The sequence below is a fragment of the Myodes glareolus genome, chromosome 3 (assembly GCF_982192425.1).
Source record: "Myodes glareolus chromosome 3, mMyoGla1.1, whole genome shotgun sequence".
In the NCBI taxonomy this organism is placed as follows: domain Eukaryota; kingdom Metazoa; phylum Chordata; class Mammalia; order Rodentia; family Cricetidae; genus Myodes; species Myodes glareolus.
The window spans coordinates 123,124,320-123,268,498 of NC_142028.1; positions in this window are offsets into that span (position 1 = coordinate 123,124,320).

Sequence of the window (144,179 nt, forward strand, 5' to 3'; positions counted from 1 at the left end):
ACTGACAAAGGTGTTGTTGATTTAGGTAATATTCTTTTTTAAAATTTTTATTATTATTTATTTATTCATTTATTAATAAAAAATTCCACTGCCTCCCCTCCTCCCAATACCCTACCACTACCCCCACTCCTTCCCCTCCTCCCTTTCTAGTCCCAAGAGCAGTCAGGGCCTCTTGCCCTTCTGGAAGTCCAAGTTCCTCCCCCCTCCCTCCAGGTCCAGGAAGGTGAGTATCCAAACAGACCAGGATCCCAGAAAGCCAGCACATGCAGACAAAACAAGACCCAGCGCCATTGTCAATGGCCTCCCAGTCAGTCCCCATGTCAGCCTCATTCAGAGAATCCGGCCCAATCACATGCTCCTTCAGTCCCAGTCCAGCTGGCCCTGGTGAGCTCCCACCAGATCAGTCTCCTTGTATCAGTGGGAGAACTCACCCCTCGCGTTCCTGACTTCCTTTTTTATGTTCTCCCTCCTTCTGCTCCTCATTTGGACCTTGGGGGCTCAGTCCAGTGCTCCAATGTGGGTCTCCGTCTGTATCGCCATCCATCGTAGGATGAAGGTTCCCTCCGATCCTGCCTTCCTTGCTCACATTCTCCCTCCATCTTCTTCTCATTTGGACCTAGGAAGTTAAGTCCAGTGTTCCAATGTGGGTCTCTGTCTCTATCTCCATCCATCGCCAGATGAAGGTTTTATGGTGATAAGCAAAATATTCATCAGTATGGTTATGGGCTAAGGCCAGTTCAGGCACCCTCTCCTCTGCTGCCCAGGGAACAATCTGGGGACCTCTCCTTGGGCCTGGGAACCCCTCCACAATTAAGTCTCTTACAAACCCCAAAATAGCTCCCTTAGTTGAGATACACACCTCCCCGCTCCCAAATCCATCCTTCCTCCCTCCCCCAATCCCATTCCCCCAAGCCATCCCCAATCCTCCCCCTCTCCCTTCTCTCCAATCATCTCCCCTTACTTCCACGCCCCAGACCCCATGCACCCAAGTTTGCCTGGCAATCTTGTCTAATTCCAATATCCAGGAGGATAGCTATATGATTTTCTTCAGGTTCACCTTCTTATTTAGCTTCTCTAGGATCACGAATAAGAGGCTCAAAGACCTTTAATTAGGGCTAGAATCCACGTATGAGTGAGTACATATCATATTCCTCTTTTTGGGTCTGGGTTACCTCACTCAATAAAGAGTTTTCTATGTCCATCCATTTGCATGCAAAATTCAAGATGTCATTGTTTTTTACCGCTGAGTAAAACTCTAGTGTATGTAATGTTCCACACCTTCTTTAACCATTCTTCTATTGAGGGGCACCTAGGTTGTTTCCAGGTTCTGGCTATTACAAATAGTGCTGCTATGAACATAGTTGAAAAATGCTTTTGTAGTATGAAAGGGAATCTCTTAGGTATATTCCCAAAAGTGGAATTGCTGGGTCCTGAGGGAGGTTGACTCCCAGTTTCCTGAGGAACCGCCACACTGATTTCCACAGTGGCTGCACAAGTTTGCATTCCCACCAACAATGGATGAGTGTTCCCCTCACTCCACATCCTCTCCAGCATAGGCTATCATTGGTGTTTTTGAGTTTGGCTATTCTGACAGGTGTAAGATGATATCTCCAAGTTGTTTTGATTTGCATTTCCCTGATCGCTAAGGAGGTTGAGCATGACCTTAAGTGTCTTTTGGCCATTCGAAGTTCATCTGTTGTGAATTCTCTGTTCAGTTCAGTACCTCATTTTTTAATTGCGTTAATTAGAGTTTTAGGGTCTAGTTTCTTGAGTTCTTTGTATATTTTGGAGATCAGACCTTTGTCTGATGAGGGGTTGGTGAAGATCTTCTCCCAGTCTGAAGGTAGCTCTTTTGTCTTACTGATGGTGTCCTTTGCTTTACAGAAGCTTCTCAGTTTCAGGAGGTCCCATTTATTCATTGATTCTTTTATTGTCTGTGCTACTGGGGTTCTACTTAGGAAGTGGTCTCCTGTGCCTATGTCTTGTAGACAACTTCCCACTTGCTCTTCTATCAGGTTCAAAGAGGACAGATTAATGTTGAGGTCTTTAATCCATTTGGACTTGATTTTTGTGCATGGTGACAGATATGGATCTACTTTCATTCTTCTACAGGTTGACATCCAGTTATGCCAGCACCATTTGTTAAAGATGCTTTCCTTCTTCCATTGCATACCTTTAGCCCCCTTGTTGAAAATCAGGTGTTCATAAGTTTGTGGGTTAGTATCCGGATCTTCTATTCGATTCCATAGGTCAACTTGTCTGTTCTTATGTCAATTCATGTCAGAGGATTTTCAGAGTTCTTTTCATCTGAACTAAGCAATTGTTTCAACAAAGAGAGAGTGTATTGCAAAGAACACTCTGAATAGAAGAGAGAGTTAATGCCAATGTCTTAGCTACCAGATGACATGGTATCTGAAAATATTCATGGAGATCACAGTATATGAAGTAGACTGAGCATGGGAGAATAATTGGTTGAAATGAAGAAGAAAAATATAGAAAGAGCATGTCATAAACTAGATTATAGAAACATGACCAGGTCAAACAGTAGTCAACATGAACTGAGTAGAGAGGTGCTGACTGGATGTCTCATCTAGCATTGTAAAAGTTCTCCTGATAAACTAGTAAAATCTTTCTAGCACATTTCAGAGGTTAATTAGTTTATATGGATTAGTCATTTTCTCATTTTAAATGAGGGTTTGTGTGTGTCTCTGTGTATGTGTGTGTGCACTCCCATGTATATATACTATCATGTCTTTGTGGAGACCAGAGTACAACTTTTAAAAGTTTGTTGTCTCCTACCATATGGATTCTGCAGTTTGAATTTGGTTCATCAGGGTTGTTATATCGCCTTTACATCTCTCTTGGTGGGATAAATAGCTTCAGCTAATGAATTAACTATTGCTTGGAATGCTACTATATTCCTGTCACTGATTAGATTCTAGAAGAATCCAGTGATCTAGACAAGAAATACTGATGTTTTCAGGCATTGGCATTTAAGTAGAAAATGAAAACATTATCATAAAAATACAGTCCAGAGTGAAAAAGTGCTATATGTGCAAAAATATTCAGAAATCACTGCATGATTCTGTTACCATTAATTCTCATAGCTAGACTTGTGGTGGCCATTTTAAAATGCAGTTCTGTGGTGCACATGGTGACAGAGTCTGTGAAGGAATATAGAATGCAGCTTTCTATTTTGCCAAGTCTGGGGAAAATAGCAATAAAGACAGGAAAACATTATTTTGTTGTTGTTTTAAACTAAACTCAGTAATTTGAATAATATCCCCCTAAATGAGGCTGGGGAACTTCCGCAGAGAAGTCTAAAGTCCTTTGCTGATGCTTTTCCATTAATTCTCCCTGTTTCTGGAACTTGGCACCTGAAGCACAATGCATTATGCATAACCAAAGCACACTTTGCACAGAGAAAGGATTGCTTTTCAATGTTTCCCTAGTGCTTAACTTCAAAATACCAGCGGGTATGACATCAGGACTGTGCCTTATTCATGCTCTTGATATTGAAACCATCCTAAGTGGCACATATAATCAAGGTATTTTATATTCAATGTAAATATAAATATTTGCATACATACAACAGAGAGAAAAAGAAAGAAATAGACAGATGGAAACAAGAATATACTTGGCAGCCATGGACAAAAGTTTGTATCTACAATCCTATACCAGATTAAAGTATAGAACTGTGGGCAGTATCTAACCTAGTAACACTGTTTGCAAAATCCTATAAAAACTCTGAGAGTTTAAAAACTAAGTTTACCTCTGCAGAGATGACTCTGTTGAAAAATTGTTTGCAAAGCAAGCATGAGGATCTGAGCTGAGATTCCATCCGCACAGAAACATAGTAGCAAGCCTATAATCCCATTGCTGAGGAAGTTGGAGTCAGCAAGATTCACTGAGAGTAAACACCAGACTCTCTGAATTAGGTGTTGAGCGCTACATTCAATGAGATCTTCTTTCAAAAGGTAAGACTTAGAATGATTGAGAAAGACACCCATATCAACATCCTGCCTAAATATTGTACATGCTTGTCAATGTATGCATGTCAACTATGTACACAGACATGTGTACAAGTACATGAGCATATACAAATAAATATACCACACATATACACAAAATCCAGGGGGAAGAACATTTAAAAATATCAATCCAAGTTCCTCCTCCCATCCCCTCCACACACTCTACTACCACACCCCCATTCAATCCTTTGAGAGGTTAAGGAACATTGCTTTGTAGAAGAACTCCAAGGCACTCCCTACTATATCTAGGCTTAGCAAGATATATATTCAAAGAGAATAGGATCCCAAAAAGTCATTATGGATAAATCCTGGTGCCACTGCCAGTGGCTCCTTGGTCTGACCCAGCTATATAACTGTCAACCACATTCAGAAAGACTAGTTTGATGCTATGCTTGTTTCTTTCTGGTCTGGCTGGGGGTGATGAACTCCCATTAACTGAGGTATACTGTTTCAGCGGATGAACCCATTATGGTTTTGACATCTTTGCTCATATTCTCATTCCTCCCACTCTTCATCTGGACTTTGGGAAGTCAGCCCGGTGCTCCGATGTGGGTTTCTGCCTCTGCCTTCATCAGTTGCTGGATGAAGGTTCTATGATGACATTTAAGATTTTCATCAGTCTAGCTACAGGAAAAGTCAAGATCAAGTCCCCTCTCTTCTATTGCATAGGGTCTTATCTGGGGTCACCCTTGTGAATTCCTGAGAATTTCTGTAGAGCTAGGTTTCTGTTAACACTTTAATGGCTCCTTCATTCAGGATATCTCCTTTCTTGTTTTTATCTCTGTCCTTCCTCCATTTCGACTATCCCATTTCCTCAAGTTTTCTTCAACCCTTCCTTTTCTCCCCTCCTATTTTTCTTCCACCCTCCCTTCTCTCCCAAACCCTATGCTTCCGATTTTGTCAGGTGATTCAATTTCATTGGTTAACCTCTCTGTTTTTATGCCAGTACCAATCTGTTTTCATTAACAAACTCTGTAATAGAGCTTGATGTCAGGGATGTGATGTCATCTCCTTAAATGTTGAAAATGGCTTTGAAAAAAATCTACCATTCCTTCAATATTAAAGTTTTAGAGAGATCAGAGAAACAAGGTACTACCTATGTACAATAAAAACAACATATAACAAGCAAATAGCCAACATCATGTTAAATGAGAGAATCTCAAAGCAGTTCCACTAAAATAAGGGCCAAGACAAGGCTGTTCACTTTCTCCATATCTATTAAATATAGAACTCAAATTTCTAGATAGAGCAGTAGATAACTAAAAGAGATATAGGTGACAGAAATCAGGAAAGAAGTCAAAGCATCATAATTTGCAGATGCCATGATATAATACTTAAGTGACCCCCCAAAAAACCTACTCAGAAACTGTTACAGTTGATAAACACCTTTAGTTTGGGTACAAGATTTAACTCAAATAATTCAACAACCCTCCTATATACAAAATAAAAACAGGCAGAGAAAAAATATCAGGGAAGCATTCCCGTTCACAACAGTCTCAAGTAATATAAAATATCTTAGTGCAACTCTAGCCAAGCAAGTAAAACCTGTATGATGAGAACTTCTAGTCTTTGAAGAAAGAAAGATGGAAAGAGCTCCCATGCTATGGATTGGTAGGATTAACAAAGTAATAGATTGCCTTCTTACCAAAAGCAGTCTACAGATTCAAGGAAATTCTTATTAAATTTCAAGACTTTGTAAGACCTTATAAGAAAAAGACTCACTTCATATAAACAAAACAAAACAAAATGTAATAGATCAAACAATCCTGTACAAAAGAAAAAAAAAGAATTCCATTTTAAACTCTAATGTAGGGCTATAGTAATAAAATTTCTTAGTATTGGAATAAAAACAGACAGATGAATAAAAAAAGACTCAGCAATAAATCCATATACATGTAGAAACCTGATTTTTAACAAAGAATCCAAGATTACATAATAAAAAAATGAAGAATGAAAAGAAAGAAGGGAGAAAGGAAGGAAGCAAGGAAGGAAGGAAGCAGGAAAGAAGAAAACACATGGTGCTTTAAAAACAAGTCAATGGTCTAACTGGATGTATGTATGATGAAGAATGCAAAAAGATCCATATTTATCACCATCTACAAAACTCAAGCCCAAGTGGGTCAAATACTTTAACATAAATCCATACACTCTGAACTTGACTGAAGAGAAAGATGGGAATAACCTTAAACATTTTAGCAGAGGAGACAACTTCCTGATTAGAAGACCATAACAAGACACTAAGATCAACAATTAATAAATGAGACCTCATAAACTGACAACCTTTTGTAAGGCACATGGAAAAAATGATAGCCTTCAGAACAGGAAAAGTTACTGACCATCCAATGTTTGACAGAGGGCTAATTTCCAATATATATATAGAATTCATAAAACTATACATTAAAAAATAAAATAATCCAGTTAAAATGGAGTACATATATAAACAGAGAATTCTCAACCGAACAATCTCAAATGTCTGAGAAACATTTAAAAGTGTTGAATATCCTTAGCCATTAAAATAAAGCAAATCAAAATTACTCTGGGATTCTACCTTTACCTGTCCAAATGACTAAAATGAAAAACACAAGTGACAGCTCATGTTGAAGAGAATGTGGAGCAAAATGAACAGTCCTCAAATGTTGGTGGGAGGACAGACTTGTACAGCCATTGTGGAAATCAATATAGTAGTTTCTTAGTAAATTGGAAATTGATCTACCTCAAGACCCATCTATACCACTCTTGGGCATATATCCAAAAGATGATCCATCATACCACAAGGACACTTGGTCAACTACATTCATAGCAGCTTTATTTGTAACATCCAGGACCTGGAAACAACCTAGATGTCCATTAACTGATAAAGAAAATATGACACATTTACATAATGGAGTACTACTCCATTGTTAAAAAAAGAAAAGCAAAATCATGACATTTGCACGTAAATGGAAGGAACTAAAAGAAATCATCCTGCGTGAGGTAATCCAGACTCAGAAAGAAAAACATGGTATGTACTCACTTTACTTTACAGCCAATATCCACTTATAAGTGAGGATATACTGTGCTTTTCTGTCTAAGTCTTGGTTAGCTTACTCAGGATGGCTAGGTCCACAAACCCAGAGTGGCTAAGTGTCAAGGTCAGTTCATGAGGAATGCTTGACTCTCACTGGGAAGGGGAAATAGAGGGAATTTCATGGGAGGAGCTGGGCAGGTTGGAATGGATCTGGTGAAGCTAGAGAGGGGAAAGAAAGTACTGAATAAGTCTTCAGGAAAAGGGCTCATTTCAGGGTTGGGTAGAAACCTGGTGCAAAGGTCACTCCCAGGAATCTACAAAGATGGCCTCAGCTAAGACTCCTAGCTATAGAGGAAATGTAGCCTTCCCTGTCCACCTCCTGTGATGAGCAAAAAGTGGAAATGGGAGGATTGGGTCGCTACCTCAGCTTCATGACCTCAACTTATAGCCTGTCTGACATATGGGATAAACAGGTGTAATGGCCTTGACTGGTGCAGCCTGAGACTCATTTCAGGAGTGTGAGCCTCCTCCTGTTACTGCCTAGAGCTCCAGGAGCTAGAGGCTGAATGACCCAGAGGTCTACCAAACACAACTAGGGGGAAAAAAGCCAATGTAATGATGAGTAATGATATTCTGCAATACTCATAGATTGGTGCCAAACCAATAGTCATCAAAGAGGCTTCATCCAGCAACTGGTAGAAATATATGAAGACCTCCCCCTCAGTAAAATATTAGGCTGATAGGAAAATCCTTCTAAAGAGAGGGAGGACTGATTTTACAAACCAGAGGGGCCAAGGATACGACAAGAAAATGCACAGAATAAAATAACTTGGGCTTATAAGAGCCCACAGAGACTGATTGACAACCAGGGAGCCTGCATGGGACTGACTTAGGTCCTTTGCATATATGTGACAGTATTGTAGCTTGGTCTGTTTGTGGAACTTTGAACAGCGGAAGCAGGGACTGTCTCTGACTTTAGTGCTGGCTTTTGGTTTCCTAGTCCTCATACTGGTTTGCCATGACCAGCCTTGATACAAGGCAAGCTGTGTAGCCTTACTACAACTCAATATGCAATATCCTATAGGTATATGTAGGAGGCCTGACATATTCTAAATAGAAATGCAGGAGGATGAATGGGGGGCAGTGCAGGGAGGGACTAGGATGAGAGAAAGTTCAGGAAACTGGGACTGGGATGTAAAACAAATACAATTTTTAAAAATACCCAATAAAAAGAAATTTCTTGCAATCTCAAACAAGTATTTTGTTAATCTAAATATATATATATAAATGAGCAAATAAAAATAGTTTAAGAAAGATCATAATTTAATACAATGAACAGCTCATTCCCTGTCTCCTCCAAAGGAGTGTCTTACTTCTTGCTCTCAGTTTACTGTAAGACAAAATACCCAGGGTTGCATCTCAGTACCTTCCCATTAGAGTTGCAAGATGTGAACAGTTTCATCTCACATAAGATAGAAAATACAACACTTATCATATGGAACTATCCTAGGAACTGAACAATTTCCTGTAAAGCACCCAATGCCTAGGTAGTTTCAAAAGTATCAGGTGACTATTAGTTGTGATAACATTATAATGGTTCTCTGAAAATGACTATGTATATGTATATATGTTTGTTTCTCAAGGGACCAAAGAGGAACAAATAATCTGTTATTTGAAGACTCACAGGAATTTGGCTCCCTAAATGATACCTCCTCCTGTTATGTGATGTTCTTCCCTTTCTCTGACAGTTTTTCCTGAAGTCCATTTAAGAATCTTCCAAAGAAAAAGATTTTATTCCTAAAATCAATCATTTTCTTTAAGTGTATTTTTTTTCCTTACTAGAGTTATGAATAATCATACTCATAGAAAAAAAGCATAGATCTGGAATCATCCTTAGGGATCTATAGAGACCAATTGCCTCATTTTTCATATGAAACTGATTCTTGAATAATAAATGCAAGTGTTTAAGATTACTTTCCACAAGAAATATGAGACAAAATTGAAGCTATGATGTCTTTCATATATATACACACATATATGCACACATATACACACACATATATATGTATAAATATATGAATGTGTGTGTGTGTGTGTGTGTGTGTGTTCGGGGTATGTATCCCTGTCAAGTGTTTTTCCTGAATGAAAACACATTTGCTCAATTTGAAACCAGAGCATGCTATATTCAAACTATGAGCCACTAAAACACTTTTTCTATAAAAATTTAAATACTATCAACTAAATTTACTTTAATCTTTTCCTTATCTTCGTTAAATTTAGAAAATTTTCCCCTGAATATAAGGTCTGAATTGACCTTCCTTAGAACATTTAATTTGGAAGAGCCATAAGTTTAAATTATTTTCCTGACCCTTTGAAATAAGAACAGATTCTAGCCTGTTACCATTTTACAAGTTTAAAAAAATGCTTTTCTAGAGGACCAGGGAGCTCGTGATCTTGAAAGTATGTCACATTCCCATCTCTCATTCTTCAAGGGAGTATAAGAGTCAAGGTTCGTTAAAGAAACATTAGCAAATGCAATGAAGATGGCCACACTTTGATATACCTCCTCACCAATTTTTTATAGCAATTTTCCATTCTCTTTTTACAATGTTAAAGACCCAGATTTCATTTTTTTTCTTCATTAGAGTTTAATTGAATTTCCTTAAGATCTCTTTCTTCTGCCACAGTAGCCTGAGCAAAAACAACAAAAACATGCATTGCCATTTTTAAGAAGTGTCCTTGCAATTTTATTTTGATACCACACAGTTCAGGAGAAAAGGTTGCTCTGGTATAGTTTCCCCTGTCTTTTGGGAAAGTGCATGCAAGTTAACTGGAAGCAGACCAAATATTGCCAATTCATTTGCATTTAAATTGTCCAAATGGCATTTGGTAGGAGCTATTTGATGTCCAAAGAGGCTTTGGAGGCTTTTAAACTTCAAAACAGAAGGTCAGAATTGATTAGCAGGAAAAGAGCCTCTGTACTAAGTGGCATAGTTGGTTCCAAGCTTCTGAGCTAGGGGCTAGGATCACACTAAAGCCCTAGAGAGAGGTGAATCACATCGGCTCACTCCAAGAAGCAAAGCGATACAGGCTAGGCAAGAGGCTGGACACTGTCCTGAACTATTACTTTTTCAGATGCATTGGTACACCACCCCTCCTCTTCCATGATTTCCTGAGGAAACAGCAGCAAAAATTAGCACACCAATAATCCTCCACTCTCTTCCTACACAATATTTACATGCAGCAGGATTCTCCCAACCCCATCCACAACCCCACCTTATTTGGATAGTGTTTATAGACTCCGATATCTGACCTAATTTGGAAGCTGTCCCTGAGTTTGGATGCCTAACATATCTGGTGTGACCTCTGACACAGTTTTGTGCAAATGCTTCCTTCTGTTCCCCATATGAAAGCTAGGTGTTGAGCTTCAGCTGTAATTTGCCAAATGAAAATTAGGCCAGTTGCTTTCCCCATCCTATATATATTTCCCTCACCCTAAAATTAAGTTGAGCTCTCTCACTGAAGCTGACTCCTGGAACACTGTTTCTGTCATTCTCTTAGGCTGCAGAAACCCCTGCATGCTGCCTTTGTTCGCTGTGTCTTCTTGGACTGGTAGCCAATGGACCGCAAGCGAAAGGGAGACTCCACACCTTCTCACAATTCCATTACTTCTGAGGCTAAAGGAAGGAGGACTGGAAGTGAAATGTCAGTCTAGGTTATGTAACAAGACAAGACAAGCCTGTGCTTTGAACAAGAATAGAGAAAAGCATGCCTGGTGCAATGTAAGTTGAAGTATACAATTAGAAAATGCTATATTAAGAAGAGTGAGAGGAATTCCTCTGAAAAAGTCAAAGGAATTAGAGAATGGATAAAATGTTTATGTTTCATGCTTTGTATGTGATATGTTACTGGAAAATACTGTGAAAATGCTTCAGGATAGGAGAGTAACAAACATAACTAAGATGTTGTGGGGCATCAACAATAGCAACCATGGCAGTAGATATAAAAGAATGCATAAAGTAGAATTTGTGAGAGACAAGCGTTATGGGATGCTATTTCTACCAGATTCAAAATGGGACAGACTCCTTCCCACCTTGCTTTCTCAAATACATTATCCAAAAGACCACAACAGACAGAAGAGGAGAGTCTAAACACACAGGCTAAACACCAAACTTAACCTTCACATCATCAAAGTCCTCTACATTTTTGCAAAACAGTGTGCATTTGCCTGCTTTATACCCAAGTCTGTGTGTTTCTACAATCTTGCTTTATAGATCAACAGTGATAAAAATGGGTTTTTGGAATAATCTTGTTCATTTTCTTTGTTTTACTACTAAACACAGTTTGGTGAAAAGATGGAAAGTGAAGAAATTTAACAATGTCACATAGCTATCTTTGGCAGATATGGAGTAGAATTAGAGTTATGACCTTTTACAAAACAGAATTAAGAAACATACTGAAATTGAGTACACTGTATTTTAGAAAAAGAGCTTTAACTTTCTTAATGAAATCATGAGACCAAATAGTAAATGCACATTATTAAAGGATTTTTTTTTACTAAGATGCATTCATGAGGTGCAAATAAATTGAATTTAGACATCATTATTTACATTAACTCATTTAAAAGTCATAATGGGAGAAGTCTAAGAAGCAAATACACTAAAATATAAAATAAATGATATTTCCTGAGTTTCTGCACTCTATTGACCAGGAGGAGCATCAGTATCTTAGAAATAACTACTACAGTGATAGTAGAAATGACATGAACAAAACAGAAAGAGAATCAGCAAAAGCTGGGGAAGAGGGAAGAACAGGAAAAGTAGAAACAAAGAGGACAAGGACTCTTGCAGATGTTGCAGCTCATTTCAAATGGTTCTCTTGTTCCATGCCCTTGTTAAACCACCTCAACTATCTGATATCAGACCCAACACAAACTCAACATTATGTGACACTAGCCCTGACTGGATGATGTCACAGGAAATGAATGAATTTCCTGAACTATCTCATGTTTACAAATAATTTAATAGTACCACAAAACACACAAAAAATAATTAAGCCAGAAAAATGAATATAACTCTTCATATGATGACACAAGTTCAGTCTTCTTCCTACTCCTATGTCTCTCTTTCTCTGTCATACACACACACACACACACACACACACACATGGGGGGACTCACATACACACACACACATTCATACACACATCACATCTTTTGCACTTAGAAATATCATTTAGAACATGTGGGAGAGAAAGCATTTTCTTGGGATTAGTAAGAGTACAGATATGATAATCAAGTTATATAAATACATGCAAACAAAGATGATGAAAGATGCTAAAAATTAACATTAAATTTCTTGAATTATCATTGAAAAATGAAAATGGTGATAGAGGAACACAAGCTTGAGCCTCTAATCAATCCATGTTTTTATTTGTTTTATATTCATTTATTCACTCAGGAAATGGAATTCTAGAATATTCACTTCATATCAAATGAATTCTGTTTATTTCATGTTTGAACAATTGTAAATCAGCAATGGGGAGGCATTATTTTTTTCCAGAATTTAGACAAAGGAGAAACTTAAGACAAACTTATAACTGGGCTAAAGAATTTTTCTTTGATTGAGGGCACCTGCTGCTCTTCCAGAAGAAGACTCAAATTTTAGCCCCACGCAGAGATGCTCCTGTCTCCAGCTCCCAAGAATTGAACTCTTCATGCATTCACGTGCTTATACCCACGTGGAGGTATACAAGCCTACCAATAGCTAAAATAATAAAAGTTAAAAAATGTATATTCTTCAGTAGATAAGCATTGTCTAAAAGAATATTGTGGGTTTTGCTCTAGGTAGGTTTTCTTGCTTCCATGTTTTAAAGTGATTCATATTAAATATATGTTTATATGACTCCATATCTGTATGTAGGCCTGTTCATGTATGTTATTGCTCACTGTGAGTGGCTGATGTGGGTGATAGGAACGAAAGTCAATTTCTCTACAAGAACAACACATTTGCAGCGTTTGAGACATCTCTTCTGTCCACTTGCTCCCATTATGCAGAAGAAAATGGAGACCGAGGATGGTAAGCAACTTGACCAGCATATGGTTAGTAAATAAAGGACCTGTAACTTAATTTGTCTTCAATCCCATGTTTATTTACTGATGGTTGCTTCCATCATTAAATACCTTAAGTTACTGAAATAGTTTCCTGGGTTTCACTGTGCTTAAAGTAATTTTCTTCACACCTACAACCTGTTATAAATTCACAACAATTTCCATTCATTTGAAACTTCTTCCTATGCCTGTTTTAGCTGTAAAAATCTACCTGAATCTACACAAAATGGAATATTGTTTATTCCCTTTCTTTTCTTCCTTCCTTCTTTCCTCTTGTTTCTTTCTTTCTTTATTTCTTTTTCTTTCATTACTTCTTTCTCTCTCTTTTACTTCTCTATTTTTCCTTTATTTCCTTTGTCCTTCCTTTCTTCTTTCTTTCTCTGTCTTTCTTTCCTTTATTCTTCTTTCTTTCTTTTTCCTCTTTCGTTCTTTCTTTTCTTCTTTTTTCTTTCCCTCCCTCCCTCCTTCCTTCTTTCCTTCCTTCCATTCTTCTTTCTTTCTTCCTTACTTCCTCCCTCCCTCCCTTCCTTCCTTCCTTTCATTTTTGTTTTTAAAGAATCTAATTATTTAACACCAATAGGCCTCGAATTCTCCATGTACATCAGGCTGACCTCTAATTCACAGATGTACAATTGTCTCTGACTCTGATTCTTAAATTCTAGAATTAAATGTGAGAACCCCTTTGACCAGACCAGAAATAGTGTTTCTTGCCTTTGGAACTTTATAACAGTTTATATCTACATTTCTGATCTAGCATACAACGCAATAACACAATTATTTACATAATTATCCTACAATTAATATTATTTCTGGCTCTCTTTGAGATTGAGAATACCTGTTTTTCTTCATTAGCTTCAATATAATCTAGAACATATATGAAATAGCACTTGTTTAACGTTTAAATAAAATCTATGGGCTAGGTGGCATAGGCACTGTAATTCTAGTTCTATTGCATAACTGTGTGAAAGTAACTTATGTGCCTCAGTTTCTTAATACTTAGAATCAGACATACAAGTTTTACTTTTCTGGTCTTGGTTAGGCAGTTAATTTTCATTAATAGAACACATTGGAAAGCTGGAGTGAAGAAAGAAAAGTGAGTGAAATGATTATATTTAATTAGAAAATTTTAATCTAAAAAATAAGATAGAGAAGGGTTTACGTCTCATGATCTTCATGAGAATTGATCAAGATGAATGGGGAAAACATTTTATGACACATAAAGTGAATAAGTAAAATAAATTTTTGTCTGGGTTAAGAAAGATGCTCCAAAATAAAAAGTTCCAATGAAATTAAGGTTTATTCTCTTACAAGAAACGTTATTGGCAAGTATTTCTTGTTGAGTGTTTTATCTCTATTCCATTAAGTAATATAGAAATATGGGTTCCTCTGGTTTATTCCATCTTTACCATTCTATTTTTTCCTTTTAAATTGGTTCATAGGCTCAACAATGTTTCTGCTAACAAGAAAAAAATGTATAGTCAAGATTCACTGTTTTCATCTAAGACAGATTTTGCTAAAGGCACACACAGCATTTCTTCAAATTTCAGGGAAAATGAATTAATTCATACTAATCTATGATGTCTCCCCCAAAAAAGAGAGTTTAGAGAGGGAAGACCAAGAGCCAACTTATACTGCACTACTGTAAAAAGTTAATGATTATTCATAAAAAATGCATAATTTCTAAACAATAGTAATCATTAAGTCATGAAAATTCAGAGTACATCAGATGGATAGGTTTTGTGTAGGTAGAATGGTCTAGAAGACTGTTATCAGACCAGTTCAATAAGTATAATGAGGCTTGGAAAAATTATTTGTATATGCTAATTTTGGGTATCAGTGAATTTATGTAAGATTTTGAGAGCAAGTTCAGTTGTAAAATACTATACTATCAAAACAGATGATGTCATGCTTCTTTCAATAGCGATTCTTTCAGTCATCTGCTGTCATCTGCTCATTGTTTGTTGATTTGTTTCTCTTCTCCTAACTACATGGCACCTAATAGCGTAGGCTATTAATAGAGTGGTTATTCACACGGCAAGTATCGTCAGGGGAGATAGATTAAGAATGTTTTATTTCAATACCATGGAGATATCCCTTATTAAAGAGTGTTAAGTGGTACTAGCACATAGCACATCACATGTGCAGACTCAAGAGTATTCAAGAGGAGCTCAGGAGGATCTCATATGCAGCTTACTTTGAAACAAGCAGGAATATGGGGCTGATAAGATGCAGATGTGCTTTCCAAATAAATGTCAGAAATTTGGTAGGATAAACACAGACAGCTAAGAGCATCTCTGCATTCCACTGCACTAACAGTTACTTGTTATTTCTTGTTTATTTCCAGTGAAGAAATATTTTTGGAAAGTGTTTGATAAATTTCAATTATTAATGAGTGTAATAAAATTATTTATAAGAAAACAGCTAGGAAGTAAATGAAAGAGAATTTAATTACCAGATGTTCCAAGAGGCATAAAAACACAGTGAGGATCCTAGACAAGTAGATGGAGACAGAGTCTCATGACCTGAGTGTCAGCTCCCCTAAGGACAGACATTAGCCACATGGGGCCGCCTCAGTATTGTTGTCACACGTAACTAGGAGGAAGGTACTGCTTGTGTTAATTTTTACGCAGATAATGTTCTGTTTTTACAATGTTCTGTAACTCAGCTTCAGGTAATCCCAAGCTTACTTCTGGCTCCACAGTTATCTGCACATACTTGCTACACACAGACTGACACAGACACACACATGGATAAATATTTATATTTGTATTCAAAACAATTAACATTATTTATATAATGGAGTCTATGAGAGCATTCCACAGGTCATAAAACACTGTTTTTTTTACAATAATGAAATACACATGTGTGTGTATATGTGTGTGTGTGTGTGTGTATGTGTGTATTCTCTCACAAGGTATGATTCTATTTTCGGTTCTCAGTCCCATAAATCCTCTGGAAAATGATCCTTTTGCCACCAATCCATGAAAATAAACAATTAATATTTAAATCTCTCTGGCTTACCACTCAGAATGACAACATGCATTAGTCTATAGGACAGCAGATCTCTATTGAAATAATTTCAGCATTTGTCACTGGCATATGGAATTCGGACTGGATTGGAGGTCACTTTGTGAAAGATCCCATATTTAGAAAGGTTTAGACCTAACTTTGGCAATGATTTCAACATTTTAGCCAATTTAATGCTAACATGTCTATATAGAGAAAAAATAAGATGAAAATCAGCGATGGAAGAGAAATAATCTTGAAGACTTGCAGGTGCTGCTTTCTAGTCTAATGATATCTAAATCTGTCCATTATAATCATCTCGGGATGCTTTAAAGCTTTTAGAACCTAAACCACTCCCAAGACCTACTAAATACCAATGACACAGTATGGGACTTTGGTACGCAAATTTTAAATCTCTCTTATTCTAATGTATAGAAAAATTTTGAAACATTGCTCCTGTTAGTCTGTAATGGCTTTCTCAATATTTACACAAGCCATCCATGTATTTTTATGATAAGCTAACTTTACATTTACAGGTTATTAAAATCAAGCTATATTGCCTTACACTGAGTTACTTCATATTGTGTAAAATAGTATTTTGTGACCTATGCCATGCTCTCAAAGACTCCATTATGTAAGTAACCTTTAATTATTTTGAATACAAATGGGGAAATAGGATGACTTTGTTTATTAGATGATGTATGGCATCATGTCTCTACTATAACTTATAAAATTCGAACTTATTCCTAGAAGGAGAAATGTGTTCATCCTATAAATTTATCAAAATAAATTGAGAAGGAAGAAGAAAAAAATATGCTAAAACCATGTAAGTAATAACCATGTCTGAAAAATACTAAACTGCCTGGTTGAGAAAAGGTAAAACCCTCATGTAGGACTTCACAAAGCAAATACTTGACATTGCAAAGTGATGGTCTCATTGACTTGTGATCTAATTGCTTGATGTGTCCATCAAGAACATCAGACAGAGAACCCATGGCTTTCTCAGAGGATTCATCCCATCTTAGCTTCCGCTCTTGACCTTACCTACTCAAAGTGCTGTTCCTTCAACTGTCTTTTGACACCTTCTGGACCTGGTCTTGCCACTCACATGAACTGCTTCCATGGTACCTCATCTCTGGCATTCATCTCTGACACTATAATGGGATTCTCTGGACATCTCAGCAATAACAAGAGCAATTATGTCTCCCTTAGATCTTCACCCTGGGTTCATCATTTTATTTCTACAGAGACTGTTTTTCCTCTTTATCATTTTGCTAGCTTTTGCAACTTTGGAGAGGAGAGCGATTTTAATTTAGGAGTATGCACACTGGTAGGTATCTTATGCCCCTTTGAGTGAGCTTACACTTAAATGTTTATGTGCAGAGCAAATTTGATTCAGTAATTTAAAAACAAATCAATTTTCTTAAAATATGAGTATATGAAGTTGGGAGGGAGAAATAAAGCATAATGCTGTGAAGACTAATTTATTGATATGATATATATCTATATGTAATGCAAAATTAATAATAAAATGGCAGTGACCCATAGTAGGTCATGCTTCTGTATATAGCCCCACACATATGCATATAGGGCAGCACAAATTAGTACCAATGCATAATTTACAAAAAAAGACACAAAATTAGCAGAGATTAGAAGGGTGAGACATGGATTGGGGAGAAGTTGGAGGAAGGAGCCAGGATAATACAATAAAAGTACATTGTGTACATATGTGAAATTTCAAAATATTAGTAAAATTATTATATTTAAAATTAAACTTCACAAGATAGAGTTTATTTATGTTTTCAAAAAATTGTTAGGCAATTCTCAAAAACTCTCTTTATTATTTTCCACTGTTTATTTTCATCTTCAGGCTCTATTTACTGAATACTTATTGGATATATACACTACTTTTCCTATAAGTAATTTCAAATTCACTTTTACACAAAATTTTTGGGGTATTATTTCCATAATTTCAAAGGTAAAATATAAAAATTTGGTCACTAAATTAAGTGTTTCCAGGTCACAGATGCACAGCTATTGTAAAGATAAAATGAGACATCCTTTCTCAAAATAATACATTCAAAGTATGACATTTTTGTCATACAGAAATTTGTTTACCAAAGAGTGTGAATAGCAGAGAATCATAGCAGAAAGTCAATGCAGTTCATGACTCAGTTTCTTCACTGTTAAATTAAGGAAAACACTGATTTTAAATGAAGTTAGACGATGTTAGGGGAAACATGGCTTTCAGGTGCAAAATAAGATTAGCATGACAAGAAGCATAACAAATTGATCAAGCTGCTGGTTAGACATCCAGAGTTCTCACAAAACATCATCTAGTAGCACTAAATGCCAATCAATGAGGATTAAAAGGATTGAATTTTCCTTGGAGAAATGTGAGATTTTAAAATGAAAACTGAAGAGTCTTGGATTACTGGCTGCTAAAGCATTTTCAGACACAATAGGGAAGAAACCAGGGAGCTGATAAACTGACTTTCAGAGGTACAAACACAGAGCTCAGAATCTGAAAAATATAAAGTATGAACAAGTCTAAAATGGGCTAACTATGTGAAGAAATGTTATTATTATGAAACTAAATTGTCAGTGTAGTCAGTATACAAGGAACATAAACATTATTCAAGTTGTTTTTTTGATTTCAGCTTTTATAAAGTGTATTCCCAAAGGGATATGCAGAAAAGATATACTACTGTAGAGAAAAATGCCTATAGATATGTCTAGAGAGAATCGTGTATGTGGGCCAGATGTTTTATCTCTGTATAGATATACGTAAAAATACTGTTTTAATAACCTGTGTATTCTTAGTGTGGTGGCATGAAGGAGAAATGTCCACCAAAGTACCAGGCATTTGGAAATTTGAACCCCAGTTAAAGTTGTTTTGTGGGAGGTTATGAAATCTTTGGGAGGTAGAGCCCTGTTGGAAGATGGATATCACTGAAGGTTTACTCTGTGGGTGCAGAGACTCTTCCCACTTCCGTTTTTCTTTCTCTGTTCCTTGTCTGTAGATGAAGATGTGATCTCCCAGCTTCCTGTTCCCGTCACTTGTTGCGATGTGCTCTCCCTCTGAAACCATAATCCAAAATAAATTCTTTTCTCAGGACATCGTTTTGTGGTGCTGTTTATCCTAGGAACTGACAGCTGAACTTGGTAGTGTAAGAGTCACCTAGTGATATGTTTGCAGTCACGAAGAGGTCAAGGAGAGAAGCTGAAACTTCACATGTAAAAGACCAGAGTTCCTTGGTGGAGGTCCTTGTCACAAGTGGATGAAACTGAGAATGGGTAGTAGAGGAAACTAGTTATAAATATCAGCTATGGCCATCTGATCAGTTCCAGAAAAAAATATAGTGCCATGTAGATTTCTGTAGTATATTTTTAAAAAATGCATTTGTAGTTGCATTTTTTTCTTTCTATTAATCATTACCATATTTAACTTTGAGATACTAAAAGAATTTCACTGAATGGTCTGTAATATTTATTATAAATGTACAATAAATTTGCAATTGAATGAGGGATAGTTATACCATGTTAGATATAATTGTGACCTAATTAACTATATAAAGCATTTGTAATTTTATTTGGGATTACTGCATCATGTTTAAGCATTATTATTATGTGGTTAATATTTATATTTGGAAGTACATCACAAATGATAGAAAATATGACTATGTCTCAAATTCACAAGGAGTTAATTTGTGAAGGCTGTTCTTAATTGTTCACTTGACTTTATCTGGAGCTAAAATACAAAATCTGGGGCACAATTGTACAGCGTTTTTACTTAAATTGAACCAGGAAGATCAAATTCTAATCTAGGTACTTGAGGTAGATAAACAGGTCTTTAATCCAGATGTTTGAGCTGGGTAAAGACACAACTTTAATCTGGATCTTGAGGTGGGAAGAAATATTGTTAATTGAGTTCTGTAATCCATATCTAATTTACCTTACCTTCTGCTTGAATCCCATATAAGGACATGGAAGAAAGTGTTTGTTCCTTGCCTTCTATCACCTAACTTGCTAGCAAGTCTATACTTTCACTGACTTTGTAGCTGGTGTAGGAGATCCTTCTGTCTTTGTGTTGCTTAAGCAGAAAAAAAATTGACAATTGTTGAGGGAAAATTACAGGAGGCACATGTAGATAGAGTGAATCCAAATCTTAACTGTACTATAGTCATATTGCCTTTTAGAATTTCTCCCACAGGTCATTTTTAAAGTGTAATGTATAATTAAGAAATATAGGTTAATAGAAAATCATCTATAAGAGTCAAGCTTGCAGTCATGTTAGTAAAATTTTCTGAATGTACATAGATATATCATAGATATATTTCAGATGGATAGGCATTCTTCATCTCTTCCAAAGACTACAGAATATGACATTTAAAATGCTTTAAGAATTTAGGATTTTACATGATTGTGAGACACATCTGCTCCTGGCAGGACCAATTACTTCAAGAGGAAGATGGGCATCAAAGAGGCTCCTTAGCCATTTGGGCATGAAAATGCTCTTACCTGGACTGTTTAACTAGATATACAGGACCCACAGAGAAATGACTAATGAACTTGCCTAAAGGTGAGGTGATCTTTCAGGTTTTCTGCTTCATGAAAAAGTATGCGAGGCAATCTGTAAGCTACAGAAGAAAGTGACAGAATTGTCTTTGAAATTTTCTACTTCATGGAGTAGTCTGCTGGATACTATGGCCCTGTAGGCTGAATATGGGTGCCCAAATGGTACAGAAAACTTTGGGTGACTGTCTAGGCAGCAAGATGTCTCAGTCAATGCTAGATTTTTGGAAGTTGTTTATAATGTAGCTTCTGTTTACTTAGGTAATACTATACCCTTCTGGAGTCTTTGATAGAGTTGAAGAACTTATAGTTATAGTTTTCCCAGTTATGATAAAAGATAAAGTAGATATAAATATTGTAACTGTGATTCTTATTTGACACCTGTTTTGTTATATGCAATTTTACTATGTTAAAATTAAAGCCTTCCTTTTTGTTTAAACAGAAAAGGAGAAATGGTTTAGAAGATCCCCCTGTTTGCATGTTGCTATCATTGGTTAATGAATAAAAAAGCTTCCTTGGCCTAGTTGATAGGTCAGAGTTTAGGTAGGCATGGAAGGCAGAACTGAATTTGGGGAGGAAGAGAGGCAGAGTAGGAGAGAGATGCCATGAAGCTGCCAGAAACAGGCATGCCAAATCTTTCCTGGTAAGCCACTGCCACAAGGCAATATACAGATTAATAGAAAGAAACTGTTTTGGACCCTTGATATGGCAAAACTTAGGTAGGTGGGAAAATTAAACAGAATTCTGGAAAGAAGAAGGCAAAGTCAGAGATACCATGGAACCTCCAGAGTCAGACATGCCTAATCTTTCCCGTTAAGCCACTGCCCTGTGGCAATATACAGATTAATGGAAATGGGTTAAATTAAGATGTAATATTTAGCCAATAAGAAGTTAGAGCTAAAGCGCCAAGCAGTGTTTTAATGAATACAATCTCTCTGTGTTTATTTGGGGGCTAAGGTAGCCGGGCAGCCGGGACAAACAAGGGAGCCCTCCCTGCAACATAGAGCCTTTTTCTTTGTGACTCCAGTGCATAGTTTAGGCCAGTAGAAACATATAGCTTTGTGGACTGAGCTAATGCTGGATTCTTGGATTTTATGTTCGCAGCTAGGCATTGTTGGATTATCTGAATCACAACTTGTAAGTCATTCTAATAAATTCTCCTTTCATATATATCTAGAGAATTATTCTATAAGTCCTAGAATTCTAGAGCAGTGGTTCTCAACCTTCCCAATGCTGTGACAATTTAATAGAGTTCCTCATGTTGCAGCGACCACAGACATAAAATTATTTTTTACTTCTTCATAACTGCAATATTGATACTGTTTTGAATTATAACACAAATCTGTGTTTTCCATGGTTTCAAGCAATTCCTCTTAAAGGGTCATTTGACTCTCCATAAGGTTGTCACCTACAGTTTGAGAATCACTGCTTAGAAAATCCTGACTAATATAGTAATCAATATATTTACATATATGTAATGGCTCTTATAAAGAAAAAGGACCCTCAATACTTATTATGATATAGAACCATTACTATTGCTGAGTGTTTAACCAAACTCAAAGCACTACACCTTATATTGACTACAAAAGAACAGGCTGATGTCAATTGGTAAATCCATTTATTATATTTCTTTCTCATTCCTTAACCAGAGACCTCTCTGTGTCTTATCACATATTTGAAGGGGTCTTTAAGATACTCTAGCAACCAGTGATCTTATGTTGATTAATAAATAAACAGTGTGAAAGACTTGTCTGTGTACTTTCTGAATCTATTTAGTGGCGGCGCTTGAACAATAGCTACAATGATAACCCACCTCTTTAACAGGGGACTCTCTTTACTGTTGTCATTTCTTCTCCGAATTGTTGAAGACTTTTCTTCCTTTCAAGCTGACAGCGTCACCAGGCTGTCAGCACCTGGCTTTTACATTAGTGATCTATAGCCACCTTTTAAAAGTTTTTCTTGCTCTTAACCTTGAACGTCCCTGCCTGAACTTTAGTCTTTACTCTCAATAGCAGATTAATTCATTCTCAAAAATGTGTGAATTTATTTACTCTTCTGGGATGTTAGAAGGGCCAATCTGGAGATACCACATCAGCAAGGTTAGCATATTTTCAGCCCCCTTGAAACTGAAAGTTTAAAAGGAAAGACAGATAATGAAACAATCCATTCCCATTAGTGTATTAAGCAATCTTATTTGAAGGATAACAGAAGGGCTCCTGACATGTTATATTGGAGTAACCGAAGAGATTCTGCTTCAGGTTGTAGTTAATATAAGATAGGAAAAAAGATGAAAGTAGAGACAGCAGAATTGGTGTTCAAATAGAGAAACCAGTTTGTATTGCCTAGAGGTTAAGAGGGTCATGTGTTTTAAAGGGAGAAAATAAGAGGATGTGCATCTGAGTAAACCATTCATTTAGAGCCGTTTTCAAGGACGAAGCTAGAGGGGTGGAGAACCAGCTCATCTGCAAGGGCCTTTAAATCTTGGCCCAAGAAATTCACAATCTGATTCTAGTACTAGGAAGGCTCATTAAAAGGACTTAAGGCTCATGTAAGGTGATGAGAAAAAAATTATTAGAAAAATTTATATTCATAGCATAAGAGAAAAAGACCTGTCCTCATTGCCTGCCCTGATATTGGCAGCACCGAAGTGAGTCTGACCAAATCTACGTTGATTGGGTTGTTCTTCTATAGAGGTTGGCACTACTGACTACCTTTCTGGGTACTATTAATAGACAATGACTATGTGTCAGGGAGAGCTTTTTCCATCACCATTCTGGTGATAAAACTTGGAAGACCAGGTATGTGGCATCTTTGAACAATAATATTGCCCAAGTTTGGTCTGCTGTCCCTTGTATAAGCAAGCAAACAAACAAGCAATGACTCAGACAGTAACTGAAAACCAGACATTTTATATATCATTCCAAAGACCACTGAGGGTAAGTAAAAGTCTAAAAACTGCCATCCATCATCCATCTAGGCAATTGTCTGCTTTGACAGTTTACTGTGGGACCAAGGACATAGTGTTATGAAACTTGTGACTGCAGGGGTGGATATTTTGCTTTGCATCCTTACAGGTAAGTTTTAGATAGGTACTATCATCAATCAATTTCTCATCTGCAAAAAATACATTTATCTAGCAATCATGGAGGTGTTTTCCTAACTGGTTAACATTTTTAATTTACACGGAAAAGATTGTGAAAGCCATCACGAATTAACTCTAAAGATTTCAAAATTAGTATTTTAAGATCTTATGATTCAATGAATGTGCTTTTGTGCTTGATACCCACCACCTGATTTAATGAGAACGGCTTCATTATTTCAGCTAATGTATTGATATATACCAATATATTTGATTAAGTAGGCATGTTCCTTATTAGGTGGGGAAACACTGAAATCTGGTCTTGTGAGAGAGGAAATGAAAATCTTAAATTTAATTACTTGTTTGTTGTTTACCAAGAGCCTTCCACTCTCTGAGCCACTATCTCCTGGCCTGAATACTGTAAGGTCAATGTGAAGAAAGGCTAGAGTGGCTTTCAAACTCACGATTCTAATGCATATCTTAAAAGCTAAATGAAAGTAATCCAAAGGCATGTCAACTTCTCTTATTAAGTATCCTTTTCTGAGAGAAAATTCATTCATAAGTTTTACTCATGCAACACCCTTTGAATTAAGTTATTTTAGTGCACTAAATCTACCGTTCCTTCATGGTATCATTCTTTTCATTTCAAGCTAATGATAATAAACACACTTATATTTTTAGTCAGTTGTTATTAAATAAGCTGAAATTGTGAACATATTTCCAAGGACTGTTAACATTTAGATTTCCATACAACTTTAGACTCCAATTTTTTCCTTTATGTTTCTATTCTAAAATTATTGTATTTCCTGCCAAGTAGTTACTCCATCATTTATTGTTTCACATTGTGTTGCAAGAAATTAATGCAACTAAATTAAATAATTAAACACAATTACTCATGTAGGATTGTCTTTTATTATGACAGAGGCCCACAGTCAACAGAAAGAAGCAGATATGCAAAGAAAACAACAGCCAAATGGTGTCAGTGACTGTGATGTCAGGTCAGAGAGGAGAGCTGGTAAATACAGCTACTCAGGTAATAAACTGTTGGATCATTGCCAGAAATGTTTTTCCTTTTAATGTAAGGTAAGAAAAGCAGATAGAATTTATTCCAGGTTTTTCTCTCTGAAGGACATCAGATGCTATAAGATGACATTTGAGAGTCCTTGGCTAGAATTATTAGGGCACTAAATTATACTGAAATTATCTAAAAGTCATCAAAAGAGTATGATTCACAGTGGTGGCAAGTGTGAACAGAACTTATCGTGAATGACAGTCACCAGAAGCAGGTTTGAAATTTGCAGAATGCCTATAGGGCTCATGCTCAGCCTGCAAGGTGCTTCTTTTTGGCTTATGTATTGTCCAATATAAGAATGAGGTTATATTACTTCTACTCTTTAAGATTACTAGATTATCTGTGCGGTCAGATGACTTGGTTTCACATTCAGGATTTTCAATGCATTATGTGACCTTGGGCAGTCTATATTACCTTTGAAAACTATTTTTCCAACTACATATTAAGATTCTCTGTTTCTGAAATTTTCATGCAACTGTATAATAACACATGAACATACCCTTCCTTTTTTGATACTTTAATTCTTTCCAACCCTCCCCGATACAACCTCTTCTTAATTTAATGTACTTTTAAAAAAATTCATTAAATTCAATTAGTACTGTTTATGAATGCTTGATGTAGAGGTTAACAAATTGAGCTTGGTGATGATATCAAAGTCTATACATTTAAAAAATAACAAGAGGGGATCCACCAAACTCAATCCTATGCACTGCCATCCAAACTACTAGTTATACCCCAACCCCAAACCCACCTATCCTCCTGCAACCTCCTTGGAACTCTGAAACACAGCTTGTTTCAATACTGAGGGTACTTAAGAGGTGAGTGTACAGCCACATGCCGGGACACCCCACTCTCTAGGACCTCCACAATGGGCTAAAACCCTAGGCCCCTCCTTCAACTCTCTTGACTTTTCTAGCCAGACATCAGGGAATTTCCTGTGGCTAGTATTCCTGCAAACCAAAACTACTAGCCACACCCCGCCCCCAAACCTGCCTTCCTCCTACAACCACAGTGAAACTCTGAAGCACAGTTGGCTCCAATGCTGATGGAACTTAAGAGGAACCAAGAGCTTGCTACAACACTGAGGGGGATTAAGAGATAGCATCAAGAGAGCAAACCAGGAGAGAAGAAAAGGAGAGCAGGCATATAGAGACTTCAGAGACTTTCTGAGATAGACATTGACAATACAGAGCTGATTAAGAAAAACTACCAAACACTCCGACAGCCACAGCAAGGATTAGACCAAGATGCAAAGACATTGCTGACCTCATCTGAAGGAAGACCTGGGAAAGTATCAAAGTAAGAATTCCTCCAACAACCTAAAATGGAACATAACACCAAATCCCAATGGTCATACAACAGGAAAACTTGCTTATCTTAACTTAGAAGAAGTGGAAGAAAATGACATTAAAAGGAACTTGATGAAAATTATGGAGACCTTTAAATAGGAAATGAAAAACTCCCTTAAAGAATGGAAGAGATGATAAAAATATCTTGAGGAAATATGAATAAATCCCTCAAAGAAACCCAAGAAAACCAAGAATAAACTATCAAACAGGTAAAAGAAACAGTTCGAGACTTGAAGACTGAAGTAGAGGTAATAAATAAAACGTGAACTGAGGGAATTCTGGTAATGGAAGATCTTGATAAACAACCAGGAATTACAGAGACAAATATAACCAACAGAATACAAGAGATAGAAGAAATAATCTCAGGCACCGAAGATACTATAGAGGAAATAGACTCATTGGTCAAAGAAAACATTAAATTCAACAAATTCTTAACACAAAATATCCAGGAAATCTGGGACACCATGAAAAGACCAAATCTAAGAATAATAGGTTTAGATGAGGGAGAACAAATCCAGCTCAAAAGCGCAGAAAATATATTCAACAAAATCATACAAGACAACTTTTCCAACCTAAAGAAGGATATCTCTATGAAAGTACAAGTAGCTTACAGAACACCAAATAGACTGGATGAAAAAAAAATCCCTTCACGATATAATAATCAAAACACAAAACATACAGAATAAGGAAAGAATATTATGGGATGCAAAATAAAATGGTCAAGTAATATACAACGGTAAACCTATCAGAATTACACCCAAAATCTCAATGGAAATCAAGAAAGTCAGAATGTCCTAGACCAATGTGCTGCAGACACGAAGAGACCGTGGATGCAAGCCCAGCCTACTATATCCAGAACAGCATTCATTCACCATCAATGAAGAAAACAAGATATTCTATTTTTTTTGTTGTTGTTGCCGGTTTTTTTTTTTGTAATTTTATTAAATTATAAAATGTTTCCATTTACGCCCCTCCTCCCAACGCCCTCCCACTCCCCCCCTCCCTCTCCTCCTCCCTCTTTGTCCCCTAGGGAAGTCAGGGTCTCCTGCCCTGTGGGAAGTCCAAGTTCCTCCCCCCTCACTCCAGGTCCAGGAAGGTGAGCATCCAAACAGACTGGATCCCAAAAATCCAGTATATGCAGAGGAAACCAGTCCCAGTGTCATTGTCAATGGCTTCTCGGAAAGACTGCAGGCCAGCCACATTCAGAAAATCCGGCCACATTCAGAGAATCTGGTTGGATCACATGATCGTTCAGTCACGGTCCATCTGGCCTTGGTAAACTCTCATTAGATCCGAACACGGTATGTATTCACTCATAAGTGGATTCTAACCATAATTAAAGGTCTTTGAGCCTATTATTCGTGATCCTAGAGAAGCTAAATAAGAAGACGAACCTGATGAAGATTATTTACCTATCCGCCAGGAGGTAGGAAATAGTCAAGAGTCCCAGGTAACCTTGGGTGCATGGGGGGGGGGGTGGGAGGGTTGATGGAAGGGGAGAGGGTTAGAGAGAAGGGAGTAGGGGACGAATGGAGAAAGCTCGGTTGACCGGGATGGGGGGAAGGGAGGAAGGATGAATGTGGGATCAGGGAAGAATATATTTCAACTAAGGGAGTCATATTAGAGTTTACAGGAAACTTGATTATATATGGGATCCCAGGTCCAAGGAGAGATCCCCAGATTGTTCTCTGGACAGAGGAGGGGGTGCCTGAACCGGCCTTGGCCCGTGACCATACTGATGAATATTTTGCTTATCACCATAGATCCCTCATCTGGCGTTGGATGACGATACAGATGGAGGCCCGCGTTGGAGCACCGAACTGAGCCCCCCAAGATCCAAACGAGGAGCAAAAGGAGGAAGAAAATGACGAAGGACTGCGAGGGATACTATCACCCACTGATACAAGATATTCTATTTTTAAAAAAGATATAAACAATACGTATCAACAAACCCAGCCTTACCAAAAGGAAAAGAAGGAAAACCGCAACCCAAGGTATCTAACTGCACCCACAAAAACACACCCATTTAATAATCTCTTACAAGCATAAAATATAGAAAGAAAACACACAAACACCACAACCAAAGATAGCCAGAATTAACAACCACTGGTCATTAATATTGCTTAATATCAATGGACTTAATTCACCTATAAAAAGACACAAGCTAAGAGAATGGATTCAAAAACAGGATTCAGCCTTCTGCTGTATACAAGAAACACCTCAACCTCAAAGACAGACACTACTTCAGAGTAAAGGGTTGGGAAAATGTTTTACAATCAAATGGTCCAAAGAAACAAGCGGGTGTGGCTATATTAATAACTAACACAATTGATTTCAAACTAAAATCAGTTGGAAAAGATGAAGAAGGACACTTTATACTCATAACAGAAATAATTCATTAAGATGCAGTCTCAATCCTGAACATCTATGCCCCTAATACAAGAGCACATACATATATAAAAGAAACATTATTAAGACTTAAATCACACATAGAACCCCACACACTAATAGTAGGAGACTTCAACACACCACTCTCACCAACCGATAGGCCATCTAGACAGAAACTTAACAAAGAAATAAGAGAACTAATAGATGTCATAAATCTGAAGGACTTAAGAGACAACAATAGAAAATTCCACTCAAACACAAAAGAATATACCTTCTTCTCAGCACCTCATTAAATCTTCTCTAAAACTGATCCCACACTCGGTAACAAAACAAACCTCCACAAAGAAAAAAAATGGAGCAACACCCTGTGTCTTATCAGATCACCATGGATTAAAGTTAGAATTTAACAACAATACTACTCTCAGAAAGCCTACGAACTCATGAAAATTGAACAGGAAACTACTGAACTATCCCCTGGGTCAAATAAGAAATAACTAAGGAAATTAAAGAGTTCCTTGAATTCAATTAAAATGAAGACATAATATATCTAAACCTATGGGAAACCATAGAATCCATGCCAAGAGAAATGTTCATAGCACAAAGTGCCCACATCAAGAAAATGGAAAACAGAGAAAGCTCACATTGGTGACTTAAGAACACACCTAAAGGCTCTAGAACAAAAAGAATCAGACTCAGCCAGGAGGATTAGAGGACAGGAAATAATCAAATTGAGGGCTGAAATCAGGAAAATAGAAATAATGAAAACAATACAAAGAATAAATGAAACAAAGAACTGATTCTTTGAGGAAATCAACAAGATAGGCAAACCCTTATTCAAACTAATCAAAAGGCAGAGAGAGAGCATCCAAATTAAGAAAATCATAAATGAAAAGGGATCCCCTTTTATAACAACAGACAATGAGGAAATTTAGAGAATCATTAGTTCATACTACAAAAACCTCAACTCCACAAAATTGGAGAATGTAAAAGAAATGGACAATTTCTTAGATAGATACCATATAGCAAAATTAAATCAAGACAAAGGGAGAACTTTAAATAGATCTATAAGCTGCAAGGAAATAAAAACTGTCATCAAAAAACCTCCCATCCAAAAAAAGCCCAGAGCTGGATGGTGTTAGTGCAGAATTCTATCAGTACTTCAAAGAAGACCTAATACCTATTCTCCTTAAAGTGTTTCACATAATATAAACAGAAGGTATGTTGCCAAACTTTTTATGAAGCTACAGTTACCCTGATACCAAAAGCACACAAAGACTTAACCAAGAAAGAGAATAACAGGTCAATCTCACTCATGAACATGGATGCAAAAATATTCAATAAAGTACTGGCAAACCGAATCCAAAAACACATCAAAAAAAAAATAAGCCACGATGAACAAATCAGCTTCATCCCAGAGACGCAGGCTGGTTGAACATATGAAAATCCATCAATATTATCATTATATAAGTAAACTAAAAGTAAAAAAGAACATATAATCATTTCATTTGATGCTGAAAAAGCTTGTGACAAAATCCAACAACACCCCTTCATGATAAATGTCTTGAAGAGATCAGGGATACAAAGAAAGTCCCTAATTATAATAAAAGCAATATACAGAAAGCTGACAGCCAACATTAAATTAAATGGAGAGAAATTCAAAGCAATTCCACTAAAATCAGGAACAAGACAAAGCTATCCACTCTCTCTATATCTCTTCAACATAATTCTTAAAATTTTAGCAATAGCAATAAAAGAACAAAAGGAGATCAAGGGGATTCAAATTGTAAAGGAAGAAGTCACACTTTTATTGTTTGCAGATGACATGATAGTGTATATAAGTGACGCCAAAAACTCTATAAGAAATCCTACAGCTGATAAATACCATCAGTGATGTGGCAAGATGCAAGATCAACTAAAAAAAAAGTCAGTAGCCCTCCAATACACAAATGATAAAGAAGCTGAGAGGGAAATCAGAGAAGCATCACCTTTCATAATAGCCACAAATAACATAAAATATCTTGGGGTAACAATAACCAAAGAAGTGAAAGACCTATTTGACAAGAACTTTAAGTCTTTGAAGAAAGAAACTGAAGAAGATAGCAGAAAATGGAAAAATCTCCCATTCTCTTGGATAAGTAGGATCAACATAGTAAAAATGGAAATTCTACCACAGGCCATCTATAGATTCAATGCAATCCCCATCAAAATCTCTACAAAATTCTTCACATACCTTGGAAGTACAATAATCACCTTCATATGGAAAAACAAAAAAATAATTACCCAGAATAGCCAAAATTTCCAGAGGCATCACCATTCCTAGCATTAAGCTCTATAACAGAGCTACAGTAATAAAAACAGCTTGATATTGGCATAAAAACAGAGAGGTTGACCAATATAATAAATCAAAGACCCAGAAAATAATCCACACACCTATGAGCACCTGATTTTTGACAAAGAAGTTCAAATTATACAATGGAAAAACAAAAATACCTTCAGAGAATGGTATGTGCATAATTGGATATCAACATGTAGAATAATGATCCATATTTATCATCATGCACCAAACTCAAGCCCAAGTGGATTAAATACATCAATATATATATGACTACACTGAATCTGATAGAAGAGAAAATGGGAAGTAGTCTTCAATGCATAGGCAAAGGAAACCACTTCCTAAATATAACCCAGTCGCATAGACACTACAGTAACAATAAATAAATGGGACCTCCTAAAATTGAAAAGCTTCAGAAAAGCAAAGGACACAGTGAAGAAAACGTAAAGACAGCCTACTGAATGGATAAAGATCTTCATCAACCCTATTTCAGACAAAGGACTGATCTCCAAAATATAAAATGAACTCAAGAAGTTAGACATTAAAATTCTAAATAGCCCAATTAAAAATTAGGGTACTGAACTAAATAGAGAATTCTCAACAGAAGGTTCTCAAATAGCCAAAAGATAGTTAAGGAAATGTTCAACATCCTTTGTTATAAGGGACATGCAAATCAAAACAACCCTGAGATACCATCTTACACCTGTCAGAATGGATAAGATCAAAACCATTAATGACAGCTTATGCTGGAGAGGATGAAGAATAAGGGTAACACTCATGCATTGCTGGTGGGAATGGAAACATGTACAACTATTTAGAAATCAGTATGGCAGTTGCTCAGAAAATTGGGAACCAACCTACCTCAGGATCCAGCACTACTACTCTTGGGCATATAACCAAAAGATCCTCAATCATACTACAAAGGCATTTGTTCAATTATGTTTATAGTAGCATTATTTGTAATAGCCAGAACATGGAAACAATCTAGATGTCCCTCAACCAAAGAATGAAAAAACAAAATGTGGCACATTCATAATACATTATAGTACTAATATTCAATGATTACAAAAAATGATAACTTGAGTTTTGCATGCAAATAGATGGAATTAGAAAACACTATCCTGAGTGAGATAACCCAGACCCCTCAAAAAATCAATATTGTATGTACTCACTCATAAGTGGATACTAGCTATAAACAAAGAACATTGACCCTATAGTTCGTGATCCTAGAGAAGCTCAGTAATAAGATGAACCCAAAGAAAAATATAGAGAGACTCACCTGGAAATTGGAAATGGACAGGATTGACTGGCTGAGTTGAAAGCCTTGGGGCTGGGGGAGAGGGGAGGGTAGAAAGAGAAGAGGAGAGGAGAGGTAAAGGAGAACTTGAGCGGATGTGATGATTCAGATAGAGGAAGGAGTGAGATGAGAGAAAGAAAAGGATATCTTGATTGAGGGAGCCATTATAGGGTTAGCAGAAACCTGGCTCTAGAAATTCCAAAGAATCACAAGGATGGTCCAAGCTAGATCCCTGAGCAGTAGAGGAGAGGGAGACTGATCATGACTTTCCATGTAATTAGACTGATGAATATCTTAAATATGACCATAGAGCCTTAATCGAGCAACTTATGGAAACAGGCAGAGACCCACATTGAATCACTGGACTGAGCTCCCAAAGTCTAGTTGAAGAGTGGAAGGAGTGAGAGTATTAGCAAGGAGTTCAAGACAATGATGGGTTCACCCACTGAAACAGTTTGCCTGGGCTAATGGAAGCTCACCAACTCCAGTCAGACAGGGAAGGAACAAGCATAGGACCAAACTAGTTCCTTTGAATGGAGTTGACAGTTGCATGGCTAGGGTTGACTGAGGGGCCACTAGCAGTGGCACCAGGATTTATCCCTACTTCATGTACTGGCATTTTGTCATTCTATTCTCTTTGTATGTATACCTTGCTCAGCCTAGATATAATAGGGCAGGCCTTAGACTTTCCACAAGGCAATGTGACTCACCCTTTCTGAGTATTAGATGGGGATGGGTTAGGAGGTGTGTGGAGGACGGGAGAGAGTAGAAACTTAGATTGGTATTTTTTTTAAAAAATCAATAATAAAGAACAAGAGTAAAAATTGTCCCTCTGCTCATCAGCTATAAACTTCCAGTAGCTCCTTAGTCAGAAAGGAGCCTAGAAAACTATCCCCACTATATATGCCAGAGTTTTGTCTAGATTCTTGTTCAGATCTCACACTAGAAATTACAGCTCATATAAATCCATAAACACAATAGTTATAATGTACAGAAGTTTGCATAGTACAACATTTTTCTTCATCTTCCAGCTCTTACATTCTTTCTTTTTTCTTTTCTGAGACATTCCTGAAGTTTGGTGGGGGACAGTTATATTACATTTATGACTAATTAATCAATCTGTTATTCTCATAATTTTGCATATGTATGTATCTTAGCATTGACTGCTACCCACTGAGAGGAATCTCTGACCGAATCTGAATGCACTCACATAGCTACAAATATAAATATTTATAAGGTAATTTGGTCATCTAGAAAAATAACAATAACAGGCTTTATTTTTTTTTGTAATTTTATTAAATTATAAAAGTTTCCATTTCAGCCCCTCCTCCCACCACCCTCCCACTCCCCCCACTCCCTCTCCATCCCTAAGAGCACTCAGGGTTTCCTGCTCAGTGGGAAGTACAAGTTCCTCCCCCCTCCCTCCAGGTCCAGGAAGGTGAGTGTCCAGACAGACTGGATCCGCAAAATCCAGTATATGCAGAGGAAACAAGTCCCAGTGCCATTGTCAATGGCTTTTCAGAAAGACTCTGGGCCAGCCACATTCAGAGAATCAGGCCACATTAAGAGAATCTGGTTGGATTGCGTCCTCGTTCAGTCCCAGTCCAACTGGCCTTGGTAAACTCTCATTAGATCCGTCCTCTTGTATCAGTGGATGATTGCATCCCTCGCAGTCCTTATTTCCTTTTTCATTTTCTTCCTCCTTCTGCTCCTCATTTGAACCTTGGGGGGCTCAGTCCGGTGCTCCAATGTGGGTCTCCGTCTGTATCGCCATCCATTTACGGATGAAGGTTCTCTCTGATCTTGAGATTGGAAATAGACAAGAGTCCCAGGTAACCTCGGGTGCATGGGGGGGGGGGTGGGAGGGTTGTTGGAAGGGGAGAGGGTTAGAAAGAAGGGAGTAGGGGAGGAATGGGGAAAGCTAGGTGGACTGGGATGGGGGAGGGAGGAAGGATGGATATGGGATCAGGGAAGAATACATTTCAACTAAGGGAGTCATTTTAGGGTTTACAGGAGACTTGATTATAAATGGGATCCCAGGTTCAAGGAGAGATCCCCAGATTGTTCTCTGGACAGAAGAGAGGGTGGCTGAAACGGCCTAGGCCCATAACCATACTGATGAATATTTTGCTTATCACCATAGAACCTTCATCTGGCGATGGATGGAGATAGAGACAGAGACCCACATCGGAACACTGGACTTAATTCCCTAGGTCCAAACGAGAAGCAGAAGGAAAGAGAACGTGAGCAAAGAAAACAGGCTTTATTTTATGAACTGTGTTTTCTCTACCCTAGAATTTTTGCTAGTATGGCTGTACTCTGTAACCCAGTAACCTAGTGTCAGAACTGTATCTGTAGTCTGTTTCCTCGTTCGTCATTTTTTCTATTTAGACATTCCAGGAAGCTTGGTATTCATTAATGTGATAGGGTTGCTCTAATAATGTACCACATATTGGGTGTGTGAAGCAAATAATGTGTGTTTTATCGCTGTTTTGGAGACTTTGGTATAAGATCAGCACAGTAGAATGTTTTATGCTATAAGGACTCTACTTAGAGCACAGGGGGTTTTTGCCTATCATGGTTACTTTCCGATTTGTGTGACAAAACACCATGACCAAGCAAATTACAGAAGAAAGAATTTATTTTAGGTTTATGATGAAGAGGGTCAGGCTCAGCAACAGCTCAGTTGAGCTCACAACTAATCCAAAAACTGAAAGCAGAAAGGGGAGCACAAAATATAATGAATATTTTGTGATATACTTCCTCAAGAAAGGCCAAAACTACTAAGCTCCCCTAAACTTCCATCAGCTTGAGGTCAATGTTCAAATGTACTCATATACATAATCAAAATGTCAAAATCTTAACATCCATTACCTCACAATGTAACGTTATTTGGAGGCACATACAGCCTTTATAAAGGTAATAAAATTTACAGTAATCAAAATGGCACATATCCTACAAGCCAGGCATCTTCAGAAGAATAATTGATTATGTATATGAGCACAATCAAAAGGTAAATCTGAGGAGAAGGTCATTGTGGTAGTTTTGCTGAGACATCCACCCTGAACTGAGTACATTTGAACATTGACTGTGATAAGAGCACAACTTTATATTGCATTCTGGTTATCACCCTTTCCATGCCAAGAAAAGTTTCTTTTAATGCAAAAGCCCTATCATTTAGAAAATGTGTCTGGTCTGGCCACAGAAAAAGGACAATAATAATGACAAACCTCATCAAAGCAAAAATAATCTTAATTTAATAATTATTAATAAATGAATTCATAGTATCAAATTACATGAACCTATAGTCTTTGTTCTAAATGATTTTATGCAAAATATGTTAAAGCCCTGATAGAAAGGCTATTAAATAATTGATACTTTAGTGTGTAGAAATGGATTAAATCTACATTCTGATCGTTTGTATTTATCTGTATGCATTTGGTGAAAATGATTCTTGAATTATTAAGTATTTCATAGGCACATGTGATAGGCACATCATGCATGATAGTACATGCAGCAGAAGTGGTTTTAAGGTTTTGATTACAAAATTTTGAATTTGAAGAGGGATTGAGGTCAAGACAGCCAAAGCAGAGTAGTGAAAAGAGCATAAATGTGCAATACATCATTACCTTCATAATCTTGTACAACTTGTCTAATAGCTATCCTTTCTGTCTGTTGTGTCTTTTGGCATTTGGGAGGAGAACGTAATAGAACTTATCTGTTATTCCATAACATTGTCCTATTTGACTGCTTTAATTGAAACTAGTCTTAACTATATAGCCTCCAACTTAACTGTGGTGAAGTATGACTGGTGACAGGTTCCTATCTTTCTCATCTGTATGCTATTGTTGAGACTGATTGCCATTTATGCTTGTAGATGGTGACAGAGTTGAGATAAGGTTGACTCAACAGGATTTGCCTGACAGAGACCACAAATTGAAGTCAGTATTATGACAGAAAAGTCATTTCAGTGAGCAGATGAGGCCATGTCCATATGGAGGAGGTCAAAGAGTCAGTAAGATAGAAAAAGGAACAAAATTAGAAATTGTGCTTTCTGGATAAAAACAGTTCACTTGATGCTTATTCAGAGTTAGTATCTTTCCAAAGAAACTTGATATCTTGTATCACGCTTAATAAAAAATATAAGTCAATGGGCACCATAATTTGGCCTAGACTTTAACATATTAAACATGTATTAAACTAGGGGAATATTATCATTCCCTTTTTGCTTTTTAAAAACCTCCCTAAGTAGCCTGTTTTCATAACGTACAACCTTGTTTCCTTTTATTGTGAAGGATGGTGTTATTTAATTTATACTCTTAATTTTCTTTTTCTCCTGATTTTTTATGTAGTGGCTATCTTTACCTATCCTGGAGTTTTGTTGTGGGAGACTGCTTGTTTGTTCTTGGCTGCTTAACCCCAAAATAATCACACAGAAACTGTCTTATTTGCAATACTGTTTGGCCAATAGCTTAAGCATATTTCTGGCTAACTTATATCTTTAAATTAACCCATCTCCATTAATCTGTGTATCGCATGACTATGTGGCTTACCAGGTAAAGTTTTGTGTCTGTCTCTGGCAAGGCTACATGATGATTTCTCCTGACTCCGCCTTCTTTCTCCAAGAGTTCAGTTTTGTCCCTCCCCCATTTACCTCTGTTCAACCATGCTAGATGTTCAGAGAAGTTTCTTTATTAATCAATAGTAATCACAGCATACAGACAGGAATCCCACATCAGAGTTTGGAAAGATTTTTTTTAGGTTAAAGAGCACAGAGTACTCTGAGATTTTCCTTGTTATTATTATTTTTTATTTGATAACAAATTTGTCTTTCAAATTTGTAAAGGTTGCTTACAGTTTTAATGTGTCTTCCCAAGACTTAAGCAGTTTTCTACATTCTTGATTTTTTTAATTCTTTATATAAAAAAAAAGAGTGTGGATCTCTGTCTCTATCTCCATCCATCGCCAGGTGAAGATTCTATGGTGATATACAAGATATTCATCAAGGTGGCTATAGGATAGGGCCAGTTCAGGTGCCCTCTCCTCTGCAGCCCAAAGAACAAACTGGGGACATCTCCTTGGAGACCTGGGAACCCCTCTAAAGTCAAGTGTCTTTCCAATCCTAGAATAGCTCCCTTAATTAAGATATATACTTCCCTGCTCCCACATCTACCCTTCCTCCATTCCAACCGTCCCACACTGGAGCACTGGACTGAGCTCCCAAGGTCCAAATGAGGAGCAGAAGGAGGGAGAACATGAGCAAGGATGTCGGGACGCGAGGGGTGCGCCCACCCACTGAGAAGGCAGGGCTGACCTAATGGGAGCTTACCAAGGCCAAATGGACTGGGACTGATGGAGCATGTGATCAAACCAGACTCTCTGAACATGGCTGACAATGAGGACTGACTAAGAAGCCAAAGACAATGGTGCTGGGTTTTGATTCTACTGCATGGACTGACTTTGTGGAAGCCTAGTCTGTTTGGAAGCTCACCTTCCTAGACCTGGATGGAGGGGGGAGGACCTTGGACTTCCCATAGGACAGGGAACCCTGACTGCTCTTAGGACTGGAGGGGGAGGGGAGTTTGGGGAGGGGAAGGACAATGGGAGGAGGTGGACATTTTTAATAAAAAATAAAAAAAATGTTGAAAAAAAAGAATATTGCAGAACCATAAAAAAAACCAGCATGCTCAATTAAGAATGGGATAAATTGTTGCTAGTCGAGGAGGTGAGCCTCTTCTGTGGGAAGGAAAAATTTATGACATGACATATGGTGAACATTCTAGTCAGTGCTGCTAATGGGAAACACTTTTTGGGTCTATATCACAATTAATTGTACTCAGAAGTTCAATAATAATTCTGATAGTAACAGAAATACAAAACTTAATAGAAATACATGTAAATAAAAATCTTATTATCTGTTATTATTTTCTAACAACAAATGGCCAGAAATTGGGTTTAATTTTAGGGAATTGTGCTTTTATTCACTTGTTTTAAATTTATTTCTTCCTCTCCATTTTAGCTCTACTCCTCCATCTTTCACCTGTAATACATACGTTTCACTCTTCCTGTTCCTCTCCCTTTTTAAATCAGTCTCTGATTCTTCCCCCACTACTCACTGTCTTTCTTCATCTCACAGGCCAGAGCTGTCTCTGACTGAAGTTTCCTCCCTGTAGACTGGCATCCAAAGACTGCAGTCAGAGCTTATGTCAGGGTGAGATAACACAGACTTGAAAGTATGCAACTTTTTTCTGCCATCATCAACAGAAAATACCTGTTTAATGATAACTCTCCTCATATTCCCTTTCTGAATGCGTCCTATGAGAATGTAGTGAATATTTGAAAGGGGGAGGGTTCTTGCTGATTTTCTTAAAGGGTGATAGACAACCACCAGTCATCCTTTACTTTGTTTATAATGTGCTGTGAGGGCAAGAGCAGACTCAGCAGTTTTTGCAAAATTACCAGCACAGCAAGAAAGGCAGGCAAACAGATTGCTCAGACGGATGGACTTTTAATAACTGGATCTATCAAATCCCAGATTCACTGCTTGCTGGGAGATATCAAATTAGAGATGTTTTTAAATATGGGATTTCATCAATTCAGAGAAAGTTCTCTGCAATGTGTGGAGTATGAGTCCCACTTTGGAAGACTTGGAAGTGCTGCCTTTGATGTCATATCCAGTGCTTCATTGCTCAATTTTTCTAAAGACTTGTGTAGATACCCTTTTCTATGTTTCATCGATGAAGTAACCAAATGTGTGTAAGTGACCTGTTCCATACCCTTCCCATACTTCTTCTGTGCCCAGAAGACTGACTGTTATTTATCATGTATATAATGTGGCTTATGGCATTTAGGCAGAAATAAGTGGCATTGTCAAGGCAATATGATCTAGCAATTCCTATCTCTCAGGTCTCCTCATTTTAGATTATTGTATTCAATCATATAACATTACGGAGGTCACTGAGACTGTTAAGTGGACTGTTAACATTGTTAATTAAGATTTAACAATCCAAATTTATAAAACTATTTATTAATTCTAATCACAAAATGTCTTAAGACTAAGGACATCAGTAGCATTATGTTTCTGCCAGGACTTCTCAGTTTCTCTGAGCCATATTATTAAAAGTCATTGCATTATGTTCTCAACCAATTTTGAGTTTAGTACTTTGTATTTGACCAGTGAAACATAAAACTACATACTATTTTCCATTTGCTATTGAAGGCATGTATATATATATGTAATGCATAAATTAATTTAAGTTTACATATTCATATAGAGTTTTTAGTGGTTGTGTGTTTCATGCAAGAACATGATAAATCTGTTAGTTGAAAGAAAATTGCATTTTCTGCATCTGTGTATCTGACATATAATCCCAAGTGTATTCCTTGGATCATAGCTCTCATTGCTTAATATGTTTCTAAAGATAGAAATATATATATTTAGTGCAAATATCTCAGGAGTCATCAAACACATTATCACTTTATAGGCTTTGAGAAATCCTATAGTAGAGAAACTGGTTAAATGCAATTTTATTTAAACTAGAATTTGCCACACATACACTGCAGAGACTTTTCTCTTTCTTTTTCTAACACCCAATTGCATCTCATAGATGTAATGGTCTGTGAAATCCAGATTGAATTTCTCTGCTCCCCTACGCATACTTGAAAAACAGCCTCACTCTAATACTTGAAAATTTGTGTTTCCTTCTTCAAGTCCCTGGAACATGGTGGGTAGAATGTCTCAGCCCACACCCCACATCCAGGAACAGGCTGTAGATTCTGATGAAGTTTTGCTGGTTTTGGCTTGAATATCGGTGAACACATATAGTTGAAACAGAATCGATAAAAAGGAGTCTGAGTTGGATATGTGAAGGAATGCCTAAGAGAAAAAATTATCTTTTAAAAGTAGAAAACCACTTTCTTCTCCCATTTTATGCACAGTTGACTTTTTGTATATGTGCATGCACATACACATACACACAATGCATACTTCTCTTTTATGATACTCTGTAGTTCCTGTTTATTTTTTTTTCAGTCAATGATGACAGTTTTATGTAATACAACTTCACTGTTAAGGCAAGTAGAAATGGAATGAAAATAAAATGTATTGGAAACTTACATATGCCAACTTATTCATATTTTAATATTCTATTTGTTCTTCAGAGACCTACATGACGGATTTGAGGTTTAACACATTTTTGATACTATCTCAAAGGTATGTATTTCTAAACGCTGGATAACTTAATTATGCTCACTTCTTCTATTCTGAAGATATTTAGCAATACCTGTTAGCATGTATTGCTACACATATGGAGGGTAAAATGTTGATGTAAAAATGTACCAGAAATGATCAATTTACATCAATGAAAATATATCAATAAAATAAGAGTCTGAACATTATACAGTGGCTAATGTGTAGATGGCATATAAAGAAAGGTATATTTCATAGTAAATAATACAGGAAATAATCTATGTGTGTGATGTGCTTTGTGGGTATCTATATCTCTATATATTCATATATATGTACATATATATGTACACACTTAGATATGTTTTCAAGGTCAAACAAAGATATAAATTTGGTAAACAAGACATCTTCAAACACTTCAGAGTTCTACAGAATATGACATTTAAGATGTTTTAATAACCTATGCTCTTCTTTTTTATGATAATGAGACATATCTTCTCCTAACAGCACCAATCTATTTCAGAGAAGATAATGGTCATAAAAGAATCTCCACATGGAATTTGCTTTCTTTATGGTAAAGGGAACCCACTGTGAAAGAAAATGTCATTGTTTTGACTGCTAACAGTATGCTGTCCTAATTGGACAAACAATACACAAAAGAATGTGACTACCAAACATTGTTAAGGTAAGAGGGACAGTCCTTCAGGATATCTTGCTTCACAGAAAAGTCTATTGGATATGTAAGGCCTATAGGTCAAATTTGCAGAGGAACTTTGGGTGATTGCTTTGACAATCAAATGTTTCTGTCATTTCTCACATTCTTTGGAATTTGCTTGCTCATACTTCTGTTTACTCAGTTAATATTATTTCTTTCTTGAGTCACTGAGGGAGTTGAAGATTAGATAGTTATGCTTGTAGTTTATCAGATGGAGAAAGAAAGCTATGATAGTAAGCAAATTATGTGCAAGGCTTTGAACTCAACAAAGATAAGATAAATATAGAATATTTTCTCTGAATTTGTGAAATGCAAATAAACTCAATGTTGAAGTATTTATTGACTGTGTATATTGTATTTAGTTTTCTTATATTAATTATAGCCCTATTTTTATTTTAGACAAAAAGGGGAAAGGTATTGATACTTCATTTGAATTTCAATAAATAAAGCTTGCCTGAAGAACAAAGAGTTAAACAGCCCCACGTGTCAGTCTTCCAGACCAGACAATGGTGACGTACACCTTTAATCCCAGTACCCATACTAGTTTGTCGTAGGAATCAGGTGGTACATGCCTTTAATCCCAGTGGAACATGCCTTTAATCCTAGCCCTAGAGTGGACTATAAAACTGGAAGAGATAGCTCACAGACCCAGTCTCATTCTGAGCTTCCTGGAGGCAAGATTGCTATTTTTGACTGAGGTAGAGGTAAGAGCCAGTGGCCGGCTGTTTTGCTTTTCTGATTTTAGGTTAAACCCCAATTTTTTGTCTCTGGATTTTTATTAATTGTACTACATGTATTAATCATGCTAAGTATAGATATGATCAAATAAAAGGGTAGATTATTGAATCTGCTCTGCAAAGAAAAGGGTAGAATATAGATAATAAAGATAAAAATGTGCATTATTGAATCTACTTTTTTAAGCAACTACTAGTTTTAAATGTTTTACATTAGATTGGATATTTTTATATTGTATACAAATTTTGTTAGAACATATTGTTCATATATTTCTACTCTTGTTCAAGGTATTGTACCTGTATAACTCATTTAACAATGCAATGCAAATTTCTAGTCCTTGGAAACTATTATTATCAACTTTTACCTCTTAAGAAAAATAAGGAAACACAGGGTTAGTAATTAGTTATCTATTATAATCAAACTTGTAGTCTCATGTGGTATATTTTCAAAATCAAATAAAGATATACTTTTAGATATACAGGTCATGCTCAAACACTGCAGAAATCTACAGAATATGGCATTCAAGATGTTTTAATGACCTAGGTTCTTTTTGTTTATGACAGTGAGACATGTCTTCTACTGGCAATAACAATCTTCTTCACAGAAGACACACACACACACACACACACACGTATATGTGAGTGCAGTTTTGTCTGTGATTAAAGATACATACTATAGCTTGGATGTAGACGTCAGAGGAAAACTTCATTTGTTTTCACCTTGCCCCTTGAAGCCAGGATCTATTTTTTTTTGCCACTGTGCATATCAGACCAGCTGACCTACAAGTTTCTGAGGAGTCTTTTGTCTCCACCTCCCATATCCTTTTATGAGTATTTAGATTGCAGTTGTGTGCTACACACATGCATCTACAGGGCATCTGGAGATTCAAACCCAGCTCACGCACTGCAAGTAGTTTCTACACTGAGTCATCTTCTCAGTTCCTATATCTTTTTTTCCTTGAAAAATAAAAAAGTATTGACTGGATATGTTAATAGTGTGAGTCCTAGGCAATGGGGAAGAGAAAAAGCAAACAAACCATGGAGGCTTGCCAGATGTGTTTAGGAAAATATGATTCTGTCAAGTTTGTTGAGAATAGAAAAAACAATCAAGAGAATCAAGGAAGAAAATTAAACTGTTTCTGTAAACATCAGTATAGTACCACAGAGGCACAGGTACCAGTCCAAAGATAGCAACTAATGTACAAAATGCACTCAGGCAATCCATCAAAGCAGACCCCTCCATGATAACTGTGATGATTTGTGATATGATACAGAGGACAGAGCATTCAAAATTTGGCCTGATGTTAAAAGTAGAACAATAGAGGTGGTAAATATGTATATCTCTTGTTTGCTTGGTCTCTTTAGTTTAAAGACTACACATAGGAGCCTGAATTACGTAAGAATTTGTCTTAAGACATTGAAAGCCCACTGACTTATGCTTTAGAACTCACTATAAACTTCAAACAAAAGGCCTGTCTCAATTATTATTGTCTTGTTTCTCTATATATCAACTTATAAAATTCATGGTACATGAAAATTGTCAACAATACCCATGTAATTGTCCAAACCACTCCCTTAAACTGTGCTGATTGAAAGCTGAGTATGCAGGGAAATAAACCTAGTTTGCTTTAAAACCAGTAATAGGAAGTTTATTTTCTCTACTCAAGTTTCCCACAGTAGTTGTAAACTTGCTAGTTTAGCACTGTTTCTGTCTATAGGTTGTACAAGTCTCCCAGGACTTCTTATGGGGAAAAGTATCCCAATTTCTCCTCTATATGCAAATTGATAATATACTTTTTAAAAAAGTAATGCTTCCTTTTTGTGGTACTTGAATTATATTCAGTGTATATTAAAACAAGTAACATAAACTACAAAATATTTGTCATTGATAAAATACTAAAATGATAATATTCTCCAAAGTTAGTGAGATAATTTAGCCTTTGACCTCAACATTCTATTAAAAACAACACAGAGTGTTTTATGAAATAAGCTAATTCATGAACTTTTAAAAATGAAATTTAAGGGAATACCTTGTTAAAAATACTGCATTTTTATCAGTAATTATTCAGTTCAGATGCATCCATCCATTAGATTTCTTGTTTGTAACACATTGAACTGGGCACGATTGAAAAACAATCTTGACGAGTTTTGTAATAATAGTGTCATTGATGTAAATTCTCTAAATGTAGAAACCATGATAAGTTAAGTGGCTACAACCTAAAACAAACCTGGAACACACTGAAGTCAGGAACAGAGGAGAATTCAGTGATCCATCTCTCATTTATCATTCAATAAAGAGTATAAACATTTATTTATGGTCCCACCTGATACAGTGATACAAAAAGAAAACATGTTGGTTGTGATTAATATTTGAGAAAGTTTTATATTATGCCCAAAGTAATACTCTGAAACAATTCTCTGGGAGAATCAAATTATAAGGTAGCTTCTATTTTGAGATCATTTTGCCTATTAAATGCAAGTATTAGAATTGAAATAAATGAATATAAAAGTAATGGACAAATCCTTATTTTCCAAGTCTTCATATGATATTTTGAAATGTCAGTTTCACAGAGACAATGAATACTGGAGAGATTAAAGATGTCCACAAATAGCATACCAAAATTTCTCTACATCATGAGAGCTGATTTAGCAGGTACTTACATTTACACATAACTCTTTTGAAATAACATCAGTGCTACCTAGAGTTAAATCATGACCAAATAAATCGCTTGGTATTTCTTTTAAACTAAATTCTTCTTTGAAGGGCCTTGACTATGAGGTTTAAAAGTTTGAACTTTATCCTACAGGCTAATGTGAGCTTGTACTATGAAAGCCAAAGAAAGGGGCATCATGGAACAGTTTTTTTCTTTTAGTACCTGAGCCTCTATAGAGGCCTCTTTATTAAAATGGTGACTACATACATCTATTCATGAGATTTAGTCACATAGAAACACACACACAAACACAGACACACATACAAGCCTGCATGAATGCGTACACACATTCACACAGAACTGACATAAGAAAGAACAGAATATTTACACGGGTCTGACATTAGTATGCCAATGTTTGTATTCTAGTAGTGCCATAAAAATAGAGTTTCACATCATATCACCATTGTCAGCAAGAAGTTAGAGCACTCCTTGTGATCTTTGTACTATAATCACTACCTGCTATTTATTTCACAAAAATATTTTTTAGAATGTTTAGGTGCAGATATATCAGAGATTGATTCCATAGAAGAGTGATGAGGGGAAGAAACAGATGAAGGATTATTTGCCCCTTCTTTTCTCGGAGTTTTGAGTTTTGGTAACAGGATTAGTTGATATGAAGAAAGGCCAGAGGCAAAGTCTGTGGATACTTATTCTTCTTTTTCTTCCATTAGTACATTAGCAAATGTCTATTTTTTCTAACACAAGGCTTTTGACTTTGAGGAAAGAATAGCAAATGTATCACAGACACATAAAATATTTTAGAAAATAAATTATTTTTATGTGTTCAAGAATGATACATTCACTGAGGAAGAACAGCCTAAAGTCAGGGGAAATCTATAAAGCTGGATAGGGAGAGGATGTCTTTAGAAAACAGAGGACGAGGTTTTCTGACATTAAAACAGGAGTCTGCACTAAGCTTTCATCTCATGTCAAATTTAGTTAAAATTTCCAGATTCAGAACAAAATATAACCCAAGGCAGATAGTACAGTACAGAAGTATAACATATTTAAGCAGAGGAGTTTCTAACATGCATGTTTTTTTTTCACATAATTCTGCGATTGATTTAATTAAGGGAATTACCAACTAGTTCTTTAATTACCCTCAGTATATGTGATAATGAATTGGTTCTTTCTTAACTCCATTTTACTCAGAGGAAATTGAGATATGAGGTGATTAAATGACTGCCACTTACATCAGCCTTTAAGAAGAACAAATAAAACCCAAACAATTTTCACCTTTAGAAGCAACACAACCTTGGCAATTGTCTTAGATTTCGATCACTATGGTAAACACAATGACTGAAAGCACCTTTGGTAGTAAATGTCTCATTTCACCATACAGCTTACAGTCCATAATTAAAAGAGGTCATGGCAGGAACTCAAAGCACACACATAGCAGAACTGAAAAAGAGAATGTTCAGGAATATTACTTTCTTGCTTACTTTCTATAGCTGCTTCCTTATATATACCAGGATGCCTGCACAGGGGTAGCACTGTCTAGAATAGACTGAACTTTCCTTATCAATCATTAACTAAGAATATGCCCTTCAGTCTTGCATGCAGGCAAATCTGATGAAATTTTTCAGAACTGAGAGCAATTCTTTCCAGATGACACCCACCATTTTTATTGATTAAAAGAAAAACCTAACAACACAACCAAGATTCTTTGTGAAAACATTCACCTGTTTTCCACAGCTATCAGAACAAACACTTTATACCGAATGATACATGAGACGAAGACAAAGCTGTATATTCCCAGGGAGAGAAAAGGAAGTTTTTTAAATCAAATTTGATAAATGGAATGTAATCATTTGCATGAAGCCTTAGTTTAGATCACAACCCAAGTATGTTAAAGTTACAGAAGTTTAACTATCAATAATTGCTAAATTTTAGGCTTATTGAAAGTTATATATTTTACTATAGAAATCAAGCATATCCCTTTTCAAATGATTCTTATGTCTCATACGTACAACATAGTTTTGATTTTCACCTACCTTGAAAAACTTTAGTGGATATAATTCCTGAAAATTTTCTACCTCTTTCATTGTTTGCATGAACTTACAGTGTCTGAGAAATGTGATTCTCTTAATTAAGACTAAAGAGTTCAAAAACAAACAAACAAATAAACAATATTAAGTTCTAGATGGATATGATACTGATTGGCAGTATTCATCAGATAAAGACTTTAAAGTCATGAAAATTCTTCAGTCATAAAGAAAATAAAACTCATTTGCAAGTGTTATAGACTTCCTGGATAGGAAATTGGCCTGCAAAACTCTGGGATGACCACCAGCTTTAAGGTGTTTTGTGTTTTCATGTGTGTTCAGTGTGTCATAGGACATGATTCATCTCCATTCCTTTTTCTCTTTGTGTTAAAATGTCTATCTGCACTTTCTGTTCTAGGAGTTGAATCTCTGTCCCTGTTCACAGAAATGGAAACAACTGAACTATTGACTAAACAAGTATTCAGCTCAACATCCTCTGCTCTTTGTTGTATAGCAGATTCAAAAAAACCTACTTCCAAGCATGAGAAAAGGGATAATTTGTAAAGAAATAGAAACTTACTGCTATGGATAAAAATCTAGAAACAAATGGAACTGTGCTCTCTATTGCTTGGGGTATGGAGCCACTAAAGAAAACAACATAGAATTTATGCTTTTTATGTTTCTTTGTTTCCATCCTAGGGCCTCAAAACCACAGATTATTGTCCTAAATGTAAAGGAAAAAATTTATATTTTAAATCACGAGGGAGTACTGGGAGTACGCAAGGAATTTTCAACAATCAACAAATATCAGAGGAAAAATGTAGATGAAATTATGATTAAAATCAAGTATTTTACTCAACAAAAGATGATTTTAAAGTGGTGTGTGAGTATATGTATGTGAGTATGTGTGTGTGTGTGTGTGTGTGTGTGTGTGTGTGTGTGTGTGTTTATTCCACATGTATGTAGGCAAAAAGAGGGCATCAGAAATTCTAAAACTGAAGTTAAAGGATACTATGAACCACCAAACATGTGTGCTAAGAAACCAATTCAGATCATCTTGAAGAGCAGGAAGTACTCATTAATTACTGGGCTACCTCTCCAGCCCCAAAAGACAGCATGCAAAGTGTTTACAGGACATGCCAATGTGGAAGAAGAAATATTACTAACCATTAGTTATATACATAAGGACATCTTCAGCTGAATAAGAACAATAGAGATAGCAATCAATTTATAAATAACAACTTTTTGATATTTGTGAAAATGAGATATCTTATGGTCATTAAACAGGAAAATTTTATTTGTAGTTAGTAATAAAAAGTGGCTGATTAGCAACAACAAAAAAGCGAAATATCCAAGCTGAAAATATGGTTGTACAATAAAAAATACTTATGCACTGTTGCTGTGGGACAATGGTCTTGTACCCTGTAAAGATGTCACTTGTATTGGCTTAATAAAACACTGATTGGCCAGTAGTCCAGCAGGAAGTAGAGGCAGAGCAACCAGAAGAGGAAAATTTTGGAAAGAGTAAAGTCTCAGTCTACAGTCATCACCCAGACACAGAGGAAGCAAGATTAGAATGCCTCACTGATAACAAGTACCGAGTCATATGGCTAACACAGATAGGTTATGCATTAATGTAAGATGAAAGAGTTAATCAAAATCCTGAGGTGTAGGCCAACGAGTTTATAATTAGTGTGTAGGCGTCTGTGTGTTTCTTTGTGACTGAATGGCTGCAGGACTAGGTGGGACAGAACCTTCTGTCAACAATTGGCACCAACCTACCAACTAAATCCAGGTAGAGCATGGCACTTTTAATCCCGGGGTTGCAGGTTTGTGTCCCACGTTGGGCACCAGTTCTGTTGTCAAAGGCTGCTTTTTCATTCCCAGCTACACAGACTCAAAATAACCACACAGAAACTGTGTTAATTAAATTGCTGTTTGGCCTATTAGCTCTAGCTTCTTATTGGTTAGCTCTTGCATCTTAAATTAACCCATTTCCATTATTTTATATTTTACCACATGGCTTCTGGTTTACTGGGAAGGTTCCAGCACATCTATCTCCTGTGGCAGCTATATGGTGTCCCACTGACTCCACCAACTTTCTCCCAGTATTCAGTATAGGTTTCCCACCTAGTTCTACTCTGGCCTGTCACAGGACAAAGTAGCTTCTTTATTCATTAACCAATAAAAACAACACATATACAGAAGAACTTTCCATATCACATTGTTAGTGGGATAATCAGATAGATTAATTACTTTAGGTCAGTGATGGTGTCTACTGAAGCTAAAGGTAGATATATTTTCATAAACACATATTTGTGTAGTTGTTGGGTCATATGCAAGTCACATAGTTAGTGACTCACATATTTAGCTTCAGTAGACCCAACAACTAGATAAGTATGTGTTTCCCTTCAGTCCTTGTTCTTGTGCGGACTCCCTAGCAGTCTGAGAACAACTGGTGACTTTTGCCTGAATAGGCTCTCTGGGATTGTCTGAAGGTTCTCTTGCTTTATGGAGAGTCCCAATGTTCATGCAGCAACTTCATTTCCCTAACCCCTGCAGCAACTTCAATTCCCTTCATTTCCCCGTAAAAATCACAATCTGTCTCCACTAAAGAGCTTCTGTGTTGGAATCTTCTGGAGTCTGTGCCATTGATGTCGCATCTCCTCCTCTCTTTCCCTGAGGAAACGGGGACTGCACTCAGACAGCAGCAACAACACAGCAAAAACTGCCCTTGGGACTTTTCTGACTTAGTAAAGACAGTCAGGTACATATGAGAAAACAGCACTTGGATCATTAACCTGGTCCACAGGCCTGGAAGGAGATTAGGACATGCACGCACAGGGTAGGAAAAAGGCCTCAGGAATACACACAGTGCCAAAGTTTGAGAGTAAATTCCCTGGCCATCAAGCAGATATAATCAATTATAACATCTAGTATATTCCGATGGAAAAATGTAATGTAAAATATCATCTTTTACCATACACAGGAGCTTGTGTTTGTGGAAGAAGGATGACATAGTGGAATAGGAGAAGGGTGCCTTATCAGAGTCTGCCTTTTATAGAGAGATTGAAACACGTGAACCTCTTGTAGAAAAAAAGGACTGTATTATAGCATATCTTGCAGACATGAAAGAATTGTTTGGGTTTAAATATTGTCCTTAAAACATTGTACCCACATCTACTTCTTTTAAACTTTGTAACCATAAGCAGCTGCCAGTTGACATAAGTGCTGTGAGAACAGGATGTGTCTGACTCAATATAAATATTATATAGTTAACTGAGAAAAATGCTGAACTGTATGTCTAGAATAAGATTATATGGGGGTGGAAAAGTGTATTTGGGAAAGCGGAAAGGGAAATAATGGGGGGTTTCAGAATGATTGCAATGTATTCCTTAAATTATGATGTGTTTCTTAAAAGTCAAAACTAGGAGCCTGTAAGAAAAACTCATTTATGTATTAATAAAGATGACTTGAGCTACTTGGGGCCCCTTGAGTGCAATCCACTTTGTGGCCAGAATTTTTCATTGCTTCGACTTTCCTTCTCCATCTCAGGAACTGAACCTGAGCTGAGGCTGGATCCCCGACAACTATCCTAGAATATTCACCCAGTCATTAGTCATAGTCCCAACTAGAAAACTACCCAGATTCCCATCATCAAAGTTAATAAATGAACATATAATAAAAAAGTTTAATAAAAGGACATATAATAAAAAATTGAATAAAATATTCATCATTTTAAATAAAAGATAATTTTTTTTGTTGAGCACAGATTAGCTGGATCAAAATTTAAACAAATGAGTTCACATTTGATGTCTTAGATTGCACAAAGTATTATAAAACAAAAGACAAACATCAATAATAAAACTAAGTACATGTGTTTGTTGATAGAATTCAGGACAGTAGTTTCTCTGTAGAGTGAGGATTGCAGCAAGAACACAGGAGCAGTAGAGAGGTGAAGAGTTTAGATGCTATTTTCTGCTTCTTAGCTTGCAGTGAAGATTGTCTAGTTTTTTAAATTCAATTGATAAATCATGGAATATAATACCTAGGATTCCTGAATATCTCTGAGTGCATATTCTAAATTAAATATTTTATTTGGGCATTTTGAAGTTTTTATCACGTAATCAGTTATCCATCCATCCATCCATTCATAAGTCCACCCATTCATCCATTCACCCATCCAACCAGAGAATAACTCTTCAGAGAGTCTATTCTATGTGGAGTGTGTTGCTAGGCAAATTGGTGGTTGCAGTAAAATTTGTTTACAAGAACCTTTCTCTAGTATATGTTTTAAAATATCTTCTTTGGTTGTTGAAAATTTTCCAAACTTGCCTCTTCATTTTAGGTTTCAACCTTCTCACATCCACTTTCTACAATATAAATTGATGTTTCTATTACTTAGTCTTCTGTGTATCATGTGGCAAGCAAGATTGAATTTTATTTCTGTTATAATAAATTTTATTTATTTATTTTTTTGTAATTTTATTAAATTATAAAAGTTTACATTTTCGCCCCTCCTCCCACCACCCTCCCACTCCCCCCACTCCCTCTCCTCCTCCCTCTCCATCCCTAAGAGCAGTCAGGGTTTCCTGCCCAGTGGGAAGTTCAAGTTTCTCCCCTCTCCCTCCAGATCCAGGAAGGTGAGTGTCTAGACAGACTGGATCCGCAAAATCCAGTATATGCAGAGGAAACAAGTCCCAGTGCCATTGTCAATGGCTTTTCAGAAAGACTCCGGGCCAGCCACATTCAGAGAATCAGGCCACATTAAGAGAATCTGGTTGGATTGCGTCCTCGTTCAGTCCCAGTCCAACTGGCCTTGGTAAACTCTCATTAGATCCGTCCCCTTGTATCAGTGGGTGATCACATCCCTCGCAGTCCTTATTTCCTTTTTCATTTTCTTCCTCCTTCTGCTCCTCATTTGGACCTTGGGGGGCTCAGTCCGGTGTTCCAATGTGGGTCTCCATCTGTATCGCCATCCATCGTGGGATGAAGGTTCTCTCTGATCTTGCCGTCTTTGCTCACGTTCTCTTTCCTTCTGCTTCTCGTTTGGACCTAGGGAGTTAAGTTCAGTGTTATGATGTGGGTCTCTGTCTCTATCTCCATCCATCGCCAGATGAAGGTTCTATGGTGATAAGCAAAATATTCATCAGTATGGTTATGGGCCTAGGCCGTTTTAGGCACCCTCTCTTCTGTCCAGAGAACAATCTGGGGATCTCCTTGGACCTGTGATCCCATTTATAATCAAGTCTCCTGTAAACCCTAAGATGACTCCCTTAGTTGAAATATATTCTTCCCTGATAAAGCAAATTATAACCTAACTACAACTCATATAGTTATTATTAGGTGTTAATAAACAGATTTTTTAACATGAAAATTAGGTCCTACTTTGGGATGAAATCCTTGGTCACATTTAGCAGATCAGAAATTGGGAACAGATAGGGAATGTCATTTGCTCAAAATGACAAAGAAAGTTAGTAGGAAATCAGAATTAAAGTTGAGCTGGAGCTACATTAAGTGTTCATGCTGATGTCCTAATTTTATCTATTAGAAGCTTTGTGGTGTTCTTAAATATCCTGCCTCAACCCTCCACTCTACTAAACAGTCTATACTTTCGCCATTACACCCTAATTATCATGCTGTCTTGTCTCGGCTGCTCCTACGTGTTATTTCTAACCACCTGTGTTCTGATAGCTCCATGTTCACCTGGTCGTCATTTTGTCTTGTTTTCTGAAACTCTCCCCATTTCTATTTTCAGCTTTAGAGCAATATCCTGCAAAAACATCTCCAAAACCCCCAGTTGCCTTATTGCAGTAGTTTACAGGTTGCAATCTGACATTTAACTATATTAGGCCTTGATCTTCTGTCATAAACCTGCTTCTCTACACACATACTTAATTACTCATGGATATTTGTTATTGACTCCCTTCAAATTCACTTTAATTCCTTTACATTTTCTCAAGTCTTCACAATTTCACAGTTGCTTATTTTTGACCACTTTATTTCTGCTTCTCAATGTCTATATTTTGATTCTTTTAATACCCACTGATATGTAGTTGTTATATAGTTTAGTTGTGAAAGTCTCACAAGTGTTATGATTTGTAGGTTTTGTCCTTTGTGTTTATATTAAAAGGTGATGAAAGCATTAAATATTTGGCATAATAGATAAATTAATCTATTCATGGAATTAAATTCTGATGCCTAGTTGGCATTGATAGAAACTTAGGGTGTAGCCAATTTGAACAAAGCAAGACAATGGAGCAATGAGTCCTTTAAAAGTTATACTGTTTTAGTTCCCATATCTGGTGTTAAATTTCTCTGTCTGGTGTATGCAGTTTAGCTAACCAGTGTATACATAAAGGAATGCCCTCAGTATGAACAGGTTGGTATTAGTGATAATTTCTAAGTTTCCTTCACATTATATGGGCGAAATTTAGAGTGTTCGTTTTGTGCATGTTTGAAACAAAAAGCAGAGACTTTGAAAAGCATTAGAAACCTTTAAAATCACGCTTTATTTGTCTTATTAAAGAATTGTTCTACTGAGGAAGAATAATGGTTTAGTTGCAAAGCCCTAAAATAGGCTGAGCAACTACAGCCATGATATCACAGAGAATTTAAAAGACAATTCCTCGATCCCTCCTCTCCAGGGTCACTTCTCCTCTGAATGGATAATACCTCACTTAATGGTCTGCATTGCAAGCTACTCATTCTGGGTTGAGCTATAAACACAAGCCCTCCTATTAATTTCAAATGATGCATTTCTATCTCTGGCTATGAATAAAACAGATCAATGCCACCCACATGTTTTATTGGACCTCCAGTGAAATGAATCTGTAGGGAGACAGCCAGCAGGATGGAGCTGACATGCAGATGAGATTTGTAAGTGAGGACATATTGATTATTTCCATCTCAGCTCAAGCAGTAATTCCAGCCAATGCCGCTTCCCCCGTTTGAGCTCATTATTTATGCCATAAAAACACTATCTCAATGATAATAACAGGCTTCGTTTACAAGCCAGAACATAAAGCATCAGCGCTTAAGATTTCAGGAGGTAAGAGAAGAGGGTGAGAGAAATTTAACAAGTCCTGGAGAGATACAAAACTGCCAAGACTTATCATACAGCATGTAATCCTTAAACAGGCAAGAATGAGAACTGGTACTAGCTGGTCAAGCTCCTTATTCATAACTCCAGACCTGTGCAAGTGTTGGATTGGTGGAGCCCTCAAAACTTTCACCAGGTTGAACACATTTTATGGGCCTTTGAATTTAATATGTATGCACTTAATACCAGATTTTAATGTGCCTCCAGGACTGACCTAGAATCTCCTAGTAAGTGTTGTGTACTCTGTAATGCATAACCCTTCCTTTTCCAGCTCCTAGGTGATGAGATTCCCTGTGCATCTCTCTTCCTATCTTTGAACCTCTGAATTTTACTGCACCCAACAACTGCTGTTCATCACCGTGATCTGATCTGCCTGAGAGTTGGAGGAGGCTGCTTGTTCTTCCCAGCCTCCCTGCTAGCTTAGATCCAAAATAATTACACAGAAGCCATATTATTTAAATCACTGCTTGGCCCATTAGCTCTTTCTTCTTTTTGCCTAACTCTTACATATTAATTTAACCCATTTCTATTAATACGTATATCACGTGGCTGTGGCTTACCAGAAAAAGTTTCCAGCATCTATCTCCGGCAGCTCCATGGCTTCTCTTTGACTCTGCCTTCCTTCTCCCAGGATTCAGTTTAGTTTTCCCCACCTAGCTCTGCTCCCTTATAGCTCTGCTATAGGCCCCAAGCAGTTTCTTTATTCATTAATCAATAAAAGCAACACATAGACAGGAGGACCTCCCACAACACCTGGAATATACTGTGTTATTCTGAAAACTGACAACACTCAATTACCTACTCACATGTCTACTCAATAGAATTAGATCATGAGCAAAGTAATTCGTCAAGGTAATTATATTAAATGATATATTAAATATATTAAATGTTTAAATATATATTCAATGTCTGTCATAACCTATGTAAATGACTATCTTGTAAAAATTTTTAACATTCCTGCTTATTTTGTTCCATTTTACCTATATGTCTGTCTGTCTGTCTGTCTATCTATCTATCTATCTATCTATGTCTGGGGTGAGAATGGAACCTACCGTGATGTAGGCTTGAAAGTTAATATCCTATCTGAAGGAAGAACCTGCATCAATTTTGCAGGTTCCAGCCACCAAAAACAGGCCATTAGGTTTGAAAGCCATCACTATTCCTTTCTAAGTAATTCAATGGTCCTAAAATTCCCATTATGGACCGATAGAGATAATTCCATTCAAGTCAAAATTTAATGAGTCTAGGATCTTTTTTTCTTTTCTTCTGTTTTTGGGAATAAGAATGGTATGGTTGCTGTTGAGACATGTTCCCTGCCATGAAAGCATTTAAGCCAGAGTCAGGAATCAAAAATAGAATAAAATCAACAAAATATAATACAAAATCATAATTCAGTATGATAGTCTAAACACATATAGTTGGACACTCTAGGGAGGAAGAAATAAAAACAAGAGTGAAATACAATTTCATTGGGTAGAAAACACCTTAGCTAGATGTGAAGCTGCTATTATTCTTCTGCTAAAGATTTTAACATTAAAGTGTTAAGACACTAAAGTTGTGTCAAGAAATAAAATAAAATGAAAACCATCATCTAAAATAATGAAAACTGCAAATAATGTTGCCATGTGTATTGTAGTTCTTTTCTTATTTTGATTTTAATTACAAAATAGATTTATAATTTACATAGTATTTTTTTTTTACTTACAGGTTTTCACCTAGATAAATGTCCAAAGCCTCATCTTATTGTCTTTGCATATTTTTCTTTATTATTCTAATACCTAAAATATTTCCATTTTTGGGTTGTTTCATGCCTGATATTACCAATTTCCTAACATTGTCAGCATTAACAATGACCTTTTGAGTAAAAAATTATTCTAACAAGAACTCTGAAAGGTAACTATCTATTCATATATATATGATGATTTTTTTAGAATTAATTTCTAAAGCTGGAACAATCAATTTCCTTGAGTCTGTTTAAGTTGTGTAGAGCTATCACACGGTTATTTCTGAAAAATGGTCCAGCACTCTCTTTGACTAGCAGTATCATAAGAGCATGATTTCACAGACAGTTTATTTACAAGCAAGTTAATGAGGAGTGTCTATTTCATGACTATTTAACTTATCTGTAATGCTGTAATACTAACACTTGGAGCATTCAGGGTTCATGTCCTAAACATGAACAAAAAGAAAAGTGAAAAGGAGAGTTGAAGCAAATGTTGAAATAACATAATCTTCTGTATAAAATTTAACACCAATTTCATATAAATGTTTTAAGTTGTTTTTATTGCATTGTCATGAAATTGTTCTATTTACAACACAAAACCAAATCTGAATTTATAGAATGATTCAGGAATAGCAACAGTTGCTCCAATACCTGGTCTGATTCTTTTCACAAATGTAATCAATTCATAAAAGTTGTATCATCATTCCAAAGAAATTTATTCAATTATTATCTGTGAACTAATCCTATATAACAAAACAAAAGCATATAAAGAGCTCTTTTTATAATTTATATGTAGAAATAATTCTTGGCTAAGATCTCGTGAGTAATTGAGAAAGTTGAAGGGAGGAAGGATTGAAGTGGGGAGGAGAACATGAAGGAACAGGATAGTTAAATTGAGGTAAGGAAAGAGAGAGAGAGCAACGACAGAGCTATCTTGATAGAGAGAGCCATTATAGGGTTATGGAGAAACCTGGAGCTAGGGAAACTTCCAGGAATCCACAAGGATGATCCCAACTAAGACTCCTAGCAATAGTGGAGAGGGTGTCTGAACTGACCTTGCTCTATAATCAGATTGATGACCACCCTAACTGTCATCATAAAACTTTTATATAATTACTGATGGAAGCAGATGCAGAAATCAACAGCTAGGTACTAGGCCGAGCTCCCAGAGTACAAGGAGTAAAATCAAAGAGAGGGAAAGGATATTATGTTAGCAAAAGTGTCATGATTATGACGGGGAATGCCACAGATACAGCTAATCCAAGCTAGTGAGAGTTCACTGTCTCTTAACTAATGGCTAGGGAACCTACACAGGACCGAACTTCTAAATGTGGGAGGATAGTTCATTGGCTTGGGCAGTCTGTGGGGCCATTAGTAGTGAGACTGGGATTTATCCCTAGTGCAAGAACTGAACTGACTTTTTGGAGCCTATTCCCTATGGATGGACACCTGGTTCAACTGCAATACAGGGGGGAGGGCTTGTGTTACCCCAATTTGCTATTCCAAACTTTCTAGACTTCCCATGGGAGGCCCTACCCTTTCAAAAGAGTGGATTGGGGTTTGGATTGGGAGAAGGTTAGAGGTACCAGGAGGAGAGGAGGGAGGGAGAACTGTGATTGGTTTGTAAAATGAAAAAAGAAAATTTTAAATAAAAAAATGATTCTGGTAATTCTGTTTTGTACACCTGTGGAGTGATTTATGTGATGTGGGGGAGAAACACCTGTGACTCACATTCTGAAATTTCTACCTTTCATAGAGAGAGGAAATAAAAGGACAACAGTAGCTTTCCTTGCTTTTCTTCTGGTGTATGTCAAGTCCTCTGGGATAGACTGACTTTAAGTCTGAAAGACTTAGACAAACTTGCTTACACATATATCTAAGCTTATTGCTTTAGGATCTTTCCAAAGGATTAGCCAAAGCGGTATACAGTGTATACTTCTTTCTTTCAATGTATACTCCAGAAAGACCAAGATCTATCTCCCTTGCAATTAACCAAAGTTTTCCAGAGACTAGCCAAGCAACCCAGTTTCCCTGCAGATAACAACTATGCTGTCTATGAGTGTCCTTACTGATATTTGAAAGTGTATTTGCCTACTACATATGCCTTTCCTTTTTCTTCAAATAGTGTTTAACCTAGAAAGGGAAATGGTATATTATTTTAGGTTTTTTTCTCAAATAACCCAGTGCACAATGAAATAGGTCGTATAAATAGCAGTGTTTTTTTCAATACACATTTATACATAATTATATGCCTATGTGTGTGTGTGTGCTTGTGTGTGTATGATTATTTTCTGTCAGAAAAAAAACTAAAATATATTTACAAAAATATGAGTGTGCAATAAGTCTGTATACAAGAAACAGAGTGACCATTCAAAGCATGAGATGTTTGTAAGCTGTGACAGAATAAAACTGACCTCTTGGGATTGTTTTTGCTTTAACAAAATTTCAGTCTCATAGTTAAGTCAATTTGGTTCCCTTAATCATTCAAACACTGACTATTCTAAAGTTCTGATTTTTTTTTCTGACAAGAAATAAGCAGCAACCTATTAAGCGTAATTTGCGTTTTCTTAATTACTTGATAGAAGGTACTGTTCTTCATGATAATTGGCCATTTGTATGATTCTTTAAGCAGAGTGATTGTTCAACTTTCCCCCCATTTTTATATTAAGTCATTTGTCTTTTCTCTTATTGATTTTCAAAAGCATTTGGCATATTAGTAAAGTATTTGTGTTTTCTCTGTATTGTGTACTGTGAATAATTTCTACATTTATTGCTAACCTTTATATTGCTTTTAAAATTCTTTGTCTTTTTGTTAAGTGGCATGTAGAAAATGGCCAGCTATCTTCAAGTCATATTTATGTATATACAATTTTTGCCAACCAAACAGTTCCTAAGTAAAGATATTACTTAGAATGAGAAAAAATTGTAGAAATAAATAGTATCAGAGTTTTATAAGATCTTTGAAAATGAGCAAGACTGCTTTACAGAAACAGAAATTATCAGGAAATGTTTATAATATTCTATAGAAAAGAAAAACATAGTGTGACTGGAAATTTTGAAAGATAAAATTCTAGGGCTAGCAGAGCTATAGAAGTAGGGAGCTGTGAATACAAAAATAAGAAAAAAAAGGAAAAAAGATTGGTTCCCTCTTTTCCACAAACCAAGCCCTTACACATGCTGAGAAATGAGTCTACAGTTAAACTACAGCCCGAACTTGGAGATAATGTGCATCACTGCTGTTTTCTTCACAAAAATATTTTGCACAGTACGTGCCCCAGTAAGTCCTTTTGGAGTGACTGCTATCCTTCCTTTCTATACTACACCTTCATGTTTGAATAATTTTAAGGGTTTATAAAAGATAGCTCACAAAATATTTTGTTTGGATGTTGACTGTGGCAATAACGCTACAGGTTAGCTTTTATCTCTACTTTATTGAGGAGAGAACTTAGGCTCAAATCTGTGATGTGACATTTCCAAGACCATAGAGGAGAATGAAATAATTACTACAGTCTACAGTTTTCCTCAGTGTTGTTTCCACATTGCCATTCCTCAAGTTTAGAGTCCTATAAACATTGATATGAAAAGGTTAAAAACGTTCTAAATGTTTCCAGGCTTGGTAGTTCATATGACTAAAGGCAGGTTGTAAACAAATAAGGAAATAATGATACATCTTCACAGAATTGTCTATTCCAATTGCTGTCGTGACTTTTCTGTTCAGAGTCAAAAGTGTTATTAAGAGAGACACTCAGGTTTTCTCCCCACAACTGGTTTCAGTATTAAAACACGTATAGCTCGATGGTGGGTGAAGGATGACTCTGCTTAATAAGCAAGATGATGATGATAGACTCTTTAAACACCACTGTGACTAAATGTGATTCTAATTCCATTTTAAAGACTTTTATTTATTCTCCCTCAATTTTATATATATTTGTAACATGTTTTTATTATAACTCCACCATACTGCCTATAGAATTCTTCTTTCCTGTAAGACACTGCCATACTTTCATGTCTTTATTGTTTATGTCCTCTGTGTCTAATTAAATTTGCTTATATGTACAAGGATAGGCTATTACCACACCATGGGCAACTAACTTATCAGTGAATAAACCACCTTGGAAAAAAACCTCTGCCTTCCTCAGCAATCACTGTCAATAGACCCTCATCTAGGGCTAATGCTTCATGCTCCTATGTGCATGCTATTCTGATGACAGGACTTTTATATACATTTCATTCAGGTTACAACACCTTCTGTTCATTCATGAGTACAATAGCCATGGTATAGGTTTTTCCGCACTTTATTGCATCCCCCAACTATGACATCCTTTTTTGATCTCTCTTCTACAGTATTCCTTGAAGCCATGGTGTGTGTGTGTGTGTGTGTGTGTGTGTGTGTGTGTGTGTGTGTGTGTGCGTGTGTGTGCGTGTGTATGTGTGTGTGTGTTAGATGTCCTGTTAGAGATGAATCCTAAACCGTTACTTATTCTCAGTGATTTGACAAGGTATAAATCTATATTTACCAATGACAAGTAATAAAAGCAATTTCTCTGATCAAGTGAGAGTCTAGCACTAAACTATGAGTATAAATATAAATATTTAAAAAGCAGTTTACCAATATTTCTGTTTAGCAAACAATACTATAGTAGGTTTCTTCCTAAGGCACTTTGATTTGTCCAGCTTTTTATGGGCTTTTGATAATCATTACAATACTAGTCATTAATTCCTTCCTTTGTAGTAGGCCTGAAACCCACTACAAAAAATGGTTAGTATCCCTCATCATACTCATGTACCCTTGAACCATAGGATATTCCCTGTCTAGACGATCTGTATTGTGAAATATAAGGTCCACCACTGGTAATTCATCTATGACTGTTCTTCTCCATGAAAGCTAATCAGAGGGGGAAGTTTATAAGCCAGTTTCAACTTGTTTTTCTTATGTGGTGCAACTTACACGTTTGCTGTCTTCAGTAACAGGATCTTACTTTATAGCTTTTTTTTGGTCCCAATTCCCTCCCCTCTATTTTTCCCCTTAAGCCCACCATCACCTTTTCTTTCCAAAACTCACATGCCCTTTTAAAATGTTCAATGCGTTCACTTAGTGCTGCCAATATTAATGGCTATAGTGCTATCTCCTGGACAACAGGTAGCCTTTTGGTGGTCCCATCTCTGAAGAAACAGTCTTCTTTCTACAATAGTCATCAACTACAAATGGCTCTTTAGATAAGACAAGTATTTCTTGGGCCATTCCTCCATCCATGCTGATTTTGACTGTCTGGACCATGTCCATATCCTTTACATGCAATCACAGCCTAAGTAAATTCAGGGTACAAAGGGCCTGTCATATCCAACAAATACTCTTTAGTATTTGTAGATGTCCATTACCTTATCTTTGGTGGTCACTAATGTTTTATTCATTATCTCAGGATTTATAAACAACATTATCCACCCATTCAGGGTACCACAGTCTATACTCATTTCCAAAAAGAAAAAGGAAAAGAAAAAGAAAGAAAGAAAAGAAGAGGAAAAGAATAAACATGCAAAGTGGCAGCATTCAATAAGGCAAATCTAATTCAGATGGTGAAATAATGCTGGGTTTTTTATATATTATAGAATGGCAGACTATTGGCTCTTCTAGTTTAAACTGAGACTGTCCATTGAAAATATGCAATGCCAAGCTTCTCAAATACATATAGATTTTTAGTGATAGCTTCTCTACTAAGAGTCTAGGATTCTACCTTTGACAAGAGATACAACCGCTTGCCCAAAGGAAAGACATGTTCACTATGGTGTCAGAACCTAGACAACAGAGGCTTAAACAATATCACAACTTATTCCAACTACAACGCCAATGAATATATGCTGGAGAGTAAAATAAAATGGCACAAATTAGAATTGAGAATATAAACCAAGAAGGTCAGAGGGGATGGCAAGCTAAGACTGAAGGCTGAGCTAAGTTTCTGAAGAATATACATGACAGGAAATAAATCTTGAGCAAGAAAGGTGTAAGTGAATGGAAGATTTGGTGGGAGGAAATAAGATGGAATGGATATGATTTGATTTTAAAACAAGGAAGAAAATAGATGGTCAAGTTACTACAAAGCACAGAACACAGGTAACTTTTGTGATTTTTGTTAGTGAATGAGAAATTTTCATGAGTTTTAAATGAAGGAGTGTTTCAATGGTGCACACCTTTTTCTTTATGATTTTTGGCTAGAAAAAAAATGATGATCTTTAGAACTGTGAACATTAACTAAATTTGATAAATTCCTTGCTTTAGAGGAAGCATCAAACCTAAGGGACATCAATAACTTTAGGAATAAAGCAAACAGGGTAATAAATGAAAACTCATGACCCTGATATGAGGGATTTACCAAAGAGAAACCATTCTTAATAGCAAACTTCTCAAAACACCCAGTTTTTAGAGAGCCCCTTCCTGCCATTTGATTCTAAAGTTGATCACAGCATATCCTGGCCATTTACCTGTAAGAAGTCTGAGAATTTAAGTGGTGAATGATAGGGATGGACCTCATGATAGTCTTCACTGAAATAAATGAATGGACAATTGGATAAAATGGGCATGTAAATGAAATGGCTACTGTGCTTCACTGCAGGATTCGCTGGCAGTTTATTATGCAGCAATACACACGGAAACAAACTGCTTATAGTGTTTTGGCTGGAGTGAGATAATTAAAGTAGTGATTTCAAACCTCAGGCAATAGTAGGAGACATTTGGGAGGTTTTGTAAAGATTAACTAGGTCCCACTTGTCTGGATCCTAAAGGATGTATCAGTAGGACTTTGTGCCCAGGAATCTGCATTTTTATAGATATCTATTAAATTTTGATATACAGCCAAGTCTCAGAACTATTGAATTTAATAAGCTTGCCAAGACCCATTCAGCCCATTGAGTCTGTAAATTATCAAACTGCAGTAGAACCGACATGAGACTGGCCCGGTGGAGCTAATGTGAATTGCCAAATGTTTTATTTTCGATCTTATTTGAGGAGAAAGCCAAATGATATTAGTAAATAAGAAAAAATTGATTAGTACCCAATTCTCCCAGTTAGGCATTGAAGACACAAACTATTATACATATATACATGTACAATATATATTCCATATGTAGTCTAGTTATCATAAGGAGTAAATATGTCTTGGCTTATGCTTGAGGTGTATTAGGCTCAGTGAGGAACAAGTCATAAGATAACTAATTTTGAATATGCAAGAATTTTTTACAATGGGTTTAATTTTCTGAGGTGAATATCAGCAATTTTCTTCCCATACATTCATCTTTAAACCAAGCAGCCTAGACTTAATTGAATGATCACCTAGTCAATGTGAGAATCATAGGTAGAGTCCAGATACTGTCACTATACTTTGCTGAAATAATAATAATAATAATAATAATAAATAGCAATAATAATAATATCAAATACCATGATTAAATTATTAGTTACTATGTGATGGAGCTAATTAGTTTACTTGTCAATGTCTTCATTTTTTAAATTGTCATGAAATATTTTTTATATTTCTTAAACTCATTTTACAGATTACAGAGAGTTATAGAGAATGCCACTTGTACTGGCAGCCGTATCCCTAGGATCTTGCCTCAAGCATCTTTAAAAAATGCTGTAGCCAACTACAGCTCAATTAAAAATCTACATTAATTTTTACTCATTTTTTCTCCTCTTTTGCACTAATCCATCGTTCAGCTTTAAAGCTCAAGTAGTGACGTTCAGGGAAAGAATAAGGTCATAGAGGAAAGGACAAGGTGACAGACAGGTGGTCCAGGAGGAAGCAGTAGAGCAATTTCAGCCATGGATCTTGGGTTTTATACATCTTGTTTCATAGCTTGGCTTCCTTAACTTTCAGCTCATGATTGAATTCATTCCTCGAGTCTAATTCTCATTTTATAAAAGAAGTTTAAAAGGATTGTTGGGTAAACAAATAAATGCACATATTAAGTCTCGGCAGTGCACAGAGCTCATGCCAAGCATTTAGTCACTGCTACTAATTGCCATCACAGAAGCAGTGGTAGGACAAATAACAATAAAAGCATTAGCATCAGACTGGGGATAACAGTATGTATGCAAATTGTGCTTTTCTTCTGGGCTGTAAAATTTTCTCCTTTATCTGTTTTGTTCTGTCATGGATCTTTTCATTGTATTTGAGCCATTAGAATAACGATAGTGTTTTGTTTTGTTTTCCAATAATATAATTGAAGTATTACAATTGTGATGTTTTAAAGTTCTAAAAGGGAGGAGCTTCAAAACACCAACTGCATGCCAGGCACTTCCCATGTCTTAAATGGGTACACTGTAATTAAAATTTAGATCATTAGCCCTGTTTGATAAATGTAAAATATCTAAAATAACAATTTTAAGAGGATGGAGAGATGCCTCTGTAGATTACAGTGCTTGCAGATTTTTCAAAAGACCAGAATGTGGTTCCTAGTTGACAGGGACATAAACACCTTTATCTCCAGGTCCATGAATTCCGAAACCTTCCTATAGCACAAGTTACGAGCTCTCATATGTCTGCACACATACTCACAAAGAAAAGTAAAACAATCTGGAAAATATTTTGACACAATAAAGAAACAAATTGAACAGGATACTAGAAGATGGAAAGACTTTCTGTATATGTAAATTGGTAGAATTAACACTCTGAAAGTGGTTATTTCAAAACAAACGAGCAAAAATCTACATACATATCAGATCTAATTCGATATGTATGATCTAATCAGATCTAATCAAAAGTGCAAAGACATTCTCAGAGAACTAGAAAAAATCAATCTCAAAATTCATTGTAGATGGAAATGCCAAAGGTCCGTGAATATCAAATCAATACTAATCACAAAGATTAATGTAGGAGGAATCACAATATCTTATCTTAAGCTTCACTGGAGCATCCAAGAAACAAATAGTATGATTCAGCAAATACATAAATCATGGAATAGAGGAGTATTTGGACATATATGCACACAACTCTAGGTACCTATGTTGAACAAATATCGAAAAGAATAAGTTGGTGGAAAAAAGTCAACCTCTTTAACAACAGGTTTGGGGAAACTAGACATTCATGTGTAGAGAAATGAAATTCAATCCATATCTCTCTTCTCCTTTCCAAAAATTCAGGTTTATCAGTCATTAATATAGAACTTTGAAACTTCAAAGTTGCCAGGAGAAAACATAGGATACTCAAGATAAAGTTAAAGGCAATAACTTTCTGAAAAAAAAAAAAACAAAAAACTTCAAGAGTATAAAAAAGAAGTCTGAGACTTGAAGACGATCCTGCATTCCTTGCAAACTTCTGAAGAGTCAAGGAAACTTGAGCCAAAGAGAATAGACAGCCTGAAGCATGGAAGACAGACCTTGTTCACTATACATCAGATAGGTGGTTGATAACTGGGATATGAAGAAATATAAAGATATATAGCAAAGTGCAATTTCTTTCAATTAATTTCAAAGAAAAAAAAAGTCGTCCAAAAAAAAAAAAAACACACCAATGTCCTATACATGTTTGATAACGTGTTTAACATTGTTATTCATCAGGAAAATTTTAGTTAAAACATCTATAATGTTTCCTGTTATCCTAGACAGAATGTCTCCAGAAATCACACAACAAAACTGGTGAGCAGATGAGGAAACAGAAACATTAATTTGTGGCTAGAACAGCAGTTTCCAAGTCACAGGTCACAACACTTTTGGCAAACCTCTGTCTTCAACACTATTCATATTAGGATCCATAACAGAAGCAAATTACACTTACTAAATAGTAGCAAAAGTGATTTTATAGTTGGGGATCACCACAACACAAGAAGTGTAATAAATATATAACAAAGTTTTAAAACATGTATTAAACATATTTTTACATGTGTTAAAGTATCACTGCATTAGGAAGATTGAGAACCACTGGGCTAGAAGGAACTTAAATTGTTGGAGCAAAGTGTACATACGTATGTACTTCACCTAAAACTTAAAAATGAACAATACGTCACTATTGTTCCATCCCAGGAAATGCATTCAAATTTTTATGTTTTATCATACATGTACCTGCATACTCAACTTTATTGCTATGTAATTAACAAGAACTCCGGACTCTCTGAATGCGGCTGTCAATGAAGGCTGACTGAGAAGCCAAGGACAATGGCAGTGGGTTTTGATTCTACTGCATGGTCTGGCTTTGTGGGAGCCTGGTTTGTTTGGAAGCTCACCTTCCTGGACCTGGATGTAGGGGGAAGGACCTTGGACTTCCCAGGCAGGGAACCCAGACTGCTTTTAGGACTGTAGAGGGAAGCAGAGGGGGAGTGGGAGGAGTGGGAGGGAAACAGGAGGTGGAGAAGAGGTGGAAATTTTTAATAAATAAAAAAAAAACAAGAAAACAAGATCTATGAAATAGAAACAAACAAAATGTCTACCAACAAATAAAGAAAATATATCATATATAACAATGGAATTTTATTTAACTGCAAATAAAAATGAAATAACAAAACCTACACTAAAATGAAAAGAATACATAAATTTTTGTTCATAAGTAACATATATATTAATTTCAATTATTATATATTTTAAAATATATAAATATATTGTATATATTCACATGTAATATATGAATATATGTCTCTCTATGTGTGTGTATGTATGTATACATAGGTAGGGAGTCATGAAATCAGTGGGATCAGGTGAAAGAGAAAATTTTCAACAGAAGAATGAAATAAAAGAGAAGACAATAGATTAGATTACAAATTTTTTTTTTTTAGATTACAAATTTTTAAGGTGCCTACCTAACATATCAAAACAGACCTGGCCACCAGTTTCTTCCTGCATCCTTCAGGCCCTGTCTGTTACAGAGCCTTAGAGTTCATAGCCCAGGTGCTGGAGTGCCGTTCCCTGCTGCCATTCCCCATAGAATTTAACCATTTTGGTCTGGTCTTTTTGTCTGCTCTCTTTTAATCCTCCTGGCTGCTGCACCTGCAGGTCAAATCATTTATTATGACCATGTCAGACACAAGAGGGAGGAGGAAATGCAAGGTTATGTATTAGGCTTTTATCTCACCTTTAGTGAGATGAAGAAGTGCTTCCTGTGAATCACATTAAAAATAATAATTCCAGTCTATAGACTCTATGGTTTACATCCAGAAAGGAAAGGGGATGCGTGGCAGAGAGACGAGAAGTCTTAGAACATCGAGTTCTAAGGTTGTTTCTTAGGCCTTCACTTTGGGGTATTACATTTTGACCACTCCAAATATCCTTAGGCTCTCCCTTGATAACTAACAGAACACAGGCTAATCTAATTCTATACCAGGTTATAACAGGAGAGCAATTGTTTACATCTGTTAGGTTGATTTTATACACCTCTATTCCCATCCAAGGAGCTGATGGTGTACTGAAGTAGGAAGAAACTCTAAAATCCTTATCACCATTCATTAATTAGAAGCAGTCATTGGAGACTAAGAGAGGAGCTGTTGTGTTTTTCCTCCCTGGGGCCTGGGCTGGGATGATTCCCCACTGGGACATTTCTACTTTGCTTGAGTTAATGATTCCAGTGTAATCAACTTCAGCCAAAGAGAGTACAAAATAAAGAACAAATAAAGGACAATTGTAGGGATTGCACATAAACTCTCTTCGGCCATATGTAGGCTTGCACAGCTAATGAGTTCCCCATTCAGGCTCTCCAGTGGCAGCCTATTGTAATGGCCCAGAGCACTCAGACGAAAGTGCTGTGGGAGTTGGAAAGGGACAACTATTATGAATGGATGCTGAGGATGGCACTTTGATTAGGGAGGGAGGCCTTCCTCACACTGACTGCCTTTTATAGATAGGAAAGTGCTGGGCCCAGGGAAGCACACCAGATGCTTGGAAAGATCCATTTTTTTCCCTTGTATATAATTACAAGGGAGATGAGGAAAGGAGTTGGGAGAGGAATAGTAGGACACAGCCTTTGTATTCTTGGAGGACTTAGACATTCCTGGGATTTGAATGGAGCGTTTTTAGTTTTCTTCCACGTTCAAGAAAGGACAGCAAACACAAAACTCATTACATTCAACAAATAGAAATGGGGCTGAAAAAGAGATGAAATTGATGATTACTCATACCATTGTTTGTAAAGGGCACACAGAGTTAGTTTCCATATATGAAGTGTTACACTTATGGTTGGATTTGGCGATAGACTCTGCACAATTAAAATATATGAAACCAAGTATCTGTGTTATCTTGCTTGAAACTTCAACCCATAAAACACTAATTTAAAGAAGTTTACTAGGTTAGGAGAGAACAAGGTTCTGAGGTTTCCTGCCCCTGTAAGAGCACATAATTATCTTGGGACTCCTAAGATATACCAGAAAAGGTTGAGCTTGATTTTCACAGCATTATTGGCATGCAGAAAGACTGGGCAATCTGTTTGAGCTTGCAGAACTTCTATTCTGTCACCTTCAAATCACAAAATGAAACCCCTGAGGACTGTGGGGGGCTTAATGAAAGACGCAGGCTAGCACTTGGAAAAGAGAAATCTCTAAGTCTATATTACTTTTAAGTTTGCCACTAAATTTATTAATTCTGACAAAACTCTCTTAGTACTTTAAATGAGGCAAGGAAATCTATTCTATAACTGTTGTTGTCTTTTTAATAGTAGAGCTCTATGCAATGTGACCGTCACAAGTGTTATTATTAAAATGATTAATGCTTTAACTGTTATTAATTGTATATTATATAGATATCACCACCTGTTAGAATAATTATTTTTTCTTCATAAACATAAAAATGCATGAAGGAAATAGGTCAAGTGGGATATTTAATGATTGCCTCAGCCTGTGCCTGTGGTAAATTAAGAGATAGAACTGTGGTATAAAAGTAACACATTAACCTGGTTACTTCAGAGAGGATATGTATTTGAGTGAAAACTATTGAAATAAACAAAACATAGAACTTGGGATACCAACAGAAAGTTAAAAGTATGTAACATTTTTTATCTATTTAGGGCTCCCTACATTGAAGTCTTCCTCAGCTAACAATCCTCCTATGAAACATAGGCCATAAAATGACAAGGATAATAATTATGTAAATTATTGCCAGTCTGATATGTAATTAGGACATAGGTGGTTTATGAGAGAAAAGTTATCCCATTGCATAATAGGGGCTCATTGAGCCTTAAGCTTGAAGTACTATTTGTCCCAAAAGTATGTTTGAAAATGGTTAGTAGAGAAAATATTTCTCATAACAATAATATTCATTCTACAAGAGTGGATATTAGTTCAAGAAGACAGCCAGATCTATATTGCTGGATCGAAGAAATAATAGAAAGTTCTTAGACTCATGCATCCAAATCAGAAAATAGGTAAAGCATGGAGAAATTTTCAAACCTGTACTTCAGATTAATATTCCCAATGAAGAATCTTTGTTCTCTTGTATGTTTTAGAATGTGGAAATGTTCCACCTGCTCTAAATTAAACCATGCAGTAGCTTTTCTACATTTACAATATGTGAATATTTTCCATCCACATACAGATTCTTAAGAATGCATTATTAAATTTCCTGGTTGTACAGTGACTTTGTACAAGTTATCCATCCATTGCTTCCTGCATTCCCACTCAGTGGACCAACCTGTTTTCTGTTTCTCGGACAGTATCAACAAGGCTGTGTCTCAGAATGGAATAATATTTCATATCCTTTAACGCTCCTTTCAGTGAGCACTTGATCTTAAGTTTCCCCAATTTAGTCCAAGTGTCAGTACTTTCTTACTTCATTCTTTCATTTATCAGTTGGAAAAGGCTGTTTCTACCAAAAAAGATATTATGAATTGTCCTTCTACAAGCAGCTTATACACTATTACAGTTTTGTGCATTTTGAAAAATTTAATTTTAACCTTTTCAACTGCCTACTTCCTATCTTTCCTGTTTTATTATAAGATACACTGACCAAGCATCTTAAGGAAACGAAGGGGCATATTGGCTCACAGTTCAAGGCTGTAAACCAGTGTGATGGGTAAGTCAGTTGCAGGAGCTTGAGGCAGATGATGGCATTGTGTTCACTGTCAAATAGCAGAGGATCATGAAGGCTTATACTTACCTTACTTCATCTTTTTATACAGTCTAAAATCCTATTCTTGGAAGTGCTGCTATCTCCAGTGGACAGTCCTCCCACCTCAATTAACATACTTAAGATAATTCCAGTAGGCATACTCAGAAGCCTGTCTCCCAGGTAATCTTTTCTCTCATGTAGTTGAAAATTAACAATCACACATGTCTACAAGTAGAACCATTGGGTCATATTAGTGTATTATTTTTATTGATTGAAGACATGATAAATTGATTTCCACAGAGGCTGAATCATTTTAGAATTTCACCAGCCAATTCATGAGGGTGCCGTTTCTTCTGCCACCTTAAACCTTACTTATTTTTCACTCAAAGCCATTTCAGGAGGGAAGGAATGGTTTTTCTTCTGGATATGATTTTGATTTTACTAATGACTCTAGACAATATCCTAATTATAAATGTGAACTTTCCTTTTTTTTTGGATGCTGCTTCCCCCTTATATAAGTTTTATTCTTCCTTCAAGTTCAAGTCATTAAAGTGTGTCAAAATCTTAGGTATCTTTTGTGTTTTGCTATCCTGCATTTGTCTCCTGTTTCTCAGGAGATTCCCTCTGCCCAGTGAACATTATAAATACATTTCCAGCTCAAATTAAACACTTTGATTCTCTAAGTGACACATCACAAAGGATGTACAGACATTCATCTCAGCTTGCTCACTCTGGTCTATGGAAGGCAAACCTACATCTTTGCCTTTATCGACTCAGCAGGGTATGCTGCGCACACTGTAACTCTTTGTTTTGCTGTTCCAAACATGAAGATAGTCCAGACTCATTCTCTAGTTACTTTTGGCAGGTATTGCAGACCACAGTGTCTATCGAACAGAAGTCACACGTATTATTCTTTATTTGTAAACCCAAAATATCCTACACTCTCTGTGAATTGAGTGTAGGAGTCTCTGCCATCCTTTTCTTTTTCAAGAGTAGTGAGACAGTGGAGCCTCACAGTGCTCAGAGGGCTCAGTTAAAAGCATCTCTTTAGTAATCTCTTTCCTTCTCATAATTATGGTGTTTCCCTCTGTTGTCAGGGGATAAGAGTTATGAAATAAACCCTATGATATGATTTTAATAAATTCTACTTGTGATGATAATTTATCATAATTAGGACTTATCTCTATTTTTAATTCTTTTTTATTTATTCTTTGTATCTTTCACATCATGTATCATTTCAATTCGATTCATCTCCCCCTTTCATATCTGCCCTCTGCTCTTGCACCTTCTCCCTCAAAATAAAATGAAATAAATTTTAGGAGGAAAGAAAAAGAGAGAAGAAGAAAATGAAAGAAATATCTCACCATGAAATCATGGAATCATGAAACCTATATTATGGCACAGTGAGTCATATAGTACAACTTTGGACATATACCTTTATTTGTAAGTGTTCAATTGCAAAAAAAGTTACTGGTCTTGTTCTAAACCTTTGCATTCTATGATATCATCAATACTGGACCTTCACTAGGGAACCTTTATGGTATCTTGTTGCCCTGTGTGGTGGAGATCCTGCAGCTTTGGAACTGTAGTACGTGCCCCTTCATGTGCTCTAGCAGATCATAGATAGTGAGGATGCTGGGGTTGGTCAACTCATAATCCTTGTTCCGGGCCTTGGTAGTTGCAGGCTTGGTCAGGCCAACAGTTGTACCCTGTCTTTATCACCAGGGTGAGCTGCAGGGTTGCCCCAGCTTGTTCACCCTATGCGACATGGAGCAATGTGCAGGGCCAGTTCTCCTGCTTTCAGGCCCTCAGAGTCAGTTCACCCATACGTACACTAGCAGGGTCAATTCTACTGTGTTGTCCAGGAGAGAGGCAGGGTGGGCAGGGATACCTCTTCCAGCTGCCATAGGCAGCGTGGGGTGGAGGTAGGGAGAAAGCTCTTGCTCTTGTCCATGCCACCACATGGCAAATAAAGGGTTGGGACAGATTTTCTGAGCTCACTTGGGACAGGTTTACCCTTTCTCCATTTAAAAGGGTCAGCTCTACTGTGCTGTCCAGGTGAGGAACAGGGCCTACTTTTGTGAGTGTTATAGCAGGTAAGGGGGATCGTCAGCTCCCTTGTCTGACACAAGTGGCGACGAGGTGGTCATCTCTCCCTCTCCTACGGTGCCACATGACAGTAGTGGGGCCAGCTTTCTCACGTACACACCTTTGGGACCTGCTTACCTTTACCCCCGCCAACAGGGTCAGCTCTATTATGCTGCCCAGGTAAGGCTCAGGGCCTACTCTCAAGAGAGCTGCAGCTGGTCATGGGGTCAGTTCCCCTTCTGACACAGATGGCGAGGGGCAAGGAGGGAACATCTTTCCCTCACCCATCCTATCAGATGGCAGACGACAGGGGTGGAATTGTATTTGTGCTTAGGGCCAGTTCACCTATGCCCCCAAGAACAGGGTCAGCTCTGCTGTGCTACACAGGTGAGGTACAGAATCCAATCTCCTAATGCTACAACCAGGGTTATGGTAAGTAGATATATGGCATGGGAGAGGGAGAGGGAGAGGGAGTGGGGAAGAGAGAGAGAGAGAGAGAGAGAGAGAGAGAGAGAGAGAGAGAGAGAGAGAATATGGTGGGTAGGGTAGGGTATGGTATGTATGTGTCAAGTCCTTTGGACAGAGGCAGATCTGGAGAAGTGAAATCTATAAGGAAGCCGTTGATGTGGGTGGTTACTACTCAGGGCCATGATGATGTCTGGGCCTGGACTGCTGCCAGGATCCATGTCTGGGGTCATGGCTCTGATGCAGCTGTAGTGTAGGGGCTTCTGATACCACTGAAGGTGGAAAGGATAGGGCTGTACAGAGTTGCCCCACCCTTTACCCCACCGAAACTCTAGGGAGTACTTACTTGTTAATTAGTAGCTCCAATGATACACTGAATTACACCTCCTTCAAAATGTATGTGCTGTGAAGGCTGGACAGATGGCCTAGAAATTAAAAACATTTGCTTCTCAGGATGAAGAACACGCACTAGATTCCCAGCACATAACTAAATGTAAATTCAGTTCTATGAAATCTGATACCCTCTTCTGGCTTCCACATGCACCAGATATGCACATGATCTACATATATACACATAGGCAAAATGTTCATCCATAAATTATATACAATGTATCTTAATAATAACAAACTTAAAATTATTTTGGATCCTAAGCTACTGTGTCTCAAATATGGTGATATTTGGATATAGGATTGTTATAGATTAGTCATGAAACTAAAATATAGGTCCTAAGATAGTCTTTAATAAATTTCTGGTTGTTGAGTGATAAAAGAAATTTTTATATCAAACAATATTTCAGTGTATGTGCATACAGAACGGCCACATAAATACAATAGGTTGAACACTGAGTCTTCGAAGACATCCTACCACATGTAGGAGAGAAACAAATTTCTAATATTTAAACCTCCAAGTCTGTCATATAGTATTATAGCAACTCTGGAATACCAACAAATCCCTCTAGCTGGAAACCTGGATAGAAAGTTGCCTACTTCAAATCCGATAAGATAAAATTAGCTTGGTGATCACTGGTATTCATATACTGAAACCTATTTCCTTTAGTGATCTTTGGAGATAATTAGGCTATGAAGTAAACTCATGGATGGAATTAATGCCCTTGTAGGATAGTTGTGTTCTCCACCATATGAGGATGCCATCAGAAGAAGACAGTTGTCTACAATACTCTCAGTAGACATGTTGATTTATTTCTCTCTTGTTCTTACATACTCTAGCAGCCAGAACTATGAGCAGATAATCTTTCCTATAAGCCAATTGGCCAGCAGTATACCTCTGAGATAAGCCTGGGCAAATGACTCTAAAATATCAGCTTTTTAATACGGGGTTGCCTTTAACCCTTACTTGCTGAGAACCCTTGGCCAAAGGACCTTTGTTTTAGAATAATGAGCCCCTTAAATAAAGAAAGGACACTAATGAGCAAATGTTAATATTCTGCTAATACAGGGAGTTTTTAATTAATATGCACCTACTTAATGCCCACATGAATCTCATTCCAGCATTTGAGGGGTCGTGAGAGAATTTGTGAGAAGGTGCTTTATATATTCTAAAGTCTTGTAAAATGCTCATTAATAAAATTACATCTACAAAACTGGTAATTAGAGGGAGACAAAATCAATTGGTGTGTTATTTTGATTTGAATTAGAGTCAAGGTGTAAACTAGAGTACACACCTTTTTTTTTCCTGTCAGTAATCAACAATTAATCAACCCCAGTGTATTTTTGAACATAGAAAATCATATATTTTCCATCCTCCAGCTGGAAGACTGCCATACCAAACAGCCAAGATAAGCTACAAGTTGAGTTAATACTTGCTGCTACTAAGAATTTAATTTCTGCCCCTTTTTTTCTTCTTTAGCCCATGCTAAACAATCACTATAAAGTTTTCAAGAGCTGAATTCAGGAATAAATCTGAATCCATAATCTTCATATCTATATTCATGGGATCACAAACTCATCATCTGGTGAGTGTCCATATGGAATGGGAAATGTGCTAGACATTTTACATATATATATATATATATATATATATATATATATATATATATATATATTTTACTTACCATTCATGACAGCCCATTATGGTGGAGGTTAATAACTTGATCTTAAGTTTAAGCAAATTGAAGTTTAGCAAGATCAGTGATTTTCCATGCACTCAGATAATATGGGCACTTTCTCTTTGATAAGTTCAGAGTTTATGCTAGAGACCATAATACAAAACTTGCAACCCTGGTAGAAAAACAAACCACGACAAAATAAAGATTGAAATATAAACAACTGCTGATTTGACAGAGACGACTCATGTTGTAAATACAAACTGGACCTCCAAAGTTCTTAAGGAAGAACACGACAGAGGGAGTCTTAAAATTCAGATGAAGACAGGGAATTGCATCACTCCTCTAACTAAACTATGAAAAAGGGAAATGTTTTGGTTATTGTATAGGAGCTGACCTTGTCACCTTTTGATAAAAATTAAAGGGGGCTGGAGAGATGGCTCAGTGGTTAAGATAACTGACTGCTCTTCCAGAGGTCCTGATTTCAATTCCCAGCAACCACATGGTGACTCACAGCCATCTATAATGAGATCTGGTGCCCTCTTCTGGTGTGCAGGCAGACATGGAAAGAATGTTATATACACAATAAATAAATAAATCTTAAAAAAATTTAAAAAATTAAAATTAAAAATTCATACATACTCAAAGACAGAACAACCAAGTAAAAAAGACACAATTTAAATATGTCATAAATTTATATAATGTCATATTTTCTGCAGTATTAATTTTGAAAATATTTCTATGAATGTGTCCTAGGTTTCTTTTTCTTTCTTGTGATACCAATTTACTTTCCTAAGCGCCAGCATTTTAAAGAGTCTTATACATTGCTGTTAGGATAACAGGACATAGTTTAGAAGAGGAGCACTTCAATATGCTTCAAAACCATAAAATACTACTGAAAATACAAACTCATTCTCTAGGAAAGCAGTTAAGATCTTGGCATACCTAATTCAGGCTGATAGTGTCTAAGTAGTACATGAATTCCAGGAGAGTTTGACCAAACCCATCATACAAGCTGAACTTAAATAAGCCAATATACGTATAGCATGAAAGCTAACAAAGCCCATTCTTAGACACTGCTATGATAAGACATTGCCTGCCCCACCTTGCTTAGGTCTCGGTTGTTTCCAGATGGGGAATGTGACACTTGCCATCCCTTCAGTCTACTGCCGTCATGCTATTACTACTTACTCCCCAGTACAAGCACCAATCATCTTCAGGAATTCACACAGAAATGATCAGTATCCAGATCTCAAAATTAGCTTCAGACTAGCTGAATTTTAAGCTACAAGAATCTGTGAATGGTCAATAAACAATATATGTTGATTTGAGTTACTCAAAAAAATACTACTGGAAATTGTATCCTGAACACACTTGTAAATAGACTTACCAGGGAATGAATGAAAAAAAAAACACTGTGAATAACTAACAATAAAATTTCTACTTATGTTTCTTTTGAAAATGAAATAAATAGTTACATTTTTAGTCAATGTTCCCTGTTTTCTTGGGTAAGCGGCTTATGTAGAAGAAATAGTGTCTAGAGGAACCTGGGTCATGAACCTCAACACCAAGAAAGGCTTGTCTTCCAACCTCTTAACCGTGGTCTCCTAACAAATTGAGTCAGACTAATTTAAATATCTATTGCCCTCCTCTCCTATAGTCTACATTTCCTAATCTATTTTAAAACAATGTATGCTTTTAGCTCCCTTGTTTAAAATCAGGTGTTCATAGGTTTGTGGGTAAAGCAAAGGACACTGTCACTAAGACAAAAAGGCTACCTTCTGACTGGGAGAAGGTCTTCACCAGCCCCTCATCAGAGAAAGGTCTGGTCTCTAAAATATATAAAGAACTCAAGAAACTAGACACTAAAACACCAATTAACTCAATTAAAAAATGAGGTACTGAACTGAACAGAGTATTCTAAACAAAAGAACTTCAAATGGCCAAAAGACACATAAGGTCATGCTCAACCTCCTTAGCGATCAGGGAAATGCAAATCAAAACAACTTTGAGATATCATCTTAGACCTGTCAGAAAAGCTCAATTCAAAAACACCAATGATAGCCTATGCTGGAGAGGATGTGGAGTGATGGGAACACTCATCCATTGTTGGTGGAAATGCAAGCTTGTGTAGCCACTGTGGAAATCAGTGTGACACTTTCTCAGGAAACTGGGAGTCAACCTACCTCAGGATCCAGCAATTCCACACTTGGGAATATACCCAAGAGATGCCCTATCATACTACAAAAGCATTTGTTCAACTATGTTCATAGTAGCACTATTTGTAATAGCCAGAACCTGGAAACAATCTAGGTGCCCCTCAATAGAAGAATGGTTAAAGAAGGTGTGGAACATATACACATTAGTGTTTTACTCAGCGGTAAAAAACAATGATCTACAATTCTTAACACATATCTAGCTTAAAGACCAAGAGAAAAAACAACTGTGCAATAAATGAGGACAATGACCTCCAAATGTAAACAATAAATATCAATACATAAACAATATATAAGTATCTTAATCAGAGGTAGAAATGTACACTGCAATATGGCATACATATATCTATACAATATGTATCAATACATAAAAAATGTTTTAAACAGGTAGAAGCATGCATACATACAATATTCAATATATGCCGATGTAATTATCTATAAACAATAACTCACAAATATCATTATTATCTATCCAATTATCCCCCTTTTTCCCAAAAATATCCTTGAGCTTATAAAATTCCTTTCCCAACTAGCAACTGTATACTAATTATAATCAATCCCTAAATATTGTTCCTAAATAAGAGGACAAACTTTGCTGAGAGAGGGGACATCATCCTCTAGAATTACTTCCAGCTGACATGGGGGTGAGGTTCTTTCTGGAGGATCCTGTGAAAGTAAAATGATGGTTAAATTTCAAGATCAATGTCTTTTAAAATTGCAAACAGTCTCTGAGTATTTTGTGGTGGTCTGGCCAGACCATGTTGTACAAGATGTGCACCATTTCAGCTAACCAAGTTGGAATCATCTGTGCAGCTGATACCCAGAACAGGACTTGTAGTAGCACTATCAGTATCATGACGTCATATCAACCGAGTGGAGTTGTTGCTATGGGGGTCCCATCTTCTTCCTGGAATCTTCAAATGTCAGTGCAGGAAAAACTCATTGTTCATTGTGAAAAACTTAAACATTAATTATATAGACATATACAAACATATATTCAAGGAAAGGTATGATAGACATATTCAATGAAAAGTATGATAGATATGAAGAAAAGCAAAGATGTTTTCTAAACTCATATTTCTTTCTGTCTCATATCATGACTCTTGACATAAGACAGAAACTCCAGAAACTCTGGGTTTTTCTCCTAACAACAGGCTTGGAATTAGAGAGGGACCGAGCCAAGAGTCCAACTCCAAAACCATATTCTGAATACTATAAATTCAGAAATATGATTTAATATATTCCAGAGCTTCATACTCACAGAACCTATTCAGTTTTCTTGATAATCCATATTGTGTAGTTATTTTTCCATCTGTCAGTATTCAAACATCCAGGTTCCCTTGAATTTTTCAAAGACAAGTGTTTTCCTGTGGAGATAAGAACAGAACCCTGCCCCCATTCTATGTTTTTCTTACCACCTGTATGGTTATCATCATTGTAGATGTTGTCATCTGTCCTTTCCAAGAGTTTTCTTCTCTTCAAATCTAACCTTTATTAATTTTGATGTTATCCACAATTTTTCTCCTCCTGTGGAAACAAGAGCAAAACCTCTTCTCCAACGTAGCACATCTCCTGGCTTCCATTGAGAGGTCAGCAAATCCTTGATATAAACCGGTTGATTTAGTTCAGCAGACTTTTCCATTATCCAATGCCTTTCTGCCGCTCTTGTTTCCTTCTCATTAGTGTTAAGAAAATTCAAGGTTAATAAGGCATTATGTAATCTATTTCTGGGGGCATTTTCCACCCCTTTCTGTTTATTTAACATATCCCTTATTAAGTTCGATTTGACCTTTCTATTACTGCTTGACCTGTAGGATTGTATGGTATACCTGTAACATGCTTAATATTATAATAAGCAAAAAACCATTTCATTTTCCTAGATACATAAGCTGGACCATTATCTGTTTTTTATTTGTGCAGGCATACCCATAATGGTCATAACTTCTAATAAATGTGTGATTACTGAGTCAGCTTTTTCTGAGCTTAAAGCAGTTGCCCACTGAAAGCCTGAAAAAGTGTCAATAGTGTGATGTACATATTTTAATTTTCCAAATTCTGCAAAGTGGAACACATCCATCTGCCAAGTTTCATTCCTTTAATACTCTTTGGATTAGTCCCTGCAGGCAATGGTGCTTGGTTATAAAAAGAGCAAGTAGGGCATTTCTTTACAATCTCCTTACCTTGTTACCATGTAATAGAAAACTCTTTTTTCAAGCCTTTGCTATTGACATGATGTTTTTTTATGAAATTCAGATGCCTGCAGCACACTACCAATCAATAATTGATCAATATCTGCATTACCTTGTCCTAGAGGACCTGACAGACCCGTATGGGATTGGATATGTGTTATATACATAGGGCAGAGCCTGTTCCTGATGATATCTTGTACCTGGATAAACAATGAGGTCAGTTCTGTATCATCAGGTATGAATTCAGCAGTTTCAATATGCAAAATAACTCTTTCTGCATATTGTGAGTCAGTAATTATATTAAGAGGTTCTTTAAAATCCCTAAGCACCATAAGGATGGCATATAATTCTGCCTAATGGACAGAATCATAAGGACTTTGTTCCACTTTACTCAATTCTTCTGATTTGTAACCTGCTTTCCCTGATTTATTAGCATCAGTATAAAATATACGGGCTCGGGTTATTGGAGCATCACAGACGATTCGAGGAAGGATCCAAGAAGTTCTCTTTATAAAGTTAAGACTCTTGCTTTTTGGGTAATTGTTATTGATTTCTCCCAAAAAAATTAGCACAATCTCTTTGCCATGGTTCATTGTCTTCCCACAACTTTCTTATCTCATCAGCAGTGAAAGGCACTATAATTTCTGCTGGATCTATACCTGCTAATTGACAAAGTCTCAATTTTCCTTTTATAATCAATTCAGAGACTTTTTCCACATAAGTTTTTAATTTTTTACTTGGTTTGTGTGGTAAAAAGATCCATTTCAAGATAGGAGGGAGCTTCCTGCTTCCCAGAATACTCCCAGTCTCTTTGCTCCATCCCTACTTCCTGCCTGGCTTTCCCGCCTATACTGGCTGCCTGGCCAATCAGCATTTTATTAAAATACATGATTGACAGATATTTCTCCTGCACTATTTCCCTCTTTTTTTTTTAAAAAAAGGAAAATATCCATAGTCCATTTGTTGGGAATGTGGGCATAGTAGTCCAGGCTACTTTCTGCTAGTTGGGGGCAATGATAATCTTATGGGGACCTAAAGAAAATTTAGAGTTATAATCATGTCCTGACTGGAGTATCCTGTGAGAACTGATCATCTCAGGCAGCATCTTGAATACGTTCTGGATGTAGAACCCAGACATCTGGGTCATCTGTTCCTACCAGAGATTTCTCGGGTGGTCTCTCTTGGTCAAACTGGATTTTTTTTTTGGAAAGTAATTTTATTAAATTATAAAAAGTTTCCATTTACGCCCCTCCTCGCAACGCCTTCCCACTCCCCCCCCCCCCTCTCCTCCTTCCTCTTTGTCCCCAAGGGCAGTCAGGGTCTCCTGCCCTGTGGGAAGACCAAGTTCCTCCCCCCTCCCTCCAGGTCCAGGAAGGTGAGCATCCAAACAGACTGGATCCCAAAAATCCAGTATATGCAGAGGAAACCAGTCCCAGTGTCATTGTCAATGGCTTCTCAGAAAGACTGCAGGCCAGCCACATTCAGAGAATCCGGCCACATTCAGAGAATCTGGTTGGATCACGTGCTCGTTCAGTCACAGTCCAACTGGCCTTGGTAAACTCTCATTAGATCCGACCCCTTGTATCAGTGGGTGATAGTATCCCTCGCAGTCCTTCGTCATTTTCTTCCTCCTTCTGCTCCTCATTTGGATCTTGGGGGGCTCAGTCCGGTGCTCCAACGTGGGCCTCTGTCTGTATCGCCATCCAACGCCAGATGAAGGATCTATGGTGATAAGCAAAATATTCATCAGTATGGTCTCAGGCCAAGGCCGGTTCAGGCACCCTCTCCTCTGTCCAGAGAACAATCTGGGGATTTCTCCTTGGACCTGGGATCCCATATATAATCAAGTTTCCTGTAAACTCTAAAATGACTCCCTTAGTTGAAATATATTCTTCCCTGATCCCATATTCATCCTTCCTCCCTTCCCCCCATCCCGGTCAACCGAGCTTTCTCCATTCATCCCCTACTACCTTCTCTCTAACCCTCTCCCCTTCCAACAACCCTCCCACCCCCCCCCCCCCATGCACCCAAGGTTACCTGGGACTCTTGACTATTTCCTACCTCCTGGCGGATAGCTAAATAATCTTCATCAGGTTCGTCTTCTTATTTAGCTTCTCTAGGATCACGAATAATAGGCTCAAAGACCTTTAATTATGGTTAGAATCCACTTATGAGTGAATACATACCGTGTTCCTCTTTTTGGGTCTGGCTTACCTCACTCAGTAAAGCGTTTTCTATGTCCATCCATTTGCATGCAAAATTCAAGATGTCATTATTTTTTACCGCTGAGTAAAACTCTAATGTGTATACGTTCCACACCTTTTTTAACCATTCTTCTATTGAGGGGCACCTAGGCTGTTTCCAAGTTCTGGCTATTACAAATAGTGCTGCTATGAACATAGTTGAACAAACGCTTTTGTAGTATGTTCGGGAATCTCTAGGGTATATTCCCAAGAGAGGAATTGCTGGGTCTTGAGGGAGGTTGACTCCCAGTTTCCTGAGAAACCGCGACACTGATTTCCACAGTGGCTGCACAAGTTTGCATTCCCACCAACAATGGATGAGTGTTCCCCTCATTCCACATCCTCTCCAGCATAGGCTATCATTGGTGTTTCTAACTTTAGCTATTCTGACAGGTGTAAGATGGTATCTCAAAGTGGTTTTGATTTGCATTTCCCTGATTGCTAAGGAGGTTGAGCATGACCTTAAATGTCTTCTGGCCATTCGAAGTTCATCTGTAGTGAATTCTCTGTTCAGATCAGTACCCCGTTTTTTAATTGGGTTAATTAGAGTTTTAGTGTCTAGTTTCTTGAGTTCTTTGTATATTCTGGAGATCAGACCTTTGTCTGATGAGGGGTTGGTGAAGATCTTCTCCCAGTCAGAAGGCAGCCTTTTTGTCTTACTGACAGTGTCCTTTGCTTTACAGAAGCTTCTCAGTTTCAGCAGGTCCCATTTATTCATTGTTTCTCTTATTGTCTGTGCTACTGGGGTCCTACTTAGGAAGTGGCCTCCTGTGCCTATATCTTGTAGACTACTTCCCACTTTCTCTTCTATCAGGTTCAAAGTGGACAGATTGATGTTGATGTCTTTAATCCATTTGGACTTGAGTTTTGTGCATGGTGATAGATATGGATCTATTTTCATTCTTCTACAGGTTGACATCCAGTTATGCCAGCACCATTTGTTAAAGATGCTTTCCTTCTTCCATTGTATACCTTTAGCTCCCTTGTCAAAAATTAGGTGTTCATAGGTTTGAGGGTTAGTATCTGGGTCTTCTATTCGATTCCATAGGTCGACTTCTCTGTTCTTATGCCAATACCAAGCTGTTTTCAATACTGTAGCTCTGTAATAGAGTTTGAAGTCAGGGATAGTAATGCCTCCAGAAGTTCCTTTATTGTATAAGATTGTTTTGGCTATCCTGGGTTTTTTGTTTTTCCATATAAACTTGATTATTGTTCTCTCAAGGTCTGTGAAGAAGTTTGATGGGATTTTGATGGGGATTGCATTGAATCTGTAGATTGCTTTTGGTAGAATTGCCATTTTTACTATGTTGATCCTCCCAATCCAAGAGCAGGGGAGGTCTTTCCATTTTCTGGTATCCTCCTCAATTTCTCTTTTCAAAGGCTTAAAGTTCTTGTCAAATAGGTCTTTCACATCCTTGGTTAGAGTAACCCCAAGATATTTTATGGTGTTTGTGGCTATTGTGAAAGGTAATGTTTCTCTGATTTCCCTCTCCGTTTCTTTATCCTTTGTGTATAGGAGTGCCACTGATTTTTTGGAGTTGATCTTGTATCCTGCCATGTTACTAAAAGTGTTTATCAGCTGTAGGAGTTCTTTGGTAGAGTTTTTGGGGTCGCTTATGTACACTTGTTGGGGGTCGTCCTTCCACGCCACCCACATCCCACGAGTTCCATATTGTCCTAGGGGTTAAAACACAAGACGCACACACACAGATACAGAATTCCAGTCATCCTCAAGAAGAGAATGCCCCTTTATTCAACTAAATCCAGGGTTAAAATACCTTTGGCCCCAGTAAAGGAAAACTCCTCCCACCCCGAGGGGGCTGGGGAAACTGGCCTCTGTGGGAGTTTTTCCCCAGGCAGGTGGTCGAGGGTTTAAGGCAATGTCAGACAGGTTAGATGGGCCTTGGCACCTGAGCTTCTTTGAGGCAGGTTGAGAAATTACCATTTTAAAGTAAAATAGATCCCTCAGGCTAATGTACCAGGCTGTAGCAGAACCAAGGACAGAACTAGCAGGAAGCTTAACTGGTTAGTGTAAACATTATTTGCATCCAGTATTTTGGTCTCAAGGATCAGGGAGGACAGGTTCCCACATACACTATCATATCGTCAGCAAATAACGAAAGTTTAACTTCATCCTTTCCAATTCGAATCCCCTTGATCCCCTTATGTTGTCTTATTGCTATTGCTAGAACTTCAAGCACTATATTGAAGAGGTATGGAGAGAATGGACAGCCTTGTTGTGTTCCTGACTTTAGCGGAAAGGCTTTGAGTTTCTCTCCATTCAATTTGATGTTAGCTGTCGGCTTGCTGTATATTGCTTTTATTATATTTAGGTATGATCCTTGTATCCCCAGTCTCTCCAACACCTTTATCATAAATGGGTGTTGAATTTTGTCAAACGCTTTTTCAGCATCCAATGAAATGATCATATGGTTTTTTTCTTTCAGTTTATTTATATGATGGATTACATTGATAGATTTGCGTATGTTGAACCAGCCCTGCATCTCTGGGATGAAGCCTACTTGATCATATGGATGATTTTTCTAATGTGTTCTTGGATTCGGTTTGCCAGTATTTTATTGAGAATTTTCGCATCGATGTTCATGAGTGAGATTGGCCTGTAATTCTCTTTCTTGGTTGTGTCTTTGTGTGGTTTTGGTATTAGGGTGACTGTAGCTTCATAAAAGGAGTTTGGCAGTGACTTTTCTTTTTCTATATTGTGGAATACATTAAGGAGTATAGGTATTAGCTCTTCCTGGAAGTCCTGGTAGAATTCTGCATTGAAACCATCTGGTCCTGGGCTTTTTTTGGTAGGGAGATTTTTGATAACAGCTTCTAGTTCTTCACGACTAACAGATCTATTTAGATTGTTCACCTGGTCTTGGTTCAACTTTGGTATATGGTACTTATCTAAAAAAATTTCCATTTCTTTTACATTTTCCAACTTTGTGGCATATAAACTTTCGTAGTAAGATCTAATGATTCTCTGAATTTCCTCTGTGTCTGTGGTTATGTCTCCCTTTTCATTTCTGATCCTATTAATTTGCAAGTTCTCTCTCTGCTGTTTGATTAGTTTGGATAGGGGTTTGTCAATCTTGTTAATTTTCTCCAAGAACCAGCTTTTTGCTTCATTGATTATTTGAATTGTTTTCTGTGTTTCTATTTTGTTGATTTCAGACCTCAGTTTGATTATTTCCAGTCTTCTACTCCTCCTGGGTAAATCAGCTTCTTTTTTTTCTAGAGCTTTCAAGTGTGTTGTTAAGTCTCCAATGTGTGCAGATGTATCAACTCAGATTGGCTACAAAACAATGCATTTTAATTGGTTGTAGCTAGCTGTATTGGTGTCTGTTTGCTGCAAATAAAGACTCTTTGCTGAGAGTGAAGACTGCACATATTCATGCATATAAATACAAATATTTATGATGTAGCTAGACATTTTATTTGTCAGTTACTTACACATGTGCAAAACAAAATCTGTTAAAAATGAGACCATGAAGAGCAAACGGAATAGTGGATAGGACGATTGGAAGGGAGGATAGAGAAAATTTTAAAATATACAATAAATTTTTTACATCTAAAAATAAGCTCTTAAAAATTATGCAAATTGACAAGTTGCACACACATATACAGTGTATAACATGCAATTTTGAAGTATCTATGCAATGTTTTACATTAATGATATTCAACTCAGTTTTTAGGAAGAAATTCTGTTTAAATTTAGTTCTGGCCTTAAGTATGCATCTGTCTAAGCATTTGTCTTTACTTATTTTCTGTTTTCATTGTTTATATTTCATTGTGATTCTTAATTTCAATCAATAATGTATTCCTGTTCACAAATATATGCATTATGAAATGTAAGAAAATTATAACATGGAAATTTTAATTAAACAATTATTTATGAAAACATAATAAGTAGAAAAGATTTCTCTATTTCTGAAAAAATAATAATTGAAAATAAAAATTCTGTTACTATGAATTATACTAATAAGTTTTAGAATATAGAAAGTAGAAGATAAAGTTGCCGAATTTTAAGCCATAAATTGATAGACTGAGTTTATGTGATGTTAATAATGTTTTTAATGATTTTAACAGTGATGAAAATTTCTATATATGGCACTTTTATTTTCTAAACCATCCTTGAATATAAAATATGTAAAAATCTATACATCCAGAGGTACTAAAACAATAAATATAAAATAAAAGTGGTTTTAAGCCAATAAAAATTGTGGTTGTCAATATATTGTTAAAATGATCTACACAGCAGAGTTCACCCATCAAAGCTATAATGGGCACAACTGCTTAGAGTAAAAATTCGATATATCATTTCTGATGATGGATATTTCTAAAGCAAAATATTACAATAATGATGGCTGTAAACACATCAAGTCTTACACAATTAAATCAAAATTATTGGGAGAATATCCTATGTCCATCTTTGACATTCTTGTCAATCACACCTCAAGAGTCACAGAAGTAGGTGGATAAAAGCTCATTGCAGTAAAATAAATTGGCTTTTTGCTTAGAATTGTGATGAGTTATTCATATGTATTAGGCCATTCATGGAAAAGAAATGAAACCAAGGAGAGTTGTATAGAAATAATGGATAGTACTGAACCATAGTCCAAAGCAAGGGGTCTGGAGAGTATCGTCATGCAGATTAGGGCAGAAATACAGAGGTTCCACTTCTTTCACTAAATGAAAAGCTATTATAATGTCTGTCCACATCCTAGCTAATGTGGTCTACATACAACGCTAGATCTAATGTCCTGTAAAGATGCCTGTTGTACCATACTTGACTATAAATATGTGATATTTATAATATTAGAAATATGGAGTAAAAATCTTGATGTATAAACAACTGATCAAAATATAAATCTGAAACATAAATAAAGTTGTCAGACTCATCATTTTCACTGTAAAATCACTAAGAGACTTCTTGAGGTAAACTTCTTTCCTAGAAAAATATATTCTTGCATAAGGCAGGACATCTTCATAATTCTTCCCTCTTCTGTGTAGTGGATTCTGGGTTTATGCAAAAGAGTCACAAACTCTCTTACTAAGAAAAATTTGTCAGATTCTCTTATTGAGGGAAACTTAGGAAAAACAAAGCTCGCAGAAATTTGCTCGTTTTTAAAATATAAAAAGAAAATAAAATACATCAGTTAAATAAATGTCCTTCATAAGGTAATCATGTTCTTTGTTCTTTAAATAGTGCTTGATAAAAACAATGGAATGTGTAGTAATGAAACCGAATATTTAAATTTACTCCAAATTCATAAGACAAAGACTTATGACTTTGAAATTATTAACAAGGAAAAACAAGAAAGAATATTTAAAAGCAATGTTGTTACTTTAACACCAAATTAGCAGGAAAAGATGAATAGAAGAAAAGAAAGGATAAGAAATTTTTAATATATGAATAATTCAAAGTGTTTGTTCCTTAAAAATTAAAAGTTTTATCAAAAATGAGTAAAAATTTTTGAAAATCAATTTTACCTTATTTATATTTATTTGAAATTGATATAATACAATTTATATATGCATTAATTTAAAATTTATAATGCAATGAGCAGGAATTAATTAAAGAAGGCCAGACAAACATTAATAATTTACTAAAAAATGGTGGTAACAGGCAAGCAGGTAATAGGTAAATCCATACTGCAAGTCTAGGATGAAGCCTTGGCTTAAACTTTTAGTTCCCAGAAAAGCAAAGTGAATAAGAGTTCATAGTACTATGCATGAAGCATCATTAGTCCCAACTCTCCCACTTAACACAATAAAAGCAGCCAGTACACAGCTTCTACAAATGGAAATTACATTTTTAGTGATTCTGAAGTGAAGGGGACTGAAGGGAAGTAGATGCTACCGGACACAGCAGGAAGCAGGTATACGAAAGAAAGAGTTGCTTATATGGAAATGCACATAATGAATAAGGAGATCCCACAGGTAATTTCTCCCAACTTTCTTTGACAGGCAGAGATCATGAATCCCTCCAAAGCAGAAATTTGTTATGCCTCTGAAGAGAAATTTACCCATCTTATACAAGAGGAAATAAGACTTTTCAAAATTAGTTTCATACCATTTTTTAAATCTAAAGAAGCTGGGATTTTAGAGTGTTCATCTATCATAAAAGGGACGATGTGATGGAGCAGAGCATCGCATGGCATGCCAGTCAGAGAGCAAAGAAAACAAAATGCTTAAGCTTCCTGACTTTCTCCTTCCACCTCCTCTATTCAGTCCAGGCCCATAACCCAGAGGATGGTGTGCCCCACCTTCAGTGTGGGACTCTTCCACTTAGTTAATACTCTCTGCATGCTCTCCGACAGAAACAAACATCACTTTCTTTTAGTCTCCTAGGTAGTTCTAAATCCATTCAAGTTGAACATTTGAGAAAGATAAGGTATTAAGATAAAGATAAGATAGAAGAAAAGGCAGATGTGCATGGCAGAGTAATCAAAATCTAGTCATAGAATGTAAGAAACAGTAGGGGATATGGAATACAGAACTATTAAGACAGCATTTTTATGAAAATAAAAGGTACATTAATACAGATTAATAACCAATCACACTAGAACAGCAAAAGAATGCTCTGTCTGCTTTGTCTCAGTATGCATTTGCCATCACATCTCATACAATCACTAACAAGCATTGATTCACATCATAAAAAATAATCAAAGAAATTAATTCATAACTCTCCTTGGTCATCTATTCTGTTTTATATAAATCAGCATTAACTTTCAAAGTCCAAGCATAATATGATTTTCATATTTTTAAATATGAGCCTATATTTCCCTCCTGGCCATAACTTTATGAAAATATATTTGAAATAATTGTAAGCAATCAAGGTTTATAATATATGTTAATAGGTTTATTCAGATTGATGAAGTTAGAGTAGACAGCATTATACCTCACTGTGTGTATATATAAAGAAATGATTATTAAAATTAAGTAAGCAATTATAATTAAATTTTCCAAAGAAAGGCTCACAAACCATGTAAGTAAGATTCTGGTGCACAAAGATAATTCAATATATGCAAAACAACATGCATTTATATCCCTCTTATCAATGATATCAAAGCAATTTACCCTTTTAAATGTTTTTTATCTGATTTAGATATTGATTTAGGTATCAGAGTAATCGTTCATCAAGCGGCTTGTTAGTGTTCTTAATTCCTTGAATTTGGGTGGCTAAAATTTTAAAATATTCCATAGTGAGTAAAAATAAAGGAATTTTACTTAAGCAATCAAATACCAAAATGACAGGTGCAGTTGGAGACAGTAGATGAATGACTTCAACTCACTGAAGAAAAATGATTTCCAAGCTATAATGACAAACTCAGGCAAACTGTTAATTAAAATATAAATTCAATGTAAACAAAAATCCTAGAAATTGTGCTTCAAAAAGTTTTGAAGGTCCTTTGATCCCAAACTTACTTTGGAATATTTTGCACAAGAGAAAAAACTAAATATATTTCATGATATGGGTCCTGAAAATAAAGATTGCAGTCAACGGAAAACAAGAAATACTTTTCTGGATTATGAGAATATATAATCCAGTGACACCAGATGTGAACTGTGGATGGAGCTAAAAAAAAAAATCCTGAGTGATGTAATTCAGACTCAGAAAGACAAACATGGTATGTATTCACTCATAGGGGGATGCTAGATGTAAAGCAGAAAAAAAACCAAACTATAATCAATCCATAGCTCCAGAAAAGCTAAGTAACAAGATGGACACTAAGAGCAAAGCATGGATTGTCCTGGGAAAGAGAATTAGATGAGATCTCCTGGGCAATCCGAGAACAAGCAGAGCAGTAGAGGGGAGGAGATGGAGGAGGAGAACACGAGGAAAGAAGATGGTTAAGTTGGGGGAGCAATGGTGTTTTAGAGCAATGTAAGGTATGGCTTGATAAAGAGACTCATTATGGGGTTAGCGAGAAACACGGTGCTAGAAAAATTCCCAGGAATCCCTATGGTGGCTCCAGCTAAGACTCCTAGCTATAGTAGAGAAGGTAACTAAACCGACCTCTCATTGTAATAGGATTGGTGAACACCCCAATTGACATCATGGAGCCGTCATTCAATCACTGATGGAACTAGACAGAGAGACAAAAAATGAAGCACCAAGCCGAGCTCAGCAAATACAGTCGAAGAGAGGGAGGAGGAAATAATTGACAGATGAAGCCAACTTGTGGGAACTCATGAACTCTAGACAGATGCATAGCTTGGTCTATCTGAACCACCTATGCCTGAGGTCTATCCCTGGAGCATGAGTTTGCTTTCTGGAGCCCAAACCCTATGGTGGAAGACCATGCTCAGCCTTGAAGCAACCAAGAAGGATTTGGTCCTGCCTTAACTTTATCTGACAGACTTTGTTGACTCCCCATGGGAGGTCACCATTTGAAAGGAGTGGATGTCAGGTGGGTTGGGGAAGGAAGACTTAGGGAAAAGAGGAGTGGAATGGAGAACTGTGGTTGGAATTTAAAATGAAAATTAAAATATATACATACATATGTGTGTTTGTGTCTGTATGTGTATACAGGATGAAACACATACGCATGCATGCGCGCACACACACACACACACACACGCAAACACATATGTATATACACACACATAGATGCATACATACATATATATGAGGAAAAATGCTGCAAGGAAAAATGGAGTTCATATTCAAACAAATCCAAAGTGCTGCTTAGAACAACTAAATTAATAAAGAAAGCTAAAAACATGAAATATAGTTGGCTAATTGTCTAAAGAATGATTTTTAGAATGGAAGATACCTTAAAATTACCTTGTTGTTTATCTTTGCAAAAATTTACATATTTATATTAGCAAATTGATGAACTATATACTGACATCAAAAAGGTAATTTACTTCTAGAGCAGGGTATAATCATGTAAAACTTGCAAATAAAGACAACAAGCCTTAATTTTCATATTTAGATGGGAACTATAAGAAATGAGAATTGAACCTAGTCAAAAAATGGAGTATGTTGTTTGAAATATGAAAGAATTAACGAATCTGTTGGGTAGGTGAACTGAATCATGGAGAGAGATATGACTGGACACTGCTGGATTTGAAACACATAAAGTCTTGAACATACATTCAAAGTTAAAAATGGATATTGGTGGAGACTGTGTATTTGTTCTTGGCTGCCAAGACATGAAATAATTGCACAGAAGCTGTTTTAATTAAAACACTGTTTGGTTAGTCTCCTAGGTGAATTTCTAGCTAGCTCTTATATCTTAAATTAGCCCCTCTCTATTAATCTGTGCATCACCATGAGGTTGTGGCCTACTAGCAAGTTTTTAACAGGCACCTGTAGGCATCTTTCTCCTTCATCAGCTACCTGATGCCTCTCTGACTCTGCCTACATTCTTCTAGCATTCAGTTTAGTTTTTCCACCTACCTCTATTCTACCCTGCCTTAGGCCCTAGCAGCTTCTTTATTCATTAGCCAACAAAAGCACACGTATACAGGAGGACTTTCCACATCATCTCCCCTTTTCTGTCTAAATAAACAAGTCACAGTATGTATACAGAGTATATACAGGAGAACAGAAAACAGTGTCCTTAAAAGCTTGATATAGAACCCAGATTCCCTGAGATCAAGGCACACACAGATCAAACACCAAGTGAGAAAAGGAATTCCAGCATACAGAGCATATTGTATCCTTTTTTAGAAAAAGCACTATCGATTATTTTTATAAATGAGAAATGTATTAGCAAAGCAAATTCTGTAGCAAAAGATAAGCTAATGATACGATAAATAATAAAGATAAAAATAAATATGCTTTGAAAAATACCAATGTATCCTCGTCAAATAGACTGTTATGACAACTATCTGTGGATGATGCTGTGTTTTGTCACCAAGTTCTATGATCTAGAAGAGTGAAATCAGCAAGAAATTTATGTTACAAAGACTGAGATAATAAATAAAAATATGTGTGTTGAATGCCTTTACTGTATTGTGTGTGTGAATACAGTAGGGTATTGGAAAGAGAGAGAGAACAACAGGTTAGAGAGATTAAGGGAACTAAAATGTCCTAAGAACCTCATGAAATTCTGAAAATAAAAGCTTTCCAGTCTTTCTTGCAGGTTTTTTTGTCTTGTTACAGAAAATGTTCACTGAAAGTAACATACAGCTTGACCAACATAGAGGAGAGAACAGAGGTACAGCTTTCCTCCTTATGCTAGGGAATAAATAGTCCAAAATTTTTCTGGGCTGTCAACTCACTATTTGTTACTTATTTTTATTACTTGTGAAGTTTCATTGTCTTTATAAAAACACTTTAACAGAGAATTTTCTGTAAAAGATTTGAAATATGATGAACAATATATGATCACTTGTTATAGTTAGGTGGGCATCAATATATTCAAAAAAGGCTCTCCTTAACCTACCAGAGAAAACTCTCAGCCTTTCCTTTACCATTTCTACTTCCTCTGGGTCACAGTTTTTTTGTTGGTCCTGTGTTTGATTTAACTCAAGAGCACAATTTCTCTACAAGGTGTATCTTTTTCTGGCACTGTACACTAGCATGTCCTCTTTTCTTTATTGTCAGCATTTTAATATATTATTTTTAATTTATATACATGTGAAAAATTCCTGAGGGAAAAATTTGCCTACCATGTTCAAGTCTAAATCTCAAGGATGCTAGAATCTATGTAACATGTCCAATTTTGGGAAAATGCAATTATGTTTCATGAATTTCTTACATTAGTATTTTACTATTGAAATATTTAGGCCAAGTTTGTTAACCATTAACCAGACATGATAATTCACCACTATAATACCAGCACTGAAGAGGCCATGGTGGGAATGTTACCATAATTTTGAGGGAAGGTTGTGCTATATAATATTTTCTATGATAACTTGGTAAAGAATAAGACTCTCTCAGAAAGAGCAAAAGAAAGGAAGAAAAGGGAGGGAAGGATAGACAGGTGGGAAGAAAAAAGGATTGAAAGAATGGTTTCTGACTAAAATATTATCCATTATTCATTTATTCATTGATCTATTCATTGATAAATAATGAATTAAAAAATAAATCAGTTATTAAGTCCCTTTTCCATACCCAAATACTTCAATAAATGTTGAGTCAAACCCTATAAAAGACAGACAGTTCCCTTCAGGAGATGTACACCATACTTGCAGGAATGAGATCAACTGAAGCACATTTGTTCATCATCATTTAGTTGTCCTGCCAGTAAGCATTATCGAGAGGAATACTAAAGCCTAAAAATAGATGCAAGTTTGTTTTAATGTTGAATTTTACCTCCATCAACTGATAAGAACTGCTGTCTACCTAGCTGGTGTCAATAACTTCAGCTAGAAGACTGGGTAAAAAAGCAACCCCAAGCACCTTTGAATCTGACAGGAGTCCTGTTGGAGTTCACTGCTAAAGAGCACCTCTCTAGTCTAGGCTTTCTTTTGCCACACAGTGAGCTAACCATTCTTTTAAATATTGATAACCAGGCTCATATATCACAGAGCTGAGAGAATGACAGTTTCAGTGCATAATGTCTAAAGCTTTCTACAATAATCAGATACTCAATAATTCATGAAAGTATATCCCCCCAAATCAAATTGGAAACTATTTTGCGTAATTTATTATTTAAAATTCAATATTATCATGCACACCACTTCTCCTCAGCCAGAAGAGCACTGTTTCACAATGTGATTATGTGGGGACTCTGTTTAAAAGTGACAATTTTGCTTTTCATTTGTCTAAGGGCTTAAGCAGAGTATTTCAACTGGAACTAAGTCATCTGACAATGAACCAGTGGTCTCAAGCAACCTCGCCAAAGTGACATTAAGATCTGTAAAGTCTGTAAATTTGGATGGGGGAAATGTGTGCTTGTGTGAAAAAAATCTTAATTTGATCAGTTCTCTGTCAACTTGCTCCCAAATAGTCTTCTCTAAATTAAATTCAATTTATCATCACTCTAAGATAGATTGTGACCTCCAAAATCTGATAGTTAGGATGCCTTCATCTCTCCCTATGCTTCAGCCTCATTGGCACATTGACTGGGGGAGGGGCTTCCTCATAAACACAAGATTAGTTAGTGTTCTGGCTAATAGAAATGTTGTAAATGCTCTATTCTCTTCTTGCCTAACCTAAAATCATCTTTCAAGAAATATGATTCTCTATGAAGCTTTGCCTGGATTTCCAAGAAATGACAAATCTTCCTTTGGAATAATTATGGTATAAATTATATATACTACTTGTAGTATTATAACACATGTAAATTGCAAACTAAGTGATGAGGTAAGCCTGGGACCAATATCATAAGCTACAATGATTTTAGACACTGGGTCACCATTTGCTAACCCTATTTTATTTCAAAGGAAGTATATTAGCACACCATTCAACCAACTGTATAAAAACATAAATTGATTTGATAATTCCCTGGTGTCCATAATGAACTTCAAAGTGTCATTATAAATCTCTATCTGATGATGAAATGAGCCTATAAACACATTCCTCAGCATTCAATGATCTACATATTCTTTCTTATCCTATAGGCAACTTGGTCAGTAGATATCAACATCAGTATATAAAATAAAATTATGACTTCTTCTATATTAGAAGAAGTAATGGATTTTAGAGATTAAAGTTTGTATTTTAATATGTGTTTGTCTAACTGTGCCAAAGGACAGTCTCAACAGGCTCCTCTGAAGTGACTTCACATCATTCTACAAGAGGAAGTCTTCCATAAAGACACACAGAGTTGCTGTTGAGAATGTAAGTTCTTGAGTCAAATATCTCAGGTCTATATTTTACCTCTGATTTGCACACAAAGAGGTAAATTACTTTTATCTCAGTCTGAATTTTCTCATGTTGAACATGTTATTAGTAGTAGTTAAAGTGGTTATGAGTTTGACATGCTTTCCTATATGTGAATTCTAAGAATATTTTTAAAGACATAAAAGGCTCATGACTCATTCCCCATTATTATGAATACACAATTAGCATAAAATGTGATGTGGGAGTCCGCTCCATGTTCTGTGACTACCATTAATGAATAAAGAAACTGCTTTGGACCTATAGCAAGGTAGAACTTAGGTAGGCAGAGAAAGCTAGGCTGAATGTTGGAAGAAAGAAGGGCGGAATCAGAGAGACACTATGGAGCTGCTGCCAGAGTCAGACATGCCGAACTTTGCTGGTAGGCCATGACCTAGTGGTGATATACAGATTAATAGAAATGGGTTAAATTAAGATGTAAGAGATAGCCAATAAGAAGCTGCAGCTAATGGGCCAAGCAGTGATTTAATTAATACTGTTTCTATGTGGTTATTTCAATTCTGAGTGGCCTGGGCAATCTGCTCCTTGCTACAATTACTTTTATCTAGGTCTGAATTTTCTCATGTTGAACATGGTATTGGTAGTAGCATAAAGTGGCTGTGAGTTTGACATGCTTTCCTATATGTGAATCCCAAGAATATTTTTAACTACATAAAGGTTCATGACTCATTCCCCATTATCATGTACACACAATTAGCATAAAAACACACACACAGTAGGACGTCTAGGAATGACTTTTGTCAGCATTTTTGAAAACTCAGTTAATTGCTCTTATTTCATTTGTCTCATTTATTAAACTTTGTTATGGAAATTGACCTGTCTCCAAATAGAAAGTTAACTGCTATCCTAATAGCATTTTAAATATGAAGATGACAATAGCAAACATTTGCTTCAGAATCTGTTGACTAGGTATAACATGTCACTATAGAGTATTAGAATAGAAGGCATAGACACTAAGAGTGGTGCTACATTCCGGAACTCCCAGAACTTGGAGTTAGAGACAGAAAGAAAGCAATATTAATTCACCACGAATAACTTAGTGAGACTGTGTCGAAAAATCAAAAATAGAAGAATAGAAAGCACAAACTCTGATACATGAAAAATCAGAGAAGAAGATAAAAGTCAAATGTTTTAATTGAATATTGTGCAAATTGATGAGAACAGAAATTATTAAAAGAAATAAAAATGCATAAAGAGGGAACTATTGCATACTACTTTCTGTCATACTTTCACAAATAGTGACTAACATAGAAAATTAAAATGTTGCAATGTGTTTCTGATTGTAGAATGAATAATGAAGTAAAACCTCAAAAGGGAGATCCTCACTAATAATGAAGGGTTTTGCTTTTAATACTCACAAGCTATGTTTTATACAATCCTCTCCAGAGGTTAGGAAAGGGAGTTCTGCAGGGTCAAAGTCTCATGATCATGTCCCCTTTCATCGTTGGAATGGAGTATATCTGTGAATTCTGCTCATAATGACCCCTTATGTTCTCCCTCTTTATATTTTTTTAGCTATGTTGTTCCAAACAATAATGAGTTTAATGAATTAGACTATTTTAAAAACAAGTTCTCCCTTTTTCAATAAGAGTGCATTAGCATAATGAAATATGCAAATCATTCATTTTATATCATCTATATTACAGCAATCACATTTTCTATCCTACCTAAAAATACTCCTTAAAGAGATTGAGCTGGCCCAGTTAAGCAGATTCATAAAAACAGTGAACTAAAACCAGCATCCTTCAAACCATAATTAGCCAAAGTGCAAAGAACAAGTAAATGTATAAAACTCAACCCTACATAGTAAAGCATTATTATTCCTCTAAGGTTTAGAAAACAGCACAAGAGAAGACATAAAGAATGTGAGAGCTAATGGATGGGAGAAAATGCCACAAAAAAAGAAGATATGGCACAATTTTTGTAGACAACAAATGTATTATTTACATAAATTTGAATTCTTTAATATTTTGTAATGGTTTGGGGAATCTAATCAGGCTTCACCAATCCCTACGTGACTATGTGCAGTTAATGGTTTTTGAGTGTGAGTATGATTTTCTTTAGTTATTTGGCCACTGAAATTTGCCCTGGTTCAGTTAATAACCTTCTACTCACTCTGGAGCAAGAAACTCCAATTAAAAGCAATGTACCACACAAAAAAAGAGAGTGGACTAATTGAAATGGAGGACTGTGGTAGTAGAGGTAGGAAAATGAGAGGCAGACATAATTAGTCAAAGGATTAAGATTTATTATATAAATTTAAGAAACCATCAAATAGTAAAATATTGAAAAACAGTAGAACAGCCAATATATAATGCTATCCAAGTGGTTCTACCTCCACATTTAGAAGGGTACAGGCAACAGAATATCCATGAAAATTTATTCTATTCTAGCCCAGTATACTATCTTCATATTCTTTCACATGTATGTGTTGTGATGTAAAGGCCATAGGTTTTTTTAACTACTCTAGCACAAAGCATAAAATTATTATTAATTTCTTTATTCTGGGTCATCCTTTCACTATTTATCTTTTCTTTCTCAAAGTATGACTTGAATTCCTACTATATTTCCAACTCTCTTTTGAGACAAAGCATAAATTGACTATAAAGAGATTCATGAATCCTCAATTCACTGAACTTATAGTATGCTTATGGTAACTACTATTTAATTTCTTTTAGAAGAATGTACATTATTGCCTGAAAGAAATTGTAAACATGGCAGATGATTAGAATCTAAAGTAGATATGTATGCTCTCCTTGTGTCTGGTGGGAAGTGTCTGTTTTGAGGTTATACAAGCTATTGTTACATGGCATAGAAAAATAATAATCATAATAATAGCAACTAAAAGGCAACACCTTGTATAAATTTGGGCAATAAGAGAAAATTAGGTAGAAATTGTTCCAAGATGTACAAAATCCTGAGCAAGGGTCAAGTGGAGCCAAGACAATGAATGATGACAAAGAAGCAAGTGTTGACAGAGCTTTCTATCCTGCCCATTTCTGCAGCTATTTAGTGCCAAAGAAATACACAGAGGCCTACATTAATCATAAACTGGTTGACATATTAGTTCAGGCTTTCTTATTAGCTAACTCCTACATCTTAAATTAGCCCAAATTCTTGTCTGTGTTAGCATGTTGCTTGGTAACTTTTATCAATGAGACATTCTCACCTTGTTTCCTCTTGGTCTGGGTGACCAGTGTAGACTAAGCCTTTCCCTTTCCCAGAATTCTCCTGATCTGGTTGCCCCATCTACACTTTCTGCCTGGCTAATGGCCAGTCAGCATTTTACTAAACCAGTACAAATGACAAATCTTTATAGGGTACAAGATCATTGTCCCACAGCAGGCAAGCAGAAATAGAATAGTCTTCAGTAGACATTTTTAATTTATTCAAAGACAATAACAGACTATGGAACACTGGTTATGAAGGTAAGGGGTTTAAAAATATGTGTAGGTGAGAACTGTCCCTGTCAATACAGGTAGAGGAAGATGAGAAGTGTTATATAAGCAGCACTGTAGTAGGGAACTGAGACACTGTCTGAATGGAAGGGGTGCTTGCTACTTTTTACAAACCCTTTTCCTGAAGGTACCAGAGGGAGGAAAAAAAAAAACAAACAAGAAAAAAAAAACAAGGGAAAGCACTATCACAGAAAGTCACCATGACTTTCTTTCTAAAATCATGAAATCATGATGCTGTCTCTGTGTGACTGATTGAGGAATTTCTGCTGATTTCAAAAATGATTAGGACCACTGAACCAAAATCATCAAACAGTTTAATCTCAGAAACATTTTTTTTGAGCAAAGTAATGGATTTTTAATGACCACTATCTGTCTGAAATCTTTGTTTTGGTTTGGTTTGGTTTGGTTATTTTTGTTTTTTCTAATTTCATTTTTTAAATTTTTGTTGCTTTATAAATAATACCATTCAAAATTTACACTTTCTCACCTTCTCCCATTACCCTCCCACTCCCCCACTCACCCTCCACCCTCCCCCTCTACTCTCCCCATCCAGACCTAAGAGAGGGCATGGTAACCTGCCTTGTGGGAAGTCCAAGGCCCTCCAACCCTCCATCAAGACCTAGGAAGGTGTGCATCCAAACAGACTAGGATCACAAAATGCCAGTACAGGCAGTAGAGATAAATCCCAGTGCCATTATCAATGGCTTCTCAGTCTGCCCCAATTGTCAGCCACATTCAGAGAGTCTGGTTTGATCTCATGCTCATTCACTCCCAGTCAAACTGGCTTTGGTGAGCTTCCATTAGATCAGGCACACTGTCTCAATGGCTGGACCATCCCCTCGTGGTCCTGACTTCCTTGCTCATCTTCTCCTTCCCTCTGCTCTTCAACAGGACCTTGGGGGCTCAATCCAGTACTCCAGTGTGGGTCTCTGTCTCTATCTACAACGAAGGTTCTGTGGTAAAATTTAAAATATTCATCAGTGTGACTATGGGACAAGTCCAGTTCAGGTACCCTCTTTTTTATTATCAAAGAACCTAGCTGGGAACACCCCCGTGGACACTTGGGAACCCCTCTAGAGCCAAGTCTATTGCCAACCTTTAAATGACTCCCTTAATTAAGATATCTTCTTCCCAGCTCCCATATTCCCCCATCCTACATCTCAACCATCCCATTCCCCCAAGCTCTCCCCAATTTTCCCCTTCTCCCTTCTCTCTCCCTCTCCCCTCTACCTCCCAACACACTCCCATCCTCATGCTCCCAACTTTTCCCTGGCAATCTTGTCTGCTTTTAATTTCCAGGAGGATCTATATATGTTTTTCTTTAGGTTCACCTTATTATTTAGCTTCTCTAGAATCGCGAATTATAGGTTCAATGTCCTTTGTTTATTCTAGCCATAATTCAATGGCTTGAATCCACTAATGAGTGAGTACATACCATATTCATATTTTTGGGTCTGGGTGATCTCACTCAGAATAGTGTTTTCTATTTCCATCAATTTGAATGTAAAATTCAAGATGTCATTGCTTTTTTACTGCTGAGTAGTATTCTAATGTGTATATGTACCACACTTTATCCACACTTATTTTGAGGGGCATCTAGGTTGTTTCCAGTTTCTGATATGACAAATAATGCTGCTATGAACATAGTTGAACAAATACTTTTGTAGTATAATTGGGCATCTCTTGGATAGATTCCCAAGAGTGGTTTTGCTGGATCTTGAGGTAGGTTGACTGCCAATATTCTGAGCAACTGCCACACTGATTTTCAAAGTGGTTGCACAATTTTTCATTTCCACCAGCAATGGATGAATGTTCCTTTATTCCACATCATCTTCAGCATAGGTTATCATTGGTGTTTTTTATTTTAGCCACTCTGACAGGTGTAAGATGGCGTTTCAAAGTTGTTTTGATTTGCATTTCCCTGATTGCTAAAGAAGGTGACCAGGACATTAAGTATCTTTTGGCCATTTGAAATTCTTCTGTTCAGAATTTTCGGTTAAGTTCAGTACCCCATTTTTAATTGGGTTATTTTGAATTTTAATGTCTAGTTTGTTGAGATCTTTATATATGTTGGAGTACAGACCTTTGTCTGATGTGGTGTTGGTGAAGATCTTCTCCCACTCAGTAGGTTGCCTCTTTGTCTTAATTAATGACAGTGTCCTTTGCTTTATAGAAGCTTCTCAGTTTTAGGAGTTCCCATTTATTAATTGTTGCTCTTATTGTCTGTGCTACTGGGGTTATATGTAGGAAGTGGTCTCCTGTGTCCATGTGTTGCAGTCTACTTCCCACATTCTCTTCAGTCATGTTCAGTATGGTCAGATTTATATTGAGATCTTTAATCCATTTGGACTTGAGTTTTGTGCATGGTGATAGATATGGATCTACATTCATTCTTCTACAGGTTGACATCCAGTTATGCCAGCACCATTTGTTAAAGATGCTTTCTTTCTTCCACTGCATAATTTTAGCTCCTTTGTCGAAAATCAGGTGTTCATAGTTTTGTGGATTAATATCCGGGTCTTTGATTTGATTGAATTGGTCAACGTCTCTGTTTTTATGCCAATACCAAGCAGTTTTCATTACTATAGCTCTGTAATAGAGTTTGAAGTCAGAGATGATAATTCCTCCAGAAGTACCTTTATTGTATAGGATTGTTTTGGATATCCTGTTTTTTGTTTGTTTGTTTTTTGTTTTTCCATAGAAAGTTGATTATTGTTCTCTTGGGGTATTTGAAGAATTTTGTTGGGATTTTGATGGGGTTGCATTGAATTTATAGATTGCCTTTGCTAGAAATGCCATCTTTGTTTTGTTTATCCTACCAATCCAAGAGAATGGGAAACCCTTCCATTTTCTGGTATCCTCTTCAATTTCTTTCTTCAAAGCCTTAAAGTTCTTGTCAAATACATGTTTCACTTCCTTGGTTAGTGGTACTCCAAGATACTTTATGTTATTTGTAGCTATCTTGAAAGGTGATGGTTCTCTGATTTCCTTCTCTGCTTCTTTATCCTCTATGTATAGGAGAGTTGTCTTTTATCCTGCCACATAACTGAAGGTATTTTTCAGCTCTAGAAGTTCTTTGGTAGAGTTTTGGGATCATTTATATACACTAACATATCATCTGCAAATAACGTGTTTGATTTCTTCCTTTCCAATGTAAATACTCTTAATCTCTTTACATTGTTTTATTACCGGTTCTAGATCTTCATGCACTATATTGACGAGATATGGAGAGAGTGGACAGCCTTGTCTTGTTCCTGATTTTAGTGGAATAGCTTTGAGTTTCTCTCCATTTAATTTGATGTAAGCTGGTGACTTGCTTTATATTGCTTTTATTATATTAAGGTATGATCCTTGTATCCCTAATCTCTCGAAGACCTTTTTCATAAAGGGGTGTTGAATTTTGTCAAATGCTTTTTCAGCATCTAATTAAATAATCATATGGTTTTTTTTCAGTTTATTTATATGATGAATTACATTGATAGTCTTTCATACATTGAACCAGCCTTGCATTCTGGAATGAAGCCTAATTGATCATAATAGATAATTTTTTTGATGTGTTATTGGATTCGGTTTGACAGTATTTTATTGAGAATTTTTGCATCCATGTTCATGAGTGAGATTGGTCTGCAATTCTCTTTCTTGGTTGAGTCTTTTTGTGGTTTTGGAATCAGAGTAACTGTAGCTTCATAAAATGAGTTTGGTAATGACTCTTCTGTTTCTTTTATGTGAATCACATTAAGGAGTATAGGTATTAGCTCTTCTTGGAAGTGCTGGTAGAATTCTGCATTAAAACCATCTGGTCCTGGGCTTTTTTTTTTTTTGACTAGGAGGTTTTTGATGACAGCTTCTATTTCCTCACAAATCATAGGTCTATTTGAATTGTTCACTTGGTCTTGATTTAATTTTGGTATATGGTACTTATCTAAACAAAATGTCCATTTCTTTTACATTTTCCAATTTTGTGGCATACAGGCTTTTTTAGTAAGATCTAATGATTCTCTGAATTTCCTCAGTGACTGTGGTTATGTCCCATTTTCATTTGGGATCTTGCTAATTTGCATGGTCTCTCTCTGTCTTTTGATTAGTTTGTAGAGGGATTTGTCAAACTTGTTGATTTTCTCAAAGAACCAGCTCTTTGTTTCATTGAATCTTTGGATTGTTTTCATTGTTTCTATTTTGTTGATTTCAGTCCTCTGTTTGATTATTTCCAGTCTTCTACTCCTTCTGGGTGAATCTGTTTCTTTTTTTTCTAGAGATTTCAGGTGTGCTGTTAAGTATCTAATGTGAGCTTTCTCTGTTTTTTTTTTTTAATTTAATGTGGGCACTTAGAGCTTTGAACTTCCATCTTAGTACTCCTTTCCTAGTGTCCCATACGTTTGGATATGCTGCGTCTTTATTTTTGTTGAATTCAAGGAAGACTGTAATTTCTTTATTTATTTCTTCCTTGACCCAGGGGTGGTTCAGTAGTTGACTGTTCAGTTTCCATATGTTTGCAGGCTTTCTGGGGGTAGAATTATTCTTAAATTCTATCTTTATACCATGGTGATCCGATAAGACACAAGTGGCTACTATAATTTTTTTTTTGTATCTGTGAATATTTTCTTTGTTACCGAGTATGTGATCACTTTTTTTGTAGGTTCCATGAGATGCTGAGAAGAAGGTATATTCTTTTCTATTTGGGCGGAATGTTCAGTAGATGTCTATTAAGTCCATTTGATTCATTAAATCTGTTAGTTCTCTTATTTCTCTGTTAAGTGTCTGTCTGGTTGACCTGTCCATTGTTGAGAGAGGAATGTTGATATCTCTTATTATTAGTGTGTGGGGTTTGATGTGTGATTTGAGTTCTAGTAATGTTTCTTTTACATACATGGGTGCTTTTATATTAGGAGGATAGATATTCAGGATTGAGACTTTATCCTGATGAATTGTTCCTGTTATGAGTATAAAGTGTCCTTCCTTTCTTCTGATTGATTTGAGTTTGAGATCAATTTTGTTAGATATTAGGATAGCCACACCTGCTTGTTTTCTTAGGTATGACTGATTGAAATACCTTTTCCTAACCCTTTGGTATGAGGTAGTGTCTGTCTTTGAGGCTGAGGTGTGTTTCTTGTAAACAGCAAAATGTTGGATCCTGCTTTCGTATCCATTCTCTTAGCCTGTGCCTTTTTATAGGTAAATTGAGTTCATTGATATTAAGTGATATTAATGATCAGTTTTTGTTAACTTCGGTTTTTTTACTTTTATTTTTTTAGTGGTAGTGTTTGTGTGTTTCCCTTCTTTGAGTTGTACTAGTTAAGGGTTGTCAGTGTTATTATGTCTGTGTTATTATGGGTGTTGTTGGCTTTCCTGGGTTGTGGTTTTCCTTCTAGCACTTTCTATAAGGCTGGATTTGTGGCTACATATTGTCTAAATCTGTTTTTGTCCTGGAATATCTTGTTTTCTCCATTGATAGTAAAAGAAGTCTTTGCTGGGTATAATATAATAGTCTGGGCTTGAATCCATGGTCTCTTAGTTTCTGTAGCACATCTATCCAAGAACTTCTGCCTCTCATGGTTTCCATAGAGAAGTTAGATATTATTCTGATAGGTTTACCTTTATATGTTACTTGAGCTTTTTCTTTTGCAGCTCTTAATATTTTCTCTTTATTCTGTACATTTTGTGTCTTGATTATTATATGGTGAGGGGAATTTTTTTGATCCAGTCTATTTGGTATTTTGTATGCTTCTTGTACCTTCATATAAATATCCTTCTTTAGATTTAGAATGTTTTCTTCTATAATATTGTTGAATATATTTTCTGGGCCTTTGAGCTGTAATTCTTCTCCTTCTTCTACCCCTATTATTCTTAGGTTTGATCTCTTCATGGTGTTCCAGATTTCCTGGATGTTTTGTGTTAAGAATTTGTTGAATTTACTGTGTTCTTTGATCAATGAGTTTATTTCCTCTATAGTAACTTCAGTGTCTGAGATTCTTTCTTCTATCTCTTGTATTCTGTTGGTTATGCTTGTTTCTGTTGTTCCTGTTCATTTACCCAGATTTTCCATATCCAGCTATTCCTCTTTTTATGTTTTCTTTATTACCTCCATTTCGGTCCTCAAGTCCTGAACTGTTTCCTTTACCTGTATGATTGCTTTTTTCTTGGTTTTCTTAGGTACCTTGAAAGGATTTATTAATTTCTTCTAACTTTTTGTTTGTATTATCTTCCATTTCTTTAAGCGATCTTTTCACATCCTGTTTAAGGGTCTCTACCATTTTCATAATGTTACATTTAAAGTCAGTTTCTTCTACTTCTTCTGGGTTAAGGTGTTCAAGTCTACATGTTGTGTGTTCGCTGGATTCTGGTGTTTTCATGTTGCTTTTCAGTTTGTTAAAGGAATTCTTGCATTGGTGCTCGTCCATCTCTTCCTTCAAATGTGGCCAGGAGAATCGTGGCATCTTGGTCCAATCTTTGCTGTGGCTGACTGTGTTCTTGGGTGTTTTTCTTGGTCTGCCCTCTCTTAGGTCCCCTTAGCACTGGAGCTCGCTCTCAGATCCCCTTCATCCTGAAGCAGGCTGTACTTGTGGATCTAAGGACCCAGAAGTTGAAAAGGAGTGCTTGGGCGCAAGATGGGATGGAGTAAATAGGGAAAGCTAGTAGCCAGGATGACACTCTTCTGGATGGCCAGAAACATTTAGGGAATTGGAGGTGGCCTGTACTCTGTTGTCAGGACTGGCCGGCCGGGCGTCCATACACTCACCACTCTGGATGGATCTCCTCAGTCCTGGCTATAATCTTTATAACTCTGCATTATCGCCTGTCATTGTCACATGTTGTCCAAAATCTCTTTCCAATAGGACACACTCTATTGTCTTTACTTGTTTAAGGTTTTGAGAGTATGCCTAACCTGACTGGTTCTCTGAGTTTTTGAACTGGAATAACTGAGTTGTCAAAGAAACTAACTCCTTCCACCAATGGAAAATAAAGATAAATACCCCTTACCCATGTGCATGTCCAAGATAACTAATCACCATACCTGATACAGTAGACACACAATAATTTCTCAAGAAAGCCAACTCAGTTCATTTACTTTTCATGAATGACATGCCTAAAGACTCTTCTCTTATCCACTGGCAAACATCTCTACCTTAAAGACAGATATTATTCCTAGGATATCTAACAAAAGATGGATACTTTAATAATTACTGACTAGTCTCACTTTCCACAAGCTTCTCTAGCAAATATCACCATAAAGGTGACTTAAAGGACATACATGTATTCTCTGAGTTGGACGTGTGAAATTAAGTTATTTGTAGATTCTGTTTTTGATGATATATTTGTTCCTAGCTTGTATATAACTGTATTTGCTTTAACAGACTTTCTTTTAAGCCTTGGTAGAGGGGTGAATGGAGGAAAAAGAAAAGGGACAGGTGCCTTATAAGAATGTTAATCAACTCATACAGGAGGCACATTCTTCAGAATTTGTTTTTCCTTCATTATTCACTTTCTTTTAACACAACCATAGTGGTCATTATGGTGTTGGGTGTATATATACATTAGAGTCCATCATATATATTTTTATTAACAAGGATTTCTCAAGGTTATATTTCAGTGTACTATTTGTTCTGTGAATTTACAATTAAAAATACAAACTTGTCTGTGCTATTACTTTTTTTCCTCTTGTTCACTAACATTACTAAAATTACATTTCATTTTACTTCTTTGTATCTTTTTAAGCATATTCCCTTTATGCTCTGATCTCTGCTTGAAGGTTATTTTCACCTTCTTTTCTAATTAATAGTTCGTGTAACCATTTTCCCATAAGCATAGTTTGTTTTTCCTCCATAAGTATTTCAGAGAGACATTGGATCTGAATAATTTTCCTTCTAATTCCATTTGGCAACACTCAAAAACCATTTTCTTGCTATTTCCATATTGGATCTTTTGAGGAAAATGACAATCAATGGTAGAGATGACTGTGATAATGTTTGCTGGGCAAACAAAAGGATTTGAATTCAATTCCTAGGACATACATGAAATCTGGTCATGGCAGCCTGCACCAGCACAGGAAATGCTAGAGAAAATGAGAGACTGCAAACTCTCTGTGATGGACAGTTGTACATTATCACAAAATCATGAAATCTAGTTTCTCTTTTTTATTAATTTTTATTGAGCTCTACATTTTTCTCTACTCCCCTTCTTCCTCTCCCCTCCACGTCTGCTCTTCCCCAAGGTCATCATGCCCCCAACTTACTCCAGAGATCTTGTCTTTTTTTCTAATTTCCATGTATATTAAATCTGTATGTCTCTCTTATTGTCCTCATTGTTGTCTAAGTTCTCTGGGGTTATGATTTGTAGTCTGGTTTTCTTTGCTTTATATTTAAAAACCACTTACTAGTGAGTACATGTGGTAATTGTCTTTCTGTGTCTGGGTTACCTCATTCAAAATGATGTTTTCTAGCTCCATCCATTTTCCTGCAAAATTCAAAATGTAATTTTTTTTTCTGCTGTGTAGTACTCCATTGTGAAAATGTACCACATTTTCCTTATATATTCTTCAGTTGAGGGACAATTAGGTTGTTTCCAGGTTTTGGCTATGACAAACAATGCTGCTATGAATATAGTTGAGCAAATGTCATTGTGGCACGATTGAGCATCCTTTGGATATATCCCCAAAAATGGTATTATTGGATCTTGTAGAAGGTTGTTTCCTTAGTTTTCTGACATCCACAGGAGCTGTACCCTTTTGCATTCCCACAAGAAATATAGGAGTGTTCCCTTTACCCCACAACCTCTCCATGATAAGTTGTCATCAGTGTTTTTTATCTTGGCCATTCTTACAGTTGTAAGATAGAATCTCAGAGTTGCCAGTTGTGGCGCCACATTCTGGTAGGATTTGCTGAAGGAGGCAGAGGCAGAAATGACTTCTAGTTTCAATGGAAGAGTCTGACTCAGAAATGAGCTAGAGATTCACTGAAGAAGTGTTTTAACCATTGACTTCTGATTTCAGCACACATGTGCTTGTGACCATGTCAGAGGAGTAGCAGGCCGCAGTTGAAGTTCAAGGTGTCAGCTGACCAGAAGGAAACTTCTGATGCGTCAATCTCAAAGAAGAAAGACCTGAGACTACAAACTCCAAAATGCCCTTAATTTTTGGTGTTCCTTTACATGTTTGCTGCGGTGATCTTTCTCTGGGATCTGACAAAGTGTGAGTGAATGTTGGGAGTCTATCACTGCCTGTGTGGTAGTGTATTGTGTTTATTGCACAGAAACATCCTGATGGACTGGGTTATTTTATCTGTGGATTGTCAAGAAGATGATTCTTTCCTAAACTGTACTAATTGTTGATAATAACGTTATCTTATACAGAATTTTTATGAATAACATTGATATAGGGAAATACTATGCAGCCTGGGCCTATCAGTTTCAGCTATGGAGCTTCATAGATTGTAGCTCAAATTAAATAGTAAGAAAAGAAATTGAGTTTCAGTAACCTAGCTAGTTTAAATTCTTATAACCTTAATGTTCAGAGAGGTTTTCAAGTTTTCAGAGTGCATCACAGTCGACAAAAAGCTTTGAATATAGCAAAGTTAGCTGAGATGTTTTTGTTAAATGGCTTTAGGATGAAAAACCCAAGGAGACAATCTAAAGTTTTAGAAAGACAATAGTTAAATGTGGAGCTCCTTAAGGTCAGAGTTCAAGAAGAAAATAGCACAATTATCATTGGCTGACATATTTCTTGCTAGGACTGGTTGATGACCAAAGGTGCTGATTAATTCCTTATAGATATTTATGTCCTAAATCCCCTAATAGAAAAAAAAATAAAATAAAAACATTGGTGAGTGGGTATGTTTCCTAAGATTTAAAGTACAGCTTATTGATTTTCTTTTCTTTTCTTTTCTTTTTGGAACTAGCTCTTGTAGACCTGGCTGGCCTTGAAATCACAGAGGTCCACCTGCCTCTGCCTACTGAGTGCTGGAATTAAAGGTGTATGGCACCACCAAGATTGCCCAACAATTTTTTTACATAAAGAGAAGTTTTGGTTTGTGATTCCTTTAAGATTCTCTATAAGATTGCCTTTCAAGATAAGTAATGAAGTAATTGGCATTCCTTTATAACTGAAAAATACAGCCTGTCAGTAAAAGACTTGACACAAACACCTTGCTTTTCCACAGGTTAATCTACAGCAAATTGTTTAGATATGAATGTGTGGGGGTTCTTGGTATAATATGTTATTCACCTGTAGAACATAACCTGTTTAATCATGTAAGAATGTAAGAAGTATAGAAAGCATGCTGCATTTTACTGTGTGTTTGGTATTTTTTGTAATCTCTCACTTAAAAAAAAAAACAGACTATAAACACATTCTAATTTCTATATTGCCTGAAAAACTTTGTTGGCTTATATATGTTGTAGGAAAAAAAGATATAATCTAAAACATAGGACGAACATGAGAGCAACAGAGAATAAAGAACAAAAAACCATGAAGAGAGTGTGTGTCTTTTCCTTACCCTTTCTGATTGAAAAATCCTGTATGTGCCAGTGCTATGGATTTTCCCCTTGATTCCCGTGCTGCCTTGAGCTTGTGCTTGTAGGCCATGATGTGTGCATATGTGGACATGTACACCAGAACACGTGTACACAAAAACAAACAAATACACACAGAGTTGTAAATAATTAGAAATATTATCACCCGTCAGCAGTGATTTCAGCCAAGACCTCCTTCATGAGTTTGTCAATTGTATATTTACAGTGGATAAGACCTGGTGGATAGGAAGCCTATAGATTTTTAACATCCTGATTATATCCTCTTAAATTTTTAGTATTATTTGCCCACAAAAGTTCAGCATTTGTACTAAAATTCCCAAATGATGGAATTGTCATTGTGTTTCTGTCATCAACTGCCATTAAACCTTCCAAGTCATTGCTTTATAGGAACTGTTTATTGTTGCATTTTATACTAGAATCTTCAAAATTTACAGAGCTCTAGATGTAATTCCTAACCATGTCATGCTTCCTTGGACAACTCAATTTTTCCTACATCTCAATGTTAACCACAAACAAGGGTTTACCTGACACTTTGACACTCAGATTAATCTTTCCCTAACTCCAGATTTTAAATGTAGAAATGGTGTGGGAGAATTGTTTGTATTCTGTCAATCACGATTTAAATAAACTCTGATTGACCAGGTAGGAAGTATAAGTGGGTCAACCATACAGGAAGTAGAGGTGGGGCAATGAAAACAGGAGAATTCTGGGAAGGAGGAAGCCCATTCTTCTGAGTCCTGCCCAGATCATGGAAGAAGCAAGATGTGACCTGTCTCGCTGAGAAAGATACCAAGCAATGTGGCTAACATAGATAATGATAATGGATTAATATAAGCTACAAGAGCTAATAAGAAGCCTGAGCTAATGGGGCAATCAATTTATATTTAATGCAGACTGTGTGATTTTCTTTGGGAAGTGTTGGCTGTGGAAAATGGGCAGGACAGAAATCTCAAGAACAGACTTTCATGTTACATATAAATTAAGTGATCCAATTACTAGCTCTCATTATTCAAGTTCTTCTTTATCCTACCAGATAATTTTAGCACTCTTAAATTAATTCTTAGACTGTCTCAATATTTCTAATCTGGTCATGGTACCAAACTTTCCTTTTTTCTATGTAGAATTTAGTGATGGTGAGAGGTTGAATGTATAGGGTTTACAATGTGACTCAGTGGATTAAAACACTTGTCTCCATTCAGACAACCTAAGTTTGACCCCTGAATCTTTCCTGGAGGTAAAAGAGAATCTACTAGATTCCCTCTGAACTCTATACATATGTGATGCCATATACAAGACCCCAAATATTTTAAAAAATTATGTTTTTATAGATATATACTATAATAAAGTTGCAATACATGGTAAAACAGAATACAGGAACTTCATGGCATGAAATACAACACTGTTAAAAATGACTGGACAATAATGTTTCTTGTATTTTCCAGTCCTTTTCTATAAAGCAATAAATCTTGTTATGAATTAAAGGTTCATAAATATTTGCTTCATTTCTACACTTTCACTATGTGTACACAAATTGAACACAGACTCATCCTTAAAGAAATTTTCATACAATGTATTTTTTATTCAAAATGGCATTTCCAAAATTCACTAGCTACACTAACAAGAGTTAATCTTAAACCCACATATGAAGACTGAATGACAGGATTATAGGAATTATGCTGGTTCCAATTAATGGCAAAGCCTAATTATTTTTTAAGCCACTTAGAAAAATACATATTTCCACTTAAATTTACACGGAGATTGTTTGACATTCTTACCAATAATGTATGTAAAATTATCTCATGTCTTTGCAATTTACCATTGTGAAGGATTAACATTTTTATATAATTTTTTACTTCATTTTTATCTTCTAAAAATTCCTTCTTGAATTTTTGCCAATAATTATAATGAATTTATGTCTGATTTTATAATGATTTATGAAATACTTATGGTAGTCCATCATCTTGTATCTTCCAGTTGTTATTTTACCACTTAATGCTGTGATCTGTTTTGACAAATAGGAATCTTAATTTTAATGCAGCTAAATGATCAGTCTCATTGACTGGATCTTGTTTAATACGGTACATCCTAAGCAAAATCATTAAAATATTCATGACATTTTGTAACATATTTAGAATTTTGCCTGTCCTATTTAATTTTTTAAATCTGGGATCAGCATTTACAAAGTTAGGTATATTTAAATGCTATTTAGTAAAATAAAATGAAAATAACATGTATGCAAAATGTGCAGTTATATGAACTTTGAAAAATTATAACAGTCTGATTTCTTTCATCATAGATATAAAGAGTATTTTAACTCATAGATATTTGATTTGTTTCCAGTGTGAAATTATGAGTAAAAACCCTCCAAAAAATTTATTTAGAACATATTATGAGCAGTCAATGTTGTATCAGTGTAGTTTTTTTCTGTCCTTTCCTGATTTTTTATTTTATTAATTTTATTCAGCTATACATTTTTTCTCTGCTCCCCTCCCTTTCTACCTTCTCCAATGGTCACAATTTACTCAGGAGACCTTGTCTTTTCCCACTCTCCATGTATATCTCTCTTAGGGACCTCATTGCTGTCTAGGCGCACTGGGATTGTGAATTTTTTGACTGGTTCTCTTTGTTTTATGTCTAAAAGCCACTCATGAGTGAGTACATATGATGTTTGTCTTTCTGAATCTCAGTTACCTCACTGAGTATGATGTTTCTAGATCCATCCACTTGTTTGCAAATCTCAAGATGCCATTATATTTTTCTGCTTAGTACTCCATTGTGTAAATGTACCATATTTTCCTTATCCATTCTTCTGTCAAGGGGCATTTAGGTTGTTTCCAGGTTCTGGATATGAAAAACAATGCTGCTATTAACATAGATGAGCAGCATCCTTTGGTTATATACCCAAAAGTGGTATTGCTGAGTCTTGGGGAAGGTTGTTTCATAATTTTCTGAGAAATCACCATACTGATATCCAAAGGTTCATATGATATGGTTATGCATATAAATTGACAACTACTTCTCTATAAATATCTATACCTATCTGCCTGCTGGATCTGCTCACTTCTCTTTTGTAATACCTACTATGCTACTATGACTAAATTTAGTAAATACATATATATATTATTTAGTAAATATATATACTATTTAGGGGCCAGAACAATAAATCATTGATTTTGAGTGTCTATATCTCTTTTAGAGGAGCATAGTTTAGTGCTCAGCATCTATATGCTAGCTCACAAACACCTGTAACTCTAATCTCAGGGGAACCAATGTCATCTTCTGGTGTCTAAAGATTCCTGAATGTACAAAGTACACATTAACTGTCAGAGGGAAATATATACTGAGACAACAAACAAATTAATCAATTAATTAAAAATAAATAAATGTTTATTTTCTTACTTTGATTTAATTACAGATCGATTTAATGGAAATGGTAGTGTGTGTGTGTATGTGTGTGTGTGTGTGTGTGTGTGTGTGTATGCGCACATGTGTAGCCCATACACTTGTTATAGTGCACTTGAGAAAGGAAATATTGCAGCAAATTTTGAAAGTTGGTTCTCTCCTCCTAACTTCTCAGTCATGACAGTGCAGTATTGGTGGTACAGTGGTGAGTATAGCTGCCCTTAACCTTCTGCTATGATTTGTATCCCAAAATAGCATGGTTTCAAAGTTTCTAGAAGATTCTTCTGTCTCCACCTCTTTTTTTATTTATAAAAGTTTATTAATTTATAAAAGTTTCAATTTACACCCCTCCTCTCAACACCCTCCCACTCCCCCCACTCCCTCTCCTCCTCCCTCTCCATCCCTAAGAGCAGTCAGGGTTTCCTGCCCTGTGGGAAGTTCAAGTTCCTCCCCCGTCCCTCCAGGTCCAGGAAGGTGAGCATCCAAACAGACTGGATCCCAAAAATACAGTATATGCAGAAAAAACATGTCCCAGTGTCATTGTCAATGGCTTTTTAGAAAGACCCCAAGCCAGTCACATTCAGAGAATCAGCCACATACAGAGAATCTGGTGGGATCACGTGCTCGTTCAGTCCCAGTCCAATTGGCCTTGGTGAACTCTCATTAGATCAACCCCCTTGTATCAGTGGGTGAACGCAGTCCTCACGGTCTTGCCTTTCTTGTTTATGTTCTCCTTCCTTCTGCTCCTCATTTAGACCTTGGGGGCTCAGTCCAGTGCTCCAATGTGGGTCTCTGTCTCAATCTCCATCCATGAACAGGTGAAGGTTCCCTCTGGTCTTGCCTTCTTTGCTCACGTTGTCTTTCCTTCTGCTTCTCGTTTGGACCTAGGGAGTTAAGTCCAGTGTTCCAATGTGGGTCTCTGTCTCTATCTCCATCCATAGCCAGATGAAGGTTCTATGGGGATATACAAAATATTCATCAGTATGGTTAAGGGCCAAGGCCGGTTCAGGCACTCTGTCCTATGTCCAGAGAACAATCTGGGGATCTCTCCTTGGACCTGGGATCCCCTTTATAATCAAATCTCTTGTAAGCCCTAAAATGACTCCCTTAGTTGAGATATATAATTCCCTGATCCCCTATCCCTCTTTCCTCCAAACCCCCATCCCAATCCCCGAGCTTTCCCCATTCCTCCCCTACTCCCTTCTCTCTAACCCTCTCCCCTTCCAAAAACCCCCCACCCACCCCAATACACCTGAAGTTGCATGGCACTCTTGTCTACTTCCAATCTCCAGGAGGATAACTACATGATTTTCTTCAGGTTCACCTTCTTATTTAACTTCTCTAGGATCACGAATAATAGGCTCAAAAACCTTTAATTATGGCTAGAATCCACTTATGAGTGACTACATAACATATTGCTCTTTTTGGGTCTGGCTTACCTCACTCAGTAAAGCGTTTTCTATGTCCATCCATTTGCATGCAAATTTCAAGATGTCATTGTTTTTTACCACTGAGTAAAACTCTAATGTATATATGTTTCACACCTTTTTTAACCATTCTTCTATTGAGGGCCACCTAGGTTGTTTCCAGGTTCTGGCTATTACAAATAGTGCTGCTATGAACATAGTTGAACAAATACTTTTGTGGTATGATAGGGCATCTCTTGGGTATATTCCCAAGAGTGAAATTGCTGGGTCTTGAGGGAGGTTGACTCCCAGTTTCCTGAGAAACTGCCACACTGATTTCCACAGTGGCTGCACAAGTTTGCATTCCCACCAACAATGGATGAGAGTTCCCCTCTCTCCACATCCTCTCCAGCATAGGCTATCATTGGTGTTTTTGACTTTAGCTAATCTGACAGGTGTAAAATGGTATCTCATAGTTGTTTTGATTTGCATTTCCCTGATAGCTAAGCATGACCTTAAGTGTCTTTTGGCCATTCGAAGTTCATGTGTTGTGAATTCTCTGTTCAGTTCAGTATCCCATTTTTTTAATTGGGTTAATTAGAGTTTTAGTGTCTAGTTCTTGAATTCTTTGTATATTTTGGAGATCAGACCTTTGTCTGATGAGGGGTTGGAGAAGATCTTCTCCCAGTCTGAAGGCAGCCTTTTTGTCTTACTGACAGTGTCCTTTGCTTTACAGAAGCTTCTCAGTTTCAGGAGGTCCCATTTATTCATTAATTCTCTTATTGTCTGTGCTACTGGGGTTCTACTGAGGAAGTGGTCTCCTGTGTCTATGTCTTGTAGACTACTTCCCACTTTCTCTTCTATCAGGTTCAAAGTGGTCAGATTAATGTTGAGGTCTTTAATCCATTTGGACTTGATTTTTGTGCATGGTGATAGATATGGATCTACTTTCCTTCTTCTACAGGTTGGCATCCAGTAATGCCAGCACCATTTGCTAAAGATGCTTTCCTTCTTCCATTGCATACCTTTAGCTCCCTTGTTGAAAATCAAGTGTTCATAGGTTTGTGGGTTAAAATCTGGGTCTTCTATTCGATTCCATAGGTCGACTTCTCTGTTCTTATGCCAGTACCAAGCTGTTTTCAATAGTGTAGCTCTGTAATAGAGATTGAATTCAGGGATGGTAATGCCTCCAGAAGTTCCTTTTTTGTATAACATTGTTTTGGCTATCCTTGATTTTTAGTTTTGCCATATAAACTTGATTATTTTTTTCTCAAGGTCTGTGTAGAAGTTTGATGGGATTTTGATGGGGATTGTATTGAATCTACAGATTGCTTTTGGTAGAATTGACATTTTTACTATGTTTATCCTCCCAATCCAGGAGCAGGGGAGGTCTTTCCATTTTCTGGTATCCTCCTCAATTTCTTTCTTCAAAGACTTAAAGTTCTTGTCAAATAGTTCTTTCACTTCCTTGGTTAGAGTAACCCCAAGATATTTTATGCTATTTGTGGCTATCGTGAAAGGTGATGTTTCTCTGATTTCCCTCTCTGCTTCTTTATCCTTTGTGTATAGGAGGGAAACCGATTTTTTGGAGTTGATCCTGTATCCTGCCACATTACTAAAGGTGTTTATCAGCTGTAGCAGTTCTTTGGTAGAGTTTTTGGGGTCGCTCATGTATACTATCATATCATCTGCAAATAATGAGAGTTTAGCTTCTTCTTTTCCAATTCAAATCCCCTTGATCCCCTTATGTTGTCTTATTGCTATTGCTAGAAATTCAAGCACTATATTGAAGAGGTATGGGGAGAGTGGACACCCTTGTCATGTTCCTTATTTCAATGGAATGACTTTGAGTTTCTCTCCATTCAGTTTCAGGCTAGCTGTCGGCTTCCTGTATATAGCTTTTATTATATTTAGGTATGATCCTTGTATCCCCAATCTCTTCAACACCTTTATCATAAAGGGATGTTGAATTTTGTCAAATGCTTTTTCAGCATCTAATGAAATGATCATATGGTTTTTTCTTTCAGTTTGTTTACATGATGGATTACATTGATAGATTTGTGTATGTTGAACCAGCCCTGCATCTCTGGGATGAAGGCTACTTGATCATAATGGATAATTTTTCTAATGTATTCTTGGATTTGGTTTGCAGGATTTTGTTGAGAATTTTTGCGTCAATGTTCACGAGTGAGATTGGTCTGTAATTCTCTTTCTTGGTTTTTTCTTTATGTGGTTTTGGTATCAGGGTAACTGTGGCTTCATAAAAAGAGTTTGGCAATGACTCTTCTGTGTCTATATTGTGAAATACCTTAAGGGGTATAGGTATCAGATCTTCTTGGAAGTTCTGCTAGAATTCTGCATTGAACCCATCTGGCCCTGGACTTTTTTTGGTCAGGAGGTTTTTGATAACAGCTTCTAATTCTTCGCGATTAAACGTCTATTTAGATTGTTCACCTGGTCTTGATTTAACTTTGGTAAATGGTATTTATCTAAAAACCAATCCATTTCTTGTACATTTTCCAACTTTGTGGCATATAAACTTTCGTAGTAAGATCTAATGATTCTCTGAATTTCCTCTGTGTCTGTTATTATGTCCCCTTTTTCTTTTCTGATCTTATTAATTTGAGTGTTCTCTCTCTCTGCCGTTTGAATAGTTTGGTTAGGGGTTTGTCAATCTTGTTGATTTTCTCCAAGAACCAGCATTTTGTTTCGTTGATTCTTTGGATTGTTTTCTGTATTTCTATTTTGTTGATTTCAGCCCTCAGTTTGATTATTTCCAGTCTTCCACTACTCCTGGGTGAGTCTGCTTCTTTTTTTCCAGAGCTTTCAGATGTGATGTTAAGTCTCCAATGTGTGCTTTCTCCGTTTTCTTTAATTGGGCACTTAGTGCTATGAACTTTCCTCTTAGCACTGCTTTCATTGTGTCCCATAGGTTTGATTATGTTGTGTCTTTATTTTCATTAAATTCAAGGAAGACTTTAATTTCTTTCTTTATTTCTTCCTTGACCCAGCGATGATTCAGGAGTTGACTGTTAAACTTCCATGCGTTTGTAGGCTTTCTGGTGTTCGAATTGTTATTGAATTCTAAATTTAATCCATGGTGATCTGACAAGACACAGGTGGTTACTAATATTTTTTTGTATCTGTGGAAGTTTGCTTTGTTACCGAGTATGTGATCAACTTTCAAGAAGGTTCCATGAGCTGCCGAGAAGAAGGTATATTCTTTCCTATTTGGATGGTATGTTCTATAGATATCTTTTAAGTCCATTTGATTCATTACCTCTAGTAATTCTCTTATTCCTCTGTTGAGTTTCTGTCTGATTGACCTGTCCATTGGTGAGAGAGGTCGATTGAAGTCTCCTACTATTAGTGTGTGTGGTTTGATGACTGCCTTGAGTTCTAAAAGTTTTTCTTTTACATAAGTGGGTGCTTTTATATTAGGGGCATAGATATTCAGGATTGAGACTTGCTCCTGATTAATTTTTCCTGGTATGAGTATAAAATGTCAGTCTCCATCTCTTCTGATTGATTTTAGTTTGAAGTCAGTTTTGTTAGATATTAGAATGGCCACACCCGCTTGTTTCTTCGGGCTTCTATCTCTTGTATTCAATTGGTGATGCTTGATTCTGTAGTCTCCGTTCGTTTACCTAGGTTTTCCATATCCAGCCGGTTCTCTGTGTTTTCTTCATTGCCTCCATTTCAGTTTTCAATTCTTGAACTGTTTCCTTTACCTGTTTGATTGTTTTTTCTTGGTTTTCCAGGGTATCATTCACGGAGTTACTCATTTCTTCAACTTTTTGTTATACTTCTCATCCATTTCTTTACTCATTTCTTCAAACTTTTTGTTATATTTCTCATCCAATTCTTTAAGGGAGTTCTTCATACCCTGTTTAAGGGACTCTATTGCTTTCATAATGGCACTTTTTTCCACTTCTTTTGGATTACGGTGTTCAAGTCCTTCTATTGTAGGGTTGTTGGGATCTGGTTTTTCGTGTTGTTTTTCAGATTGTTGGAGGAGGTCTTGCCTTGGCGTCTGCCCATCTCTTCCTTCAAATGCTCTCTATTGGATCTTCTGGTACCGGGTCAGGTTCCCTTGTTGGGCAGGGACTTCAATGACAGAAGGCCTACCTTCCTCAGGCAGGCTATTGAAACACAGGCACTCCCTCCTTCTGGGTTATGCCTATAGCCCAGGCCCAGTGCGCAAGGAAGCTGAGCGGGGAAATTTTATGGCCCCCCTCCGATAGCTGTCTGCTCGAAATCAGTGCCCTTTGCTGGTCAGGAATGTCACTGAGCTGACACTCGGCCCACCTGTCCTCAGGCAGGCTTTTAAAACACAGGAACTGCCTCCTGCAGGGATGTGCCTACAGCACAGGCCCAGTGTGCTAGACAGCTGAACTGAGGAAATTTTATGGCCCCTGGGGTAAGGGAGAAATATAGGAAGGTGTTCCTGGATGGAAGCTGGGATGGCAGGCGGGAGAGCTTAGCTAGCAGGGTGGATCCACCACTGCAGGGTGACTTGGAAGTCTAGGGGGTCGGGGAAAGTCTTAACTCTTCCCCGCCGGGCTCCTGCCAAGGGCCAGAAGCAAACTCACCTCTCTGATGGCTGTCTGCTAGACGTCAGTGCCCCTTGCTTGTCAGGAATGTCGCTGAGCTGACACAGGGCCCTCCTGTCCTCAGGCAGGCTTTTAAAACACCCACCTCTGATTTTTTCATAGGAGTGTTTTGATCACTAATATGTGCCACTGAGTCTGGTTCTATACTTTGTTTTCTAGATATCAATCTTAAGTAGTCAAGCTTGCAAGACAAATATTTTACCTGCTTAATCATCTCCGTAATATCCATTTTATCAATTTTAATAACCACATTAACCATATAGTACTAGTACTTTGTATTTTAAAGTGATCTTTATAGTAATTGATGATAATTAACTTATTTACATGTGCCTCTTTTTTAGCAAAATAACTATTCAAATTACTTGGTGCCATTTCTCTAGCTGAGTTACTTATTTAATTATCATTGAGCTAAAAGAATTGTTAATACCACAATAATGTTTCCCTATTAGAAATTTTATTGAAAATATTAAAAAATATATTTTTGTTAATTAAGTAGTTTTTCCCACACCTATCATAACCCACCTCTCCCTCAAGTTCAAAATGTCTTCCCCTATCCAATTTTCCTACCATTTCTTAAGAAAAGGTCAGGTCTCCTATGTATATCAAACAGTCATGGCATATCAGTTGCAGTAAGACTACATACTTCTATTTTATTGAGGATGGACAAGGAAATCCAGTAAGACGAAAGGGTCTCTAAAGCAGGTAACTGAGTTCGAGTGTCCCTGTTCCCACTGTTAGAAGTACTATAAGATTTTTTTGGTGTCCTCTGGTTCTCATAATTTTTCCTTCCCCTCTTCCGTAGTATTTCCTGAGGTTTGCCTAAGGTTTGTCTGTGCATCTTTGTGTATTTTTCCTTCAATTGCTGGGGGAACTCTCTCTGATGGCAATTGTGCTAGGAAACAATCTACAAGTATAGCAGAATAGCATTATAATTCATTTCATTGACCTTTTCTTCTCAGTAATGTTTTGTTCTAATGTTCAGGTCTACCATCAGGTTCCTGGCCCTCCAAGAACTGTCAGGACTAATCTCCCTTTCATTGTATGGGTCTCAAGTTAGACCAATCATTGGTTGGCATTTCCTTAATTTCTGAGCTACCTTTACCCTACCATATCTTGTAGGCATGGAAAGCTATATGTCAGTTTTTGACTGGGTTGGGGTCCCAGTTGCTCAACTGTAAATCTTGCCAGACAACAGGGGATGGCCCATTCAGTCTCCATTTTCCCCCTTGCTGAGAGTTTTAGCTAAGGTCACCTTGCAGATTCCTGAGATTTTCCAATGCACTGTGTTGGTAGCTCATTCTAGAGATGTCATTGATTCCAGTTTTCTTTCTTTTTTTTGAAAGTAATTTTATTAAATTATAAAAGTTTCCATTTACGTCCCTCTTCCCAACACCCTCCTACTCCCCCCACTCCCTCTCCTCCTCCCTCTTCGTCCCTAAGGGCAGTCAGGGTTTCCTGCCCTGTGGGAAGTTCAAGTTCCTCCCCAGACCCTCCAGGTCCAGGAAGGTGAGTATCCAAACAGACTGGATCCCCAAAATCCAGTATATGCAGAGGAAACAAGTCCCAGTGTCATTGTCAATGGCTTTTCAGAAAGACTCCGAGCCAGCCACATTCCGAGAATCCGGCCACATTCAGAGAATCTGGTTGGATCACGTGCTCGTTCAGTCCCAGTCCAACTGGCCTTGGTAAACTCTCATTAGATCTGTCCCCTTGTATCAGTGGGTGATAGCATCCCTCGCAGTCCTTATTTCCTCTTTCATTTTCTTCGTCCTTCTGCTCCTCATTTGGACCTTGGGGGGCTCAGTCCGGTGCTCCAATGTGGGTCTCCGTCTGTATCGCCATCCATCGCCAGATGAAGGATCTTGGATCTGGGATCCCATATTTAATCAAGTATGTATTCACTCATAAGTGGATTCTAACCATAATTAAAGGTCTTTGAGCCTATTATTCATGATCCTAGAGACGCTAAATAAGAAGATGAACCTGATGAGATTATTTAGCTATCCGCCAGGAGGTAGGAAATAAACAAGAGTCCCAGGTAACCTCGGATGCATGGGGGTGGGGGGTGGGAGGGTTGTTGGAAGGGGAGAGGGTTAGAGAGAAGGGAGTAGGGGAGGAATGGGGAAAGCTCGGTTGACCGGGATGGGGGGGATGGAGGAAGGATGAATATGGGATCAGGGAAGAATAGATTCCAGTTTTATTTAACAGTCCTCTGTCTCTCCATTTTCCACCAATTGACCCATCATACTCCAATGCCCCCCATCCAACCTTTCTTCCATCCACTTGCTATGTCTGTTCTATTTTCCATTCACAGGAAGTTTGTGTGAATTTCCGTGGGCTAGAAATTTCCTCCTATTATATGGGATAGGATATATACAGAATTTGTTTAAAATGGACTTTGTTATGAAATATCCTGCTTTCTCTGTCTCTGGTGATTAAAAGTTTTACTGGGTATAATATTATGAATTGACATCTGTGATGCCTTAGAGGCTGCAAGACATCTAAGTCCTTCTGGCTTGTAGAGTTTCCACTGAGATGTCAGGTATAATTCTTATATGTTTGCCTTTATATGTTACTTCATGTTTTTCCGTTGTGGATTTTAATATTATTTCTTAGTTCTGCATATTTAGTGTTTTGATTATTATTTGGTGCAAGTACTTTTTTTCTGATCCAATCTGATTGGTGCTCTATAAGCTTCTTTTACCTTTATAAGCATAACCTTCTTTAGGCTTGGGACATTTTCTTCTAAATTTTAATTAAATATATTTTTTGGATTACTGAGCTGAGAATTTTCCCCTTCTTCTATTCCTATTAGTCTTAGTTTTGGTCTTTTCGTGGTATCTCACATTTCCTGCTTTTTATTCTATTAGGAAGTTTTTTTTTTTTTGATCTGACATTTTCTTTGACCTATTTTTTCTACTTCTACTAGAAATTCTTTTTTCTTCCTTTCTTTGTTTTTCTTTTCCGCTTTTTTATAAGAATTTTTATTGCAATATTTTTTCATTTTGCATAGCTATCCCCATTCTCACACACTTCCCTCCTCCTGCTCTATTCCAATCATTAACCCAAACCACTCAATCACTCCTCAAAAAGGGTAAGGAGTCCCATGAGGAGTGAACAAAATGTAACACTGCACCTCCAGGCAAGACAAAGGCCCTCCAAGCTCCTCTTTTCAATCTCTTGACTTCTATTGGTGAGGCTTGCATCTGTAGTAGTTACTGCTTGATTACTCAGATTTTTCATTTCCTGAATTCACCCACTTTGTATTTTCTAGTTTCTATTTCTATTTCCACGTCTTGATTAGTTTCCTTGACTTGATTTTTCTTTTTTTTTGTTTTGTTTCCTTTGCATTCTTTATAGGATTTATTGATTTCCTATAATTTTTTGTATTTGCTTTTCTTCAAATACTTTAAGGGAATTTTTCATTTATTCTTTTTTTAAAAAATATATTTATTTTATTTATTATAAACCTATCTTTTTTCATTGTACATACCAAGTTCCCACTCCCTTCCCTCCTCCAATCCCTGCACATACCCTCCCACCCCACCCCCATTTAATCTACAGAGAAGGTAAGTCACATTGTTTGGGGAAGGTCCAAGGCCTTTCCTACTGTTTCTATTTAGGCTAAGTAAGGTATTCATCCAAAGAGAATAGGTCCCCAGGTACCCTCCCTCCTGCTGCAAAAAAAGTACATGCACTAGGGATAAATCCTGGTGCCACTCCAGTGACCTCTCAGTCTGCCACTAGCCTTGCAATTATCAGCCTCATGGAGAAAGAATAGTTTGGTTTTATGGTTGGTCCTTGTCAGTCCAGCTAGAGTTGGCAAGCTTCCATAAGCTCAGCTAGACTGTTTCAGTGGATGTACTCATCATGGTCTTGACTTCTTTGTTCATATTCTCATTCCTCCCCCTCTTCAACTGGACTTTGGGAGCTCAGTCCAGTGCTCCAATGTGGGTCTCTGCCTCTTTTTCCATTAGTTGCTAGATGAAGGTTCTGTGGTGATATTTAAGATATTTATCAGGGTAAGTCAAGAATGGGCTCCCTCTCCTTTATTGCTTAGGGTCTTAGCTGGAGGCATCCTTGCTGTAGGAATTGCTACAGCCTGTAGCCTTTAAGTTACCCTTCCACTTGGGCCTGGTCTCTTATACTATTTATCCCTGTGTAAAGCACACATCTGGCCTCTTTTCCGAAAGTGGGATTTGGTTGTTGTTCTCCACTCCAGCAGTGGATATTGATTTGTGTCTGTACCCCTAAATAAGTAACCCTCTATTATTCTCAATTCTGAACTAGTGTGGGATTTCATTTAAGTATCACTCTTCATCTGATGACCCACGTGGATTCAGATTCCACACCTACCAGGTGGATGGCCTAAAGCCCTAACTGGTTGATGGCTCAGAAAGTCTCCCAACTCTGCCACTTTGCTTGCTTTTACCTAAGTTGTATTTTGGGGGACCCCCACCACAGTGGTGCTAACTGCTTGCGGTTACTTGATAATTTCCCGAGCACACACAAGCCCCCGCCCTCATTGCTGTGTACCTGGCGTGGTTTCCTGGCATGGTTCCTTGCCACATGACGACTTGTGGAGCTTCCGGTTTGTGCTCCCTGCTCATAAATTCTTTGTTTCTTGTAAGTAATTGATTTAATTGTTTTTAATTTGTCAATTCTGTGTATGCAATTGATATAATTGCTTTTAATTTGTCAATCAAAGCATATTTCTTATTATTTAACCAGTACCAAGGTGAGAAACTAAAACAGCTCAGGACCATTCATTTTGCAACTGGTTGCATCGCTGCTAGTCTACAACAACGGCACCAGTTAGACAATAAAGATTAATACACCTAAAACAATTTACCAGATCTCATAACAGGTAATTAATAAATCAGTAAACTTGAAAGTTATACAATGGCAGATATTATATAAAAGATAATTACTTTTTGTATTTTTTGCTAATAATATTGTATATTACAAGGATTATATGGTTATGGTGATACATTCATTTATTGGATATTGGGACTCCGTTTTTTCCTTAATATTACATCATTAAGAAAGAATGTGGCACTTTTAGGAATGATATAGTCTTTACATTCTAAAAATGAACAACTAGTTGACAGTATTGATACCATCAAAAATCAAAAGTTACCTGAAAAATTAATACTATTGATAAGGATAACATTAATTTGACAGAAAAAATTGAATCCATATCTAAGAGTACTGAGAAATTATCTGAAAGAATTCATATTGTTGAATTTGACAATCAAAATTGTTAAAAAGTTATGATAGCCTAGCAAATAGAATATCTCCCCAGGATGGAAATCTGCACACTATCCAAATAATGTCCAAGGATGATGTGATATCTTTAAAGGAGAAACTTCAGACCTTGGAATCACCTGTGCAGAATGAGGACTGGAAGCTAGGTGCCTCAATGAAATCACTAGAAATATATATAGGCAAGGAGATTCAGTCTTTACAAAAGACAATATTAAAAGGATTTGAAATGCTTGAAATTATTGGAGGTGATAAACAGGGAATAAGGTACAAGGACAGGATTCATCATCACCAGTAGCTGTCATAGATGAGTTACCCAAGGTTTTAGCTTCCTTCCCTGTAATCTACTCTGACAAAGCATCAAGTTCTAAAGGCCCAAAAGGATCCAAAGAAGGTAGATGGATACCTATAGTAATGAATGATCTAAAATAAATTAAGCAAGCTGTTGTAACATATGGTTTGCACTCTATATATTTTAGGGAGATGATAAATACATGGGCTTCTAGCATATAGGTGACATCACATGACTGGCTTCAGCTTGTTTCAGCAGTACTGGATGATGGGCCAGAGTAGATGTTTAAATGTCATTTCTGAGAAGAAGCTAAAATTTTAGAACAACAGGGAAAATCAGAAGGACTTGAGACTAATTCTTGGTGAGGGCACTTATGCTGACCCACAGGTTCAAACTCTTTATGACGATGAATTCTTGTCCCAGCCTTAAATTTTTGGGACAGGATATAACAACCAGAAAATGAATTGAATCATATACCAGGGTTAAACAGGGCCAGAGACAACCCTTTACTGACTTTTTACTAAGTCTGTACAAATAGGACTAACAGATCCAGATTCTAGATGAGTATTTATTGAATCTCTGCCTTTTGAAAATGCCAACTTAGAATGCAGAAAGATACTTGGATCTTTAAATGTTAGATCAACACTTATGGATGAATAGATCCTGCATATTATGAACATTGAAACTATAATACAGAATCTGGGGTAGGAAAAGCAATTTCCTAATGAATGAGAAGACATCAAAATGCCAAATGTTTTAATTGTGGTAGAATAGGACATCTAAGAAGGGATTGTAGAGAAGGAATTCCTAGGAATAATATCTCCTCTGGGAATGACAAGAATAGGAGGACTTAGCCTTCAGGTATATGTAGAAGGTGTAGCAAAGGCTGACATTGGATGAATGAATGCAGATCAACAAAAGACTGAAAAGTTAGCCCAATACCATCAGGAAACTCCTGGAGGGGCCTCTCACAGACCACCAAGCTAAAAGTGGCCAATCATTCCTAGTCATTCTGGAGGACATGTCTCATCAGGAAAATTAAAAAATCCAGAACCTTCTATAAAAGACCATACTGTTCTAGATGATGGCATAAACACTGAGGATAAATAAAAAATTCCAATAGAAAATAGGGAACATATTCTGGCAGACTTCAATAAATGATCACAGACCAAAGCTAAGAGTGTGTATAAAAGGCATTGTAATTGTTACTTTGATAAAAAAAAAAACAGGTGTAGATGTAAGTATCATTACTCCAGAATCTTGGCATCCATGTTGGTCTATTTAAGAGACAGATGTTCAAATACTAGGAATAGGAGCCATATCTCAAGTTAAACAAAGCATGAGATGGTTTGACTGCATATTGCAAGAAGGTCAGAGAGGAAAGTTGAGGCCATATGTGGCTAATATTTCAGTAAATTTATGGGGCTGTGACCTGCTGCAACAATGAAGTACCCATATTAACATTCCTACAGTCCCATGAACTCATAATTCTGGGTAGGATATTATAAAGTACTATACACAATGGTCACTATCCTTTCAGGCTGTACAAGAACACAAAGCAACTACCAAACATTTGATGTACCAATAGCCCTACCTTTAAAATGGTTAACTGAGAAACCCATATGGGTTCAGTAATGGACTCTAGCTGAAGAAAAGCTGCAGACCTTCCTTAGAACAGCTGGTAAAAGAGCAACTAGATGCTCACCATATTGAAGAATCAACCAGCCCTTGGAATTCTCCTGTATTTTTTTATAAAAAAGAAATCTGGTAAATGGAGAATGGTGACAGATCTAAGAGCTGTCAATAAGGAAAACCTATGGGCCCTCTATAATTTGGAATTCCTCTGCCTTCTCTATGACCAAAAGGATGACTTCTTATATTTATTAATTTGAAAGTTTGTTTCTTTACTATATCTTTACAAGAAAAGGATAGAGAAAAATTTGCCTTCACAGTACCTACTTATAATTCTCAGCCTGCTAGGAGATATCAATGGACTGTCCTCCCAAAAGGAATGCTCAATAGCCCCAGCCTGTGTCAATACTTTGTAAGTCAGCCATTGGCTATAATACACAAGCAATTTCCTAAGTCCATAAGTTACCATGACATGGATGACATTTTGCTATCTGATTCAAATATGGATACTTTAAAAAGAATGTTTGAAGAAAAAAGAAAGTTTTGCCAAAATGAGAACTGCAAATGGCTCCTGAACAAATACAGAGAGAAGATTTAGTCAATTACCAAGGTTATAAAATATGTTAACAGAAAATTGAAACACAAAAGGCACAAATTAGGAGAAATTGGCTGGAGACTCTTAAGGATTTTCAAAGAAAATTATAAGACATTTCCAGTCTATGACTAGCTGTTGGGATAACACCTGATCTAATAATTCATTTAAACAAAACCTTAGATGGTGATAAAGACTTGAATAGTCCCAAAGACTTAACAGTTGAAGCAGGAAATAATTCTAGAAGATAATGCCTCCTCTCCCAAAAAAGTTTGTTAGGAGCATCATTTATGGGTTGATTATAATTGGTATAGTATTGGGAGTTGGGGGAGGAATTTTTTTAGACTCAAGGATCTCTTTTAAAAAAGGGAAAAATTGCTGGAATAATAGATTAATGTCAGCTTATTCACACTAATAATAATAGTAAGTAATAGAGTGAATATTTGTGAGCTATTATTTATAGGCAATTTACATTGGTATAGATTCTTGTATATTCATACAAACTTAAACTATATTGACTATGTTCCCATATTTTTCTTTAATAATTGTATATCTAGGAAAAGTTATTTTGTCATATTGCATGTATGCATGCTTCTAATTCTGCTTAAAACATTTTTGTATGCTGGTACAATTTAAGTATATTTTTATCATATTGAAATGTACATTTCTACTTCTAATCAAGATACTTATATATTGTTTATATTTTGAGTTGATTGCTCTCATTTGTTACACAGTTGTTTATTGTATAATATTCTTATATGAAGTCTTATTCTTTAAGTTATATAGGTATGAAGAATATTGTAGATCAATTGTCATCTATGTTTGTCATACTTATAGTTAGACTAATCAGGTTCTTTAGATACATATTTAAGTCATAGATATTTTTAGATATCTATTCTGCATAGATAGGTAATCTTCAACCACTTCAAAGAAATGTATGGCATTTAAATAACTTAGGGTTCTATTGAATTGAGACACAATTGCTCATGGCAGCACCAATCTATTCCTGAGGGAATGTTGAATACCAAAGACACTCCAATTGGAGTTTGTTTTCTCCTTGGCAAGACTTGTCTTTGGGCAAGGAACTCCCCATGCCTCAACCACTGACAAGCTACATGGTATCTGGAAATAGTTAAGCAGAACACAGGAAAAAGACCGTCAAATCTTGCCAAGACTGGGTAAGAAGGTTTTGCAGAATTTCCAGCCTCTGAAAATAGTCTGTAAATTATGCTAGGCATTAGTCAAAGTTGGTTGCTTCAATGTTGCAAATGAGACTTGATTGCACTTCCTGCTTACTCAAGGAATGCTATTTCCCTTCTCAGATCTTTGATTGAGTTGAAGACTAGATAGTTGTAGTTACTTTCCTCTCGTGCTTGGCCAAGTTATTTATTATACAAGGCTTAAACTCATTAGGATAGAATAATTATTTAAATATTTATTACATATTTCTTGCTTGATATATTGGTTATTATTGTATATAATTTATATAAAGCTTATAACAGTCTTATTTAAATAAAAGGGGGAGTTGCTGTAGGAATTCCTACAGCCAGTAGCCTTTAAGTTACACATGGGTGGGGCTCTTATACTATTTATCCCTCTGTAATGCTTGTGTCTGTCCTCTTTTGACTGTGGAATTTGGTTGCTGTTCTTTGTTTCAGCAGAAGATATAGATTTGTGAGTCTACCCCTAAATAAACCTGTATTATACTCAAGTCTGAGCTAATATGGGAGTTCTTTTAAGCATCCATCTTCACTTCCTTGTGGATTCCTGAGGGTTTCTCTAGAGCCAGGTTTCTTGCTAACCCCATAATAGTTCACTCAGTCAAGTTATCAGTTGCTGAATTAACATTCTATGTGTGTTGACTTTTAAGATAGTCATCAATCTGACTACAGGGCAAGTCAAGATCAGCCTTCTCTCCTCTACTGATTAGGGCCTTAGCTGGGTTTTTCTTTGTGGATTCTTGGGAATTTCTCTAGGGCCAGGATTCTCGCTAATCCAATGGCTCCCTAAATCAAGATATCTCTTTTCTTGCTCTAGACCACTTCCTAAATATATCCCCAGAGCACAGACACTGAGGACAACAATAAATAAATGGGACCTCTTAAAACTTAGAAGCTTCTATAAAACAAAGGACACAGTCAAAAAGACAAAATGTCAGCCTACTGAATGGATAAAGATCTTCACCAACCCCACATCAAGCAAAGGACTGATATCTAATATACATAAAGAACTCAAGAAATTAGACATCAAAATTTTAAATAACCCAATTTAAAAATGGGGTAGTGAACTGAACAGAGAATTCTCAACAGAAGAATCTCAAATGGTTGAAAGATCTTTAAGGGAATGCTCAACATCCTTAGCCATCAGGAAAATGCAAATCAAAACAACTCTGAGAAACTGTCTTATACCTGCCAGAATGGATAATATCAAAAACACCAATGATAGCTTATTCTGGAGAAGATGTGGAATAGGGCAAACACTCATGCATTGCTGGTGGGAATGCAAACTTGTACAACCACTTTGAAATAAGTATGACCGTTCCTCAGAAAATCGGGAATTAATCCACCTCAGGATTCAGCAATACCACTCTTGGACATACACCGAAAAGGTGCTCAATTACACTACAATGGCATTTGTTCAACTATATTCATAGTAGCATTATTTGTAATGGCCAAAACCTGGAAACAATGTAGATGCCCCTCAACCAAAGAATAGATAAAGAAAATGTTGGATAGTTACACATTAGAGTACTATTTACCAGTAAAAAACAATGACATCTTGAAATTTGTATGCAAATTGATGGAATTAAAAAACACTACATTGAATGAGGAAACCCAGAGCCAAAATGATGAACATGGTTTGTATCCACTGATAAGTGGATATTAACTATAAACAAAGAATATGGATCCTAGAGCTCATGATTCTAGAGAAGCTAAGTAATAAGGTGAACCTTAAGAAAAACACATGTAAACATACCTGGAAATTGGAAACAGACATGAATGCCTGGCAAAATTGGAAACATGGGGTGGTAGGGAGAAGTGAGGGTGGAAGGGGAAGAATAGGGGAGAAGGGTAGATGTGAGGAGGCCTTTAGGGAATGGGATAGTTAAAATGGAGGAAGGACCGAGATGAGAGCAAGGAAAGAGATATCTTGATTGAGGGAGCCATTGTAGGTTTAGCATTTCCTCTTTAAGAACCTCCATCACCATCAGCATGTTTTTAAGGTTATTTTCTTGTGCTTAAGCAACCTTGGAATATTCAAGTCTTGCTGTAGTTGGATAGTTGGACTATGGTCGTGCCATATTGCCCTTCCTTTTGTTGATTGTGTTCTTTCCCTGACTTTTAGGTGTCTAGATATGCAATGTTTTTTGATACAGGTGTTGATTCCTTCATTTGTCTTTGTTGGGTAGTTCTTTTGTTCCTTGTTTTTGGTTTTTTTTGGTTTTTTGTTTGTTTGTTTGTTTGTTTTTCTTTTTACTTCTGCTCTGGTATTCTAACCTAATTGGCTAAAGCATTGGTAACAAGTGAATCTCCAGGTAGAGTAAGGAGTCTCTAATCAGGTTTTTGGGCCTGCACAATCTCTTGAGTTTTGTGTTCCAAAGATGTCTTTGTGATTCCAAGTACTTCCGTGGTCTCTGAATTTCTGGGTACTATTGTTCTTTCTAAAATAATACCATGGTGGGATGTCCCGGACAGCTCAAGGAGCAGTTGCAAGTGGCAGCGCCAAGCGGCCAGGGAGTCAGGGTCCTCGGGCGAGCGACAGAGTCATGCGGCTGGATGCAGTGAACGGCAGCGTAAATGGACATAAGACTTAAAGAAGGGAGACAGACAAACATAGACAGAGACAGAAAACACGTGTGCACACGGCAAGAGATGTACAGAAAAAGGGGGAGCCAAGATGGCGAGGAGGTCAGAAGTGGCTGGAAGTGGGCGTGATTAGCTCTTAAAGTGCAAAGGAATAACAGGTACCTGGTTTGCCTCAGGGATTCCTAGTGCAGTGTTGCTTCCAGTATGAAAGACGTTTTCTTCTGAAGTTGTGGGTTGGGAAATGGAATGCAGGATAGGAGATACATGTGGGGGCTGTTGAGTTAGCTTTAGGGAGTATTATCACACAGTAAATAGTGTTTTAACTTGGAGCTCTAAGATCAGCTCTAGTAAGAATGCCTGAGTTGTGGGATGGAGTATAAAGTTTAGGGGAGGTAGAAGGTGTTGCTGTATATTAAAATATACTTTTAATTAAATAAAAATTGCATTATTGTTCCATTCCCTTTTCTTCCTGCAGCATCTGCCAGGTATCCTTCTTCTAACACTTTCTATGCACCCCAACCCTCAAGTTAATAGCCTCCTTTTCTTTTTCTCATTGTTACACATGCATATATGTAGATATGTATATGTATGTTCATACATACACACGTATGCATACATACATGCATATACACATATGTGTGTATACATACATGTCATCCTGTGTTTGCTTTTCTACCTAGATTTATTATGTATGATTTCAAAGATGAAGGTTGAACACTCTGTGTTAGATAACCAACTAGTTTTTTAATCAATCCCACATGTGAATTTTCATTTCTGTAATTATGTCTTTGGAATATTTCCTTTTATATCATTGGGCATTTTTGCTTGTTTGTTTGTTTGTGTATATATATATATATGTATGTATATATATATATATATATATATATACATATATATATAGTGAACCAATGAGATTATAGATTGAAGATTGCCTCTTCCAGATAACTCACTAGTCCTGAGCCCCTTCCAGCTGGTCTGAGGGTATCTGTCAGAAGTTCTCTGCGATTTGATTTCTTAGGAGTGAAGAGTCTACTAAATCTGGACAGTTTCAGTGATATCCTGAAGGTATTAATCTGCTAATTTTCTGAGGTTTTAGTAGATCATCTCATTTTATTTCTTTTTTAAAATCATTTTTAAAAAGACCAAATAAATACATCTAAGTAAAATAGCCTTCCCTAAAAGTCACAAGAAACAGATATAAACACATAAACACATTTGTTTGCTCAATTAGTAATTTCAAAAAGCGCAAAGCAGAAATCTTCCTAGACCTGGATGGAGCGGGAAGGACCTTGGACTTACCATGGGGCAGGGAACCCTGACTGCTCTTAGGACTGGAGTGTGAGGGGGAGGGGGGTGGGGGGAGGAGGAGGGAAATTGAAGGTGGAAATTTTTAATAAATAAATAAATAAGCACTAATCAGAAACCCACAATACATACACAAAACCTATAATTAATCAGTCTATAATCAATGAAGTAAAATAAAAGCAGTAGTGGCAATAAGACAACTGAAGGAGATCCAAGGGATACAATTTATAAAGAAATAAGTCAAAGTATAAACTTATAGATGCTATGGTACAATACATCAGTGATCCAAAAATTTTCACGAGGAAACTCCTACATCTCATAAACACTTCAACAAAATATCAGGATGAAAAATTAACTAACAAAATCAATAGCTTTCCTATATATAGTAACAAATGTACTGAGAAAAAAATCTTGGAAACAACATTTATAAATAACATTTATAGCCTCAAAAATGTTATTTTGTGGCAAAAGTAACCAAGTCAGTGAAAGACTTTTATGGAAAAAAACTTAAAACCTGCACAAGATATCAGAATATAGAAAAATCTCACAATTATGGACTGTTAAGATTAATATAGTAAGAATGGGAATCTTACCAAAAGCAGCCTACAGATCAGATGACATCTGCTTCAAAATTTCAACAGTTTTCTTCATAGATCTTGAAAGGACAATTTTCAGTTTTATATGGAAAAATAAAAAGCCCAATATTCCTAAAATAAACCTGAATAAACAAGACCTATTCGCAGTAACACAATCCCCAACTTCAAATTGTACTACAGAGCCATAGTAACAAAAGTTGCATTCTATTGTTGAATAGGTATTTAAGAAAATGACACTAAATCTTTTCTTAACTTGGGGTAATAAATATTTTTGTCTTTTAGATTTCTTCTGAAGATTACTGTTCTAAGTGGTATGTTCTATATCAAATGTTAGTCAGTTAGTTAGGCACATTTTCAAATTTCAAGTTATTTTTAAATATTTTTAAATTTTGGAATCATGATACAATTGGTTTTGTTTAAATATGAGTGCATCGTATATTTGTGGGATATTAAGTACTTTTTCAATTAAATTATTTTTGAGCATTTGTTGAAAATAATTACACTGAGATATGTAGATTCACTTCTGAATTTTAAAATTCTATAGTACCTGCTCATTTGTTTGTTTCTGTCCCCAAAATAAATACAGCAGAAATTCAAGTCTTAAAATTATATATGTTAATTATATATGGAAGGACCACTGCTACGGAATATTAGTTGAAGATGGGATACATTTGTTTATACTGTGAAACATTTGTCTAATGATTCAAGGATATGTTTATTCTTTTTTCTTCATTTGTTTAACTCTGTGAAGCTGTGTTATTTTCCCTGTCTAAAACACCTGATTGGCCTAATAAAAAGATGAAAGGCCAATAGCTAGGCAGAAGGAAGCATAGTTTCTTTGTCTATCTTAGAGTGTTTTTTTTTGTCTTTTTATATTTGTGTTTTGTTGTGAAAAAATCAAGTATGATTTGCATTGCACAACATCTTCACAAACTCAGAAGCTATAAATTTGTGCTGGGGTGAAGGAAGTGGTATTTTAATACATATATGTATATACATATATATATATACACACACACATACACGTGTGTGTTATACATACAAACAAAGACTTACTCTTCAATTTTTAATTCATATGTAATCATGGAGAACTTTAAAAAAAAGAAAGATCATTTCTAAGGTAGAGACTTATTCCATGTAGAAGACATTGGACAATTGAACTTAAAGAGAAAAAAATAAGCAAGACCCAAAATATATTTGTGTTACCAGAAAACATGATTTTATTGCTGTTAAAGGGTAACTGGTGTGCTTTACACCTTGCTTTTTGGCTTAAATTGTGATCCATTCTTACCACACTTTTCTATACACAGTATTTGATAGTAAAGTACGTATGTACAAATTTACTAATAAGTCATTAGACTCTCAGAAGTTATACTGAAATTGGAGAAAGTCATCCTACATGGAAATGCATTTATCTGAACTGTTATTCCATGGACAGATGGCAATTATGTGGATTATACATAAATATCTGAATGACAGGAGAAGTGGGCTGTGACAAATATATATATATATATATATATATATATATGTATATATATATACTCAACACATTCCCACTTCCTTCTTGCTTTAATACATGTCCTCTTTTTGATATTTTTAATCCCAATTCATGCTTATCAATCAGAAAATCATATTTTCTACTCTTACCTATTTAAATGTATTTCAGCAACACAGTGCAGTTGAAATTGGTTAACCATATGTAACTGATTTCCTATGATAATCACAATTATAAAAAATTTCCTCAAAGAATTGTTAGTAGAAATACACTTGATTTCACTTATAACAATGAGTTTATAACAAATATATGTATTGAACATGTACACTATAATGCACATTTTTAAAGGTTTTGACAAGCAAACAACAAATTTTCTTACTTATTAATTGATTTTTATTTAATCAATTAATTTATTTATCTATTTATTCATTTTTTTTTTCCATTCAAAAATTTACAATTCCCTCCTCCCATGCCCCTCCTGCTCCCCCACTCACCCTCTTCCCTCCCCCTTCACCTTAAGAGCGGGCTGGGAACCCTGCCCTGTGGGAAGTCCAAGCAACCCTCTGCTCCTATATCCATGCCTAGGAAGCTTTGCATCCAAATAGACTAGGGTCCAAAAAAGTCAGTACAGGCAGTAGAAACAAGTCCCAGTGCCTTTATCAATGATTTCTCAGTCAGCCCCCATTTTCAGCCACATTCAGAGAGTCCAGTTTGATCACATGCTCATTCAGTCCCGGTCCAGCTGGATTTGGTGAGCTCCCATTAAAAAGTGACTGTAGCCTGTTATCATACCACAAGGATGGAATTTGGAGGAAAGGCTTTTCTTTCTTTCTTTTTCTTTCTTTCTTTCTTTCTTTCTTTCTTTCTTTCTTTCTTTCTTTCTTTCTTCCTTCCTTCCTTCCTTCCTTCCTCTTTCTTTCTTTCTTTCTTTCTTTCTTTCTTTCTTTCTTTCTTTCTATCTTAGCTCCTCCTCCTCCTCCTCCTCTACTTCTTTTCTTCTTCTTCTTCTTCTTCTTCTTCTTCTTCTTCTTCTTCTTCTTCTTCTTCTTCTTCTTCTTCTTCTTCTTCTTCTCAAGCTTTAAAAAGCAAATACAAATCCAAACACTAGAGTGATCTTTAAAGAATAGTACAAAAATGTTCATGAAATATTCTTCTTCCTCAAATGAATAACATCTTCCTAAAAGTCAATATGTATTCAGTGATAAATACCTGTATCTCCTTTTGAGGAATCTAGATTTAGCTAAACCTAGAGCAACTGAGGTGTAACTTCTTTACTTTATACAATTATCCTTGAATTGATTAGTATTTATTTAAAGAATTTTTTGTTGGACCAACTGGTACAAGAATATGAACATTGTTTAAAATGATAAAATTATATTTTTTCCAATTTTGTGGATTTTTTTCTGAACGTATTACAGGTACTGTCTTATTTTCCCCAACAGAAAGAAATATGACATATATCATAGTTTTTAATCTATTTTTGATTTTATTATTTTTTGTGTTCATGAACTGGGGCCAATAGTTATTCAGTAATGTAACCAAGATTGCCTAGTTATTAATCTTTAAGTATCAATCAGTATTTAAGTCTGAGTTCATTTGCCAACATCTCATACTTTCTTACATTCTTAAATGAAACTCCATTTCTTTTTGAGGAGGAGATATGAGATATAATTGGTAAGGCTGGACTCCCTTTTGTTAAAATACTGATTTAACTAGGAATAGAATGCATTTCCTTGACATTTGCATAAATTTTATCCAAAAAGAATGTCTCAAAAACGTAAAGGAGAAATTGCAGACCTCAAGCCAGGTGGTAATGACACAGGACACCTTTAATCCCAGCACTTAGAAGGCAGAGACAAGCAGATCTTTGTGAGTTCGAGGCCCGTCTGGTCTACAAGAGCTAGTTCTAGGACAGTCAGGCCTGTTACACAGAGAAACCATGTCTTGAAAAACAAAACAAAACAAAACAAAATACAACAAAAAAAAGAAAGAAAAAGAAAGAAGGAAAAAAATTAAAATTAAGGGCCTCTGCTAATCATGAAGTAGGACAGGAAAAGGAAACCTTATTGTGTCATATGATAGCCTTTAATACAACTTTTTTAAAATAAAGCCTAATTTAATTACAAGGTAAGGTAGGGGCATGAAGCTGAGGAAGAGTTATGATGGGGGGGGGGTCCAGAAGCAGACTGGAGGTGGAGGTGGTCAAGATACAAAATATACACATATGAAATTTTCAAGAATTAAAGATAATTTTTGAAAACTCAAATCTTTCCTCTCCAAGCCAGAATTCTAAACTTTTGAAATATGGACTATGAACCAGATAGTCAAGAAGAATTTGGGGAGGTGGGTCTCTAGAATTGTGATCTCTTGGTATTTTCTTTCTTCTAAGGCACAATTTGATGCTATCAGGAAAGTGAAATATATCTCAAAATGATAAATCATTTGATGATAATCAGTAGCATTCTCATTTTAATTTTCCATTGTAAAATATTGCATTCAGTTCTGAAGGGCTACTTAGGCTGAGGACACATGTCCTTCTGACAATAAGACTATCAATAAACATTGGAATATGAGGGCTTGGAGTGCAAGGGCACACAGATCCCCGAGGCTTGATGACCAGCCAGACTAGTCAAATGTATGAGTGCAGAGAGGGGCCTTGACAAACAAAAGAACGGTGGTAGGAGAAATGGAAAGAGGTCAACCTCAGCATCTGTTTCTCACATGATTTTGTACACTTTGCATGTTTGTGCACACATTCATTCACAGGTTTATACAGAAACACACATATACATAAACACTCACAGAAAATCTTGAGAACTTTCTGTGTTGTTTGTCTCTCATTTCTTTTATTATTATCATTTTAAAAAGATGTTTTTTCTTTCTACTTTTTCCATCTAAACTATAGTTTATCTTCTGATAGTTTTTACATCTTTCACTTTGTATCTCAACTTGACAACCTTTACGAATACCCAGAAATTGGATTAAACATTATTCCTGAATGGTTTTGGAAGGATTTTTCCATTGGAAATAGTAACTTGAAGGAAACAGTAGTCTCATCAGTATAGGAATGAGTCACTATTAATTCAGGAAACACATGCAACACATAAGACAGTGGTGATATGACTTATCAGTCTCTTTAGTAGAGGCATTTGTATTTCTTTCTCTATGTTTTTACATCTTTCCCTAGCACTTCTAAACTCTTTTATTTTGTTATTGTTGTTTCAATGAGCTCTTTGTATTTCTAAATGTATAATGTGATTGGTTCTATGGGCAGTGGTAAAGGTCATTACTGAGAATTTGGTTGTTCAAATATAGATAATGAAAATTATTCTGGGTCTTTTCTTGACTTCACTACTGAAAATGTAGAATGTTTGCTCTTTCATTTAAGTACATCCCCATCTAGGGACAGTTTTTTTTGTTACACCTCATATCTTACCTACCTTTCCAGTGTGACTCTATGCTTAAACATTGAGTTACTACAAGCAACTGGTTATACTGAATGCACCAGACTCACTTGTGCTATTTCTTTTTGATGTAAAGAAAATGACTAATAAAAAGTTGAGGTGAAATAAGAGACCATAAAATAAATTTAATGCAGATATTCGTCCTTTAATCCATTGTCCTTTAATATATAAACGTAAGGTTAAATGCAGCATTTTCTTCTTCTGGAGGTCAATTGTTTTGGTGTCACTCATTTTTTTTCATTCACTTTCAATATGCTTTTAGAAAAATAGTTATTTTGTAGCTTTCTTTTCCCATTTTGCAAAATATGGCTCTGAATATTAATCTTAAAGAGGCAGGGGTAGATACTGATGAGATCATATGTAGAACCTATTTATTGTTTTGCTTGTCCTATGTTGAGAGTTTAATAAGATTGAGTAAAAATTCAAGAAATGGTAATGCTGATAAACAATGTGTGGAGAAATTGAATGCATGTGGGGACTTTGTCTTGAGTTTCACAACAGTAACAGTCTCTGGACGTGCAGAGGATGTGAGCAAGTATTAGCAGAAGAGTGTGCACAGTTTCCCCAGCTAAGCATTCTTGCTTAGCAATGTTATAGAGAAAAGAAAGAGAAAAGAAACTTGCTGTCTAAGCTGCTAGCTGGAATTGAAAGATACAGTGATGGTTAGAGGGCCTATTTAGTACGAACAGAAAAATGCATTGGGAGTGAATCATTTGTCTGGACACAGAAAGCTGAGTCAGGGAGAACAGGCTGTCATATAGACAGGTTAAATTAAAGCCAGAAACATTGTCCAATGACTGCTCTGCGAAGCAATTCCCAGCCAGGCATTAGTACAACCTCTGTGTCCCCATGTACCCCCAACTTGAAAATTTTCGAAATGGTGCTCCAGTTAGCACTGCAGGAATTCAAGCAAAGGCTGGAAAGAGAAAAAAAAAAAAACATTGAGTGACCTCTACTTTATGGTATCTGGGTGTCTGGTACAAGAGTCCTCCTAAGACAGAAAACTTAGTGTAGGGAAACAACATGTAAAAGGAATTGGCTCTTCAAAAACTCAGAACTCTGTTTTGCAGACATCTCCCAAACTTCAGAACACACTAAACTGTAGCCCAAGGGGACAGCGTGCTCAACCCTAAAAGGTCTACATTGATAATTTTGAACACTGACTCTATCTTGATATTATCAATTCAAAACAAAACAAACATTTGTTTCCCTAAATAAACAGTTAAAAGACTATGCTGAATTAAAAAATAATGATTATTAAAATAAGTAAATAACTAGTCATCAAAAATCTTAGTTTGTAACAGATAAAACTTGAGTTATTGTGAAGAATAGATAATTAATTGGACGGTTGTCACTACCTTCTAACCTGAGTGCAAGGGTGAGTATTTTATTTTATTAAAATCTTTCTTTCTAGCAAAAGGCAAAATTATCACTTATCAAAAGCTATTTTCCAGGTTCTCTTCTAGGTGCCTTGTATGAAAAACAATCTTGCACAATTGTTCTCAAGTAAAGGGACACCTGCTGTAGGTGTGTGAGATAGAGCTGCTTAGTTTTTGTCAACTACACAAAAGCTAGTCTCAAAGAAGAAGGAACCTCATTTGGGTAGTTGTAACTATCATGTCAAACTGTGGGCATTTTCTTCATTAATGATTGATGTGGGAGAGCCCATTCGACTTTGGGTGGGGTTACCCTGAGAGGGGAGCCTAAACTGTGTAAGAAAGCAGTCTGATTTCCGTTAATTTAACGTATTTTAAGAAGATAGTTAATAGTATGAACCCTCATGGCATATCTGTGTTCTTATTTTGCACACTCCTCCATTTATATTTATCTCCCTTTCTTCCCTTAATTAGAGCCCCCCTTCTATTTATGTTCACTTCCAATTGTACCTTTGTACTTCCTTAGTTTCTGTTCTTACTCTAGGTATAAATTTATATCTGAAGACTTGGAGTTCAGAACTTCAGATGAAAGAGAACATTTGATGTATGTCTTTCTTGGGTTTGGATTAGCTCATTCGATAGTATCTTTTCTGTTATTATTCATTTACCTGTGAATTCCCAATTTTAATACTTTAATTGTATCCTATTTCCATCTGTGCTGACAGTACTTTATCCAAGAGATATTGAATATGAAACAAAAAGCCCAGACACCAAGTATGTGAAGTCCACTTTTGACTAGGTCAAGGTTGTCCAAGAGACTCCAAAAGCATTATAAGCTATTGCTGAGTGAAAATGTGGTCCTTTTTTAAAAATTCAATTAAGTCTCTAATTATTATAAATAAACACTTTTACTTTATCCTGTTATGTTTTCTATATTTTAATAATTTAACTGAGAGTGATGAAAAGCCCACCTGCCAGCCAGTATCACTACGAGATTCATTATTTTCATGCTTCCAATCATTCTTAGCCACTGAGTCTCATGAAAGACGGTAATTATGTTTATGAAGCCACCTGTCTACTCTTTATTGAATGTATATTTTGTTGGTAACCCAGAGAACCTCCTTCTGCCCATATCAGAAGTCACAGATGGAGAAGCACTAGATTTTCTGCTTCCAGTTGATCTGAATATGAGAAGAATGATTTGCAATAATAGAAGCAATGCTTCAACTGCTTAGAGATGGGATTTTTCGTGGTGAAGACATAGGCTTTCTTGAATAATGTCAAAAAACAAAGGGGGACTAAAAGACTTAAAGCTTGCGTGCTTTACTTGAGGAGAAATATAACTGATATCCAAGACAGAGGCTTTGCTGCTAAGTGTCTGGTTCATAGTCGATTCTCTCTCAGTTCTAAGTATGAGTTTCTAGGTAGCAAGCCTTGGTGGATGGTCAATATGCATAAGCCCCTAGATCAGTCATCAGCACTTTAGAATGGGTGAATAGTATCTAAGCATTTTTCTATTTTGCCCACAATGTTCTCACTTTTCCTAACAAATGGCTCTTGGTTTTGGTGTTATTGGGGTTGGCATTTGCCTTCAGAATTTTTCCAGAACAATTACCCACACAAAGGCACAAATTGATCATATAATGCTTCAGAACAAGGCAGTGATAACTCATGAAAAACACATTAAGTGAGTCTTATTATGGAGTAATTAACAGGTAGATCTCACTCCATCATATAAGTATTTGCAGATAACGAGAGCTGCACAGGCTGACTACAACACTGTGGACACACTTGAACCTGTAGACATAAGAGTTCTTACTGAAACGCTTGTCATGAGTTTGACCAAAACAGAGCGGTGCCGCTTGCGATGCTTAATGTGCATTTCTTTTTCCATGAACACAGCTAAAGTTGAAAATAGATTTTGGACCCACCCGCTGCAAGCAGGGAAACATCACTACTAGTCATCTCATCTCTGAGTCTGATCTGATTTTGACATCCGCCCTTCTTCCCTCCTAAAGGGGGAACAGGCATCTGCTCTTTCCTTTTCTATTTCTGGTCAAACTTATGACCCCAGGTATCAATATAACTCACAGATAGAGTGGAAATCTTCCTTTACAATTAAATTTGCTTAAAGGTAAGGAATTTCAGGATTACCTGACTTCATGGCATCCTGTGTAACCAGTTAATTGTACTGGATGGACAAATAGTAAAACTCTTCTAATATCATTTTCTTAAATATAAAACAAGGGGTCAAACCGGGTGATTGAGGATACAACTTGAACTTTTGGTGAAGATTTTTAATGACTCCTCAAAACATAAGATTTTCTGCATTCAACTTGAGTCCTATGTTCTGTAGAAGCTTCCTTGACCTTAAAAATAATTCCTCTGGGGCATGCCGTCTGCTGAAACATATTCTAAAGTAAGTGTGCATTCCCACTACATATAGAATTTGGTGATAGGCAGGTTGCCTGAGAAGATATTTCACTGCAATTAGTTTTCTTTGCTCCCTGTCAGAGGGTTTCAGAGCCCAGAGGCAACTTCTACCAGGATAAAAATACTCTGCAGTGTCAGTAAAAGATATTCTTATATAACGTGCACTGATTTCTTTCCCCTACTTTGCAAGTACTCAGAATAGTAAGGTTTGCTGACATCTTTAAGCAGGTCAACACGAATTAATGCTTTACTCCCTTGTCTGATGTAAGCGGAACATTGCTGATTTCAACAGTTCTTTGGGTAAGTTACTGAGTGAAACTCAGGTCAAGGATAAAAATTACTGTCTTTTTTTCCATGGATTTTTTAATTTAAAAAGTAATAATTGTAAAATAATGCTAAAACTACTTTGTTAAAATAGAGATATGATGGCATGTAACAGAGATACACATTTTGGGGATGATTATGCCCCCCTGGTATTTGGCAATGTATAGATGAAATTTGTTAAGGGTGGGAAATGCTATTTGGAAAAGTGTAGATTAGACTCATTGATAACAGTTTTATCATGAGTACAAAAGAATCTCACCCCATCAAGATAATAATGAGGCCCTAAGTTTGTGGTTGGACAAAATTCTCAAACAAAAGAAATGTATGTTTCCATGTACATATATTTATTTATCATAGCATTTGGTTTAATTTTTCAATTTTTTTCTTATCTTCCTTAGTAATTATGAATGTTATTACTTACATAATTATAATGAAAATTTATGTAAAAATTCTGATTCTAATGTTTTTATTATTCATGCATTCTAACATCTTCCAAACTTAGAGTTAGTTGTTTCTGTGGTCCAGTGGGCTTCCCTGCTTATATCCAATACCACTCTCCTGCTATTGATAATTTACTCATAATATAACATTACTTTCATTTTGAATAAATTATTAGTGTTGACTTTTAATGGGTGCAATTGTGTCCAAGATAGAAATGCAATGTTCAGTCTTCCAAATGTTTTTCACTATTAATTTTGAGATCTTCTGTATCACTTCAGATATTTGACTATTATTTTTTAAGTCATAGAAATGCAATAATTTCTATGAAAGTGATTTCCTCAGGTGTGTCAGAGTTAACACAATCTGGAAAAATAAACCAAAGTTTTTTGTTACTTTCTATTTTTAATCTCTAATGTTATACATGTTACTCAATCAGAAAAAAGGTAACCTTCCATCACTGTCCCCATGTCTCTAATTTTCCATAAAGACATACATTACAAGCCCAATTAATAATCAGACTAGTTTGCAATTGCTCATAAGCAATTTTATAAACCCCAATAGCATAATTTTAAGTTAAAAAAGAAGAGAAACAATAAAAAAGGAAAGTTAATTAAAATATTCTTGGCAATCTTATAAGAGCTAAAGAGACAATCTATTGCAGAATTTACTTTTCCCAGACATTCTTCTTTTATTCCAACAAATAATTTTTTATTACTCTTGCACGTTATTGTTCTCTCTCATCTTATCTCTACCACCTAAATTACTGGAACCCTCAAATTAAACATAGTGCCCTGACTCTTTCCTCTTGAGTTGTATTTATATACAATTAATGAACACGCCAAATCTGTGATATAAGAAACATTTCAGTTACTTAAAAAGAGTGGGTATAAAGATTCAATTAACAAAAGACAGAAATTGTCTATCTAGAGGGATAGTAGATGGTAGGTCACAATAAGTGGAATTTCAGTTAGGCCTTAAATGGAGAGCAGGTGTTTATAATAAAGGAAGTGCAATAAAGATGGGCTCTTGAATTAAAAGAAGTGCAATGGATAACAAATGAGCATGCAAAAATCTAGTGAAGCCTTCAAGTTGTTGCCTAAAGTCCTTCATGTAGAAAGCGATGCCTAGAACCCATTTGTCCCTTTTCTTAACAATTGAAGACAGATGATTCTTCCCCTTTGTGCACTGTTTAATGTTCTAGGTTTTATACTTACTTCATAGACCGCTGATGCCAATTTCCAACACACTGATTTATTCTGAATGATTTACTCCCAACAGATTCCAGGAATCTATATCACTTTGTCGTCAACACAATTGTCTTTTTTATTATTTATTTATAAAATATTTCCACTTCCACCCCTTTTCCCAATACCCTCCCAAACTCCCACTCCCTCTCCTCCTCCCTCTCCAGTCCCAAGAGCAGTCAGGGCTTCCTGCCTGTGAGAAGTCCAAGTTCCTCCCCTCCTCCAAATACTCTCCCACTCTCCCCACTTCCTCCCTTCCCCCTCGCCAGTCCCAAGAGCAATCAGGGCCTCCTGCTCCATGGGAAGTCCAAGTTCCTCACCCCTCCCTCAAGGTCCAAGAAGGTGAGCATCCAAACAGACCAGGATCCCAGAAAGCCAGCACATGCAGACAAAACAAGACCCAGCGCCATTGTCAATGGCCTCCCAGTCAGTCCCCATGTCAGCCACATTCAGAGAATCCTTCCTGATCACACACTCCTTCAGTCCCAGTCCAGCTGGCCTTGGTGAGCTCTTATTATATCAGTCCCCTTGTATCAGTGGGTGAACGCAACCCTCGCCGCGGTCCTGACTTCCTTTTTCTTGTTCTCCCTCCTTCTGCTCCTCATTTGGACCTTGGGGGCTCAGTCCAGTGCTCCAATGTGGGTCTCCGTCTCTATCTCCATCCATCCTCGGATGAAGGTTCCCTCTGATCCTGCCATCCTTGCCAGCACTCTCCCTCCATCTGCTTCCCATCCGGACCCAGGTAATCAAGTCCAGTGTTCCAATATGTGTCTCTGTCTCTATCTCCATCCATCACCACATGAAGGTTCTATGGTGATATGCAAAACATTCATCAGTATGGTCATGGGCTAAGGCCAGTTCAGGCACCCTCTCCTCCACTGCCCAGGGAACAATCTGGGAACCTCTCCTTGGGCTTGGGAAACCCTCCAGAATCAAGTCTCTTGCAAACACTAAAATGGCTCCCTTAGTTGAAATGCACACCTCCTCGCTCTCACATCCATTCTTCCTCCCTCCCACCGATCCCATCCCCCAAGCTATCCCCCATCCTCCCCCTCTCCCTTCTCTCCAAACATCTCCCCTTACTTCCACCTCCCCACGACCCTTACATCCAAGTTTGCCTGGCAATCTTGTTTAATTCCAATATCGAGGAGGATAACTACATGATTTTCCTCAGGTTCACCTTCTTATTTAGCTTCTCTAGGATCATGAATTATAGGCTCAAAGACCTTTAATTAAGGCTAGAATCCACTTATGAGTGAGTACATACCATATTCCTCTTTTTGAGTCTGGGTTACCTCACTCAGTAAAGCGTTTTCTATTTCCATCCATTTGCATGCAAAATTCAAGATGTCATTGTTTTTTACCGCTGAGTAAAACTCTAATGTGTATATGTTCCACACCTTCTTTAACCATTCTTCTATTGAGGGCCACCTAGGTTGTTTCCAGGTTCTGGCTATTACAAATAGCGCAGCTATGGACATAGTTGAACAAATGCTTTTGTAGTATGATAGGGCATCTCTTGGGTATATTCCCAAGAGTGGAATTGCTGGGTCCTGAGGGAGGTTGACTCCCAGTTTCCTGAGAAACCGCCACACTGATTTCCACAGTGGCTGCACAAGTTTGCATTCCCACCAACAATGGATGAGTGTTCCCCTCACTCCATAGCCTCTCCAGCATAGGCCATCATTGGTGTTTTTGAGTTTAGCTATTCTGACAGGTGTAAGATGGTATCTCAAAGTGGTTTTGATTTGCATTTCCCTAATTGCTAAGGATGTTGAGCATGACCTTAAGTGTCTCTTGGCCATTTGAAGTTCATCTGTTGTGAATTCTCTGTTCAGTTCAGTACCCCATTTTTTAATTGGGTTAATTAGAGTTTTAGTGTCTAGTTCCTTGAGTTTTTTATATGTCTTGGAGATCAGACCTTTGTCTGATGAGGGGTTGGTGAAGATCTTCTCCCAGTCAGAAGGTAGCGTTTTTGTCTTACTGACGGTGTTTTTTGCTTTACAGAAGCTTCTCAGTTTCAGGAGGTCCCATTTATTCATTGATTCTCTTATTGTCTGTGCTACTGGGGTTCTACTGAGGAAGTGGTCTCCTGTGCCTATGTCTCGTAGACTACTTCCTACTTTCTCTTCTATCAGGTTCAAAGTGGTCAGATTAATGTTGATGTCTTTAATCCATTTACTTGATTTTTGTGCATGGTGATAGATATGGATCTACATTCATTCTTCTACAGGTTGACATCCAGTTATGCCAGCACCATTTGTTAAAGATGCTATCCTTCTTCCATTGTATACCATTAGCTCCCTTGTTGAAAATCAGGTGTTTATAGGTTTGTGGGTTAATATCCGGGTCTTCTATTCGATTCCATAGGTCGACTTCTCTGTTCTTATGCCAGTACCAAGCTGTTTTCAATAGTGGAGCTCTGTAATAGAGTTTGAAGTCAGGGATGATAATGCCTCCAGAGGTTCCTTTATTGTATAAGATAGTTTTGGCTATCCTTGGTTTTTTGTTTTGCCATATAAACTTGATTATTGTTTTCTCAAGGTCTGTGAAGAAGTTTGATGGGATTTTGATGGGGATTGCATTGAATCTATAGATTACTTTTGGTAGAATTGCCATTTTTACTATGTAGATCCTCCGAATCCTAGAGCAAGGGAGATCTCTCCATTTTCTGGTATCCTCCTCAATTTCTTTCTTCAAAGACTTAAAGTTCTTGTCAAATAGGCCCTTCACATCCTTGGTTAGAGTTACTCCAAGATATTTTATGTTATCTGTGGCTATCGTGAAAAGTGATGTTTCTCTGATTTCCCTCTCTGCTTCTTTATCCTTTGTGTATAGGAGGGCAACCGATTTTTTGGAGTTGATCCTGTATCCTGCCACATTACTAAAGGTGTTCATCAGCTGTAGGAGTCCTTTGGTAGAGTTTTTGGGGTCGCTTATGTACACTATCATATCGTCTGCAAATAACGAAAGTTTAACTTCATCCTTTCCAATCTTATCCCCTTGATCCCCTTATGTTGTC